The sequence below is a fragment of the Moschus berezovskii genome, chromosome 24 (assembly GCF_049115385.1).
Source record: "Moschus berezovskii isolate FMDL1 chromosome 24, NW_MosBer_1.0, whole genome shotgun sequence".
NCBI lineage: Eukaryota > Metazoa > Chordata > Mammalia > Artiodactyla > Moschidae > Moschus > Moschus berezovskii.
In genome coordinates this window covers 45,133,767-45,277,945 of record NC_142483.1, presented here as the reverse complement: position 1 = coordinate 45,277,945, position 144,179 = coordinate 45,133,767, and the positions used below count along the sequence as shown (strand labels likewise).

Sequence of the window (144,179 nt, the reverse complement as noted above, 5' to 3'; positions counted from 1 at the left end):
GGTAAAGCCGTACAATAGACTATTATTCAGCAATAAAAAGGAATAAGATACTAATGTACTATATGACAGGGATGAATCTTGAAGACATGCTAAAGGAAAGAAGCCAGACACAAAAGATCACATATTGTACAATTCCATTTTTATGAAATGTCCAAAATAGGCATATCCATAGAGACAGAAAGTAGATTGGTGGTTGCCAAGGGCTGTGGTGGTTGGAAGAAATGAGGAATAACTCCTAATGACATTGGGGCTTCTTTTGGGCATAAAGAAATGTTCTAAAACCAATTGTGATGATGGTGCATAAGTCTGAATATATTAAAAAACAACTCTTGTTTTTTAAGGAAGCTCCACACTGTTTTCCATAGTGGCTGTACTAGTTTGCATTCCCACCAACAGTGTAAGAGGGTTCCCTTCTCTCCACATCCTCGCCAGCATTTATTGCATGTGGACTTTTGGATAGCAACCATTCTGACTGGTGTGAAAATGATATCTCATTGTGGCCTTGATTTGCATTTCCCTGATTTTGAGGGATATTGAGCATTTTTTCATGTGTTTGTTAGCCATCTGTATGTCTTCTTTGGAGAAATGTCTGTTTAGTTCTTTGGCCCATTTTTTGATTCGGTCATTTATTTTTCTGGAATTGAGCTGCAGGAGCTGCTTGTATATTTTGGAGATTAATTCTTTGTCAGTTGTTTCATTTGCTATTATTTTCTCCCATTCTGAAGGCTGTCTTTTCACCTTGCTTATAGTTTCCATGATCCAGCAATCGCACTTCTGGGCATACACACTGAGGAAACCAGAATTGAAAGAGACACATGTACTCCAATGTTCATTGCAGCACTGTTTATAATAGCCAGGACATGGAAGCAACCTAGATGTCCATCTGCAGATGAATGGATAAGAAAGCTGTGGTACATATACACAATGGAGTATTACTCAGCCACTAAAAAGAATACATTTGAATCAGTTCTAATGAGGTGGATGAAACTGAAGCCTATTATACAGAGTGAAGTAAGCCAGAAAGAAAAGAATCAATACAGTATACTAATGCATATATATGGAATTTAGAAAGATGGTAACCTTAACCCTATATACAAGACAGCAAAAGAGACATAGGTGTATAGAACAGTCTTTGGGACTCTGTGGTGAGGGTGAGGGTGGGATGATTTGGGAGAATGGCATTGAAACATGTATATTATCATATGTGAAATGAATCACCAGTCCAGGTTCGATGCATGATACAGGATGCTCAGGGCTGGTGCACAGGGATGACCCAGAGGGAGGATATGGGAAGGAGGGAGGTGGGAGGGGGGTTCAAGAAGGGGAACATATGTACACCCAGGACGGATTCATGTCAGTGTATGGCAAAACCAACCAATATAATATTGTAAAGTAATTAGCCTCCAATCTAAAAAATAAATAATTAAAATAAATGTAAAAAATAAAAAACAACTCTGTGTTTTTAATGGGTTAATTGTGTGGTATGCAAATTAACATATTAACATTAAAATAAAGCTGTTATGTTTTAAACCCATTCAGTTCAATTCAGTTCAGTTGCTCAGTCGTGTCCGACTCTTTGCAACCCCATGAATCACAGCACACCAGGCCTCCCTGTCCATCACCAACTCCCGGAGTTCACTCAAACTCATGCCCCTCAAGTCGGTAATGCCATCCAGCCATCTCATTCTCTGTCGTCGCCATCTCCTTCTGCCCCCAATCCCTCCCAGCATCAGAGTCTTTTCCAGTGAGTCAACTCGTCGCATGAGGTGACCAAAGTGTTGGAGTTTCAGCTTTAGCATCAGTCCTTCCAATGAACACCCAGGATTGATCTCCTTTAGAATGGATGGGTTGGATCTCCTTGCAGTCCAAGGGACTCTCAAGAGTCTTCTCCAGCACCACAGTTCAAAAGCATCAATTCTTCGGTGATCAGCTTTCTTCACAGTCCAACTCTCACATCCATACATGACCACTGTAAAAACCATAGCCTTGACTAGACGGACCTTTGTTGGCATAGTAATGTCTCTGCTTTTTAATATGATATCTAGGTTGGTCATAACTTTCCTTCGAAGGAGTAAGCGTCTTTTAATTTCATGGCTGCAATCAGCATCTGCAGTGACTTTGGAGCCCAAAAAAATAAAGTCTGACACTGTTTCCACTGTTTCCCCATCTATTTCCCATGAAGTGATGGGACCAGATGCCATGATCTTAGTTTTCTGAATGTTGAGCTTCAAGCCAACCTTTTCACTCTCCTCTTTCACTTTCATCAAGAGGCTTTTGAGTTCCTCTTCACTTTCTGCCATAAGGGTGGTATCATCTGCATACCTGAGATTATTGATATTTCTCCCGGCAATCTTGATTCCAGCCTGTGCTTCTTCCAGCCCAGCATTTCTCATGATGTACTCTGCATATAAGTTAAATAAGCAGGGTGACAATATACAACCGTGACATACTCCTTTTCCTATTTGGAACCAGTCTGTTAAAATAAAACTAAAAAATCTAAGGGAACAAAGTTGTTCTATATTTCAAAAATCTTTTTGGGTGAATTTGTTGACAATTAGATCTACACAATAAGATATTCTTCCAAGTGCATTTCATACAAGCAGGGCCACTGGGAATGGTTGGGCAGGTTGTACACTTAATAAAGTATTAATATTAATACTTAGCAGTATGCAGCAATCATGCCCAAGGGGAACTCCACCTCAGACCATGTGCTTTCTAGCATGGGAGAGTACAGCTGACCTGTGCCTTTGACCCTTCTTTGTGTCAACAATCAAACAGTAATTATTCTTCATTTTCACTCATTATTCCTTATTTCACATGGCCCAACTCACCTAAACCCTCCAAACAATTCCCTTGAAATGCATGGCACACAAAAGAAGGCCAGAGCCAGGAACAGAATGGGTGTGAAACCTCAGCCTTCTGGCTGGTTGTATTTGAAACTTCTCTATCTACTTTCTGACTCTGTACTGACCATCTGAGGACTCCATCTGTCTCCTAGGCCCTGTAACCCCGGATTATGATTCTTGCTAACAATTGATTGCCGTGATTCCATTTCAACAATGATCTGGAGTTTTACTTGGAGTGTTTAAGAATCCTTCATTATCTCCTAATGGCATAAAAGAAAACACACTTTAACCACTAAAAAAAAGTGAACAGCTTGGTATTATTTTTAGAATAAAATGAGTTGACACATGTGAAAAAAAACTTGAAGGTTTATAGAGAACCAATGATTTGAAAGAAGTAATTAGGGAGTCTACAGTAAAACAGTTGAAGGTATGTGTTATCAGGTTAATTATTTTACTTCCCTGGGCCTCAGTTTATCCATTTGTAAAGTAGGCAAAATGGTAGTAACCTTCCCATAAAGTTGTTGTGAGCACCAAATGAATTAATACATATAAAGAACTTTGGAAAACTATGTAGTTCCTACTTTGCTCTTATTATAGTGTTTGCTGTTTCATTGTACATTCCCAATTTCCCTTTGAACAAATTTTGGTGGGATTTGCTCCAATGTATTGACCACCAATTTATGGGTTTCTTCTTATCCTGGCTCTAATTTTTCTCCATAAATAAATTAAGCAACATAATTCAGTGGTTAAGAAGCTGATTCTGGAGCTGATCATCTGCATTTTAAACCTGGTTCTGTCATTTCCCTATAATCTCTCTGAGCGTCAGTCTCACCATCTGCTAAAGGGAGATAACAGTAGCACCAACTCTATAGAGTTGTTGTGAAGATTAATGAACAGAGATTGGTAAATAGTAAGCACCGTGTAAATGTTTGCTATTATTATTAGGTTCAAAATATAAAAATATTACTGATGGTCTTATGATCAGTATTCCTCACTCCTCCAGGCTGCTGCTAAAATTTAAAGAAAAGAAAAAGATCTCCAATGATAATCAGGTACAAACTAGGTCCACCCTCTCAGGCCAAGGTAAGATAAACCTCACTACTGGAGAAGAATCCCAGGATATCCATCCTGAGTTTAAAGCCCAGAATTTACATCAGTTTAAACATTTAATCAAGTTAAACACAAAGAAAACAACTAGTAGGAACCATTCAAGGTGATTCAGTTCAGTTCAGTTCAGTTCAGTTGCTCAGTCGTATCCGACTCTTTGCGACCCCATGAATCACAGCAAGCCAGGCCTCCCTGTCCATCACTAACTCCCGGAGTTCACACAAACTCATTTCTGTAAGAATGCGCCGCGGCAAGACAGAAAGAGCGCCAGAAGGGTGATCAAGACGCTTTATTGGGCAATCGCTCTCGGGCAGAACTCCCAGGGGCGAGCAGGGAGGGGCGGGAGTCTGCAACTTGTGGGAAGGGAGGCGGCACTTTTATACCCTAGTGACTGAGGATGTGGCAGACCCTTTCCATATAGGGTAAGGATCGGACCCTGAGGTGTTGGTTGGTCTATATGGCCTAGTGTAGGTTTTTAATTGGCCGGCGTCTTGGCGCCTCTGTGTCCATCAGTCTGCCTGGCAACGGGCCGTTGATTGGTGGATGGCTGTCTCCGGGACCTTCCGACGAGGGGTTTTGCTGACGTTTTCCGTCCGGTACTCTCAGCCTGCGGTCGGCGTGACCTTTCAATTTCCATCCAGTCGGTGATGCCATCCAGCCATCTCATTCTCTGTCATCCCCGTCCCCTCCTGCCCCCAATCACTCCCAGCATCAGAGTCTTTTCCAGTGAGTCAACTCATCGCATGGGGTGGCCAAAGTATTTTTCATCCAAATTCAGATTTCAGAAACACACAAATGATGGATGCCTTCAAAGAAGAGCAAATACAATTTGTACCCGCCACAATAGGGCAATAAGTTTGTTAGCAATACACAGTTGTGACAAAACAATTCATCACACTTTAGAATTGATCAATGACTGTCATTTTTCCCATTTGTACTTTCCAAGGCCCCAATCTCACAGTGGTTAAGATGAACATCACCTTGATGCAAGGCCGTAAGGTCTAGAACTGTAAGAGCAACTACCGCTGGACTGGTTCTGACCTGGTGTACTACCAGGGAAAGAGCTGAAAGTATACACTTGAAAGCAATACTGTTTTTTTTTTAAATCTTCATGATATTATGCTGACTTTGTTTGCTCAGTCACTAAGTCATGTCCCACTCTGCAACCCCATGGACTGCAACATAACAGGCTTCCCTGTCCTTCTCTGTTTCCCAGACTTTGCTCAAATTCATGTCCTTTGAGTCGGTGATGCCATCCAACCATCTCATCCTCTGTCATCCCCTTCTCCTCCTGCCCTCAATCTTTCTCACCACCAGAGTCTTTCCCAATGAGTCCTGGGAATAATGACTTCTGACTGTTCCTTTTAAAAAAAAAAGAATAACAATTGTCCATACTAAAGCCCAAGTCAGTTTTAGACCCCAGTCCTACCAGAGTATGGTCATGAATCCTGGACTTTAGATCCTAAAAACAGGCAATATTCTCCTATAAATACTGATTAGCTTTGGTTAGATTAGAAGTCAAAGGATCAGAGGGAATTCAACACAATAGGTACCCTCAAGGGGTTACTTCTGAAGAATTTCTTACTGATTCACACAGAAATTATTTAACCATTTAAAACATTCAGTGAATCACAAAACCAAGTGATGAATACTAATGTCAGCTAATGATGAAGAAAATGAAGGAAATATAAAAAATATTAATCCTGACATACTATTATGTGTCTATAGCATGCATATGAGAATTTGGACCCCCAAAATTGAATATATAGGAAGAGTCATCACCATCCTACTTAAAAATCTCTTATTAGCCATAAAATAAATATCTCTCAGGAAGGAGGCCTCTTCCTCCATGTTTCTCTTCTCATAGAACAAGGGTTCTTATTAAAACCAATTGTGGAAAGGAAACATTGACAGATTGAAACATAAAAAATCTAAACACTTTGTTTAACAAAAGATATTGCAGACAGAATTAAAAGACAAGCTATCCATGTGAGAAAAATACTGGTAATATACATAACCAGGAAAGTAATCATATCTATAATTCAGAGACTCCACAAAACCATATAAAAAAAAAAATAACAAAACCCCCTAACTGGCAAAGGACAGGAACACAAATTCACAGGAGAAACAATAGTAATAAATACATGAAATACATTGAACCTCAATAATACTCAATGAAGTTTAAGTTAGAAATAGAATATGCCTTTTTTGCTAAAAAATATCAACAATAACACTACAAATAGAATTTCTACTGTAATTTCCATCTTCGTTAAAATAAAGAGACATTTAAAATCTCTTTACGACTAACTTCATTTATTCAACCAGTATTGACTGGATGCTTCTAAAGCCAATGACAGTGCTAGACGAAGCAGTAGGTACTAAAACAAATGAAAAGACACCTGCTGCTAAGTCACTTCAGTCGTGTCCGACTCTGTGTGACCCCATAGAGGGAAGCCCACCAGGCTCCCCCTTCCCTGGGATTCTCCAGGCAAGAACACTGGAATGGGTTGCCATTTCCTTCTCCAAAGTGTGAAAGTGAAAAGTGAAAGTAAAGTCGCTCAGTCATGTCCGACCCCTAGCGACCCCATGGACTGCAGCCTACCAGGCTCCTCCATCCATGGGATTTTCTAGGCAAGAGTACTGGAGTGGCTTGCCATTGCTTTCTCCGGAAAAGACACCTACAAGGAAACTATAGTCTAGGGAGAGACAGAGAGAGAGACCAACATCCAAGCAACCAACAAAATACAGGACAGAATGAAGGAGCTACCTACACGAGAGATTTGGAAGGTCAGAAAATTCCCAGTGGGAGATATCCTCAAGAAAGTTTAGCATTTGAGCAGAACCTATGACATTGAGCTGAAATAATATAGGCAGAAGAAGGAGGGAGAATATTCAGTCAGCATTTTTTAAAAAAGAAAGAGAAAAGTGAAATCACAGAAGGAAGGTCACATGGAAGTTTATGAACATTGAGACTGGTGTGAACACGGCAGCAAAGTGACTAGTGGTGAGACTGTCAGGTAGAAGACGGCCTATTCAGATAAAGTTGAAAAAGAGCCAAAATTTTACCAGCATCATTTAAGAACAGATGCTTAGGTAAACACATGCAATAGACTTGGGGTTGCCAAGGCGGCAGGGAGGGAAAGGGATAGATGGGAGTTTGAGGTTGGTAGATGCAAACTATCACATTTAGAATGGATAAACTAGGTCCTGCTTTTTAGCACAGGGAACTATACCCAGTATCCTGTGATAAACCATAGTAGAAAAAAATGTTTTTTAAAAAATAATGCATATATGTATATAACTGAGTCACTGTGCTGTGCAGCAGAGATTGGCACTACACTGTAAATCAACTAAACGTCAATAAAATAAATTTTTTTATAAAATAAATTTTTAAAAAACCATTTTTGAAAAAGACCATGTCTTAATCTCTGAAATCGTAAATCAACTATACTTTTTTTAAAAAAGAGCAGGTACGTAGGGATTAAAACTATAACAGAAACAAGAAATGGTTGCCACAAGAGACACAAAAGAATTGGAGTAGAGGTAGCTTCGCATAATTGGGAAATGTTCCCTTTGTTGGCCCCAAATGGTGGTCACACGGGTGTGCGCTTTACAGTTATGGGTTAAAATATTCATTGATGAATGCTATAGTTCACAATTAAAAGCATAATTTTAACACTTTTCTAAAATACAGATTTGAATCTCCTTTCTGTCCTTAACTATCTGGTAAGATTTGTATGGATGTGAGAGTTGGACTGTGAAGAAAGCTGATCGCCGAAGAATTGATGCTTTTGAATTGTGGTGCTGGAGAAGACTCTTGAGAGTCCCTTGGACTGCAAGGAGATCCAACCAATCCATTCTAGAGGAGATCAATCCTGGGTGTTCATTGGAGGGACTGATGCTAAAGTTGAAACTCCAGTACTTTGGCCACCTCATGCCACGCGTTGACTCACTGGAAAAGAGTCTGATGCTGGGCGGGATTGGGAGTAGGAGGAGACGGGGACGACAGAGAATGAGATGGCTGGATGGCATCACCGACTCGATGGACATGAGTTTGAGTGAACTCCGGGAGTTGGTGATGAACAGGGAGGCCTGGCGTGCTGTGGTTCATGGGGTCGCAAAGAGTCGGACACGACTGAGCGACTGAACTGAACTGAACTGAAGATTTGTTTTTAGGTATTTACACGGAATAGTTTGTAACAAGTGGAAATGAGTCCTTCTACCTTTATGAGAATTTCAGTATTAAACTAGTGAACACAATTCAATTTTATGGGTCTCAACACTAAAGGAAGGAGAAAGCGGAAGAAAGATGAGCTCAGAATTCACCCAGCACCAGATCATGAACAGGCTGCAAGCAGCCACACACTCAGAAGTGATACAGAATGAGTTCGGGAGGGAGTTATGGGAATTCTAGAGCCTCATCAAATTTTTGGAGGCAAGACTTGCCACATTTATAAGAAATCATAGCATCTGATACAGGAAACTATATTTCTTTCCAGAAAGTTGTCCTTCATAAATTCCTGCTCAAAAAGAATCAGAGGCCAGAGTTCTTTTTATCCCTCCTTTTTCTGAGAGAGAAAAGGAGATTCTTAAGAGATGTCTATCTTGGTTTGGGATTTCCACAAAGAAGGAAACAAAGGGCTGTCTGAAATATCCAAGTGTCTGAGCTATGCTGAATTGGAGGTTAACTTAAGAATCTAGCTGTTTGGGACATGGGGTGGCAAGGTGGAGTGGTAGGGAGGGGAGGAGTCAATCTGCCTGGTGGAGACAGTAAACTAAGACTCCTCCCTCGAGCCAGCTGTTCCCTGTGAACTCTAAGTCTGCTAGGCAGCAAAATCTGTCCAGAAAAGACACACCTCTCAGGCTTTCTAAGATGAAGGGGACCCGGGGCGAATTCATGTCAATGTATGGCAAAACCAACCAATATAATATTGTAAAATAATTTGCCTCCAATAAAAAATAAATTACCAAAAAAAAAAAAAAAGATGAAGGGGAGATACAAACAATTTAGCATCTCAAAGTTATTCCAGTTTGTACCCCAACTCCTCACTCCTTTGAAGGATCTAATAAAGAACTAGGTGATTAGGAGAAGGCAGAACTCCAAGCAAAGGACAAAGAGCAGGGATAGGCAGGAAGGTTGGGACATAGAATCTGATGTTGACTTATAGGAACACGTGCTTAAAGCCTGGTGTGTTCATGTCACTACTTCCCAACTGCCTCTGTCTCTGCCTCTCCCAAATTCCTACCATTCTCTTATTAGGAAGATCCACGGGACTATAAAAGTAACTTCAGGTGATAACCACATAGGAATTGCTAGAGACAGGAAGGATGCATTTTATTACATCCCTTTGGAGTTGCTTTTCCTGTTGGCTCTGCTTCCCACTTAGAGGGACTTAAAAGAAAAACTGGTCAGGAAGAAGGCACCCCTGGCTAGCTCATGGACAGTAATATCTAATGCAGCTCGCTGAATGAGGCTTGAAGAGCATTAAAGCCTCAGTTCAGTTCAGTCGCTCAGTCGTGTCCGACTCTCCGCGACCCCATGAATCACAGCACGCCAGGCCTCCCTGTCCATCACCAACTCCCGGAGTTCACTCAAACTCATGTCCACAGAGTCCGTGATGCCATCCAGCCATCTCATTCTCCGTCGTCCCCTTCTCCTCCCGCCCCCAACCTTTCCCAGCATCAGAGTCTTTTCCAGTGAGTCAACTCGTCGCATGAGGTGGCCAAAGTATTGCAGTTTCAGCTTTAGCATCAGTCCCTCCAATGAACATCCAGGATTGATCTCCTCCAGAATGGACTGGTTGGATCTCCTTGCAGTATAAGGGACTCTCAAGAGTCTTCTCCAACACCACAGTTCAAAAGCATAGATTCTTCGGCGGTCAGCCTTCTTCACAGTCCAACTCTCACATCCATACATGACCACGGGAAAAACCATTGCCTTGACTAGACGGACCTTGGTTGGCAAAGTAATGTCTCTGCTTTTTAATATACTATCAAGGTTGGTCATAACTTTCCTTCCAAGGAGCAAGCGTCTTTTAATTTCATGGCTGCAATCAGCATCTGTAGTGATTTTGGAGCCCAAAAAAATAAAGTCTGACACTGTTTCCACTGTTTTTCCATCTATTTCCCATGAAGTGATGGGACCAGATGCCATGATCTTTGTTTTCTGAATGTTGAGCTTCAAGCCAACCTTTTCACTCTCCTCTTTCACTTTCATCAAGAGGCTTTTGAGTTCCTCTTCACTTTCTGCCATAAGGGTGATGTCATCTGCATATCTGAGGTTATTGATATTTCTCCCGGCAATCTTGATTCCAGCTTGTGCTTCTTCCAGCCCAGCGTTCCTCATGATGTACTCTGCATATAAGTTAAATAAGCAAGGTGACAATATACAACCTTGACGTACACCTTTTCCTAATTGGAACCAGTCTGTTGTTCCATGTCCAGTTCTAACAGTTGCTTCCTGACCTGCATACAGGTTTCTCAAGAGGCAGGTCAGGTGGTCTGGGATTCCCATCTCTTTCAGAATGTTCCACAGTTTATTGTGATCCCTAGTGCCCCTTTTTTCCTGCTCCACTGGCCTCTCTGGCAAGAAGTGAGGGGTCCAAGATTCCCCCCAAATTGAATTCAAGGTAAATCAAAGGGCTAGTAGGCAGCAGTAACTGGGGGACCAAACCAAGCTCAGGGAAAAACCCATAAAATGTGAACGTGGCTTACCACAGTGACAGGCAGAATTTTTAAAGTCTGAATTCTACTCGGGGGAAAAACACTTCTGGAACATATTTAACCCAAGCATCCTATAGAATCTTACCTCATTTAGTCTCACAAGGCATGTAGGAAGTGACTTCTCACCCAAATCTTAGATGGCAGTTCTCATACATGAGTGTGCATGAGAATCCCCTGTAGGGTTTGTTAAAACACACATTGCAGGGTCCCAGGCTTGAGTTTCTGACTCAGGCAGTCCAGGGTAGGTCCCAGGAACCTGTATTTCTAGCAAGTCCCCAGGTGAGGCTGTTGGTTAAGGATATTTCTCACTGACAAAAATATTGTGCACAGGAATGGGCAGTAGTTTAAGTAGTGACTTAAGTAGAACTGCAAGCAAATAGTGTCTTCCTAAATTTTAGTATATACAAAGGTGGTTACATTGGCTGAAGCCGCTGATTTCGTGAAGAGCAAAGAATTTCAACAAAGACCTAGCTCTCTGAGATAAACTGTGTGTCCTGCATTGTGAATACACTAAATGAAAATTGGGGCTATACCTTCCTGAAGTCAGAAGTTTGCTATTAACTTCCAACTGGAAGTGCCAACCTTTTGGGTAAATGGTTTCTGAGAAAGTCACAGCAGATATCAAAGGCTCTGGAAAGTGTGTACAAATGAGAATCACTGAGCTGCTGTTTACTTTGTCTGATGGAATAATGATAGGAGTGAAGGGCACATGTCAGCACCACAGAGGCAAAAACAACTTAGATAAATAGGGGAGTTTTGCGTGATTAACTGATCTCATTTCCTGAAACGGATTGCCTGTTTTCCGGTCACTTACACCTGCATCACCAAATACATTGTTGCAGGTATTGAATTGCTGCTTTGCTTTTCTACAGGTAGAGCTTGCATTTGATGACCACACTGTCCAACTTACAATATACCAGTAATATCCTGACAGCTTCCACTTATGGAACTGTACTACTATCTTTATCAAGACATCTGAGTTGCATTTTCATGATTCCAAGTATAGCTTGTTTGTTTCTTCTCTTTATCTGAAGTGACTTTGAGAATGTTGGAAGTTCTGGTGGAAGTTATGAGAAAAAGTAACAGAATCCGAACTGAAGTTTTAATTGACAATATGGAATTCCAACTTTAGGAGTCCCTCTGGGTGATGTGAGTTTGAATAATTTTCTAAAAATATATTTCTATATTGTTGGAATGCTTAACAAAAGGCATGTGGGGTTTTTTTTCCCCCAAAGGAGACACAGATACAAACTTTGATAATAAAACTTTGAGTACTTCCAAGAATTGCCCTTCCTTTTGTAATCCTCCAAACTCTACAAGTTTTCTGTTATTTCTTTGCTTAAGAACCTGGAAGTAGCCATGACTGTGACGTTACTTTTACATCCTTTATCCTAACACACCATCTGGTGAGATTATTAGAATCATAAAACCCAAGATGTCAGGTGAAGGGAGGGAAGAGTGTACATGTTCATAAAGATGAAAATACCTCTGTAAACATATGACTTTGGTTGAGTACACCTCCTTTTTCTTTGAAATCTGCTCTTTTAAATACATAAAGTTCTTGTACATAGGAGATGCTGAAGTGTCAGTTTTAGCCTAAATATTCCTGGGTAAGCTCCTGCTTATGGGGAATTAGGGTTATAAGGGAGAGAATGTAAAATGTAATACCTATTTGCTCTGGGAGTATAGATGGAGCAAACCATTAAAAGTAGAGAGAATGGAGAAAGCACAAGGAAAATTTCGCCGTCTTCAGCATTCACTTTGGTGGTGGCAGCAGCATTGGTTTTGTAGCTCTGAGAGTTTAGCATGTGTGATGTAGGAGAGCAAATGTGTCCTTATGAAATATTTTAATCTATCATCTTCTGTACTCTTGAGAACCAGGATTCTCTATGTAGAAGAAAGGACATGGCAGAGGTAATATGAAGGAAGTTAAGAAAAAAAATCCCATAGTTACACATTTCTCCAAAGAAGACATACAGATGAAATAAGAGGCACATGAAAAGATGTTCAACATCGCTAATTATTCAGTTCAGTTCAGTCTCAGTCGTGTACAACTCTTTGCGACCCCATGAACCACAGCACGCCAGGCCTCCCTGTCCATCACCAACTCCCAGAGTTCACTCAAACTCGTGTCCATCAAGTCGGTGATGCCATCCAGCCATCTCATTCTCTGTTGTCCCCTTCTCCTCCTGCCCCCAATCCCTCCCAGCATCAGAGTCTTTTCCAGTGAGTCAACTCATCGCATGAGGTGGCCAAAGTATTGGAGCTTCAGCTTTAGCATCAGTCCTTCCAATGAACACCCAGGATCGACCTCCTTTAGAATGGACTGGTTGGATATCCTTGCAGTCCAAGGGACTCTCAAGAGTCTTCTCCAGCACCACAGTTCAAAAGCATCAATTCTTCGGAGATCAGCTTTCTTCACAGTCCAACTCTCACATCCATACGTGACCACTGGAAAAACCATAGCCTTGACTAGACGGACCTTGATGGGCAAAGTAATATCTCTGCTTTTTAATATGCTATTTAGGTTGGTCAAAACTTTCCTTCCAAGGAGTAAGCGTCTTTTAATTTCATGGCTGCAATCAACATCTGCAGTGATTTTGGAGCCCAAAAAAATAAAATCTGACACTGTTTCCACTGTTTCCCCATCTATTTCCCATGAAGTGATGGGACCAGGTGCCATGATCTTAGTTTTCTGAATGTTGAGTTTCAAACCAACTCTTTTACTCTTCTTTTTCACTTTCATTAAGAGGTTTTTTAGTTCCTCTTCACTTTCTGCCATAAGGGTGGTATCATCTGCATATCTGAGGTTATTGATATTTCTCCCAGCAATCTTGATTCCAGCTTGTGCTTCTTCCAGCCCAGCATTCCTCATGATGTACTCTGCATATAAGTTAAATAAGCAGGGTGACAATATACAACCTCGACGCTAATCATTAGACAAATGCAAATCAAAACTACAATGAGATATCACCTCTCACCAGTCAAAATGGCTATCATCAAAAATCCACAAACAATGAATGCTGGAAAGGGTATGAAGAGAAGGGAACCCTTTCTACACGTTGGTGGGAATGTAAATTGGTATAGCCACTCTAGAGAACAGCATGGAGATTCCTTTAAAAACTAAAAACAGGGCTATCACATGATCCTGAAATCCCACTACTGGGCATATATCTGGAGAAAAACATTGTCGGAAAGGATACACTGCAGCACTGCTTACAACAGACAAGACATGGAAGCAGCCTTTTAAACATCAACCAACAGAGGAATGGATGAAGAAGACATGGTACACAAATATAATGGAATATTACTCAACCATTAAAAAGAATAAAATAATGCCATTATAGCGACATGCATGGACCTAGAGACTGTAATAGTGAGTGAAGTCAGAGAAAGAGAAATATCATATGATATCACTTATATGCATAATCTAAAAAGAAATGATATTTATTTATAAAACAGAAACAGACTCACAGACTTTGAGAAGGAACTTACAGTTACCGGGGGTAAGGGTGGGAAGAAGGGATAGTTAGGGAGTTTGGGATCAACATGTATACAGTGATATATTTTAAATGGATAACTAAGAAGGACCTTCTGTGTGGCACAGGGAATGCTGCTCAATATTCTATAACAAAGTAAATGAGAAAAGAATTTGAAAAAGAATAGGTACATGTATATGTGTAATTGAATCACTTTGCTGTCCATCTGAAACTATCACAACATTGTTAATCAATAACAAATATAAAATAATATAAAATTAAAAGTTTTTTTTTAAATCCCACAGTCATGCATTTGAAATAAAAGTATTTAGCATGAACTCAGGGCATTTTCATTTAGCTTCTTAATTCTGCCAAGGAGATCTAGAAATCATGACCAACCTGATAGCAATTAACACCCCTAACACCTAGACTAAGGCCTTGAAACATGCCAGTTTCTGTTCAAAGAAACCAGGGCTTCTTAAAGAAATGGATGACTCCAGGGACAGTATAGAAAATGCACTAGACGAGCCTAGAACATCTTGCCATATCAGAATGTTAAGGAAGCTATCAAAGCTATCAAAGTTTAACAGAACTGTGTTTCTAAGGATGAGGCAAAAGCCAGACATGAGAGAATTTACATGGTAATAAAAATATTCAAATATGCAAGTCATCAGTAAATCCATTATGAAATTTTACTTAAAGGAAAAAATTCACCTCTGGAGCATGATATAGAACAAACTCTTTTTAAAAAGCAATCAATTGAACCAAATATCTGCCTGCTTTTTAGACAGAATCACTAGGTAACCAACAAATTGATGAGAAGAATTTTCTATGGAAGTAGCTACCCAGATAATACATGAAAGAATAATATATTTAGAATGTTACCATTTTACACTCTCCAGTAAATTAATGCAAGTAGCATTGAAGGCTAATAATACCATAGGAGAAATAATCAGACTTTATGTGCTTCCCAAGGCAAAAACACACACCTATGAAATTATCTTGGAAAAAAAGAAATCTGAATAGGATCAAGTCTCAAAATTAAGAGGACAGAAGAAAGTGACAAGTTACATTCAGTTCAGTTCAGTCACTCAGTCGTGTCCAACTCTTTGCGACCCCATGAATTACAGCATGCCAGGCCTCCCTGTCCATCACCAACTCCCAGAGTTCACTCAAACTCATGTCCATCGAGTCGGTGATGCCATCCAGCCATCTCATTCTCTGTCGTCCCCTTCTACTCCTGCCCCCCATCCCTCCCAGCATCAGAGTCTTTTCCAGTGAGTCAACTCGTTGCATGAGGTGGCCAAAGTATTGCAGTTTCAGCTTTAGCATCAGTCCTTCCAATGAACACCCAGGACTGATCTCCTTTAGAATGGACTGGCTGGATCTCCTTGCAGTCCAAGGGACTCTCAAGAGTCTTCTCCAACACCACAGTTCAAAAGCATCAATTCTTCGGCGCTCAGCTTTGTTTATAGTCCAACTCTCACATCCATACATGACCACTGGAAAAACCATAGCCTTGACTAGATGGATCTTTTTTGGCAAAGTAATGTCTCTGCTTTTTAATATGCTATCTAGGTTGGTCATAACTTTCCTTCCAAGGAGTAAGCGTCTTTTAATTTCATGGTTGCAGTCACCGTCTGCAGTGATTTTGGAGCCCAAAAATAAGTTACATTACAAGGATGCAATCACCAAAATCCTGTCTACGGGAAAGTTTAGAAGACAAATAATTCAATTTCTTCAAACTATTATACAAATGAAAAAAGGGAGGTGGGGGAACCCGTAGATTAAAAGATTTCAAAGACATTTATTTTCTTAGAAGCAAAGCTAAATTATTGCATAAAAGGATGCACATTTGGGGGTTAAAACTATAAAGAAGGGACTTCCTTGGGGGGATCCAATGTTTGGGACACTGTGCTCCCAAAGCAGGAGACACAGGTACAATCTCTGGTTGGGGAACTAAGATCCTGCATGCTGCTCTATGTGGCCAAATAAAACTTGAAAAAAAAAAACTGTAAAGAAAAGAAAGGAAGAACTGATTGCACAGGGCACAAAGATGCGACCAAAATAGATAGCAAAGGTCTATTTCTTGACCTGGCTAATGATTGCAAGGTTACTTGTTTTATAATTTATGAAGTTATCTTTTACGTGGGTTTTCTGCTCCTGTTTTACAAAAAAAAAAAAAGTAGTGGGAGAAAGAGATACATGTGACCAATGGGGTTCATATCATTTGTCAGAGAAAAAGTCTTCTAGTAAGAAGAAGACAGTCGATATAATAGAAAAATTAGTAGAAGACTTGAAGAAGCACTTCACAGAAAGAGAAAATCCGAATAGCCAATATGCAAAAGTGCTAAAGTGAAATACAAATTACAACAATTAGATACTGCTGCATGGCCACCAGAATATATTTTAAGTGCTGGCAGAGATGTACAGGGACTCTGAAATTGCTGATGGGCATGTAAATGGGTACAACTGCTTTGAAACAGTTTGGAATTATTTGATAAGTTTGAGGACACACATCCAGTGAGGGCTGCTAAATGTTTTAACAGTCAGCTCTTTGGAAGGAAAACCCTGATTTGTAGTGTCTTTTGATTTCTATGTGTGTAAAAACTAGTGATGAGTCTTTTTGAGAAATACAATTAATTGCAAGTTTATATAATTAAAATTTTCTTTAATTTTTGGCCATATCCCATGGCATGTAGGACCTTAGTTTCTCAACCAGGAATCAAATCTACGTCCCCTGCTTTGAAAGACAGAGTTTTAATCACTGGACCACCGAGACAGTTTCATATGTTGCATTTCTAAATATTATTCTTTATGTGTGCTGCATTTCCCAATTTTTTAAAAAGTTCAAGTGAATATAAAATTGTCCCGAAGCCTAACTTTGAAGGTACAGCAAAGTTAGTCTCTGCAAGGCATCCTTGAGAGATGCAGAAGGCCTAGCAGAGAGCAAGAATCCACAACCTGGCCACGGAGCAAGTCTGATTCTCTGCAAATTATTTCCCTATTGTGAAACTGGGCCTGTCACCACCTACTGACCTACTTCATGGCACGACCATAAAGATAAAATGTTGCTGTTGGTTTCAGCCCCAGGAAGCACTAGAGAAATACTTTCAAGGGAGGCTTTGTGGTTCAATGATAAATTTACTGGGCAATGCAAGCGAGAAGCTCTGCCCTGCTCCAACCCACTGAGAGGACACACCTCTGAGACTCACTGCCTGATCAAGGACCCTGCAGTGGCAACCAGCCCTTCCTTGAGGGCTGGTAGGGGGATCTTAAATGCCATTCCCTCGTAGTTCAGTTCAGTTCAGTCACTCAGTTGTGTCCGACTCTCTGTGACCCCAAGGACTGCAGCATGCCAGGCTTCCCTGTCCATCACCAGCTCCCAGAGTTTGCTCAAACTCATGTGTATCAGGTCAGTGATGCCATTCAACCATCTTATCCTCTGTCATCCCACTCTCCTCCTGCCTTCAATCTTTCCCAGCATCAGGGTCTTTTCCAATGAGCTGGCTCTTCGCATCAGGTGGCCAAAGTATTGGACTTTCAGTTTTAGCATCAGTCCTTCCAAAGAATATTTAGGACTAATTTCCTTTAGGATTGACTGGTTGGATCTCCTTGCAGTCCAAGGGACTCTCAAGAGTTCTTCTCCAATACCACAGTTCAAAAGCATCAATTCTTCGGTGTTCAGCTTTCTTTATAGTCCAACTCTCACATCCATACAAGACTACTGGAAAAACCATAGCTTTGATTAGACGGACATTTGATGGCAAAGTAATGTCTCTGCTTTTTAATATGCTGTCTAGATTAGTCATAGCTTTCCTTCCAAAGAGAAAGTGCTTTTAATTTCATGGCTGCAGTCACCATCTGCAGTGATTTTGGAGCCCAAGAAAATAGCCTTGTCACTGCTTCCATTGTTTCCCCATAGACCTGCCATAAAGTGATGGGACTGGATGCCATGATCTTCGTTTTTTGAACGCTGAGTTTTAAGCCAACTTTTCCACTCTCCTCTTTCACCATCATCAAGAAGCTCTTTAGTTCTTCACTTTCTGCCATAAGGGTGGTGTCATCTGCATAAATGAGGTTATTGATATTTCCCCCCAGCAATCTTGATTCCATCTTGTGCTTAATCCAGCCCAGCATTTTGCATGATGTACTCTGCATATAAGTTAAATAAGTAGAGTGGCAATATATAGCCTTGATGTACTCTCCTTTCGCAATTTGAAATCAGTCCATTGTTTCATGTCCAGTTCTAAATGTTACTTCTTGACCTACATACAGATTTCTCAGGAGACAGGTAAGGTGGTCTGGTAATTCCCATCTCTTGAAGAATTTTCCACAGTTTGTTGTGATCCACACAATCAAAGGCTTTGATGTAGTCAATAAAGCAGAAGTAGATGTTTTTCTGGAACTCTCTTGCACTGTTAGGAAATTCTCACACTGTTAAGAAAGCTCTAGGACCCACAACAGATTTCCCAACCTGGGGATCCGACAAAGGGACTTAGAACTCCCAGGGAATTTGACTTTGGTAGCCAGTGGGATTTTATTGCAGAACTTACACAGGACTGGGGAAACAGACTCTTGGAGGGCACAAAACCTTGTGCACACCAGGAGCCAAGAGAAAGGAGCAGTGTCCCCACAAGAGACTGAGCCAAGAGACTCCTGCAAATGTCCAGGAGTCTCCGGCAGAGGTGTGGGTCGAAGTGGCCTGCTGTGGGGTCAGGGACACTAAATATAACAGTGCAAGCATAAGTCCATTTGAAGGAGCTCACCATTACCAGCATTATCCCTACAATAAGTTTGGCCTCAGGGAATACAGCCCTGCCCATCAACAGAAAATTGGATTAAAGATTTACTGAGTATGCCCCGCCCATCAGGACAAGACCCAGATTCTGGCACAGTCAGTCTCTCCCATCAGGAAGCTTCCACAAGCCTCTTATCCTTCTCCATCAGAGGGCAAACAGAATGAAAACCACAGTCACAGAAAACTAACCAAATCGATCACATGGATCACATCCTTGTCTAACTCAATGAAACTAAGAGCCATGCCATGTAGGGCCATCCAAGATGGACGGATCATGGTGGAGATTTCTGACAAAACATGGTCCACTAGAGAAGGGAATGGCATACCACTTCAGTATTTTTGCCTTGAGAACCCCATGAACCTCAAATCATGATTCTTTATTCTCTTCAGTCTGTTCTGAGTTGCAGTACACAGTATCTAGTTTCCCACCTAGGGATCAAATCTCAGCCCCTGCATTGGGGGCAAGGTGTCTTAGCCACCGGATAACCAGGAAAGTCCCCAAATTATGCTTCCCTGGTGGCTCAGCTGGGAAAGAATCCACCTGCAATGTGGGAGACCTGGGTTCAATCCCTGGGTTGGGAAGATGCCCTGGAAAGGGAATGACTACCCACTCCAGTATTGTGGCCTGGAGAATTCCATGAACTGTATAGCTAGGAGAGATAAGAAAGCCTTCCTCAGTGGTCAATGCAAAGAAATAGAGGAAAATAACAGAATAGGAAAAACGAGAGATATTTTCAATAAAATTAGAGATATCAAGGGAACATTTCATGCAAAGATGGGCTCGATAAAGGACAGAAATGTTATGGATCTAACAGAAGCAGAAGATATTAAGAAGAGGTGGCAAGAATACACAGAAAAACTGTACAAAAAAGATCTTCACGACAAAGATAACCGTGATGGTGTGATTGCTGACCTAGAGCCAGACATCCTGGAATGTGAAGTCAAGTGGGCCTTAGAAGCATCACTACAAACAAAGCTAGTGGAGGTGATGGAATTCCAATTGAGCTATTTCAAATCCTGAAAGATGATGCTGTGAAAGTGCTGCACTCAATATGCCAGCAAATTTGGAACACGCAGCAGTGGCCACAGGACTGGAAAAGGTCAGTCTTCATTCCAATCCCAAAGAAAGGCAATGCCAAAGAATGCTCAAACTACCGCACAATTGCACTCATCTCACACGCTAGTAAAGTCATGCTCCAAATTCTCCAAGCCAGGCTTCAGCAATAAGTGAACCGTGAATTTCCAGATGTTCAAGCAGGTTTTAGAAAAGGCAGAGGCACCAGAGATCAAATTGCCAACATCCACTGGACCATGGAGAAAGCAAGAGAGTTCCAGAAAAACATCTATTTCTGCTTCATTGACTATGCCAAAGCCTTTGACTGTGTGGATCACAATAAACTGTGGAACATTCGGAAAGAGATGGGAATACCAGAACACCTCACCTGCCTCTTGAGAAACCTATATGCAGGTCAGGAAGCAACAGTTAGGACTGGACCTGGAACAAATAGGAAAAGGAGTACGTCAAGGGTGTATATTGTCACCCTGCTTATTTAACTTATATATAGTGTACATCATGAGGCATGCTGGGCTGGAAGAAGCACAAGCCGGAATCAAGATTGCTGGGAGAAATATCAATATGCAGATGACACCACCCTTATGGCAGAAAGTGAAGAGGAACTCAAAAGCCTCTTGATGAAAGTGAAAGAGGAGAGTGAAAAGGTTGGCTTGAAGCTCAACATTCAGAAAACTAAGATCATGGCATCTGGTCCCATCACTTCATGGGAAACAGATGGGGAAACAGTGTCAGACTTTATTTTTGGGGGCTCCAAAATCACTGCAGATGCTGATTGCAGCCAGGAAATTAAAAGACGCTTACTCCTTGGAAGGAAAGTTATGACCAACCTAGATAGCATATTAAAAAGCAGAGACGTTACTTTGCCAACCAAGGTCCATCTAGTCAAGGCTATGGTTTTTCCCGTGGTCATATATGGATGTGAGAGTTAGACTCTGAAGAAAGCTGATCACCGAAGAACTGATGCTTTTGAACTGTGGTGCTGGAGAAGATTCTTGAGCTTCCCTTGGACTGCAAGGAGATCCAACCAGTCCATTCTAAAGGAGATCAATCCTGGGTGTTCATTGGAAGGACTGATGCTAAAGCTGAAGCTCCAATACTTTGGCCACCTCATGCGACGAGTTGACTCACTGGAAAAGACTCTGATGCTGGGAGGGATGGGGGGCAGGAGTAGAAGGGGACGACAGAGAATGAGATGGCTGGATGGCATCACCGACTCGATGGACATGAGTTTGAGTGAACTCTGGGAGTTGGTGATGGACAGGGAGGCCTGGCGTGCTGTGATTCATGGGGTTGCAAAGAGTCGGACACGACTGAGTGACTGAACTGACTGAGCCCCATGCAGTGGTCTTGGTTGACAACTGTGATTGTTGGTTGGCTTGACAGTGTCTCCCCTCTCAACGGACTCTTGCTCCCACAGGGAAGTCCCCAGTGGGAATAGGGGTCTCTTTTCTTCTTGCCCCTCTTTTCAGGTTCACTGCTTTTCCTGTCCCTTACTTTGCTGTCCTCCCTTACTGGTTGTCTCGGAGAGAGGCAGTAGTCAAAGTTTTCTCTCATGGGCTTGCAGAGACTCCTCATCCGTTAACCTGAGCAGGTGCATCCATTCTCCAGGTGGTCCTTGAAACTCTCAGCCTCTGGGCACCCAGCCTCCTCCTCCTAATGACACCCCATCCCACGAGCTTACCCTCCTGGACATGATCAAGACTCCTTCATGTCAGCTCTCCCCTGTATGGTCTACCTTGGGTGCATGGTGGACGCTGTCCAATCTCCTTCCCAGATGAGTCCAGGAGTGCAGCCCCATCCTCAACTGGCCAGCCTGCTGGCTCCACTAACAAGGCAGAGTCAGCTCTTGCCCACTCTGCATTTTCTGGGGTAGCAGGGCATCAGGCTCCATTTGTAGTTCACTTTAGGTTTGTGAGGCTTGGGTCAGGTCCCAGTTCTGGGGTTCCCAACTGGATGGAGTCCAGATCAAACTGTCCAAGTGGTTTTCTGGAAGCCACCTTTGCTAGGCTTTTGCCAGAACACGTCTGCTTCTCACAAAGGGAAAGGGTTGAACAGAGTGGAAGCTCTCTCCCTCGAATACCATGTATGTTAACTGACTGATACTTCTAAGGATTGACCCATGACCAGGCATAATGCTTGGTGCCAGGAGAAGAGAGATGAATAAGATACTGTCTTGGATCTCAAAGGGGAATTGTTCTTCCTCAGGGTCTCTTAAACTTGTCAACTGCTTTTCTAGTGTTTCACTCTGACTATGGAGAGGGTCCTCTGGTTGGCTGCCTCCTTCCTTCATGCTCAGCCCTTTCCAATCAGCCTTCCTGAGCCTTGACTCTGACAGTCCCAAGATTCTACCAACTGCTCAAAAAGAAGATCTCAGGCTCCATGCATCCAACAAACGTGTACTCTGGGTCAGGCACTGTTCTCAGAAGGAGGGATACATCAAGGCATAGAGAAAGACTCTGCTCCAGTTGGGGGCTGGGGCAGACTCACAAGGAACAAGCACACCATATGGCACATGGCAGAAGCACCAGGAGGAAAATGAGACTGTTGCAGGAAGGGGGACCCCTTCCAGGGCCTGAAAGTGGGCTGTTGTTTAACACTGGGAAATGAATTGTCTGAGGAGATACATGTGCTGACAAAGCAAGAGATTTTTTTGGGAAAAGGTGCCCAGGTGGAGAGCAGTAGGATAAGGGAACCCAGGAGAACTGCTCTTCCATGTGGCTCCTAGTCTCGGGGTTTTATAGTGATGGGATTGGTTTCCAGATTGTCTTTAGCCAATCATTCTGACTCTGAGCCCTTCCTGGTGGTGCATGCCTTGTTCAGCCAAGATAAATGCCAGCGAGAAAGACTATGGGAAGTGGTTGGACATGTTGTGTCTCCTTTTGACCTTTCCCGAACTCTTCTGGTTGGTGGTGGCTTATTAGTTCCATGTTCCTTACCAGGACCTCCTGTCATAAAACAACTCATGCAAATGGTTACTATGGTGCCTGGCCAGGGTGGGTGGTTTGCTTCCCCTAACAAGACCAGGAAAGTGCAGTGGAGGGCTATCCCATCTTCCAGTGGTGTCCATGTTAAAGCTACCTGGACCCTTCAGTTCAGTTCAGTTCAGTCGCTCAGTCGTGTCCGACTCTTTGCGACCCCATGATTCACAGCACGCCAGGCCTCCCTGTCCATCACCAACTCCCGGAGTTCACTCAAACTCATGTCCATCAAGTCGGTGATGCCATCCAGCCATCTCATTCTCTGTCGTCCCTGTCTCCTCCTGCCCCCAATCCCTCCCAGCATCAGAATCTTTTCCAGTGAGTCAACTTGTCGCATGAGGTGGCCAAAGTATTGGAGCTTCAGCATCAGTCCTTCCAATGAACACCCAAGATTGACCTCCTTTAGAATGGACCAGTTGGATCTCCTTGCAGTCCAAGGGACTCTCAAGAGTCTTCTCCAACACCACAGTTCAAAAGCACTTCCTTCCAAGGAGTAAGCATCTTTTAATTTCATGGCTGCAATCAGCATCCACAGTGATTTTGGAGCCCGATCCTGCAAAACAGGAAAGGTTAAGGAACGCCCCCCACAACTACCCCCACTTCCCCCATCCCCCTGCTGTCCTTTGTGTTCTAGACAACTGCTACTGCAAAGAGCTACCTCTTCTCCCATAATTCAGATAAGACTCCCTGGTGCCTCTTATCTACCCTCAAAATTCCATTTCTTTGCCTTGTAAATGATTAGCTGAAGTTTGTCCCCACTGATGAACTGGAAAAAAATGCTTGTTTATCAGACTTTGGTTAAGCGTCTCTCCTCCCTCCAGGTTCCTGAACTTTGGCCTACCTTCAAATCACCCTGAGCCAGCATACCACACTCCAACCTCCAGAAAACAGGCGGGCTCAGGGTCATACATCCTTTGATCTACTATCTGAGCACAACACCCTGTCATTCCACTACTCAAAAACTAGTTCCTTCTAGCTTTATTTACTCTTCTCTATAAATAAACTCTCTGAATCAACCCATTGATACCAACTAGATCAGTGATGTGCTTATGTCTATAGGTGAAAAGATGTACTTTCCCAGTTTGTGAACTACACTCCTACTTTATTCTATACAAAGGTTAAAGTGAGATGGTGTCATACAAAGACAGTTTCCGGTATTAAAATTTAAACTTTATTAATGAAGATAATATGAAACTAAAAGTTCAAAACAGACCCATAGACATAGAAAACAAACTTATGGTTACCAAAGGGGAAAGAGAGGAGGAGTAAATTAGGAGTTTGGGATAAAATATACACACTAATATATATAAACTAGATAATCAGCAATGTCATAATACATAGCACAGGGAACTATACTCAATATTTTGTAATAATCTATAATGGAAAAGAACCTGAAAAAGAATATCAGTTCAGTTCAGTAGCTCAGTCGTGTCTGACTCTTTGCGACCCCATGAATTACAGCACGCCAGGCCTCCCTGTCCATCACCAACTCCCAGAGTTCACTCAAACTCATGTCCATAGAATCGGTGATGCCATCCAGCCATCTCATTCTCTGTCGTCCCCTTCTCCTCCCACCCCCAATCGTTCCCAGCATCAGACTCTTTTCCAGTGAGTCAACTCGTCGCATGAGGTGGCCAAAGTATTGGAGCTTCAGCTTCAGCATCAGTCCTTCCAATGAACACCCAGGATTGATCTTCTTTAGAATGGACTGGTTGGATCTCCTTGCAGTCCAAGGGACTCTCAAGAGTCTTCTCCAGCACTACAGTTCAAAAGCATCAATTCTTCGGCGATCAGCTTTCATTACAGTCCAACTCACACATCCATACATGACCACTGGAAAAACCATAGCCTTGACTAGATGGACCTTGGTTGGCAAAGTAATGTCTCTGCTTTTTAATATACTATCTAGGTTGGTCATAACTTTCCTTCCAAGGAGTAAGAGTCTTTTAATTTCATGGCTGCAATCAGCATCCACAGTGATTTTGGAGCCCCCAAAAATAAAGTCTGACACTGTTTTCACTGTTTCCCCATCTAGTTCCCATGAAGTGATGGGACCAGATGCCATGATCTTTGTTTTCTGAATGTTGAGCTTCAAGCCAACCTTTCCACTCTCCTCTTTCACTTTCATCAAGGGGCTTTTTAGTTCCTCTTCACTTTCTGCCATAAGGGTGGTATCATCTGCATATCTGAGGTTATTGATATTTCTCCTGGCAATCTTGATTCCAGCTTGTGTTTCTTCCAGCCCAGCATTTCTCATGATGTACTCTGCATATAAGTTAAATAAGCAGGGAGACAATATACACCCTTGACGTACTCCTTTTCCTATTTGGAACCAGTCTGTTGTTCCAGGTCCAGTTCTAACTGTTGCTTCCTAACCTGCATATAGGTTTCTCAAGAGGCAGGTCAGGTGGTCTGGGATTCCCATCTCTTTCAGAATTTTCCACAGTTGATTGTGATCCACACAGTCAAAGGCTTTGGCATAGTCAATGAAAAAGAATATAGATATAGATAAATACATAACTGGATCACTTTGCTGTTCACCTAAAACTGACAAAACATTGTAAAACAACTATACTTCAATAAAAAAATAGTAGACTATAATTAAATAAAATTAAAAGTTCATTTTCTCAGTTGTACACCTTACCTTTCAACTGTTCAAGAGTTATATGTGGCCAGAAGTACATTTTTGAGACAAGAGCATTTTTTTAGAAAAACTGAATTTTATTCCCTTAAACATTGAATGAGAGGTCATTTAGATTGAAATATTTAAATATACTGCATAGCATCTGACCATATTAAAAATTTTTGGTGATTCAGATAATTCATCTTTGAACTGTGTGCATAAATAATGGTACTGTGCATATACATTGTACATACTATGGTTTCCTCTCCCTTCGATGTTCACTGTGTTTTGGCATTCATCTGCTTTTAGTATTATTTTCTCATCTGTGAAAAGGAGATGTCAACTAAAAAAGATGCACAACCTGAGAGCTGCAAGTTAAGTTTTATTTGGGGCAAAATGAGGACTGCAGATTGGAAGGCAGCATCTCAGACAGCTCTAGGAGAGCTATATTCCAGATATTTAAATAAAATATATTTAAAATTTCAATATATAAGGTTTCGGTGAAGGGGGAGTTCAATACCATTGCTGCTGCTAAGTCACTTCAGTCGTGTCCGACTCTGTGTGACCCCACAGACGGAAGCCCACCAGGCTCCCCCGTCCCTGGGATTCTCCAGGCAAGAACACTGGAGTGGGTTGCCATTTCCTTCCCCAATGTGTGAAAGTGAAAAGTGAAAGTGAAGTCGCTCAGTCATGTCTGACTCGTAGCGACCCCATGGACTGCAGCCTACCAGGCTCCTCTGTCCATGGGATTTTCTAGGCAAGAATACTGGAGTGGCTTGCCATTGCCTTCTCTGAATACCATTAAGCAATCATTTTTCAAAAGGCTTTTGTTAGTCATGAGGATCTGAGGTCACCATGAAGGGATTTACTGCTTCTCTAGATATAAGAAGATATAAGAATTAAGATAATAAAATCTGTTCCTAAAAACATCCAACAACACCGAAATCAGATTGATTATATTCTTTGCAGTCAAAGATGGAGAAGCTCTATACAGTTAGCAAAAACAAGACCAGGAGCTGACTGTGGCTCAGATCATGAACTCCTTATTGCCAAATTCAGACTTAAATTGAAGAAAGTAGGGAAAACCACTAGACCATTCACGTATGACCTAAATCAAATCCCTTATGATTATACAGTGGAAGTGAGAAATTGATTTAAGGGACTAGATCTGATAGATAGAGTGCCTGATGAACTATGGACAGAGGTTCGAGACATTGTACAGGAGACAGGGATCAAGACCATCCCCATGGAAAAGAAATGCAAAAAAGCAAAATGGCTGTCTGGGGAGGCCTTATAAATTGCTGTGTAAAGAAGAGAAGCGAAAAGCAAAGGAGAAAAGGAAAGATATAAGCATCTGAATGCAGAGTTCCAAAGAATAGCCAGGAGAGATGATAAAACCTTCCTCAGCGATCAATGCAAAGAAATAGAGGAAAACAACGGAATAGAAAAGACAAGAGACCTCTTCAAGAAAATTAGAGATACCAAGGGAACATTTCATGCAAAGGTGGGCTCAATAAAGGACAGAAATGGTATGGACCTAACAGAAGCAGAAGATATTAAGAAGAGGTGGCAAGAATACACAGAAGAACTGTACAAAAAAGATCTTCACGACCAAGATAACCGTGATGGTGTGATTGCTGACCTAGAGCCAGACATCCTGGAATGTGAAGTCAAGTGGGCCTTAGAAGCATCACTACAAACAAAGCTAGTGGAGGTGATGGAATTCCAATTGAGCTATTTCAAATCCTAAAAGATGATGCTGTGAAAGTGCTGCACTCAATATGCCAGCAAATTTGGAAAACTCAGCGGTGGCCACAGGACTGGAAAAGGTCAGTCTTCATTCCAATCCCAAAGAAAGGCAATGCCAAAGAATGCTCAAACTACCGCACAATTGCACTCATCTCACACGTTAGCAAAATAATGCTCAAAATTCTCCAAACCAGGCTTCAGCAATACATGAACTGTGAATTTCCAGATGTTCAAGCTGGATTTAGAAAAGGCAGAGGAACCAAAGATCAAATTGCCAACATCCGCTGGATCATGGGAAAAGCAAGAGAGTTCCAGAAAAACATCTATTTCTGCTTTAAAAAGCCTCTTGATGAAAGTGAAGCAGGAGAGTGAAAAAGTTGGCTTGAAGCTCAACATTCAGAAAACTAAGATCATGGCATCTGGTCCCATCACTTCATGGGAACTAGATGGGGAAACAGTGGAAACAGTGTCAGACTTTATTTTTTTGGGCTCCAAAATCACTGCGGATGCTGACTACAGCTATGAAATTAAAAGACGCTTACTCCTTGGAAGGAAAGTTATAACCAACCTAGATAGCAATTAAAAAGCAGAGACATTACTTTGCCAACCAAGGTCCATCTAGTCAAGGCTATGGTTTTTCCCGTGGTCATGGATGGATGTGAGAGTTGGGCTGTGAAGAGCTGATAGCCGAAGAATTGATGCTTTTGAACTGTGGTGTTGGAGAAGACTCTTGAGAGTCCCTTGGACTGCAAGGAGATCCAACCAGTCCATTCTAAAGGAGATCAATCCTGGGTGTTCATTGGAAGGACTGATGCTGAAGCTGAAGCTCCAATACTTTGGCCACCTCATAGAAGGAGTTGACTCACTGGAAAAGACTCTGATGCTGGGAGGGATTGGGGGCGGGAGGAGAAGGGGACGACAGAGAATGAGATGGCTGGATGGCATCACCGACTCTATGGACATGAGTTTGAGTGAACTCTGGGAGTTGGTGATGGACAGGGAGGCCTGGCGTGCTGTGATTCATGGGGTCACAAATAGTTGGACATGACTGAGCGACTGAACTGAACTGAACTGATGTAAAGACCTGTCCCACCAAAATTCCCTGGAGCACAGAGTGCTCATTCCACCCTGAACTCCCTCAGGAGTTGTTGAAGGACAACAGTTATAGCAGCACAGGGTTCAGTCTCTGTAGAGGCAGATGGCAAATGCCTTTGTTGTTCAGTCATTGGCATTGCTCCTCATAAGTGCCAATTTGTAGTTGACAGAAATAACAATACTATTAACTATCTCATAGAGTTAAATGATATAGTGAATATAAACCACTTAGGACAGTACTTGACATAAAGAAAATACCCAGTAAATATTATGTATGTTCAAATTACGGTATATCAACTATTCGGTTCAGTTCAGTTCAGTCACTCAGTCCTGTCTGACCCTTTGTGACCCCATGAACCACAGCACAACAGGCCTCCCTGTCCATCACCAATTCTGGGTGTTTACCCAAACTCATGTTCATTGAGTCGGTGATGGCATCCAACCATCTCATCCTCTGTCATCCCCTTCTCCTGCCTTCAATATTTCCCAGCATCAGGGTCTTTTACAATGAGTCAGTTCTTCGCATCAGGTGGTCAAAGTATTGGAGCTTCAGCTTCAACATTAGTCCTTCTAATGAACACTCAGGACTGATCTCCTTTAGGATGGACTGGTTGGATCTCCTTGCAGTCCAAGGGACTCTCAAGAGTCTTCTCCAACACCACAGTTCAAAAACATCAATTCTTCAGTGCTCAGCTTTCTTTGCAGTCCAACTCTCATATCCATATATAACTACTGGATAAACCATAGCCTTGACTAGATGGACCTTTGTTGGCAAAGTAACGTCTCTGCTTTTTAATATGCTGTCTAGGTTGGTCAGGGAGAAGGCAATGGCAACCCATTCCAGTATTCTTGCTTGGAGAATCCCAGGGATGACGGAGCCTGGTAGGCTGCCATCTATGGGGTTGCACAGAGTCAGACACAACTGAAATGACTTAGCAGCAGCAGCAGCAGCAGGTTGGTCATAACTTTCCTTCCAAGGAACAAGTGTCTTTTAATTTCATAGCTGCAGTCACCATCCTCAGTGATTTTGGAATCCCAAAAAATAAAATCTGCCTCTGTTTCCACTGTTTCCCCATCTAGTTCCCATGAAGTGATGGGACCAGATGCCATGATCTTAGGTTTCTGAATGTTGAGCTTTAAGCCAACTTTTTCACTCTCCTGTTTCACTTTCATCAAGAGGCTCTTTAGTTCTTCACTTTCTGCCATAAGGGTGGTGTCATCTGCATATCTGAGGTTATTGATATTTCTCCCGGCAATCTTGATTCCAGCTTGTGCTTCATCCAGCCCAGTGTTTCTCATGATGTACTCTGCATAGAAGTTAAATAAGCAGGGTGACAATATACAGCCTTGACATTCTCCATTTCCTATTTGGAACCAGTTTGTTGTTCCACGTCCAGTTCTAACTCTTGCTTCCTGACCTGCAAACAGATTTCTCACGAGGCAGGTCAGGTGGTCTGGTATTCCCATCTCTTTCAGAATGTTCCACAGTTGATTGTGATCCACATAGTCAAAGGCTTTGGCATAGTCAGTAAAGCAGAAATAGATGTTTTTCTGGAACTCTCTTGTTTTTCCCATGATCCAGCGGATGTTGGCAATTTGATCTTTGGTTCCTCTGCCTTTTCTAAATCCAGCATGAACATCTGGAAGCCCATGGTTCACATACTCTTGAAGCCTGGTTTGGAGAATTTTGAGCATTACTTTGCTAGCATGTGAGATGAGTGCAATTGTGCGGTAGTTTGAGCATTCTTTGGCATTACCTTTCTTTGGGATTGGAATGAAGACTGACCTTTTCCAGTCCTGTGGCCACTGCTGAGTGTTCCAAATTTGCTGGCATATTGAGTGCAGCACTTTCACAGCATCATCTTTTAGGATTTGAAACAGCTCAACTGGAATTCCATTACCTCCACTAGCTTTGTTCATAATGATGCTTCTTAAAGCCCACTTGTCTTCACATTCCAAGATGTCTGGCTCTAGGTGAGTGATCACGACATCGTTATTATCTGGGTTGTAAAGATCTTTTTTGTACAGTTCTTCTGTGTATTCTTGCCACCTCCTCTTAATATCTTCTGCTTCTGTTAGGTCCATACTATTTCTGTCCTTTATTGAGCCCACCTTTGCATGAAATGTTCCCTTGGTATCTCTAATTTTCTTGAAGAGATTTCTAGTCTTTCCCATTCTGTTGTTTTTCTCTATTTCTTTGCCCTGATCACTGAGGAAGGTTTTATCATCTCTCCTGGCTATTCTTTGGAACTCTGCATTCAGATGAGTTTATCTTTCCTTTTCTCCTTTGCTTTTGGCTTCTCTTCTTTTCACAGCCATTTGTAAGGCCTCCCCAGACAGCCATTTTGCTTTTTTACATTTCTTTTTCTTGGGTCTCCTCTACAATGTCACAAACCTCCGCCCATAGTTCATCAGGTACTCTATCAGATCTAGTCCCTTAAAAATATTTCCCACTTCCACCGTATAATCATAAGGGATTTGATTTAGGTCATACGTGAATGGTCTATTGGTTTTCCCTACTTTCTTCAATTTAAGTCTGAATTTGGCAATAAGAAGTTCATGATCTGAGCCACAGTCTATTGCTTTTCCCTACTTTCTTCAAATTAAGTCTGAATTTGGCAATAAGGAGTTCATGATCTGAGCCACAGTCAGCTCCTGGTCTTGTTTTTGCTGACTGTATAGAGCTTCTCCATCTTTGGCTGCAAAGAATATAATCAAACTGGTGTTGACCATCTGGTGATACTCATGTGTAGTATTCTCTTGTGTTTTTGGAATACGGTGTGTGCTATAATCAGTGTGTTCTCTTGGCAAAACTATAAGCCTTTGCCCTGCTATACTTCAATCTTTAAAAATAAACTTAAAAAAAAAAAAAAAACCTTTTTGCCTAACTCTGGAGGCACTTGTAGATCTTATGGTCAAAGTGTTTTCTCCCCTGCAGTTGTCTTTTTCCCCCCATACAATAATCCTTTTGAACAGAAGTCTCCCCTTGCTCAGTCCAGATTTGTTTTTTCCTTGACTTGGTCAGGGAGACTCTCTTTCTACAGGAACATTTCAGCAAAGACCTGAAGGAAGTCAGGGCATGGAGCATATACTAATAGATTCTGAGGAGAAGAGACATTCTAGACAGGGGAGTAGCAAATGCAAAAGTCCCAAGAAGAGAACACACTTAGCATAGTCAAGTGATAATGAGAAGACTACTGGGTTAAAGCATCACAAGGAAGAAGGTGATCTAATTAGGGCAAAGGGATGCCAGAGACATCATTATGTAGAGCCTGTGAAACATCAGAAGGCCTTGGGATTTTATTTTAAATAGGGTGGGTACCCACTGGAGGGTTCAGAGACAGAGATAACTTGGATTTTACTGAATCAACTTGACTATCAGGTGAAGAATCAGTCAGTTCAGTTCAGTCGCTCAGTCATGTCTGACTCTTTTCGACCCCATGAATCACAGCATGCCAGGCTTCCCTGTCCATCACCAACTCCCGGAGTTCACTCAAACTCACCTCCATCAAGTTCGTGATGCCATCCAGCTATCTCATTCTCTGTCATCCCCTTCTCCTCCTGCCCCCAATCCCTCCCAGCATCAGAGTCATTTCCAGTGAGTCCTCTTCGCATGAGGTGGCCAAAGCATTGGAGTTTCAGCTTTAGCATCAGTCCTTCCAATGAACACCCAGGACTGATCTCCTTTAGAATGGACTGGTTGGATCTCCTTGCAGTCGGTGAAGAATAGTGGGACAAAATTAGAAATAGGGGAATGAGTAGTTTGATAAGAAAGAGAGTAGCCTGACTAGTGGACATAAGTGGTGGAGATGATAAGAAATGAGGAGATTTGAGATGTTTATAATGAAAGCAGGCCAAGTTCACTGATGATTGGATGGGGGCAGAGACGTGGGCTAGTGAAAGAGAGGATTCCAGAATGAATCTAAGTAACTAGAATTATAGAGTTATTCTTTACTGAGCTGAGCTGATGAAGCTATGGGAGAAATGGGGGAATCAACAGTCATATTTGGGGCATGGGAATTTAAAATGTCAAATAGATACTATCTCAGCTGGGACAGAGCCCAAGGCAAGCACCAATGTGTAAGTCACTTAGAGGCGCCAGTGGTAAGGATGGGGACAGTGAGACCAATAAAAAGGTATGCTCTCCACTACTATACATAAAATAGATAATGAATAAGAATCTACTGTAGAGCACAAGGAACACTACTCAATACTCTGTAATGACCTATATGGGAAAAGAACCTGAAACAGAGTGAATACATGTATATGTATAATTGATTCACTTTGCTATACATCAGACACTAACACAACGTTGTAAGTCAACTATACACCAACAAAAATTAATCTAAAAAAATGGCATGATATTAAGGTTGCTGCCATGAGCAATGAGGGCTCAAATCTTCAGAGACACCTAAGAAAATAGACCAAAGGGCGCCAGGATTGTCAGTCTGAAAGGCAGGAGGCAGGAGGATTTATCCACTAGCTCCCTACCTCTGCTGGTTGAGGGTTTCTCCAGGCATGCTAACAACACTACACTCTCTAGCTGTCCACTCCCTGGATGAAACCAGCTGTCTGCTTGGGGCACTGGAGGAAACCCTGAAGCAGGAAAAGAAAACTCTTGGTGACTGCTCTCTGCTAAATGAGTCAAAGTCTTCAAGGAACTGTTTATCCCAACCATTCGGATCAAAGGCGTGGACAAGGAACTACAAAGCAGGACACTGGGCTGAAGATACAAAGTCATCAGTGTATATTCAAACGTAACACGTTCTCTTGAGTGGGTAAAAAGACTAAATAGGAGGAAATTTTCCCTCTCACACTTCAAATCAAACCATTTAGACAACTACCCACTCTATCCATTGGTAAAGTTGATCTTGACACCATAGCACGGGCATAGCCCCCTCCTCTCTGAGGTTTTCCCACATTGGAAAGTGAAAAGGGAACTCCCTCCTCCACCAAGGATATACTAGACTACAGTGTTGGTGCTAATTCAACTGGAAAATTTGAGAGGCATAAATACAAGATCCTTTACAGAGATGCTCGAACATGGGTATATGCACCACAGACATTCTTAGACAGGTATGCAGCCACATGCATAAACAGGAGAACAAATTTGTGCTTGCTTCACTCTCTCTCTGACCAGAGGTGATTGTCTCCTGAAGAATGGCTACTTGGAAGTGTGGGTGACTCAGCAGCAAACAGAGGAAACACTTAAGAAATGACTGACTCACAGCACTTCTAAATTACTTAGCTTCTTGTACCTCACAGTAGTAAAATGAAGATGTTAGACTGAGCTCCTGTTCTGCTGACAAATTCCCATTGAGCTTCATTTTGAACTTATTACATTGAGTAATAGACTTCATCTGATTCAATGACACAATCAAAGACTCTTCAGTTAAAGAACAGAGAGTTCCTGAAGCCAGATAAAAGAATCGTGCCTCATCCTTGGCTGCTCTGGATCTGGGGCCCCCTAGTGGATAAAAAGTTAATCGAGTTTCTAATTGAAAGAGACACACGTACCCCGGTGTTCATCTCATCACTGTTTACAATAGCTAGGACATGGAAGGCAATGGCAAGCCACTCCGGTACTCTTGCCTAGAAAATCCCATGGATGGAGGAGCCTGGTAGGCTGCAGTCCATGGGGTCGCTAAGAGTCAGACATGACTGAGCAACTTCACTTTCACACATTGGAGAAGGAAATGGCAACCCACTCCGGTGTTCTTGCCTGGAGAATCCCAGGGATGGCGGAGCCTGGTCGGCTGCTGTCTATGGGGTCACACAGAGTCGGACACGACTGAAGCGACTTAGCAGCCAGCAGCAGGACATGGAAGCAACCTAGATGTCCATCAGCAGACGAATGGATAAGAAAGCTATGGTACATATACACAATGGAACACTACTCAGCTATTAAAAAGAATGCATTTGAATCAGTTCTAATGAGGTGGATGAAATTGGAGCCTATTATACAGAGTGAAGTAAGTCAGAAAGAAAAACACCAATAAGTACATTAATGCATATGTATGGAATTTAGAAAGATGGTAACAATGACCCTATATATGAGACAGCAAAAAAGACACATATGTAAAGAACAGACTTTTGGACTCTGTGGGAGAAGGTGAAGGTGGGATGACTTGAGAGAATAGCATTAAAACATGTATATTACCATACGTGAAATAGATTGTCAGTCCAGGTTCATTGCATGAGACAGGGTGCTCAGGGCCAGAGCACTGGGATGACCCTGAGCGATGGGATAGGGAGGGAGGTGGGAGGGGGGTTCAGGATGGGGGACACATGTACACCCATGGCTGATTCATGTCAATGTATGGCAAAAACCACTACAATATTGTAAAGTAATTAGCCTCCAATTAAAGTAATTATTTAATTTAAATTTTTTTTTAAGTTAATTGAGTTTCCAAGTCTGGACTTTAATATTGGAAGCAAAATATTTGGGACCACAGGCCAATTTTGAAATCTTTGATTTTTTTTTTCTCCCTAGGGGTATAATAGGTTCATTGACTTTTTTTTTTTTTTTTTAACATTTAAAGGGTTAGACCATGTTTCTATAGGGCCAGCTTCATGGGCACACAATCTGTGTGATTACACAGGGCCCCACACTTGGTTTAATGCTCTGCTGTGTCTCAAAATTCTTAATCTTCATCAGAAGGTCTCCAAAAAGTACATTTTCATTTTGTACTGAGCCCCATAAATTTTGTAGACCATCCTGTGCATAAGTTATCTACAACTTTAGTTGAAGAATACAGAGAATGTAACTTTGCTGTCATCTTTCCAGCATAAACCTAGGACTCAGTTCAGTTCAGTTCAGTTGCTCAGTCGTGTCCGACTCTTTGTGACCCCATGAATCACAGCACGCCAGGCCTCCCTGTCCATCACCAACTCCTGGAGTTCACTCAAAGTCATGTCCATAGAGTCGGTGATGCCATCCAGCCATCTCATTCTCTGTTGTCCCCTTCTCCTCCCGCCCACAATCCTTCCCAGCATCAGAGTCTTTTCCAGTGAGTCAACTCGTCGCATGAGGTGGCCAAAGTATTGGAATTTCAGCTTTAGCATCAGTCCTTCCAATGAACACCCAGGATTGATCTCCTTCAGAATGGACTGGTTGGATCTCCTTGCAGTCCATGGGACTCTCAAGAGTTTTCTCCAGCACCACAGTTCAAAAGCATCAATTCTTCAGCAATCAGATTTCTTCACAGTCCAACTCTCACATCCATACATGACCACTGGAAAAACCATAGCCTTGACTAGACGGACCTTGGTTGGCAAAGTAATGTCTCTGCTTTTTAACATACTATCTAGGTTGGTCATAACTTTCCTTCCAAGGAGCAAGTGTCTTTTAATTTCATGGCTGCAATCAGCATCCGCAGCGATTTTGGAGCCCCAAAAAATAAAGTCTGACACTGTTTCCACTGTTTCCCCATCTATTTCCCATGAAGTGATGTCATGCACAAAGGACATGGCTGAAGCGTGACCCCAAAGTTGACTTCAAGGGCTAAGCAGTAGTGTCCGTCAGGATTCAGAGACAAGGGGGAAAGTGCAGAAAATAAAAAGTGGGGAGGGGAACTGTTGGGGCCAGTGTGAGGAAAGCAGGAGAGACTCCATCTTGAAGCCTGTCATTCATCTTAAAGACAGGATGTGAACTGGGCCTGAACCCTGCCCAAGAGTGAGGAAACCGTTGCTAGTGAAAACCAGGTCTCCTGGAGACTTCCCTCCCTACAGATGACAAACAGACTGTAGTTGAGGCTGCCCCTGTTAGATTAACCATGGAGACATCCCCCCTTGATGTATAATCATTGTTCCCCACCTTTAAACTTGTCTATTCTCCTAGCACCTACTTGTTGTAAAACTCAATCATATACAACAAAGAGGTTGCTAACATGTAATCAATCACGTAGTGGGGGGTATAAAACTGGGCCTCTCAGAAACATCAGGGTTCTTGTTGGGAACTGATTCCCCTTGGACCCACTGGCATAATAAACTGTATGTACTCCACTGTCTTAAGAGTCCTCCGAGGTAGGTTTTGCGACTCCAGATTCCACAAAAGAACTAGAAGAGAAGAGCCTCCCAGGTACCCACAAAGGGCTGAGTCTGTGGACCGAGATGTCGCTCAATAGGTAAGGGTAAATATTGGGTAAACATTCTGCTCAATCTTCTGAACTACCAAGTATGTGAGATCGGCCACCAGGAAAATTGAGTTCTCTGGTAAACAACTGTGCCTGCCCTTTCCAGATACTGCAAAGCACAATAGTAGGATTATGATAATCATTTCACAGAAGAGAACAGAAGAAAACTTGTATAAACACACCTAATCTCCTCAAGTTTTCCATAAAAGCAGTTTGGTATGAGGAATTTAAAACCTGTAATAAAGATTATAATTTTTTTTATGCAGAACATTCAGTGAGCTTGATTTTGCAATCTCCTATGCTACTAAGCTCTTCCCATTTCTCTTTCATGTATTTCAACAGTTATGAGCATACATCTTTAAATTCCTGGGCCTATAGCCGAGTTTAAGACCATCTGTTTTTATTCAGACCAAGGAAGCTGGATTCTTGAATTTTTATCTTTATTTTACTAAGATCTTGGTAGCAATGTTTATTTTGAAGGTAGTAAATATTAGAATTATATAGGATTTATCTTTCAATACAGAGGTTTTTATTTAACAAATCTTGGTGTTTACAATCTGCTAGGCATTGTTCTAAGTGCTTTACAAATATTAGCAAATTTCATTCTCATGAGAACTCTTTAGAACTCACCTTCTCTAGCATCTTCAACAAGAAACAATAAACCCACAAAGAAATTACAGGACAAGGGAAAATATCTTTAGGTTTCTAAGAGTGGCAAACTGCATGAAGGTAAATATATGGGAAAACACTAATAGAGGAAATTTTATTTGCAGATTCCACTAGTACAATTTCTAGGCTGCAGAGAGTTGAGAGTCATCTCCAGTAAAGGAGAATTTATATCTTGCCTCCAGGCAGAAGTGGGGGAGGGTAGAGAGTTTTCCCTGCATTTCCTGCTGTTTAATTGCCTTCAGCTCAAAAAAATGTTTATGTCAAAGAGACATATTTTGGGATGACAGATTCTGGTTTCCTTCAGGATGTGCTCTTATTTCATTTCACAGATAAGGAAACTGGTGCACAAAGTGAACTTGGAATAAGCATGTAGCCTGAAATCCCTAAAATTACTTTTTCTAAATTCTGCTATTCTTCAACTGGTTTTCCTTTTACTGGGGATATTTCCAAGCAGGAAAAAAAACAAAATTTCTAGGTCCTTTACACCTCCTTTACCTAAGTTCTATTTTCTAGAAGCTCCTAAGGATATTTCACTCATCCAAACTGCCACAGTACTCTAACCAAATCTACTATTTTTTAATAGATCGTCATATACATTATGTTCAAAATCATCAATCACCTCTTTTAACATACAAAGATTAAACAAACAAACATGCAAAGATTAACGGAAGGTACTTGGAAAAGAATCTAAACAAGAGTGGATACATATCAATGTATAGCTGATTCACTTTGTTGAACAGCAGAAACACAACATTGGAAATCAACTACAACTGAGTGACTTCACTTTCACTTTTCACTTTCATGCACTGGAGAAGGAAATGCAACCCACTCCAGTGTTCTTGCCTGGAGAATCCCAGGGATGGGGGAGCCTGGTGGGCTGCCATCTACGTGGTCGCACAGAGTCGGACACGACTGAAGTGACTTAGCAACAGCAGCAGCAGCAGCATACTCCAATAAAAATTAATTTAAAAAAAAGAAAGTACCTGCCCTGAGGGGAACATACAGTAAGTACCCTATATATAAATGAGTTCCATTCTGAGAGCATATTCATAAGCCCAGTTTGTTTATAAGTCCAACAAAGTTAGCCTAGGTACCCAACTCACAGAATCAGCTACATAGTACTGTATGTAGCTGATTAGTACATAGCACTCTATAGGTTTATAACACTTTTCACACAAATAATACATAAAAAACAAACACAAAAAATAGTGCTGTAAAGTACACAAAAGCACAACCACCTGTAGAGGATGCACGCATGTGAACTAACTTACATAAATGGACAGGCAAACACATAGTCTTATCTTTGAAAGTTCACAACTTGAAGGTTTGTATGTAGGGGACTTACTGTACCAGTAAACAGTTGAAAATGATGTGTTGACAAGCAGGAACATCTTACTCCTCCAAGTATAAGGAGAAAGGTAGCTGGGAAGCATCCTTGAGGGGTGATCCTTAACTGAATCTTAAAGGGAAATTTGTATTTCATCAAGCAGACAAGCCAAAGAATTTCCAGGACCAGCACATATTGAACCAGTACAGGTACTGAACAACTCTTCTCAGGAATTAATGAAGCTGAGGTTCTTTGTGTTGCAGCACAGAAGGAATTCACTGAGGGACAAAGTGGTAAGTAAAAAGTGGGTTTATAAGTATAGGATGCTTGTGAAGGATATAAGAGGGCAGGCAAGATAGCTCTTCCCTGAGAACTAAAAGGGCTTCATTTGTTCAGTCAACGGAAAAGTGGGGAGGAGGAGAAGACCACCTTCCTCCTCATTTTTTGAGTATAGAGTAGGCTTACATCATTAGCTCCTCCTTCATGGAAGGTTATTGACCCTATATGATTAAACCAGGAATGTCATAGTACGATTCAAATCAGCAGAGAAGTGGTAACATACACTATGTTAAATCATCTCAGATTTCAGTTTGAAGGTCTTCTACTTTGGAATGTCATCTTTGCCCTATGTCCTGAACTTGGTGTGCAGAGGTCCTTGTCCTAAGGATCATTATCTTGCTGACCTCAGCCAGCATGAGGCATGCAGGTCTCATTTTTGCACTTAATGACCTGAAGCATATCTTGTGTTTTTATTGCATGGGTACATTGTTCAGTTCAGTTCAGTTCAGTCGCTCAGTCGTGTCCAACTCTTTGCAACCCCATGAATCACAGCACACCAAGCCTCCCTGTCCATCACCAACTCCCGGAGTTCACTCAAACTCATGTCCATCAAGTCGGTGATGCCATCCAGCCATCTCATTCTCTGTCGTCCCCTGTCTCCTCCCACCCCCAATCCCTCCCAGCATCAGACTCTTTTCCAGTGAGTCAACTCTTCGCATGAGGTGGCCAAAGTATTGGAGTTTCAGCCTTAGCATCAGTCCTTCCAATGAACACCCAGGATTGATCCCCTTTAGAATGGACTGGTTGGATCTCCTTGCAGTCCAAGGGACTCTCAAGAGTCTTCTCCAGCACCACAGTTCAAAAGCATCAATTCTTCGGCGATCAGCTTTCTTCACAGTCCAACTCTCTCATCCATACATGACCACGGGAAAAACCATAGCCTTGACTAGACGGACCTTTGTTGGCAAAGTAATGTCTCTGCTTTTTAATATGCTATCTAGGTTGGTCATAACTTTCCTTCTAAGGAGTAAGCGTCTTTTAATTTCCTGGCTGCAATCAGCATCTGCAGTGATTTTGGAGCCCCAAAAATGGCACATTGTTAAGCAGGCCTGTTTTGTTTCATGATGTTCTGATTCCTTTCTTGAGCAATCATTAATGTACCATGGTCTCCCAAAGTTAATTCTCTATACATAATCCCCTAGTGGGATTTCTAAAATTATCTGTGTAACTGCCCTACTCTATTTCTATCAGCAAGCTGGATCATATGGAATCTAGGGAACTTCAGCAGTAGCCCAACGTGAGGTAAATGCAGGCAAGGGTATGTATGGTGTTAACAAAGAGCCACCCTCCACCCCCACCCCCCCAAAAGATAAAATTCTTACCCAACTGAACTTGAGTCCTTTTGCCTGCAGCACAAGAAAGCCAATTTACTATCACCAGTTGTGAAGGAAGGCACAGTAATTATCTACAGGGCACCAAACAAGGAGTATTGTCAGTTCATGCTCAAAAGACCCAAACTCTCTGAGTCCTGCTCAGTTTCAAAATTATGACTGTCATATAGATATAAAAATGAACATGTTAAAGATTTTGTTTCTCATATCAGGCAGATTTTATAACCATCTGCTCAAAGGACAAGACCAAAGAATAGACACATTTATAGACCAGAAATATTGAAATAAATGGAGGCAAAACCATCTTTTTTCCCAGGGAGTACAAAAGTCGACTGAACTTCAGTAGGAGAGAATTTGCGTTTCCATAGACCATCATTTTGCACTGCTACCACTCATTTACAACTTACACAGTTGTAAAATAGCTCCCACAGAATTATAATCAGGTAATGCAGAAAGGTCGAGTTGACTCACTGGAAAAGACTCTGATGCTAGGAAAAGTTGGGGGCGGGAGGAGAAGGGGACGACAGAGAATGAGATGGCTGGATGGCATCACTGACTCTGTGGACATGAGTTTGACTGAACTCCTGGAGTTGGTGATGGACAGGGAGGCCTGGCGTGCTGTGATTCATGGGGTCGCGGAGAGTCGGACACGACTGAGCGACTGAACTGAACTGAACTGAACTCCTGTGCATAGATTTCCAATGAAGCACACCTTCTCCCCCACACTGGCAGTTACAGACAAAAATCAAATATTCAGGGGGCCATACCTGAAAGAGCAAATAACATATTTTCTGTTAATTTCAGTCTTTGAGCAAAGGAGATTCAAGAAAGGCCAAGGTGGGAAATGCCAAGATACACTTTCATTGGAAGGGCATGGCCTGGCGGCAGGTGGAAGCTGACTGAAAAAGCACAAGGATGGAAGCACGAGTAACATCCAGTAGGCTGATGCAGTAGGTCAGTCAGAGTCTGCAAGCTGGTGCCAAGGTGAGTGGCTGATAAACACAGTCGAATCCAGCAGAAGTCCTGAATGCGGATATGAGGGATCAAGTCGAAAGAAGGGTCTTTTTGACAGCTTCCAGGTTCCTTACACAGTCATCTGGGTTGACAGTGGCGCATCCACCAGTATCAAAGGAGCAATTCTGTGAGGAAAAATAAATTCAGTATTGCATAACCGGAGGCTGAGGTACCTACACAACGTCGGGAAGGCTGATGGAACGGGACCCCAAGAGGCCAGGGGTAGAGTTAGAAGTCACTCCGTCTTTCAAAACAACCAGGCATGAAAGACGGCAGGTGAGAGAGGGGCCCCGAAGGGTGCCAGGAGACTCCAGACTAGTGGAAGGTTCGACCCGAGAGATGTGGAAGCTTCACCGTCGCGCAGCGAACTCCAGAGGCGACAGCCACAGAGCCTCGCGGTCCTTCCGCCCGTTGAGCCTCGTAGCATTTGCCACGGCCAGGCCGCGCGGGCCCCACTTCCGCTTCCGGTCCCAGGGTCTTGACGGTGAGTGGCGTGGGGCGGGGCCTCGGGTACCTGGCGGAAGGAGCAGCCTTCCCTCGGCTGGTGGGCTCCGGCGAGCGGGTGCGACCTGCCTTGGCGGGGAGACTGGCAGTCCCAGGCGGATGCGGCGGCCTCCACCTTCAGGTCTCAAGAAGGTCCCAGGGCGTGAGGGCGACGCTCGAGGCCTGAGGAAGAGAAGCCAGCGGCCAGGGCCAGGCGAGACGGCAGACTGCGGCCCTGAGGCGGGGGCGCGCGAGGAGAGCAGGCAAGAGAGGAGGATGGTGGCTCGGGCCTCTGGGAGAGGAGAGGTGGAAAGTGACAAGTCAGGTGAGGCGTCCGGGACTGGGAAGGCCTTGGCGAGGCGGCGAGTGGAGGGGCTGGGGGCACATGGGGGCCTTTCAGACCCATCAGACAGGCCCAGTTTAGAAGCAGCGAAGGAGGCGGCGCTACCATTGCAAGCGGGAGGACGCCGTAAGACAGCACTTAGGGGTCACTCCCTTTCTAGCCTTTGCACCCATTCTCCTTCACTCTTCTTTTATCAGTAGCTTTTCACTTGAATCTGCATGGGCATTACTGATGCGCACAATTGACCAGAAAGGGGGAAAACACAGGAATTCACTTAAAAGATACTGGGATGAACCAGAGGGATGGGATGGGGAGGGAGGTGGGAGGGGAGTTCAAGATGGGGAACACATGTACACCGGGGCAGATTCATGTCAATGTATGGCAAAACCAATACAATAATGTAAAGTAATTAGCCTCTAATTAAAATAAATAAATTTTAAAAAAAGATATTTAGGGTGCCTTGGTCAAAAGTAAAGAATGGTAAAGAATGCTCCTGCAATACACAAGACCCCGGTTCCATTCCTGGGTGGGGAAGAGCTCCTGGAGAAGGGATAGGCTACCCACTCCAGTATTGTTGGGTTTCCCTAGTGGCTCAGACAGTAAAGAATCCGCCTGCAATACAGGAGACCTGGGTTTGATCCCTGGGTTGGGAGGATCCCTTGGAGAAGGGCATGGCAACCCACTCCAGTATTCTTGCCTGGAGAATCCCCATGGACAGAGGAACCTGGCCGGCTACAGTCGATAGGGTCACAAAGAAAAGAGTCGGATACAGCTGAGCAACTAAGCACAGCACAGCACTATAAAAGGGACTCCTACTAGTGAGCCACTTTGGCTAGTGCAGAGTGATGATGCTAGAGGTTATTCAGCTACCTTAGAATTTATACAGGTTTGTATGTAGTTCCTTAATAGAAATTAGGTCTTTGATTTTAAAACAAACCTGTGTTTTTCTACAGCTATTCAGGGAAATAAAAATGGATGACTTCACTTTTTTTTTTTTAATTTTAATTTGTATTGCTTTCCCCTGCTCAATATAAAATTTCTGGTATGTTTTGTTGTTTTGATCAGCCAAAGAAAAAAGAAAAGTTACTGAAGCTTCAAGTGATGATCCACAGCCAGGGATTGACCTGGTAAGAAAGGAATCATTAACCAGTTTGGAATCTTTCCCAACAGTGGAATGCAGTGAATTTCAAAGTATGGCTTTCTTGCAGTCTTTGGGTAAGGAAAGGTTGGTAGAAGGTATTAACAGAAGAATTCAAATTAAAGAATTTAAAAGCTTAGAAAGCCCAGCTCTCAAAATGACTGAAAATAAGTCTACACAAAATAGTAAGGTTGAATTCCAAGATGAACTGTACAAGAATACTCTGAAATATTCTTGTAACAGCTTGTCACCTGGAGTAGAAAATAATTCCATCTTAAAATTACATGATTACAGTTGTCTGTCCCATTCCAAGGATTGTAATGATGAAAATAACCTTGCATATAAACCTGATGGAGGATGTATGCATGTACCAGAAAATTCCTCAAAGTCAAAGAAAGAAAACCCTGGGAGTCTTATAGATAAGACTGATCCAAACAATATTCCTCAGCTTTTACAAACTGAAGAAAACTTAATGCGAGTAAGTCAGTTATTGCTTGAAGAAAATGATTCATACCTAAGTAAAAATAATGGCATGTTTTCCTGCCTTCAAAGTGAAAAAAATAAACGTTCAATAGAGGAGAGCAGTATTGGGAGAAAATCCAGAAAAAGGATGAAGGTGTCTGAAAAAGGAAATGGAATGGTTATTGAGATGAAGTTTTCTAATATGTGTAACAAATCTGAGCTGATGTTACAAGGAAACCAAACAGGTGCTGAAGGTAAAGAAACAGAGACTTTAGAATCTAAAAAAAGTTCTTTGAAAGTTTTGAGAAAAGTAAATAATAATACTCAGTCACTGATGGATCCTTTATTAAGTCTTCCAGAAACAGGGAAAAAAACAAGTCCTGAACATTATGTAAATGCTGTGTTTCAGAAAGCCCTTGAGCAACTTTCAAAAGAAGAAACAAAGAATGTTTCACAGCCTTTAGGATGTACCGACATGGATCCACCAGAAGGTTATTTTAAATCAATGAAAAACTCGTTAGTGAAGTCACTTAGTGATTGCTTTCCTATTGAAAAGAGGTCTTCTGGGGAAGGCTTGAAGAATGAAGCTGAAGAATCTAAATATAGCTGTCGCAGAACAATACCAATGACTGGCAAAAGAACTTGGCCTTGTTATTCATGTGCTAGAATATCTGCCCAGTGTTGGAAAAAAGCTTCCTTGCCACAAAGTTCTAGGCAAGATGATTTTCTTAAACATCAAACGAATCAAACTCACTTAACTGACTCCAAATTAATGCTACAAAGTTCTGTAACAGAAACAAACAGTGCATCTTCAAGTATAGTAAAATTGGATTCTAATTTAAATTGTTTACCTTCAGTGTCTACAGTGGAACCTACTTCAGTGTTTATAAAGGAACCTATAGTCAATGATGACGAAAAAATGAAGTCAGAGGAACTAAGCAGAAGTGCATCAGAGGTAGTTTCTAATACTACTGAAGATACTCCATTGACTAATGTGACTCACAGCTTAACAGGAAGTAAAAAAAAAGATAGAGGGAATGTAACAAAACTGAATTTGATGGTGGCTTCCCAGGATGGTCAGGAAGCAAGTAACTCTACAGGCAAAACTGTTCATCGAAAAGCATGCATTACTAAGCAAGCACTGGTTGTTCCAGACCTAGTTAAGATACTGAACACAGGACGGCTGACTAATTTTAAAATTCCTTTACTTAAGAACAAAACAGAAAAAAGAAAAGAAATTAATGTCAAATCATCAGAGAGAGAAATATATAGTCCTCTAGAACTTCTTGACAATTTATCTGGAGCAGAGGTAAGGCAAAGTAGGACTAAAGAAAATGCTGTCACAGTAACTTCAGGACCTCAATCTTTGAGTATACAACATAGTGTAATTCCAGTGCAAGCTAGTTCTGACTCATTCTGCAGTAAGAATTCCTGTATTATTGCTCCGAGCTTTTTAAAGCAAGGTAATAATAATAAACCATCTAACCACATCTCTGCATCAGGCCATATCATTTCTAATAAGGCAGCTGGTTCTCTCACAGTTAAAAATAACACATTTTCTTGTGATCCTCGATGTATAGAGAAAAATCCCACCTTCTATTCCAATGAACAAGAACCATTCAAAGCAGTTTCCTCTGAAGTTAGTGGTAGAAAAATGACTAAGAACTTTTCAGAAATTAAAGTGGGGTTTCCAGATATTCTGAAAGCATATGAAGATGATGTCCTCTTAATTGATGTAATTCAAGATGACCCAGACCTCTTTGGAGTCTCCAGTGAAGGGGAACTCTCATTTCCTTCAGAGGTTCCCATGATAAGCCAGGAGCCCAATGTTGCTGAAGAGCATCAATCGACAGACTCCAGGCATATGGAACTTCCAGAAAAAAAAGAACCAAGCGATGACTTGAGGTATGCATGTTCAAATATGCCTTTTGGTACAAATTATTGTTGCAGGTTTCAAAAGCACTTTCTGGTATTAGGTGTCACTAATTAATTCAGTGATCATATTGACGCTCCATTATATTTTCAACCCAGTTATTTATTAAATGTAATATAGTGTATTATTGCTGAGACCTGAAAGTGTCATTATCCTAAAACTTAGACTTGAAATAAAATGATTATTATATTTGAAATTATAATGGAGCAGATCAGCTGTTCGGAATTTTAAATGGTGGTTTATAAAGTGGCTTTTTAAATTACTGAGATTGCTTCTTTCAAAAGTCACTTAAATTGATCTCCATGTTTTTTATCATTGTAAATATACAGATATACTTTCATTTCAATCAAGTTACTTATTAAAAAAAATGATGTGTATATATTTTAACCCATTTTCTGTGGCTTCCTTGTTAGATAAAAAATTTATTTTTCAGTTGTCAGAGAAGCCTTGGAAAAGTTTATTTGAATTAAAATTTAAAAGTAAATCAGAAGTTAAACTAATTTTCAGAGGGAAAAGCTTAAAATTTTTTTTCATGGTTTTATTTTTAGGGAGATGGTTTTAAATGATAGCTTAGTCCCCAAAGAGGGTGAGTTTGCCTGAATCAACTTTAAACAGAGCCAAGTAATAACCTTCATGTTCAGGAACTTGATCTGATTTGCATGAATTTTATTTAATATTATGTTATATTTTACTAAGTTTCATAATTTTGAAGCTCTAATTTGTTTTTGTATGCTACAATACTTGAATATTGGAATGTTTTGTGAGCAGAGTCAAAATAAGAAAACACATTCCACTAAGATTCAATGGTACATGACTTAAATTTCTCTGGTATTTATAAATTTAGTGATACTACATTCTTCTTGATGTTCTCAGTGTTACAAGAACTTGTAACCTATCGCCCAATAGAGTACTTTCTATATCCCAAAGGAAGAACCAAGAACTCTATTAATCTATTCAGTTTAGTTCAGTTCAGTTCAGTCGCTCAGTCGTGTCCGACTCTTTGCGACCCCATGAATCACAGCACGCCAAGCCTCCCTGTCCATCACCAACTCCCGGCGTTCACTCAAACTCATGTCCATCAAGTCGGTGATGCCATCCAGCCATCTCATTCTCTGTCGTCCCCGTCTCCTCCCACCCCCAATCCCTCCCAGCATCAGACTCTTTTCCAGTGAGTCAACTCGTCGCATGAGGTGGCCAAAGTATTGGAGTTTCAGCCTTAGCATCAGTCCTTCCAATGAACACCCAGGATTGATCCCCTTTAGAATGGACTGGTTGGATCTCCTTGCAGTCCAAGGGACTCTCAAGAGTCTTCTCCAGCACCACAGTTCAAAAGCATCAACTCTTCGGCGATCAGCTTTCTTCACAGTCCAACTCTCTCATCCATACATGACCACTGAAAAACCATAGCCTTTACTAGACGGACCTTTGTTGGCAAAGTAATGCCTCTGCTTTTTAATATGCTATCTAGGTTGGTCATAACTTTCCTTCTAAGGAGTAAGCGTCTTTTAATTTCCTGGCTGCAATCAGCATCTGCAGTGATTTTGGAGCCCAAAAAAATAGTCTGACACTGTTTCCACTGTTTCCCCATCTTATTTCCCATGAAGTGATGGGACCAGATGCCATGATCTTTGTTTTCTGAATGTTGAGCTTCAAGCCAACCTTTTCACTCTCCTCTTTCACTTTCATCAAGAGGCCTTTGAGTTCCTCTTCACTTTTTGCCATAAGGGTGGTGTCATCTGCATATCTGAGGTTATTGATATTTCTCCCGGCAGTCTTGAGTCCAGCTTGTGCTTCTTCCAGCCCAGCGTTCCTCATGATGTACTCTGCATATAAATTAAATAAGCGGGGTGACAATATACAACCTTGACGTACTCCTTTTCCTATTTGGAACCAGTCTGTTGTTCCAGGTCCAGTTCTAACTGTTGCTTCCTGACCTGCATACAGGTTTCTCAAGAGGCAGGTCAGGTGGTCTGGTATTCCCATCTCTTTCAGAATGTTCCACAGTTTATTGTGATCCATACAGTCAAAGGCTTTGGCATAGTCAGTGAAGGAGAAATAGATAATAATAATTATCTATTATTTTTAAAACCATGTAATGAGGATGGTAATCTCTTCATTTTGAAGTGGAAAAAATGAGGGTGACAAGTTGTCACTTGTCCAGGTTGACATTAACCTTTATAGCCTGACCTAGGTTTCTGAGTCTTCTCCTTGCCCTAATAGCTCTTTGACCTTTTAGGCAAACTATTTTACCTTATCGGTTAGAAGGGGAGGTACTTGCCTCAGGGTTGTAAGAATTAAATCAGTGAATGGACGGGACAGGTATTAGTTTGACACTGGGTGAATAGTGAGAGCTCAATGAAAGGGTAGTTATTAAAGATGCTTTTAACTCTTCCTCTACCATGCTTCCTTTGAGGAATGCAAAGAGAAATCAGAGCAAATCCAGCATTCAAAAGCAAACATCTGTTAGTTAACAGGATGTTGACAATGAACTGCAATTGAAGGGAGAAAGAAGTGTTATGAAGTGGGCATAAAGTTTGTTTTTTATACTTTTTTTTCCTTTCTTAGAATAATGGCTGATTGCATTAAAATGACACATGTTCGTTACAGTAGAAGTGTAAAGGGAGGGAATCCCACCACCCAAAATAACAAATTAATTACTCAAAATTTGTGTGCCTCATTCCAGACTTCTGTCTAGGCATGTATGTGGATATAATTTCAGAAAAATTAGATCATACCCCTTTTTAGTAAAAATATTTAATTTTACTTACACATAACTTGGGGAAGGAGAGACTGAAGTGAAACTAAAGGAATTGCTGAATCAAAAACCTCTTTACCACAAGAAATTAGTTCCTAAAAGTCTGTCCCAAGCTAATAAGAAAGATTATTTTAAAGCTTGAGTTTTGTTATCATGACTTTTAAAAATTGTGTTCTAGCTTCAGACAGTAACATTTGCTTTCCTGATAAAAGATGAACATATCAATACATATTCACTTCTTCTCCCAATCTTGCCCCTAATACATATTCACTTCTTCTCCCAATCTTGCCCCTAATACATATTCACTTCTTCTCCCAATCTTGCCCCTTACATTTTCTTAAAATTTTTTTTTTCTTGTGAAGGCTTGTGCCATTTACATTCTCATCAATAATCTGAATTTCCAAAGACTCTTCATTCTGTATTTAAGTTGATTCAGTCTTTACCATCAGTTCTTTTTACTCTCCTTTAATCTTGACTATTTTGATTCATTTCTTAGTTGACTAGATTTCAGAGCAAATTTTTTTCAATAGTTCTTGATTGCTGTGTTTCCTAAGATCTTGGGCACATAAGAATGCCTATTGTCTGTGAACAAATTGGGTGTAAAAATTCTTAATTTGTATTTTTTCTTCTCACAACTATATAGTTATTCGTCCCAGCTTTTTCTGGCTTTGAGTGTTATAGTGGAAAAGTCTGAGGCCAAACTAATTTGCCATTGCCCGTCTCTAAACTGCCTTCTTTTTTTTTTCACTTCTTGCTTTCTGTTTTAGGATTATGTATTGTATCAAATTATGTATCAGATTTTCCTGCCAGGGCTGAACCATTTTGGTTTGCAGTATCAAATTTACTTCAGATAGTTATTCTATTATTTTAACTTCATTTTGCGTAATGGCAGAAACACCAATGATACTTGTATTAGCTCTTCTTTTTCTTTCATTTCTGCTTCTGAAGTTTGGATTTTTAAATAAACTTGAAAATTTCCTTACTAGTTATTTTAGTATTTTCCCTTTTCTACATTGGAAATACCAGTTTTACAGTTATCCACAGTGCTAGAATAAACTTTAACAGGAAAAAATGGAGGCCTGATCACCAGAGGGTCTGCTAATAGTTGTACAGAAAATTGTTAATGAATGGTTCTAGAACTAGATGAAGCTTAAAATATAATTCCTAATGTCAGCTCTCTCCCTTTTACCAACCAGGTGCTAACTAATACTTTCTTTTTTCCTCACTCTGTGACACTTAAGAGTTTGAAACCTGTTAGAATGAGTGTCTGTTTTCTTATTCAGTTTCCCAATCCTATCCGATTCTTTGTGACCCATGGGCTGGAGCCCGCCAGGCCTCTCTGTCCCTCACCATCTCCTGAAGTTTGTCCAAGTTCATGTCCATTGCATCAGTGATGCCATCCAGCCATCTTATCCTCTGTATCCGCCTTCTTCTCCTGCCTTCAGTCTTTCCCAGCATCAGGGTCTTTTCTAATGAGTCAGCTCTCAGGTGGCCAAAGTATTGGAGCTTCAGCTTCAGCATCAGTCATTCCAACGAGTATTCAGGGTTGATTTCCCTTAAGATTGACTGGTTGGATCTCATTGCTGTCCATAAGACTCAGGAGTCTTCTCCAGCACCATAGTTTGAAGGCATCAGTTCTTCCGCACTCTGTCTTTTTTACGGTCCAGATCTCACAACCATATATGACCGCCGGGAGGACCATAGCTTTGACTATACAGACCTTTGTCAGCAGAGTAATGTCTATGCTTTTCAGCACACTGTCTAGGTTTGTCATAGCTTTCCTGCCAAGAAGCAAGCGTCTTCTGATTTCATGGTTTTAGTCACCATCCGCAGTGATTTTAGAGCCCAAGAAGAGGAACTCTGTCACTGCTTCCACCTTTTCCCCCTCTATATGCCATGAAGTAATGGGGCACTGACTCAATGGATATGAGTTTGAGTAAACTCCAGGAGTTGGTGATGGACAGGGAGGCCTGGCATGCTGCTGTCCATAGGGTTGCAAAGAGTCGGACACGGCTGAGTGACTGAACTGAACTGAATGGGGCCAGATGCCATGATCTTAGTTTTTTTAATATTTTAGTTTTAAGCAGCTTTCTCACTCTCCTCCTTCACCCTCATCAAGAGGCTCTTTAATTCCTCTTCACTTTCTGCCATTAGAGTGGCAGGAGAAACATCAACAACTTCAAATATGTGGATGATACCACTCTAATGGCAGAAAGCAAAGAGTTCCTGTTTTACAGAAATAGAAATTGAAGATGGGTAAGCCCGGAAATTTTCAGAAGCTCTAGACTATCTCTTCTCAGTAAAATAGGTAGACAAACCGGAGTCAATTTAATGGTTGGGGGAAGTAGTCTCAGACCTTGTTAAGGAGAATTTGTAAGGTATTTCAGTTATGTTAGAATACGTATTCATTGTCGATCTCCACAGTGCTGGAAGTCCATATTAAATTTCACAGCATTAGCATGTTAGAACTAATTCCTGAAGACTTGAACTGATGAACTTAGAAATGGATAATGAGTAAAATTGGTAAAACTTTTGAGTTAGCCTGTGAGTATAGTTAGAGATCTGAAAATGTCTATAATAGTCAATGTTGTTAATCTGTACTAGGACACAGCATTATCTTCAGTCACAATTTAATCATATACTAAAATTTCAGTTGAGTGATATTATACAGTGGATCACTGAGATTTAAAAATCTGCCAAATATTCAAGGGAATTACTATTAATATATAGCTGGGGCTTCCCTGGTGGCTCAGTAGTGAAGAATCTGCCTGTCAATTCAGGAGACACAAGTTTGATCCATGGGTCAGGAAGATCCCCTGGAGAAGGAAACAGCAGGTCACTCCAGTATTTTTGCCAGGGCAATCCCATGAACAGAGGATCCTGGCGGGGTGCAGTCCATCAGATCACAAAGGGTCAGACGTGAATTAGTGAGTGCACAACAACTATATAAGTAGGGAATTGGAAACTAAAGTGTTTGAAATGAAAATATGTAAACTGAGGTACAAGAACGTACAGTTCAGTTCAGTTGCTCAGTCGTGTCCGACTCTTTGTGACCCCATGAGCTGCAGCATACCAGGCCTCCCTGTCCATCACCAACTCCCGGAGTTTACCCAAACTCATGTCCATTGAGTCGGTGATGCCATCCAACCATCTCATCCTCTGTCGTCCCCTTCTCCTCCCACCTTCAATCTTTCCCAACATCAGGGTCTTTTCAGAGGAGTCAGCTCTTCACATCAGGTGGCCAAAGTATTGGAGTTTCGGCTTCAACATCAGTCCTTCCAATGAATATTCAGGACTGATTTCCTTCAGAACTGACTGGTCGGGTCTCTTGCAGTCCAGGGGACTCTAAAGAGCCTTTTCCAAAACCACAGTTCAAAAGCATCAGTTCTTCTGTGCTCAGCTTTCTTTATAGTCCAACTCTCACATCCATACATGACTACTGGAAAAACCATAGCCTTGACTAGGTGGACCTTTGTCAGCAAAGTAGTGTCTCTGGTTTTTAATATGCTGTCTAGGTTGGTCATAACTTTCCTTCCAAGGAGTAAGCTGCTTTTAATTAGTTTAGAAAAGAGGGTTGTGTATGCTCTTGTATATTCAATGCTCAGTTGAACCCACATCTCTTACATCTCCTGCATTGGCAGGTGGATTCTTTACCACCTGGGAAGCCCAGATAAGAGGGTTGAGAAAAACCAAAATTTGTACTGCTCCTTAGCGATTGGATTGATTTAGATTAACAAAAGGAAAAAAGTTTGAGTCCCATTAGACCCATGCCTATCATGAATGTACCCTGGGTAAACTATATCATCTCAAGAAATCCACCCCGCTTACTTCCCCAGAATCTTAGAAAATTAGTTTTTTTCCCCCAAGAGATTGGCCTTCTGTCACCAGGTTTACCATGCCAGATTCCCGAAAAAACAAAACAAAAACCAGTTTCCAGCAAAAATAAAAGTCATTCTCTTCCTTATGTATTGTATAGACTCCTTGGCCTGTCTTTCAGGAAGTTCACCTTGGTCCATTCTCCCTTTTCACTGAGTGTCTGAGGCACTCTAATTCTAATACGCAATTTTACACTTAATTGTAAGAACTAACATTTTATGTCTGTCCTATGCTAGCTACATTTATTATTTCAGCAAGTGGAACCATTCAGAGATTGAAACTGGCCCTATCTTTAAAACTGAGTCAAAGTCACTAACTTTCCAAAGAACACTCAGCTCAGTCAGTATCAGAGCTGAGATCTGGACCCAGGCCCACCTGCTCCAAAATCTGTCTCCCCTCCCCAAAACAGCTTGCTGGAAGAGTGGCATTTTGGCTCTTTCTATGGCTTCAAATCCATTACTCTATAGACTGCCAGCAAACATTGTTTTCTTTTGGCTCCTTTCCTCTGTCATCTCATCTTCCTCTTTAAAGTATCAGGTATAAAGAAGCATAATTCTGATTTTTACTTTTTTGTCTTTTGGACCACATAAACCATTGTTTGTTTTTGCTAGAATAAATAATATTGTACTTGATGGAGTTATTATTTGCAATGTCAGGAAACCTAGCACTGCACATCATGGCATCAGGCTTGGGAACCTCTGGCCCAATGAATTGGATACTGTAATATTTCTCTGCTTTTGGCCACTACTATCTATGGAATAATTGCCCCAGTAAGTTTAGGGTAGTCTTTTTCACAATCAGTATGTGAATATATAAATAAGTGAACATCGACTGCATTCAGCTAGTTAGCATCTGAAAAGGAAGCAGTAACATTCTGAATTTTTCTTGGGCAATAGTTTTCAAGTTTTTTTGTTAATAATTATTCTAGAGCTGTCATCTTCAAACCTTTTTGTCAGTTACCCATACTAAAGATACATTTTACATTACAATCTGGTACATACTTATAAATATGTAAGACACTAGATTTATAAAAATAATATTTTCCTTACTACAAGTGGTGTAGTATCATATTTTTGTTTTATTCTCTTTTACTTAAAAATCCTGGTTGGAACCCATTAAATTTCATCACCCCCTTGAAAAATGCTGTTAGAGGATAGACTTCATGAAATCTGTGTTGTTCTTCAGAAGCTTCCCTAAGTCTCCTCTCCTTTTTACTCAGATCTTCTCTTTTGCTTTCCTGTATTCTGTAGCCTCAACCAAGTCTGCTTCTCTCCTTTCCTCCTCCTGCCTTTCATTTTTCTCCCTTTCTGCTCCATTGACACAAAGTTGTAATATATTTATGGGGGTTACAGTTTTATTTTTTCTACTCTAGGTAAATTTAAAAATTTTATGTCTCTTTGTGTCTCACAAGTTTGAAACAAAATTACTTCTAACAAGACTGGCATGTGCAATTTTACCTTCCTTGTAAGTAAGCATAGTGAAAAGTTTCTCACCCTTATGAACTATACCAGCAGTATTAAAAGTACTCTTGTAATACTTTGATATTAAAGCAGTACACTTGCTATACCTATTTACTTTTTTGGGTTTGGATTTATTTTTAAGGAGTAATCTCTTACGTGTCTGAATCTATACCTCTTTGTGAATATAACTTTCAGGATAATTTGAGCCATCCCTCAATTCTCTTCTTTATTGAGTCAGTTCATCTTTTTCATCCTATTACCTTAAATGTCTCTCATGGTTTTTTCCTCTCTCTCAATTCTCACTGCTATTATCTTATTCATATTTTTTCTATATTATTACAATTAGCTCCTAGTTAATCTTCCTGAGCTCTTTTAGTATATCCTCCTCTTCAGTAATTTTCAGAAATAGAAATTGATCTTCCAATGACTGCTGGCAATGCTCCAGTGGCTTTCAGCCACCTAAGGTCAGAGTCTAAATTGCTTGGCATGGCATTTTATGGATCTTTGGTGGATCTGCATCCATTCTCTCTTTGGCAGCTATGGGGCTGTTGAGGGGGAAAGTGCAAGGAGAGGCTAATAAAAGATGAGCAGAGCAGGCAGCTCACTGTTTCTACAATGTCAGATATTTGAATCCTTTTACATATGTTTCTTTATCTGCAAATTCCTTTCTTTTCATTCAGTTGTCCTTTAAATCACATCTGAGATGTTATTCTAGGAATTTGTTCCAATAGTTCTCTTGGCCCATATCTCAGGATATTGTGTATGTGTGCCTCCTCCTATATGGGAAGTTCCTAAACAGGAATATTCATTTGAGTCTCCCTCATGTCTGGCCAGGAAGATATTAGGGCCCGAGTGTACAGAGAGCAACTAGATGCCTATGGACCTTATTCTCACAGAACGTTTAGTCTATCAAGGGCTGCAAATGATTAAACAAATACAATAAAATATGACAGGAAAAATACAAGATGTTGAAGGCTTCCTGGTCCTCATGACATTTAAGGTGAACACTAAAGAATAAGTAGGAACTAGGCAATAGGCAACGGAGAAGGCAATGGCAAGCCACTCCAGTACTCTTGCCTAGAAAATCCCATGGATGGAGGAGCCTGGTAGGCTGCAGTCCATGGGGTCGCTAAGGGTCGGACACGACTGAGCAACTTCACTTTCACTTTCCACTTTCACACATTGGAGAAGGAAATGGCAACCCACTCCGGTGTTCTTGCCTGGAGAATCCCAGGGACGGGGGAGCCTGGTGGGCTTCCGTCTATGGGGTCACACAGAGTCGGACACGACTGAAGTGACTTAGCAGCAGCAGCAGGCAATAGGCAAAGAAAAGTGAGTAGGAAAGTGAGAGGGAAGGAAGAGTCTAGACAGGCCCACAGGGAAGAGCATGTTACAACTGAGAGAGAGAAATAACATGCCGTGGCGTAGTGTTCAAGGGTTAGGAAATGAAGCTACAGAATATGCAGAAAGCTCAGTTGTGTGGGGCTTTGTGAATAGGATGACAGTAGAATTGACCTTTTGAATTGCAAAAATTTTGAGAGGGACATGGGGAAGTATTAATAATTAATATACCAGGTTAAGAGGCATACACAAATCATCCTAGATAAACTAGAATCCATGGTAAGTTTGAACTTTATCCTGAGAACATATCAGGATTCACATATCAGGACTTTTTAAGTAGAAAATTTGATCAGATTTATAGTTTAAAAAAGATAATAACTTTGGTGTGGAGAATAAATTGGCAAGGAGCTGTTGTAATAACTAGATCAAAGCACATGGTGACTTCAGCCAGAAGTGAGAGTGGATTTAAGAGAGATTTTAGGAAGTGCAGATCTATTCATCAAATGGTGGCAAGGTCCGAGGTAGGAGTTAGGGATGATACCTGGTTTCTCTTGTTTCAAAGAAGGTCATTACAATTCCCTGATCAGAACAGTCAGGACTGAAGAACAGTGCTGATTATGAGCTCAAATTTAGACATGTTGAGTTGAAGAGACCTTTGAAATACTGAAATGGAGATATTCTAGTAGATAGACATGAGTCAAGATGGGGTGGAGGAGATTTGTGTATGTTTCTGCCTTGTTTGTAATTTTATTTTCCTTGCTTTAAACTGTATACTTATAATTTGCAGCCTTGTGAGTTTTCTAGGTGTAATCTGAAACTGTACTCACAACACATACACACACACACAAACAAGGCAGAGGAAAACCAGAGAAAGAGGCAAATCACTCCAGATTAGTAGGTAACAGGTTTAATAAGCAAAGGAACTTACTTTCAAGGCTTGTCTTGGGCAGCCACATGATGAGCAGATCTCCACTCCAGTCCACTAGAGTCTTTTTTTCTTTGGACTGTGCTGGGTCTTTGTTGCTTGTGCGGGCTTTTCTCTAGTTGCAATGAGCAGGGGCTACTCACTAGCTGTGATGTGTGGGCTTCTTGTAGCGGTGGCTTCTCTTGTTGTGGAGCACAGGCTCTAGAGCACACCAGCTTCAGCAGTTGTGGCTCGTGAGCTCATTAGTTGCAGTTCTCAAGCTCTAGAGCGCAGGTTAATTGTTGTGGCGCATGGGCTTAATTGCTCCATGACATGTGGGATCTTCCTGGATCAGGGGTCAAACCCCTGTCTCCTACATTGGCAGGAGATTCTTTACCACTGAGCCACCAGGGAGAACCCTCCAGAATATTTTAAGATTACAGAGAAACCTTAACTGAGTTCAGTCACATGTAGCATCCAGATGGTCTCAACAGCACCTACCATCCCAAGGCAGTGTCCTTGGGCACCTTCCAGTGTGGGGAAGGCAAGCAGAACACACATTCCAAGGACACATGAAGGAATGAGGAGTCCCAGATTGCCTGGGTCTAGCTCACAGGTCAGCCAGCAGTTACCTCCTCCAACACCTTTTGTTTCTAGTATTTATGTTTGGGGAAAATTACTTCATGTTTTCCAAAGCCTTCAAAGAATGGTGTGTATAAAATGTTGTGTTTTCTTCTTTCTTGGCTAGGAAGTATCCCTGAACCAGTGGGCAGTCAGAGAACTGTAGGATAAATTGAAAAAAACTCATTTATTAAAGGGATAAATAGTGAGGTCATGGGTGTTTATTATATTGTATTTGGTGTACTTTTATTTATTTTTTGTATTAAGTTTTTAAAAGTGGAATAATATTAAGCCATTTTTTGAGTGGCTCCTGTAGATGTAGTTTTCATTTGTTGAGCCTATGCTGTTGGCTTTAAGAACATTTTATCTCATTTAATCCTCACAGTAACCACATGGGTGGGTGGGTATTCTCATTTTACAGATGTGGTTAGACTCAAGTTTAATAATTTTACCACAATTGACATAGTAAGTGGCAGAGCAATATTCGAACCCAGGTTTGCTTAACTCTCATCTCCATAGCTGTTACTATTAGACCTTAGGTTGTCTTCAGAGACTACCAAAAAAAGAATCAAACTGCTCTCAAACTCATGATTTTACATTGACAGTAAGACACATATGTGCATGCTTGAGAGTTGGAGTTAGTCATTATCTTGCATTGGTATAATACTTAAAAAAATGTTTCAAATGTTTGATGTATGTTCTCAGTTCTCTCTGAGTAACAAAGTTTGAATGACAGCACTTCGTAACCATTGTGGCAAATGTGATTAAAGAATCATATTCAGAATTGACTTAGGTGTGTGTCCCCAGATAGTACTCTGACTTTAGAGGACTTGAGCCGATGTTAACCAGCTGCTAAAGCTAGTGTTATATAATGTTTAGAGAAGTGGATAGTTCTGCAAGAATATGTGATAATGTTTAAGCTCTGTTTGCTTTGTAATAGAGAACTGCCCATACTGGATCCTGGATCAATGAAGTCAGAGATCTTTGCTTCCTTGTCAGCAGGTAAAACTTGACATTTTCATAATGTATAACATTGAAGTGTTTTTATATCTCTGTTTAGGCACAGTCAGAATGAATTCATTTAAAAAGGAAGGTTTTCATTTCAGAGTCTGTCAACCCTGTTGTACACACTTTGTCAGTTTTTCTCAGTTTTAACTGCCTGGTTGGCAGATCAGATTTTGAGAAATTTTCCATTTGATTATTTAATAAATAACTTTGTTAGGCTTTATGTACAAAAGATAATTGACCTCAACAATTTTTGTAGTCTTATTTTAAAATGGAAATATGTATTTAAGCTTAACTATATTTTAAATGAGTCCTTTTTAATATTTTTTATAATTAACAGTTAATCGATTAAGTTTAAATAACCAAATCTTTGCAGGAAATAATTTAATTGGGAAGTTAATTTCAGAAACTTTCAAGTTTTAAAAATACATTGAAAATAACTGGACATTATCAAGAAGGATTCTTAAATTTATCTTTATGTCTTAATTTTGTGTTACTGCCATATCTTTTTATACCATGTAATGGAGTTATTTTGATAGAGAGGGAGGAATAAATGTATAATTTGCTGAAAATGCTACTTCATATTTGTCACATTGGACTTTAAAAGAGTCTCTGAATTCTAACTCACTTTTAGAACCATCTCTAAATGACTTGGTTATTTTGCCATTTAAACTTTCTACAGTTGAATATTTCTTTTCAGCAAGTGACATAAAACATGATTCCAAAGATGCAAACATTTCCTTCGGAGAAGTTACTCATGAAACTTCTTCCAATGAAAAACCGGGAGACCTAAGTGAACAGACAAAAAGTTCAGACTTGGACGAAAAGGTACTGGAGAATCTTTTGCATTTCCTTATTTCTTGGTCCAGATGGTGGTAAATATAGAAGTTCATCTTAGCTGTGCACTCACACAACAAGGATAATGCCGTTTTGTTGAATAAAAGTCACATCATTCTGGCCATGGAATATATAGTTTGGTACTTGGCATAAGCACGGTATTAACAGAGTCTCACTTGTCTGAGAAAATGGGGTGTACTGTTTAATTACATATTTAGCTTTTAAGGTTATTCTCAAACCTATATGAATCTTTCAAAACTGTTACGTATCTTCCTGCCTAATTAAACACAAAGTACTGAATATCATTTGATATTCTTCAAAATTTTAGAATATCACAGTGCCTGACTGCTATGAATGCAAGCATCAGTTATTCAACCACAGATGCAGAAGGCCTAGGAATTGAATATAAACCTAATTTGATGTTGAAACACACCACTGGTGCATGATATGGGGAAAACAGGGTATCAGTTATCTGCCAGATAAAGTGTATGATTGTCTTAACCTGTTGAATAATTTAATTGACACCTCAACTACTATTTCGTGGTTTCTTCTTTCTCCTTATTCCTCCTGATTGTCCTCACAGCTAGGGACTGTTTCCTGGTTCACCAACAAAATTGAAATAATTGGAAAGGAACTTAAGTTTCCACCAATACATTAGACCACCTACCTGCATCTGTTCCCAAAACTCCGGTTTTTCCTCTGTTACAGTGGATGAATAGGCTAAGGCTGTTCCTTCTACCTGTGTGCTGAAATCCACCTCTTCTTTCTCTTAAAATACGACTGCAGCAGTTCTCCTTTCATTACTGGATCATTCTGTTTGACATCAGCATTCTTTTCTCCCATCTTCAAACAAAACCACAAAAAAAGCACTTTCAGTGTTCCATTTTCCTTTTCAGCAGTCATCCTGTTTCTCCAAAAGCTTGTCTAGACCCACCATCTCCAGTCTTTTGCCTCCAGTTCCAAAGATACTCTCCTTCACCTCCACTAAAACTACCCTTCTTATAGTCCCCAGCCACCTCCTTGTTGCTGAATCTAATGGACATAGTTCAGTCTTAATCTTACTGAAACTGTCGCTAGTATTTAGCAGTTAGTTACACTTTTGTTGAAACATTTTTTTCACATGACTTTCAGGATAAATATAACCTGCCTGGTATCATTTCTGTCTGCAACTTGCCAGTTGGATTTGCTGGTCTCTCCTGATCTCCCTGACCTCTATGTGTTGGAACAACCCAGCAACTAGACCAGGAATCTGGTTTTTTTTTCTGTCTAGATTTGCTCCTTAGATGATCTCATGCACGCTCATTGCACTGAATGCCACCTTTGTGCTAAGACTCTCAAATTCACATCTCCAGCTTGAACTTCTTCTCTGAGCTGCAGAGCTTTGTATCTAGTTGCCTGCTTGACTTTTCCACTGGAATGTCCAACTGGGCTTCTCAAACTTAACATGTTCCAAACTGAACTCCTGTTACATGTCCCCTCCCCTGCCACACACTAACCTTTCCTGTCATTTTTCCCCTTATCTATTAATGGCAACCCCGTCCTTGATAAATCACTTAGGCTCGAAACCTTGGATTTCCTTCCTTTCTTTTTCTCTCACTCCATATGCAGACTGTAAGGAAATCCTGCTGGCCTCAGCTTCAGATGACATCTGGAAATTGTCCTCTTTTCTTCACTCCCACCCACACCACATCACACCCGGGCCCAGCCTTGTATCGCCTCCTGCCTGAATTACTGCAGGGGCCTCCTGACATTTCTCCAGCTTCGAATATTGATATCTTATAGTTTATTGTCAACACAGCATAAGTTAGATCATATTATTCTTCCACTTCAAATTCTCCCGTGGCTTTTAATATTCAGACTCGAAGCCACAGTCCTTACTATGACCTACTTGACCATGTATCTGTCCCCCCTCCTCCTCCCCAGCCTTGGGACCTCTCTGATCTGACTACTCTCCTTAGCCCTTGCACTCTGACCACCTTAGCCTCCTGCTGTTCTTGGAACAAACCAGCCTTTCTCCCACTTTAGGGCCTTTGAGTTTGGCATTTTATCTCCTAAAAAAAACAACTGTATAGCTGACTTTCTTATTTCCTTCACATCTTTACTCAGATTTCATGTTCTCAGAGAGACCTCCCCTGGCCATCCAATCTAAAATTCCAGTATTCTCCTTGCTGTCAACATTTAATGTCCCCCTTTCTTGTACTTACATAATATAACATCCTTTACATTTACTTATTTATGTTTATCTCTGTCTCCTCCTGCTCGAATGAAATTCCATGAAGGCAAAGATTTGTGTCCATTTTGCTCACAAATGAATCTTTCACACCTAGAGCAGTGGTGATAGAGAATAATAATACAAATGATTGTAGGTGTTTGTTTCTTGTATGTGTTTTTGTTTGTTTTGGCCACCTTGCATGGCAGGTCATGGGCTAGCCTTTAACAGATACCATATGGGCAACCCAGATTTACTGAATTACTACCTTCAGTTCAGTTCAGTTCAGTCGCTCAGTCGTGTCCGACTCTCCGCGACCCCATGAATCACAGCACGCCAGGCCTCCCTGTTCATCACCAACTCCCGGAGTACACTCAAACTCATGTCCACAGAGTCGGTGATGCCATCCAGCCATCTCATTCTCCGTCGTCCCCTTCTCCTCCCGCCCCCAACCTTTCCCAGCATCAGAGTCTTTTCCAGTGAGTCAACTCGTCACATGAAGTGGCCAAAGTATTGCAGTTTCAGCTTTAGCATCAGTCCCTCCAATGAACATCCAGGATTGATCTCCCTTAGAATGGACTGGTTGGATCTCCTTGCAGTATAAGGGACTCTCAAGAGTCTTCTCCAACACCACAGTTCAAAAGCATCGATTCTTCGGCGGTCAGCCTTCTTCACAGTCCAACTCTCACATCCATACATGACCACGGGAAAAACCATTGCCTTGACTAGACGGACCTTGGTTGGCAAAGTAATGTCTCTGCTTTTTAATATACTATCAAGGTTGGTCATAACCTTACTGTACATGAAATATGTGCTGTTATTTCCCTTCACAGATGAAAACACTGAGATTTAGTATCTTATCCAGGGTCACACAGTAGAGTCCCTTGACTCTATAGCAGGGATCAGCAAACCTTTACTTTAAAAGACTAGATAGTAACACTTCTCTGGCTTTGTGCTCCCTATGGTTGCTCTCACAGCTAACTTAACTCTGTCGCTAAAATGAGAAAGAAGCCATAGACAGTATGAAAACAAATGTCGATTGCTGCGTTCAAATAAATCTTTATTTACAAAAACAGGCAGCCTGCAGGCTATTGCTTGCCAACCTTTGCTCTAAAACATTAAAAAATAAACAGTTTGTATCCTGTTCTACTTAAAGCAGAGAGAAGACTTAATGCATTCTCTTCTGCAAGGATAGATTTTAAGAGATGTTTGCCAGAATTCACTGAGTTCTTAACGCTAAATATTTTAAAGATGTAGACTATTTTCAATATTAGCTCTTTTAAAAATAATCCACAGACTCATTTAGCTGCTTCCTAGAGTGATACTATTTTTTGGATTTAAGAGAAGAGAAATGATGCTTTTATCCTTCTAATACCATGGTAAGCTTCAAAGTATCAACTCTTTAGAAAATACATGACCCTGTCAGTAATATTTGTCATTCAGATATCTGGCCCCCAGATTTGGGAATTAACAAACTTTAACTATCTATCACCTTACATTTTAGGAATTTTAGAGGGTAAATAAGTTGATTTTTAGGGCATAGATCTAGACTGCCATTTTTTCTGCTTTTATGTATGGCTTTCTGTGAATTTTTAGAAATGCTTCCTTATTGAGCTTATATATCTGTATATATTTCTGTCTTTTCCACCCATAGTCCTTGTTTTTTCTTACTCTTATGTATCAGTTATACTCAGAATCCATATACAACAATTTTTAGGTTTACCATAGTGGTAATTGCTTAGTGATTTCTAGTTTTGAGCCCCAGATAGTCAAAATGCTAGTGTACTTAATTTTTATTTGGAAACAATTGTAAATTCACAAGAAGTTGCAAAAGTAGTTTCCCCCATGATTTCATCTTAATGCCCAGTATCAGAAGCAGAAATTTGATATTAGTATAATGAGGGTGTGCAGTTCTGTGTATTTTATCAAGTGTGCAGATTTTTGTAGCCTCTACTGTAATCAAGATGATAATTACATCATTACAAAGACCCTCCTTATACTACCTCTTTGTCACACCTCTCTCTCTACCCCTAACATCTGTAACCTTAGCAACCATTGATATGTTTTCCATCTCTGTAATTTGGTATTTTGAAAGAAGAGCCCAGGTTTGCAAATGCTGGGCTCTCTGGTAATGGCATGCTTAGGTTTCATCAATAACGTGGGTGGACTCATCCTCCAAGTTATTCTCCCGTGGTAGTGGGCAGTTGAAATGTTTGTTCAGTTCTTTTAGTGTCACCTGGGTTGTTTGGGGACTTCCCTGGTGGCTCAGAGGTTAAAGTGTCTGCCTGCAATGCAGGAGACCTGGGTTAGATCCCTGGGTTGGGAAGATCTGCTGGAGAAGGAAATGGCAACCCACTCCAGTGTTCTTGCCTGGAGAATCCCATGGATGGAGGAGCCTGGTGGGCTACAGTCCACGGGGTCGGACAAAGTCGGACACGACTGAGCGAAAGGTATAGCTCAAGGGTCAGCTAGAGGTTTGGACCAAATTTAAAGCACATTTAGGGACTTCCTCTCTTAGTCTCTCTCCTTTCCAGCGTCCTCAACCTCACATCCCAGTTTCTGACTTTGCCTCAACTCTGTCTTATGGTTCTTTGTTTCATTCAGGAGGGCAAATTTTTAGCCTTCCAAGTGGTTACAACCAAGTTCTCCCTTTAAGAATAAATTCATAAAAACCCAGTGTCATAAAAACAGGACTGTTACCCAGCGTCATTCCCTCTTTCCCTCCAGACTGTTCCTGCTTTTCCTATCTCTCTGGTGTCTTCAGGCAGTTTGTTTGTTTGTTTTTGTATTTTGTCTAGGGTTTATAGTTGTTACTTAAAGAAGGATTAGCCCAATTACTTGCCATTTCTTACACTGGACCTATTGTGTATTCTTTTTATTTTTTGTTTCAAAGGTTAAACTTGTTATTTTATTTTGGGGTATAACCCATTAACAATGTTGTGGTAGTTTCAGGTGAACAGCTAAGGGACTCAGCCATAGGTACACATGTATTCATTCTCCCCCAGTCCCATCCAGGCTACATCCAGTTTTTTTTAATATCTTGTCTAGGGTTATAGTTGTTACCTGAAGAAGGATTAGCTCAGTAAGAGATACTTGCCGTTTCTCTAACTGGACCTATTGTGTATTCTTTTGAATTTTATACAAATGATAGCATACCATTCTTTATCTTTTTTAAACTTACTATATTATATAATAGGGAGTGTTTCCTTTCCATATATGTAAGGATGCTTTCTTTTTACAATTATATAATTATCCGCTATATAGATATACTCTGTTCAACAAGTTCCACTATTGATGGGCACTTGGTTTGTTCCCATTTTTTTGCTATTTTAACATTGTTGCATTATGCATCCTTGAGCATAAGGCATTTTGCATATGTGCAAGCATTTTTGGATTGATTCTTAGAAGTAGAATTTTCAGATTGCCCTACATAAAGATTGCTTTGATTTATGCTTCCATCAACATTGTATGGGAATGACAGTTTTCTCCCCCATACACTCACCAACTCAGTATTAAAATTTTTTTTATTTTTGTCCATCTGTGTATTTTTACAAATGACTTTTCATTTGCTTTCCTCTTATGAGTCTAGTTAAGCATCTTTTAGTATGTGTAAAAGCCATTTACATTTTCTTCTGTGAACTTCTTTTTTATGTCCTTTGCCCATTTTTCTTTTCGGATTTTGATCTTTTTTTATTTGTAAGAACTTTTCATATATTAAACATATTGGTTCTCTGTCATATGTTGCCCTAGTTTTTCCTATTTTTCATTTGTATTCAACTCTAGTGTAGGAACTTTTTACCTTGAAGGAGCTTTTTCTTTTTATTTAGTCCAGTGTATCAGTTTTATTTTATGATATTTGAGTTGTGAGTTGTATTTAGAGAAAGACTTCCCTGTTTTGTTGTTAAAATTTTTCACCTGTATCTTTTTCTAGTATTTTTTGGTTTTATTTATTATATTTAAATTTATCAATATAAATCTAAATTTTATCTTGGAAGAAAGAATGTAGAAACAATGTAACCTTTCTATTCTTATTTTGACAGTTGATTTTGTCATCGTAGCATATGAAAATACTTTAAATGTTTGTATTCAGACCTATTGATCCATAATTCATGGTTTCTGCCTTCGGTGTTATCTCAGGCTTTCTCTACCCTCCAAATTACATAACTACTCATCTTTTATTTTCGAATCTTTCAGTATTTTTTATATTTAAATATTTATTGAATGTATTTTGAAATATGGTGAATTGGTGCCAAGCTTATTTTCCATCCAACTAACTACCCGTTAGTTGTTCTGTTACTATTTATTGAATCATTTCCTCACAAATTTCAAGTGCCATCTTTAATATTTTCAGTTTTTATGTGTAGAATGACTCCTCTTTTATTTCATTAATTGCTCAGGTCCTGTACCAACTCCATACTGTCAATTACTTGAAAAATAAAAACAGTAAGGAAGGCTTGCTTTAAAAGATACCAAAATGTTTTATATATCTAAAATATTTTTGGCTGTTATTATATTCTTTTTTTCTAAGAAAGAAATATATATTCTTTTCTTTTAAACTCATGTTGTAATTTTTTAAATGTATAAATTAATTTAGAGGAAATTAGCATTTTTACGTTTAACATTCTCATCCAGGAACATGTTATATCCTAATATTTCATATTTCTCAGTTGATTTTTATAGTGTTCTTCCTAGAGGTTATAATAGCATATATAATGTGTACTGTTATTATAAAATATTCTTGTAAGATATAAAGTAAGATATTAAGTGATTAACTCTGGCTTCCCAAATGATGTGTGATTCAGGGGGTTTATTTTGGTGCCTGTTTTTCAAAAGCCTAGTATTTGAGCATGTATAACTTTCTCATAATTAGAGAATCACAATTCCCAAAATAGTAATTGTAGAGAGCTTTAAGTATACCAACATTTTAAATAGATATAAATATTCCTAATGAAAACTACATTTATGTTCATAAATACCACCTATAAATTAAAATCACTCAAAGCTGTTCTTTCTAAATAAAAGGAAATATGGCTATAATTGTTAAAAATAATTTGAAATGGTAGTTTGCATAATTAAAGGTAATATCAAAAACTAGGGAAAATGTGTTGATTTATATCTTTCTGAACACTGGAAATTCTGAAGTCAGTGTTCAGTGTTTTAAATAATGTAGAGTAGAATTTCTTCCTGGCTTGGCCATAAGCTAGTTGTTTAATTAATATCTAATACATTCTGATCTGGTAAGCCTCGTAGCCTCATATGGAATGTAGAGTTACTCACTTACATTTTTTAACCATAATCTCTCCACAGTGTAGATTTTCAGACAAAGTAGCTATTCAAGAAGAAAAAGAAACTATTTCTGAAGTTTGCAGAAGGTTTGTAACATAATTTTTAATTACATAATGTTAAAATAGTCATCCATGTAATTTGTGTCTTGAGCATGTTTTCATTCTCTCTTGTATGTAGTTGGGCTACTATGTCATAAACAGTATGCAGGTATTGTTTAATGTGTCAGGTATATACAGAGTCAAGGATATTATAAGTTACTTTAAAAAGCTGTCAGTAACAGTTTTCAGCCATAAATTATTTTTTGAGAAAGGAATGAGGAATGGTGATACAATAAAAGAAAAAAAGATGTGGATGTGATTGTTATGAAGGTAGGAATAGCTGAAATCAGATGAGCATTGCAGCTTGCGGGTGTCTTCCACGTCTGCAGTGATCAGGGACATGTTACAGACAGCAGATTTAGGCTTGGAGGGCACCTGGGAGGTCATTTGATTCACCTCCCACACCCATTTTGCTGTGAGGCAAGGCACAGTCAGGTCAGGTGACAAATCTGTTCAAGTTCATTTACGTTAAGACAGTGTTTTTCCAAGTGTGAGCCTTAGAGTAGCAGCATTGTGGGGGAATTTGCCAGAAATGTAAATTACTTGTTCCCATCCCTGACCAACTGAATCAGAAACTCCAGAAATAGAACCCATCAATCTGTGTTTCAATAAGATCACGAGCTAACCCTGATACATGCTCAAGTCTGAGAACCTTTATGTTAAAGAAAAGCCTAGGTAAGAATTAAATTGGCACAGTATGATTCATTACCGCTTGAAGATCTTAAAAAGAAAATGTAACAAGATTAACTTTTTTTCCTATTAAAAACATTATGTTTACAAGCTAAATAGTTGCAACCTGCAGAGTTTGTCCTCACCTTGGCTCTGCCATAATGACCAGGAATGTGATATTGGGCAAGTCACCAGCTTACCCTGGATTTCATCATCTAATCAAAATAAAAGAAGTTTACGAGAAAATCTATAAAATTCCATAATTCATATTTCTTTGTTTTATGTTACCTGGTTTACTTTTTTTTTTTTGGAGGAGAGTTATGATGATGGCACATATCAGGGATATCCCTAGTTGGGGAGAGAAGCAGAAATTTTTATTTTGTGTGAAATGATTAAACTCCATCAATGCTACTAGGTTTCAACTGTTATAAGCATTGTCCCCTCTTCTTACTATTTTTACTCGCCTCTGGCTTATTAGAATTGTATTTAAGGTAAAATGTTTTAGTGTCTGAATAAGGACAAGAATCTTTCTCTGAGAAAGTAAATTCATTTGTATTTGTTAGGTCTGAGGTACTTCCCACCCTTCCGCCTGCTTAAGTTACTTATTTTTCTAGGTACGTGACCTCAAGATTAAAGTGGTTTTTTTAATTGGTTATGTAGGATCTCACAATTAGAATATAATCAAAGCTGTTTAAATCAGAAGCCTCAGACTATACATTTCTTATACCTTCTTCTCAAAGGAAGATCTCAAGTACATGTATGAATTTATTATATATACTTGTCCTGAAGAATAACTTTTAATTCATTTGTTTCATTGCACTATCACTAGAATCATTGAGTGGTCTTTTCTGGATCTGGACATTGATCTAGTTCCTCCTCTAACCTTTTGGCTGGAGTAATCAAAAATATTTTGCTCTAGTTTCAACCCCACCACCCCACTTCTCCCCATACCCTAGCCATTTAATAATTATTGGTTTTCTAGTTAAGGCAGGAATAACCTATTGAAAACACTGAAGAGTCATAGTATATAATAGTAGTATATAGCATATGTAGAACGTATATATCATTAGGATGTGTTTCTACTTATTCGATTCTCATTACTTTAATGTTTTTAGAATAAATTTAAATTCTGATTTTGGTTTTTCTCCTCACACAACAGCGATTCTAAAAATACAGAGATAATGGTTGGTGAATGTCACTTAGCAACACTGGTCTCCAAACCTCTGTGCGTACCAGTGCCATTGCCACCTTTGAATCTAAGTGTTCATCAGGAAGACACATTACTGAATCCCTGGATGAATGGTACAATTTTCTTAATAAAGTTCTATTGACTTTTGACAATATAGAAATGATACAGGAGATTTTTCCACCCAAAACAAAAAAGTTAAGGAAAATAATTGAGGGAACTCCGTAATGGTCCAGTGGTTAGGACTCTGTCCTTCCACTGCAGGGGGCAGAGGTTTGATCCCTGATCAGGGAAGTAAGATCCTGTAAGCCGATGGGTAGGGCCAAAAAAGAAAAAAAAAACAAAATGGAAACAGTCATAGGATGTGTTAAGATTAGAAGGTTTGTGTACCTTTAGTTAGTATTTTTGATTAAACAATTTCTGGGCTGTCTGTATTTACACAATAGTGGCAGTACAGATAGATTACAGTTTATACCTAAAATATTCATAATTTAGTTGAGTGTTTTAGAAATTTAGAATGTACTTTATACTTTGTCATTTTTAATAATTCAGTGATGTGTGTGAACAGAATAAGCTAGATTGAAGAATTAATTTAGAAACAATAAAATCCTCTTGTGTATGTAGCTCACACCTAACTCTTCCCTACCTGCCATCTCTGCCCTCATGCTGCCTGCTTTTGTGTCCTATAGCAGCAAGCCCATGATTATCACATGTTTTTAAAAGCTTTACAGGTATCACCATGAAAAGTACTGCAAAGCTGTGCAGCAAAAACTTCAACTTGTCCCAAATTATATCTGGATGCAGCCAAAGTAAAAACTGAAATGACTTAAGATAAAAAAAAAAATTTCTATGTTATCTTTAGAAAAAATAATTTCTAAATGTCATAATTCTCATTTTAAGAGACTAACATTAAGGAATAATGATGCCTGGTATAGTAGTCAGCCTGGGCTGCCATAACAAAATTCCACAGACTGGGTGGCTTAAGCAACAGATACTAACTTCACACAGTTCTGGAGGCTAGAAGTCCAAGATCAAGTTTCTGGTAGGGCTCAGTTTCTGGCTCTCTTCCTGGCTTACAGACGGCAGCCTTTTCACTAAGTCCTCGCTTGGCCTTTCCTTGGTGCATGTGCTTGGAAAGAGAGAGGGAAAGCTCACTCTTGATGTCTCTGTAAGGACACTGATTTCTGTCAGTTCACAGCCTCATTTTTATAACCCCATTTAATTTTAATTACTTCCACAAAGGCACATTGGGGGTTAAGGCTTCAACGTGTGAATTGGAAGAGACACAATTTAGTCCACAACACCTAGGTTTGTCAGTAGTTTTCATCCCTACGAAAAGTTTATTGTGTGTAATATTTGTTTAACTTAACGATCATTTGAATGTAGTACTCAATGCTGCTATGTGAGGCTTTTAAGAAAGTATCTTTAGCTTATAATGATTTTAAAATGTTAAATTCAGATCTGGACATCCTTGAGGAACACCTAAGGTGTAAATTATTGTGTATTTCACAGAACTATACCACTGGCAACAGCCTGTGAATTGAACACAAGAAGTCCAAAGTGAAATGTTAAAACAGATAGTAGTAGTCTATTCCACTATTAGGAAAGGCATAAGTTATAACATATTGGAATGTAATGTCATTCTTAATCATTTCTAGATTTCAGATTTCCAGGGAAACATTCTCTCCTAAAGCTGCAGAATCCTGAAATTTGTGAAATATTTAAGAGGGAAAAAAATGTAGGGGTAAGTGTGTTATTTAAAAAATAATGATGATCTTATAAGCATATACTTTGGGGCTTTCTGGTTTTATTTCCTTATTTAAGCAGTTCTGGACATTTTATTGATTTTAAATGGGGTTGGTGAGAAGGGACAGAAAATGAGTAGCAATTTAGAGGATATTCACAAACAATATAACATGTTTAAGGGTGGAGGAGCAGGGGAGGGATGAGATATCCAAAACAGAAAATGATAGGATGAATAGTTTTCTGTGGTGGAGGAGCAGTTGATAGGAAAAGCTTGTTGTAAATAACTTTCACTCATTACCTTTTTTCTGTTAATTAGAAAAGCGAAGGAAATTTTCAGTTCTAACAAATGCATCTGAAATAAGCATATATAAAAGTAGAAGTAACTTTTTATAAAACTAAAAAGGGCAGGCACATGACAAGGAATGAAAGTATAAACATTTAAAGCCGTGTGCAGTAAAACAGTAGTAACTGGTGGACTATAAGTTTTACACTAAATGAAATTGCAGAAATTCAGACAAATAACTTTAAATTGATTGTATCATAACTTTTTAAAATATAAGTTGTTTGGAGTTGTTTTTTAATCAAGTTAGCAAACAATTTATCTTGATACTTTTTTTGGACATATATTATTTCTGATTGTTTCAAATGCTTTCTAACTTGATTGCAGTTAAGTGTTTTACAATTAACACAGAAAGGGAATTTGCCTAATTTTCTAGGTGTTCCAGAAGCCACTAGGGTTGATGATACCCCACAGATACTGCAAATTTCATTTTAATACGTTACGTGGCTGTGAGCGATCACAATGCAAGTTTGCTCACGTTCCTGAGCAAAGGGATGAAAAGGTAAAATATGTTAAGTCTTTGAAGTAGAGATTGTTTCAGTAACCATTTCAGTCATATGGTTTTAGTTCAGATTTGCATCAAATCCTGATATAAGAGCTTTGCCTGATTTTGAGCTTTATATAAATGGAATCATACACTCTGTATGCTTTTGTTTCTACCTTCTTTTGCTCAACATGTTTGAGATTCATCTGTATTTTTTAACTTAATTGTAGATGTTTCTTTCTCATTGCTATATAATGTTGACTATTCCATTGTAGAGTATAGAAAATTTTATTTTGTTGATAAATACGACTTTTGATGGATGGCTTTTAAATTTGATAAATACAGTAGTAATGCCATCAGTGTTGTGCGTGTCTTTTGGTAAACATATATAGCCATTCTTATGGGTTATACTTGAGACTGGAATTATTGTGTCAAAAGGTTTGCATATGTTCAATTTTAGTTAGATACTGCCAGATAAATTTCCAAAGTGGTTTACCAAATTACATTTTTAATTTGGTCTGAGAGTTCTGGGTGCTTTACATTTTCACCAGCTCTTGATGTTATCAGCCATTTTAAGCCATTCTAGTGGGTGGGCAGTGATGCTTTCCCTCATTATTGATGAAGTTGAGCATTTTTCAGAATGTTTGTTGGGTATTTGAATATCCCTTTCCTGTAAATATCTAAATATTTCATCTGTATTCTAGAGGATGTCTTTTTCTTATCCATCTCAAGAATTCTTTACATAGTCCAGATACAAACTCTTTGTTGAATATGTGTATTGCAGATAATTTTTTCTACTTTGCAAGTTGCCTTTTCACACTTTTACTTTTTAGTTTTTAAATTTTTATTGGAATATAGTTGATATGCAATGTTGTGTTAGTTTCAGGTATACAGTAAAGTAAATCAGTAATATATATTTATAACCAATTTTTTTAGATTCTGTTCACATATAGGTCATTACAGAGTGCTGAGTAGAGTTCCCTGTGCTATACAGGAGGTCCTTGTTAGTGAATATATGTCAATCCCAATCTCCTCCCCTTCCTGTTTTGTAAATAAATTCACTTGTAACATTTTTTCAGATTCCACATACAAGTGATATAATATTTGTAGTTCTGTGTCTGAATTACTTCACTTAGTATGATCACTATCTCTAGTGCATCCCTCCTGCTACAGATGACATTATTTCATTGTTTTTATGGATGCGTATTATTCCATCGTATATATGCACCACATCTTTATCCAGTACTCTGTCACTGGACATTTAGGTTGTATCCATGTCTTAGCTATTGTAAATAAAGCTGCAGTGAATGCTGGGATTCATGTATCTTTCGGAGTGATGGTTTCTCTAGGTATATGCCCAGGAATGGGTTGCTGGAGCATCTGGTAGTTCTGGGTTTAGTTTTTTAAGGAACCTCCATATTTTTCTCCATAATGATTGTACCAATTTACATTTCCACCAACAAGCCTTTTTACACTTTTAGAAGTGTCTTTTGGTAAATAAAATTATTAATCTTTATATACTCTAATCTTATCCATTTTTTTTCCTTTTATGGTGTTGACTTTTTTTTTTTTTTTGGTGTTGACTTTTTACATCAGTTCAATTCAGTCACTCAGTCATGTCTGACTCTTTGTGACCTCATGGACCGCAGCACACCAGACTTCCCTGTCCATCACCAACTCCCGGAGCTTGCTCAAACTCAAGACTTTTACACACTATTGAAAAAAATTTTTCTAAGATCATGAAGGGGCTTCCCTGGTGGCTCAGTAGTGAAGAATCTGTCTGCAATGCAAGAGACACAGTTTCTGTCCCTGGGTTGGGAAGATCCCCTGGAAAAGGAAATGGTAACCCACTCCAGTATTCTTGCTTGGGAAATCCAGCGGACACAAGCCTGGCAGGCTGTAGTCCATGGGGTCTCAAAATTGAGTCAGACACAACTTAAAAATAAACAACAACATGATCATTAAGATGGTCTTCTATGTTTTTCCTTTAAAAATTTTGTTGTCTTATCTTTCACATTTAGAAATTTAAGCTATCTAGAGTTAAGTTTTGTTTAGGATGTGAGAAGAAGGTCTAGATACATATTTTTTCCCATGTGGATCTCCAGCTGACCCAACACCATCCTTTCCCCCATTGTGTTACGGTATCACTGTCATAAATCTGCTAATTGTGTATGAGTGAGTCTCTTTATAGGATCTATTTGCTAATCATTGGTCAACATGTTTTTCCTTGTACCAGTAAAAGAATCCCTCCCTTCTCCAGCTGATTGACTTTGTTTCCTTGACTCTGACAGCTTCTCTGAATAAGGGTTTTGTAATAAATTCAGTATGCATTTCCAATCTTAGTTAACCTAACATCAGCTTCTTTATTCCATTGCCTTAAATTGACTTAAAAAAATAGAATAAGCAAAAAGATAGGACTGAAATTTGTATAGTTTTTATGAAATATGAAAAGGTAATTTTACATTTTTCATGACTTTTACAGGTTTGTATGGATGTGTTTAAGAAATATATAAGCATCAACGAGCTGTGTTTGCTACAACGTGCAGGTATCAGATTGTAGAATGATTACCATAAAATCATTAATGCAGGTGTTTCAAACAATATGCTTTTGTCCTCATGGTTTAAAAGTAAATTCAATACTTTTGAGTATGAAAACTGAGTGTCTTAGAGTAGTTCTGTTGGTCTTAGAAAGGATTAATAATAAGTGTGGCATTTTGGTTAATAAATTTTAATCCATGTAACATTGTAATTCCCTTACATACTAATATTTTCATGATGTAGAAATTTTATTTACAGGTGTAAGATAGGAAAAAGGATGTCGTTAATTAGCTTAAAATCTTTCTGAAGGGATCTGTCAGAAACTGAATCTTCCCTACAGCTTCATCCTTTTACACATGTCCCTTGTAGCTGATGCATATCAATCATTCTGTGAAGTTCCCTAAGCAAACCAAAGTGAAAGTTGCTCAGTCGTGTCTGACTCTGTGACCCCATGGACTGTACAGTCTTTGGAATTTCTCCAGGCCAGAATACTGGAGTAGGTAGCCTTTCCCTTCTCCAGAGGATCTTCCCGACCCAGGAATTGAACCAGGGTCTCCTGCATTGCAGGCAGATTCTTTACCAACTGAGCTATCAGGGAAGCTTCCCTGGTGGCTCAGATGGTAAACAGGTGAAGCTCTGCTGTAATAGAGAAGGCACTGCTCTTCTACCCAGGATCCCTTTCTTTTATCCCACTTCCCTATAACAAAGACCTATTCATCTTTCAAAGCCTAGTCATAGAAAATAGGATTATCTCCTCCATTACACCCTTATCTGACTCTACAGCTTCATCCCATTCTCTGTTCACATCTCCCCCTACTGCATTGTGAGTCCCAAAAGGAAGGGACCAAGCTTTAATATCTGTCAAGTTGACAAGTTCACAAGGGGGAAATACTGAGAAGGTGGGACTCCCCATTACCATATTTAACCATAGTTTCATTTTTATCTGTTTGATATTTGAATTTCCACATAAAATATCTTTTCCAGAAGTTGTCTGATTAAAACCATTGTGTGAAACTACTACTGCTTGGCATATACCAGAAGGAACTCTTCACTGTTGAGTTCTACCAAACATTTAAAGAACTAATATCAATTCTCAGACTTTTCCCAGAAATTGAAGAAGAGGGAACACATTGATACAAAATTCCTCAACAAAAACTAGCAAACTGAATTGGAAGGATCATAGACCATGACCAAGTGGAATTTGTTCTTTGAATACAGTGTGGTTCAACATACAAAAATTAATCCAACTAACCACGTTAACAGAATGAATGGAAAAAAACACATGATCATCTCAGTTGATGCAGAAAAAGCATTTGACAAAATTCAATACCCTTTCATTGATTAAAAAAAGAAACATTCAAAAGACTAGAAATAAAAGGAAACTACCTCAACATTTAAAAAACCACATCTGAAAACCTCACAGTAAACACCGTACTCGGTGGCAAAAAACTGAAAGCTTTACCCCTAAGATTAGGAACAAGGCAAGGATGCCTGCTTTCACCACTTCAGTTCAACACAGAGATGGAAGTTCTCGCCAGAGCAATTAGTCAAGGCATCCATTTCAGAAAGGAAGAAGTCAGTGGCCTGTGCGCAGATGATATGACCTTATATGTAGAAAATACTTAAGATTCTGAGGGGAAAAAAGCTGTTAGGATTAATAAGTGACCAAGTCAACATGCAAAAATCATTTGCATTTCTATACACTGAAATTGAGCACTCTGAAAAGGGAATTACAAAAGCAATTCCATTTACAATAGCTTGAAAGAGAATAAAATACTTAAAAACTAATTTAACCAAGAAAGTGAAAGACTTGTACAATGAAATCTACACAACATTGCTGAAAGAGAAATTAAAGACACATCCCATGTTCACAGATTGGAAGACTGTATAATGTTAAAATATCGTTACTAAGATCATGGTATCCAGTCCCATCACTTTATGGCATATAGATGGGGAAACTGTGGAAACAATGACAGGCTGTATTTTCTTGGGTTCCAAAATCACTGCAGATGGTGACTGCACCCATGAAATTAAAAGACACTTGCTCCTTGGAAGAAAAACTATGACAAAACCTAGACGGCGTATTGAAAAGCAGAAACATTACTTTGCCAACAAAGGTCTGTATAGTCAAAGCAATGGTTTTTCCACTAGTCATGTATGGATGTGAGAGTTGGACCGTAAAGAAGGCTGAATGTCAAAGAACTGATGCTTTTGAACTGTGGTGTTGGAGAAGACTCTTGAGAATCCCTTGAACTGCAAAGAGATCAAACCAGTCAATCCCAAAGGAAATCAACCCGGAATATTCATTGGAAGGACTGATGCTGAAGCTGAAAGTCCAGTACTTTGGCCACCTGATGCGAAGAGCCAGCTTATTGGAAAAGACTCTGATGCTGGGAAAACTAAGAGGCAGGAGGAGAAGGGGATGACACAGGATGAGATTGTTGGATGGCATCACCAATTCAGTAGACATGAGTTTGAGCAAACTCCAGGAAGAATTGAAGGACAGGGAAGCCTGGCATGCTGCATCTATGGGTTCACAAAGAGTCAGACATGACTGAGCAACTGAACAAAAACAACAACCCATGTTCATAGATTGGGAGACTCAATATTATTAGAATGTCATTACTTCCCAAGAGATCTGCAGATTCAATGCAATCTCTATCAAAATGCCAATAACTCAGTAGAAATAGAAAAACCCATCCTAAAACTCATATGGTATCTCAAGAAGTCCTGAAATAATCTTGAAAAAGAAAAACAGGAGGACTCATACTTCCTAACTTGAAAACTTACTCCACAGCTGTAGTAATCAAAAGTGTGGTGCTAGCATAAAGGCAGACATATAAATCAGTGGAATAGAATAGAGAGCCTAGACATAAACCCTCACACATATGATCAAATGGTTTTTGAAAAGGATGCTAGACAGTTCACCAGCAATAGTTAGATAGCTCTTTTCAGCAAATAAAGATGGGAAAACTAAGTATCCATGTTCAAAACAGTAAAATTGAACCCTTATCTAACACTGTATACAAAAGTTAGTTCAAAATGAAGACTGTAATCTAAGAGCTACAACAATAAAACTCTGAGAAGAAAACATGAGGACAAAAACATCACAACATTGGATTTGGCAATGATTTTTTTAATATGACACCAAAGACAGAGGCAACAAAGAAAAATAGATAAATTGAACTTCATGAAAATTGGAAAGTTTTGCGCGTTAAGAGACAGTATCAGTAAGATGAAACAGCAGCCCACAGAATGGGAGAGAATATTTGTAAATCTAATATCTGATAAGGGATTAGTATCCAGAGTATATAGAGAACCCTTAAAAGTCAACAACAACAAAACCTGATTCAAAAATAGGCAAAGTGTTTGAAGAGACATTTCTCCAAAAAGAGACACAAATGGCCAATAAGCATGTAAAATGATGGTCAACATCATCAGACCTAAGGGAAATGCATATCAAAACTACCTGGAGATACCACCTCACACCCATTAGAATGACTGCTCTCAAAAAAAGAAAAAAGTGTTAGGATGTGGAGAAATTAAAACCTTCATGCACTATGGGAAGGAATGTAAAATTATACAGTACTGTGGAAAAACAGTATGACAGTTGCCCAAAAAATTAAAAATAGAATTACCATATGATCCAGCAATTCTTCTCCTGATATATACATGAAAGAATTGACAGCAGGGTCTTGAAAGATACTTGCACACCCATATTTATAGCAGCATTATTCACAGTAGCTAAAATGTGAGGTAACTCAAGAGTCCATTAAGAAACGGCTTTTCAGAGCTTCCCTGGTGGCCCAGTGGTAAAGAATCCACTTGCCAATGCAGGAGATACAGGTTGGATCCGTGGTCTGGGAAGATCCCACACACCGCAGAGTAGCTAAGCACATGAGCTGAACTACTGAGTCTGTGCTCTGGAGACCTGGAACTGCAACTTCTGAGCCCACGTGCCACAACTACTGAAGCCTCCGTACCTAGAGCCTGTGCTCCACAATAAGAGAAGCCACCACAGTGAGAAGCCCATGCACCACAACTAGACAGTAACCTCCACTTGCCATAACTAAAGAAAAGCCCATGCAGCAACAAAGATCCAGCACAGCCAAAATAAATAATTTCTTAAAAATAAATTTTAAAGAAACAGTTTTTCAGTAGAAACTAATTAGTGTTATAATTTTTAGGAGAATGTTGATATCATAAACTAGAATAAAAATATCCCCAGGGTCAACATGTTGATTGGGTTAAAACAGAAAGAAGGGGTATGTGTCAAAGTAGTCTGCTTCCACTCTTAAACAGGCCACTGCCTGAAGTCCCCCTGAGAGTGTGGCTCCCTCAGACTTCATATTGAAACCATGATGTATGAGGCAATTTGGTCCTATTTTTTGTGGCTAGCACATGAGTTAGATCCCAATCTAGTACCTAACATCCTGGTTGACATGTTGTTGCCATTTAACTTTTGCTTTAATATATTCTCATCAAATATTTCTGATACTGGAAGTGTATCTTTTAAGAAATTGAGTTAATGCTACTTGATCTTTAAATATAGAAAAATTGTCTAATTTAGGAAAGATGAATATCTTAAAAGCAGCAAATGACTTTACTATGTATTTCATCATTTTCAGCAAACATGTTTATGGAGTATTACAGAAAGTTTCTTCCAGGTATACACTTTGATTTACAAGTATTAAATGACCTTCTAAATTCTTTACTCAAACACTGTTTATTGAAAGAAGTATTTCAGGTCATGAACCTCTGCATAATGATTAAGATGCTGGTAAGTAACCTGAAAATACATTTTTCTAATATTTTAAGTTAATTTCTCTGATACATTTCTTATATGTATATTTAGCAGTTAAATTTCTGTTTGTTAAATACTTCCTAGCGAACACTTGTGTTTTTCAGCATAAACAAATTTGAGAAACTTAAAGTATACTGAAATAAGACATGAAAATGAGTGTAATTTTTTTGTTTTATCCAGCCTGCTCTGAAAATATTACTAAAAATATTTGAATGTGTGGCAACTATGAAATTAAGGAATGCTGTACCTGCTTTAATTGATATCTTTTGCAAGGTATGATTTTTTGTTTCATCCATATTATTCTCTAATAGTGAATAACCAAGAAAATAGTGATTTCTGCTTACTCTTAAATTGCCTTTTACTCACATTTTTTATACCAAAGAATTATATTTTCAGAAATGCTCTTTTTCTCCTGAAGTAGGGTTTATAAACAGACTCCAGCGACTAACAGGCCTTGCCCTTAATTGAATAGTTCTAAGCATGCCAGGTGACTTCTTACAAATTCACGAACCATCCTTATCTCTACTGCTTAAGAATGATTGAGGAAAATTTTCTTTTTCAAAAAGATTTGAGGTCATATATAACAAAAATAAATACACAAATCATTGTATAAATAGGATACTGTTACCAAACAAGGTAGATGGATAAGAATATGTTGGTGGTTGTTGTTTAGTCACTAAGTCATGTCCAACTCTTTGTGACCCCATGGACTGTAGCCCACCAGGCTCCTCTTTTGGAATTCTCCAGGCAAGAATACTGGAGACGGTGGCCATTTCCTACTTCATGGGATATTCCAACCCAGGAATCGAACCCACATCTCCTGTGTTGCGGGAGGATTTTTTACCACTGAGCCACCAGGGAGGCCAAAGAATATGGTGGCAAGGAGTTAACTTTGTATTTGGCATATAGCAGAAAGAAAAAGATTTTTACGTTTTTTAAAGTATATTAAAATTTTTACTGTTGTTGAATATTTCTTAGTATTTGGTACTACTCAGCGTTTCATTTCAGAGTAGGCCTATAACAGGAAAAAGACCCACTTTCCGCCCATTCTCTTTAGGAAGCAGCATTGGAACCATTTTAGCAGATGAATAAATATTTCAGTGAATACCTCTAGTTTCACATTACAAAACTTGGCAAAATTACTTGCCTGGAAATTTTTTGAATCAGGAATTACTCAGACTTCCAGTTACATAAGAATTGAGTAACAGGGATGAAGTGTATGGCATGGTATAGTTAGTAATAATGTAATATCTTTGTATGGTGACAGATGGTAACTAAACTTATCATGGTTATTGTTTTGTAATGTATAGAAATGTCAAATCACCATGTTGTACACCAGTAACTAACATGGTGTTATAGGTTAATTATACTTCAAAAAGCAAACTTGCAAAAAAGGAAATAAGATTTCTGGTTACCAGAAGCAGAGGGTAAGGAAATTGGAAATTGGATGAAGGTGGTAAAAGGTACAAACTTCCAGCTATAAGAGAAGTAAGAACTGTGTGTGTGTCACTCAGTCGTGTCTGACCCTTTGTGACCCCATGGACTTTAGCCCCCTTGGTCCTTCTGTCCATGGAATTCTCAAGGCACAAATTTTGGAGAGGGACAAATTTCCTTCTCCAGGGAATCTTCCCAACCCAGGGATCAAACCGGGGTCTCCTGCATGGCAAGCAGATTCTTTACTGACTGAGCCACTGGGGAATCCCTATGTATTATACAACATGATGAATATAATTAACACTGCTGTATATTGTATATGAAAGTTGGTAAGAGTAAATCCTAAGAGTTTTTAACACAAGGAAAATTTTTTTCCTTTTTCTTTTATTTTGTATGTATATGAGGTGATAGATGTTCACTAAAATTATTGTAATCTTTTCATGATATATGTAAGTCAAATCATTATGCTGTATATATTAAACTTACACAGTTGCTGTATGTCAGTTATTGATATAGCTCAGTAAAATTGAAGATAGATAAATTTAAATTTTTTTAAAAAAGAAGAAATTACTGATCACCTAGAGTCATTGTAGAAAACCTCAACTTGATATATCTCAGGGATTTTGTCATCAGGCATACAGTATAACCACGGTGCTGTACTTACTAAAAGACAGAATTAGTACCAAGCAAGAGGTTCAGTTGATAAAGGAGTTGACATAACTTGAAGAAAAGGGCTAATGTTCAAGTTTAAATTCAGAAGTATTATTTTCATTTTTGCTTTAAATTCTTGATGTAAGGTGTCTTATGGTGGTTCTCAAATATTTGAAGAAAAATATGCTTCAGATTTTTTAATTAATTTTAATTCTGTCTCCATGTTTCACTTCTTCCATCAGTCTCTCAGTTTTTCCCACACACATTGGTTTCACATTTTTAAAAGAATGACTACTCTTTACGCTCTTCCACAGCTCATTGAAGCTGGGATGGTACTTGACCCAGAACACTTTAACTATATTGTTAAGCTTTTATACCAAGTACAGGCTTCCAAGCGAGAAATAACTGCAGTTCTGGAAATGAAATCCAGGTAAGAAAATCATTATAATTAGGACTAAAATATATGCATTTTGGTGGGGACTTAAAAAGGATGAAGACAAAGCACTTATCATTCTTCATATGCCCACCATAAGCCCTTATCCCCCTCTTGACTATGGCCTGGTCACATTGTCATCAGCTGCCTCTAGCTAACCCTCCTGGCCAGCCTCACCAAATCGTTTTCATCACCTGATTTCATCTCGCTACCTAGCAGATCAAATGGAAAGACTCTCTTGCTCTGTTTCACAGCTTACTTAATTCTACTTAATGCACTCTTTTACGTGTATTCAAATTACTTTAATCCTTCTTTTTCTTTCACTCACTTCTTGTCATGTTAACTAGATAAAATATTTTAAGTTTTCTCCTTCATTCTTTCTCTGACTTGTTTGCTTTCTCTGTTTAGCTTATGAGCCTCAAAAGGCCTTAAAAAAAAAAAAACCTATAATAATTACAAGAGTAGTACCATAACATACCTGTGTTGAGAAAAAGGAAAGCCATGACTTTGATAAAAATTTTATTAAACTGTCACATACATAGAGAAAAGTATACAAATTTTAGGTGTTTAAATGAACCATAACTTTTTAACAAATTCAGATTTGATAAAGTACAAATGATACCAACCAGAAAAGTCCTTGAGAAAGCCCAGAAAGCTCCTTCAGAGGCATTTCCACCTTTACTTCATTTCTCATGATCCTCTAATACAGAAGTTTCGACACTAGTATTCAGAGGCCAAAAGAAATTGACGGTAGCATTTATTAAGAGGTTAGATCCAAACAAATCAATAGTACTTTGACAGTGTCTGACAGATGTCGTGAAAATATTAAAATAACCTGAGGAGCCCCTGTGAATTTGCTCTAATGCCGTTTTATTAGTTCCCTTTTTTTTCCCATACCCATTCAGTGTGATTATTCATTTATAGAGCATTTAGATTTATTTGTTACTGTTTGTATTATATTTTCAGTATCCCACATCGTAGTCTGTTTGATTTGGGAAAGTATGTGAAATACTACTGTTAATTACAACTATCAGTATAAACAGATGCAATGAGAAATGTTGTTCCCCCTTATCCTACTCTACCATTTCTGTTTCCTCCTCCTTTTCACCCCTTTTCTACCTACGTACTAGAGATAACCAATTTTTCTGGGGTTATCCTCTTATAATGAGCAGATATTTATATATTTTCTTATACCAACTTCTTTGTTACACACAGTGTAGCATATAATGAATTTCAGATTTGCTTTTTTCACTCAAACAGTATATCCTGGAGGTTAGTCTAAATCAGTTTAGAGAGAAATTTGTCATTTTTTAATAAAGGCAAAGTACTCCATTGTTTGAATGTACTTCAGGTTATTCATTCAATGTGTGGGTATTTAAGTTGTCCCCAATATTTTGCGATTTAAAACAATGCTACTAATCTTGGATTGGAAAAAATTAATATTGTTAAAATAGCCATACTATCTAAAGCAATCTAGATTTAATGCGTTCCCAATCAAATTAACCATGACACTTTTCACAGAACTAGAACAAATAATCCTAAAATTTATATAGAATCACAAAAGAATCTTCAGTGAAGGAGTCAAGAATATTCAATGGAAAAAAGACAGTCTCTTCAGCAAGTGGTGTTGGACAGCTTCATGTAAATCAGTGAAGTTAGAACATTACCTCACAAAATGTACAAAAATTAACTCAAAATGATTCAAAGACCTAAATATAAGACATGACACTGTAAAAATCCTTGAAGAGAACATAAGCAAAACATTTTCTGATGTAAAATGTAGCAATATTTTCTTAGACCAGTCTCCCAATGCAAAAGAGATAAAAGCAAAAATAAAAATAAACGGGACCTAATCAAACTTAAAAACTTTTATACAACAAAGGAAACCGTGAACAAAATGAAAGACAGCTTACAGACTGGGGGAAAATATTTGTAGAATGAGGCATCCAACAAGGGCTTAATTTCCAAAATACATAAACAGGTCATACAACTCAATATCAAAAAAAACACCAAAAAAAAACACCCCACCCAGTCAATAAATGACAGAAGACCTAATTAGCCTTTCCTCCAAAGAAGACATATAGATGGCCCATGTGAAAAGATGTCCAGCATTGCTGATTATTAGAGAAATGCAAATCTACAGTGAGGTGCCACCTCACACCAGTCACAATGGCCATCATCAGAAAGTCTACAAACAGTAAATGCTGGAGAGGGCATGAAGAACAGGGTGCCCTCCTACGCTGTTGGAGAGAATGGAAATTGTTGCAGCCACTGTGGAGTACAGTACAGAGATTCCTTAAAAAGCCAAAAATAGAGTTGCCATATGATCCAGCAGTCCCATCCCTGGGCATTAATCCAGAAAAGATGAAACCTCTAATTTGAAAAAATATGTGCACCACAGTGTTCAGAGCAACACTGTTTATAATAGCCGAGACATCGGAAACAACCTAAGTGACCATCAACAGATGAATGGATAAAAATTAGGAATTTGTCCTTCCTTTTTAATGCTCTGGAATAATTTATAAAACATTGGGACCAATTACCAAAATTGACCCCATCGTTGGCTCTTCTACAGTATTCTTAATTTATTGGCACCCTCCTCTTTGCACCCTTTCTTCTCTTCCTAGTTGCCAAAGCATACTTCTCCTTTTATTTTTGTTTTTTTCCCTGTCCCTGAAGCTATCCATGCATTTCACATTTGCTGTGTTCAAATCATACAAACTTCTGAATTCCTTCTGTGTGGTTTGTGTTTTCATCTACCCGCTTTTTTTACTTAGCATTTTCAAACTCTGTGTGGACTTTGTAATGGTGATTTTAGTCACTGTTAGGTCCTTCTGCTAGTTTCCATCTGAGGTTCTCCCCTTACAGATACTTTTTGTTTGCTTGCTCTGGTTTGTTGTGGTTGTGTTTGCTTGCCTCATGTCCTTCTGGAGCAGAGGGTGGAGTGAGAGCAGTAGAGAGCGAGTGCTAGGATTTCTTTGGTGTCTTTTTTTTTCCTCTTTGTATTCACAATTATTTTGAAGCTTTGACATTCTCTGTCTTCAAGCTGGGCTGAAAATATGGTTTCATATGGAATTGTTTTTCCTCCTCATTGCCTGTGGTTCAGGAGGAAATAGTTTAAGGTAACTGTGCAATTACCATTTTATTCAGCGCTAAAGAATTTTTATAGCATATTACTGTCTTTCTCCAGTCTTTTAGGTATAAGTTAACAAATGAATTAGGAGCAATATTGACTTTGGGGGAGTGAACATTATTAACCCTTTTCTGTTGTTAAAGGTTACGCATGAGGCAATTGAAAAAGAACTGGAAATGTGACTTAGAGGCAGCCTTGAATGAAGTAGAGGTATGATGCTCATCTTTTAAATACATAGCTGGGAACTCTGAAAACCAGTAACAACAAAAAAACTTTGAATAGTAACCCAATCTTAGAAAAAGGTTTACAGATGCAGCTGTTTCACAAAGAAGAGAAGGAAAAGAAGTTTAATTTTTTACAAGTTAATGCTTTCAACTGCAAACATAATTTCTAGAGTTTGAACTATTCTAAAAATCATTCTAGACATAGTTGTTCAGTTTAAAATTAACATATGTTAAGCTATAGTAATCAATAACTTGGCTTTTAATTCTTATAACTAGGTGGACTCTTTCAGTGCATGAGTGAGTTGGCTTTCTTGTCATGATCCATGGGTGATCATATTAAATAGACAGTATGTGACCTGACAGGGTAAAGCCATGGTCACTGTGTACTCTCCAAGCATTTAAAGTCTGAATAAGAAATAGAGGACTTTCAGGATGACTTGACTTTTTAATTTAAGATCATTTTTATACTCTTTCTAATAATTGTTGATCTAGTATACATTAATATTTATGTCCTTGAAACAGTATATTTTGTTGGTATAGAAAACTTTTACTTTAGAATAGAAAATAACAGTAAGATAGTAAGTTTACTGAAATTTACTTTGTAGGTCCTTTTGTAGAAGATATGTAATGCCCAAAATTGTATGTGGGCCCCAAATCACAAATGGCCAAATAATAGTAAAATGTAGTCTCTAACAGTAATAAAATAATGTATTAGTGGAGGCAGCTCAAATCGTGCTGCTGGTCATCTTTTCTCCGAAAACCGATCTCCACCATGTATTCCAGGTTTGGGGATGATGTCATTAAGTACATTAGGAACTAAATAATTAAAACAAGTGTACGTTGACATCTGGAACTTACACAGGCTTTGCCATGGTCAGAAAAGCAAATTGTACAGTAACATGTTACTGCTGTTACAACATTTGCCAGGAAGCTTATATAAGATTTGCAGACATCACGTATTATTAATTTATGTAATGCCTACATGTGCCTTCCCCATAATATGTTTGCATAAATGACAGCTTATATTTTTTGTTTTGTTTTTAATAATTCTCATAGCATTGTAAAGAAAAAGGTGACTGGACCAAATTGGGAAATGTATACATTAACATAAAAATGAGCTGTGAAAAATTTGCAGATTTCCAGAGGTTTTGTGCTTGTATTGCTGAAACACTAACAAAAGACTATAAAGAAGAGCGACCAGGTGTTCCATTTTGTGAATTTGCTGAAGCAGGTAAATGCTGCTGTTTTGGTCAGAGTACTGCTTGTTAGGGTGATACCGTGTTCTTTCTTATTGATTGATAGATTGACTGGCACAGTGTTCAAAACATATAAAGCTCCTAATAGTCTCCATGTTGAAGATAAATTAATATTGCAGGTTTTAGATACTATTTCTTCTCTTTATAAATTTTTCCATCTATTTATTATTAATTTAAATTATAATGATAAAAAAGTGATAAAAGATCAGTATATCAGATGTTTCATGTTCTTATTTTTCTTTTCATTCAGATTGGTAAAACTGTTGATACCAAATTATAGGAGAGAATCTGAATTTGGGGATCATTGTTACCATCTTCACTATTGCAATTCTGTGTGTGTGTGTGTGTGTCTGTGTGAGCCCTTCACTACTATATTCTCTGTCAGGGATGGCAAACTGTAAAGGAGCAGATAGTAAATATTTCAGGTGTTTCATACACAGCATATGATCTGTGTTACATAGTTTTCTTTTCAAACAACCCTTTAAAAGTAAAAACCGTTCGTAGAATCTCATGGCTATACAGAAACAGGCCACGGGCCAGATTCAGCCCATGGGCTGTAGTTTGCCAACACTTGGTCTTTGTGGTAGTATCACTAATTCCATATTAAATTTGCCTTTTCCATCATTCAAAGTGACTATTTCATTTTCTTCCGTGTATCTACTTTGTGTTCCAGTTAGCAAAGATCCGCAGAATAGTGAAGTAGATAAAACTTTGCTGGGAAGAATCGGAATCAGTGCTATGTACTTCTATCACAAGCTGTTGCAGTGGGCCAAGGTACTTCACTAAATTTTTGTTTTGGCTTGGTCTGTAGAGTGTTCGTTTTACATTTTTGTATAGAATATAAGTTAACCCTGAAAGTTAAAATTTTGCTGATTATCACTGTAGGGGGAAAATTGAGCCTCAGACAGTAAGTGAATTATTAGGTGATATATTTGGGTGGTATATTATTGGTGGTATATTTCCTGATAGTTCAGTTGGTAAAGAGTCCACCTGCAATACAGGAGATCCCAGTTTGACTCCTAGTTCGGGAAGATCCCCTGGAGAAGGGAAAGGCTACCCACTCCAATATTCTGGCCTGGAGAAGTCCATGGACTTCTTCGCAAGGATTCAGACATGACTGAGCAACTTTCACTTCACTTCACTTAGGTGGTGTATTAGGAACATGTGGAAAGGAGGTGGCATGAGACTGACTACTAAGAAGAATCTCAGTATAGGGAATACTTTGGAAGCTGTGCTAAATAACATTTTTACTTGAAGCACCTGTCAATTCAGTATATTTTGACAACTCCTGAGTATTGGTAGTATTACAGTTTTGGAAGGCCTCTTAAGATGAGCCCAAGATACAATTAATAGAACTCCTTTAAAATTACTTCTTAGGATTCCCTGGAACACTGTTGGTATCTTCATGTCTACCTTTGAGATTAGCTCATCATAGAAGCAGTATAGCAACTCTAGACCATATTGTACTCCCTGAGGTATACTTCCCTAAGGTGCAGGTAGAGTGATGGAGTCAATAAAGTAAAGGACAGGAAAATCCAGAGTAGGGAGAGAAGTGCTGAGATATGGAGAGTAGGATAGTGCAGAGTGAGGTTGCTGTTGAGTCAACTATTAAAACATACTTTTATCTCTTCCTTCTTTTTTTAATTCTTATACTGGTCTATTTCTATGCAGTCAAATGCAGGTGGTTTCCTCCCTCTCGATTCTCTTGTTTTTACATTTCTTTTTTTCTTAATTTGTTTTTTTTTTTGAAGGATAATTGCTTTACAGAATTTTGTTGTTTTCTGTCAAACCTCAACATGAATCAGCCATAGGTATACATATATCCCCTCCCTTTTGAAACCCCCTCCTATCTCCCTCCCCACTTCCTTCTTTTTTATAAAGAGGTTGTTTCACAATTGAAATAATATTTAAGGACATTAAATGTGTACATGGTCACACATGTACAAAATTCAAAAATTTTTTAAAGACAAACATTTTAAAATAATCATTGTACAGAAGATCTCCAGTTTCCAAGCTCTTCAAGAGCGCTTATTATCTGACAGACCTGGACTGGATAAAATGTACTTTGTCCCCATTCTCACAATCTAGCTTGAGGTCTATCGTAGCATTAATTTCTTGGGTATTTAGTGCTTGAGAATTTGAGGACTGCCTAGTAGGAAAGTTCTTTTTAAAACTCAGACTGATTTTGCTTTAATTTCAGAGTATATTTTAATTATATTTGGTTGGTTTTTTTTTTAAGATATAAGCGGTTGGTGAATTTGTGCCTATATTTTAATTTTAAATGTTCACTATCTTATTCAGAATGAGTATTTTATTTATTATCTTACTTAGCTGAATTTTTAATGAAATGTAAATGAAAATTTTTAATAAAACTTCCTTTCTGAACATAAAAGTAAAACTGTTGGAATTAAACTTAAGGTATCCCTTGAAAAATGCACTCATTTAATGCAGTCAGATTGAAAGTACTTTGACATCATAATATGCATCTGACTCAAAATAGCATGTAATATAATATGAAGCAAGAGTCTGTCAACTAAAAGCCAGATCTGGCCCACAGCCTATTTTTATATTACTCATGAGCTAAGAATGTTTCTTACATTTTTAAAGACATAGAAATTTAAAAACAACCAAAAAGAATATGCAGCTGACCAAATGTGACTTGCAAAGCCCAAAGCATTTACTATCTTACTTTTTATAGAAAACTTTTGCTGACCCTAATGGAAATAATAACACATGTCCATAATAACACATGTCCAATTTCTAATGTCTACCCTAGAGACAGTCTTTATGTAGACTATGTGAAACTATTAGCCTATTGACTCAGAAAAACAATTTTCAGCCAACAGTTTTATCCCCTTTTTTCCCCACTGTCATTCTTTATCTCAATTTTTTATTAAATTATCTTCTTTTCATTGACTCTCCCTCCTGGGTCTCAGGATGATCAACATAAGAAGAGCAGGAACATATAATGGGTAGTTTTCCACTTTAAGGCATGAAATCTTTTTGCCAAATGGAGTCTTAAAAAGGAAGCTCACTGACTAAAACAGATGAAGGGAGATCCACTGAAAGGAGGCCCAGTGGTTAATGAGGCAAAGTCCTGCTTGCTCGCCTTCCCTTTCTGTTTTCAGGGCTGAGCTGGAAAGGGCTTAAGGAGAGTGTCTTGAAGCAGTTTGATAGCCATCAGTCTCGAATGATGGTTCAAATTGCATAATTACCTTCTATATAATCTTCAGTGACTTTGTATCTCTTTAATATTCTAAATGATTGACAAACAGTGTTCTTTTTTTTTTCTCTAGGGAAGGAAAGTCTTAGATAAACTATATGAATTAAAAATACATTTTACAAGTTTAAAAGGACTTATAGGGCCTGAGAAGTTAGCACCGAGATGTCAAATTGTGAATATTGCAGCAGAAATTTTTCTAAAAAGTGGAAGCCTAGATGGTGCCATTTGGGTATTAAGGGGTAAGTTCTGATACATACCAGCATGAAATATTTTGTAAGCTTATTATAAATTCTTAGATTTGTAATTACCTCAAGTTGATATTAAATGGTGGGTGATAATTTGGCCTAAGCCTCTAGTGTTCATGTGGGTAGGAAAGATTGTTGTGTAAAATGAAAGGAGAATGTTAACCTAGCTTTAAAGAGAAACTGTATGAACCTTTGTTGAAAAGTTAGTTGTTACTTTGGCCTCAGCACCATAGAAATGCTTTACCTGATTATCTCAGTTAATCTTCATGGAAACCCTGTGAGTTTCAAATTATTACAATCCCCATGTTACTGATAAGAAAATCTTATTGGAGACAATAAGCAGCTTGCCCAGAATGACATAACAAGTAAGATGTGGAGGCCAGATTTAATCCCAGACAGCCCAGCTTCAGAGCCCAAGCTTCAGCTGCTGAGGCAGGGAAATACTAATTGCAATCTATATAAACCCTATCTTTGCATGTGCCGACAAGCTGACTCCAAACCAAGACAATAAATCTTGTTTTCCCTAGTAAGTCAATTCATCTAACAGAAATTACAATGCAGTTAAGCCAGCAGAAGCAACTAGGGTCAGTTGGGCATGAGGTAAATATAATTTAGAGAGCAAAGTAGTAGCACAGCATCTAATGTAGCTTTGGCTACTTAGATCATCAAGCAGATTTTATTTGATAAAATGGGATAAATAAGAATGAAGATGGAGAAGGAAATGACAACCCACTCCAGTATTCTTGCCTGGAAAATTCCATGGACAGAGGAGCCTGGTGGGCTACACAGTTCATGGGATCACAAAGAGTCAGACACAGCTGAGCGAGCGACCACCTGAAGGAAAGCGAGAGCAGCTGTTGTGTGATTCAGTGGCAACATCGGACCAGTGAGTGATGACGTCCAGCCTGATGATGACAAAGACCTGTGACTGCCACACATGACTACTCTTGGCCCAGGAATGTGGAAGCCGCCATTCACAAGTCTATAACAAGATGACTGACAACTGGAGGTAATTTCCAATTTATCGCAGCCCACTGGGTCCCAGAGTGATATCCTTGGCTCTTGTTCACAGGACTTTCCACGTATTATGGATATTAACCCTGTATCTGTGATGTATTTTCCCAGTGTTCAGAGTTGCTATATATGTAAATGAAGCTGATAAGGGTCTGGATCATTAAGAAAAGGTATGGTACGAGGGGAGAGAAGCCCGTTCGGTGACCAGGAACAGCAACATAGAATGGAAACAGTTACTACAAAGAAGCTGGTGCTTTGGAAGGAAGAGCACCTGGGATGAGTGTCACAAGCAAGCGTTTTTACAAGGATCTAATGAGATGAAGCAGATGAAGTCCTTGGTGAACCACTCAGTGCTGTGAACACCAGAGGTGGTGCCAGCTTTTGGACTTCTTATACATGAGAGAGAAATAAACCCTCTTGTTTAAAAAAAAAAAAATGAAGAAACCTCAAGAATCTCAGAGTTTAGGTAGAAGACAGAATAAACCCATAAGTAAATAAACTTGAAAGCTTTTGCACTAACACACAAAACCACCATATGTACATATTTATCTATATATAAAACACCTGCATTTATCGAATGCTGATATTTTATGGAATATAGAGGTTGTGATGTGACTTTGTGATCAAAAGCTTGTTGGAAAAGGTTTTCTTCAACTTAACAAATATAGCCAGTGAAGTTTCCTGGGAGAAAGATTAACCAAAATAGAAAGGTACAACACAAAATACAAAGATACAAATACAAAATAGAATGTTTGTAAAAAGAGGAAGTAGCAAAATGCAAGCAAGAGCTCACAAGCTCCATGAGAAAGAAAAAATGTGGTAAGAAATGGAAAGGGTAAAATAGTTGGTAAAAATGGGTATAGGTGAACATTTGCCTAACCAGTCTTTCTCTCACTGGAGATTCTGGGAGAGTCTATGGGAGGGGTATGGAGTGGGCTATGGAGATTTAGAATTTTTACAATTTTGATGTTTCAATTTTTAGGTTATCTTTTTAAATTCTGTCAATGATCAACACACGGTTTTCTTTTGCAGTGACCTTTTCATTTGAAAGTCATTTTTCATGAGTAAAATTTTATTTCTTCTAAAAAATGATCCACAGAAGTATGTTAAGTTGCTGCCAGAACTTTTTTCTTCTTCAAAGGGTTCTGCAGTTAACAGGCCATTGTCAAGAAAGGAAATACAAGTGGCTTGATCTCACTTGTAATAACTGAGAAATAAATATTAAAATCCTAAGCACCTGTCAGACCAACAAAGATTAAAGTTTAGTGATAAGCTTTTTTTGAGGGTATAGAGGAATGAACCTTCACATGGATTGTATTTAGGAGCTTTTTGACAAAATATCTGTCAAAATTTAGTAATGCATATTTCCTTTATTAGCTCCATTTCTAGGAATTTGTCCTACAAACACATTTATTTCTATATTTGAAGGTATGCAGCGTAAGTTATGTGAAATCTCTTTTTTTTACCGTCAACAATGATAACAAAGAATTCCAGATAACTGAAGTGTCCGTTAAGGATATAACAGTTAGTGAAGCTGTGTAACAGCCAGATGATGGAGTAGAATGAGTTAGAGGCACAAATACTCATTGGAATGATCTCCAGGATTTATTACCAAATAAAAAAAGGAATGTTCTGAATGGTGTACACAGTATGCTACCATTTGTGTTAAAAAAAAATTTTTTTTAATAGATACATACATATTTGCTTTATACCCTTAAAATAGTTGCAGAAGGATGCATAAGAAATTGTTGATAGTGGTTGCTTTTGGGAAGAAGAATTGAGTGTTTGGAGGACAGGGATGAGAGGCAGATTAGCTTACATATTTTTCCTATATTTTTTTCCTTTTAAAAACATGTGCAATTATTACCTACTAAACTTTTTAAAGAAGGGGTTTACATACACTTCATTTGAGAACTAGAATATTTTACATGTTTTTATTTATTGCGCAGCAGGCTTTTTGGTGAGAAGTGCTCCATTGTTTTGACTTTTCATGTGTTCACTCTCACATTTTAAACTCTTGTTCAGCACCTTGTTTCCTGGCAAATGAGCGACAAATTCCTACCTTGCCTTATACCCTTACCAGCATTTAAAAAAAGGAAAAAAAACCTTGAAACCACAATTTTATAATCAAGATTGGGAGGCTGAAAAATAAGTATCTTAACATTCTAGAATACAAATTTTTGTTTTAAAAAAAGTTACGCTATTTGTTGAGAAACTGCTCTTAAATTTTAAAGTAACTTTTATTGCCTTTATGTAAGTAATATTTAGTCATCATAGAGAAATAATAAGAGATGGATAAGCAAAACTGATGATAAAAAACTTCTTATTTAGCCACCCATCCGATGTTAAAAATAACACCGTAGTTTTGCTATACAGACTCTTTTTATACCTTGCATTTTGTTTAGGCATCAGTCTTTCCTTGAACATTTTTCTGTAAAAGGAAATGTTCCTCTCCAGCATCACTTAATGGGCTGCGTAGTTTTCCATCTTATGAACAAATATAGATAAACACAGATACATAGATATGTCCATGCATCCACTTTTCTTGAACTAGCTGGTTTTTAAATTGCTATGATAAACAATAATCCCTTCTAAACATCCCTGCTAAATCTTTATTATGCCCTTAGGATAAATTCTGGTGGAATTGCTGGGCAAAGGTAAGGGCAGTTTAAAGCTTTTTGGTAAATGTTGGCATATTTGCCCTTGGTACCACTCAGATTTGCAGCAAATTATTTTGAGTTTATTAGAAAGCTTCCCTTTGTGAGAAAAATCCTTGAGGAACTATTGCATAGGTACCATCTATACAGCCTGTCCTGTTAGGGCCATGGGTGTACATTGACAATACAGATGTTACTGCCCAATTTCATGGTTTTTAGTTATCTGACAAACTGGTGCACTTTAGGTAAACCCTAATCTGGCTATTCTGAATATTCCATTCTAGGTTTTAAATATGTGAGTAGAATTCAGAAGCACTCTACACCTTTAGAAATGTGCTAATTATAGTCATCTCACCAGCGTTTGAAGTTATTATGAAACAACCTTTGAATATTAATTATTATTTTTCCTATCTCTTTGCTAGTTTGATAGGATAAAAGTGATATTCACTGGTTGTTTTGCATTTAATTGCTTGTTAAAGAATTTAACTATTTTTGTTTCCATTTGTACTTACTCTTTTGTGAGTTACTAGTTCATATTCTTAGTCTCTCCAGTATTTCTCTTCATTATTGATTTAATCACTTTATGAGCAGGTTAATGAAGGTGTCTGTATAAATGAGTTAGTAATTGTGGAGCACTAATATTTGTAAAATGTTGCCTCGTAGGTAGTATAAATCAAGTCTGCCAGTCAAATGGGCTCTAGTAATTTTAAAACAAGCTCCTGTTTTATTAAAGTTTTCTTTTCCATACCTAAGGCTTTATTTTGGCATTGTATACTTGAATTACCAAATCTTTCTGTAATACTTTCTTTATTTACCGTGCTGGAAAGGCCACAAAAGCATAACTCCTGCTCTTAGCCCAGTTGAAAAAGAATGCAGAAAAGTGATTTGAATGTTATATAACAGCATTTCATTATGTGTCCCAACCTGTGTATAATGATTGAGGGAAATAGGTAAATAGTAAAATACTGACATTTCTACCATGTTAGCACCTTGGTGTTTTGTACTACGGTCTGCCATTGTTTTTCTCAGTGTGAAAATTGGCAGAAATTAAGGAACTTCAATATAGGTAATAACTCTCTTTTTTTTTTTAAGCTATGTGTTGGGTACCTAAGTGTTCATTTTATTATTATGCTTTTATTATTTATATATGTTAGATGTTAACTTGTACATAGCAAATATTTAAATATTTAAAAAATTTTAAATAGGCAGATATTGTGGGGAAAAGCTGTTCCCCAAGAATACCAAAACTAAATTATGTATTCTTTACTGTAAAATTGTTCAATTTGTCCACACAAATAATATATTACAGTATAACATATACACATTATAATCTTAAACATCATATAAAAGTAATCATTAACTTCAGAATCAATAACTGATTAGTACATTTAGAAAAATGAAGAATTAGTAAAAAGATTAAAATAACAATGGTCATTAGTTTGCATCTTCTTAGGATGCTAATCATCACTATATGCATTGTTTCTAATAAATCTGAGCTGTGGTTATCTTTCTGAGTATGCATATTTAAGTTTTGCCACTTTCTCTGAAAGATATTTAAAAACATTAGTTGTGATTATACTGTTAAGTAATTTTCATGGTGTAAAGTACTTGTACTTTTCCTTCTTGTAAGAGTCCGAGTGGATCATTAATACACCAGTATGGCCTTGTGATAGACTGGATGTGCTCAATCGGCATAATCTGCTCTGTACAATCGCACATGAAATCTTAGCAAAGAGTCTTTACAGACAGACATTTGAAGTTTTGCAAAATCTACCAGGTTTTCAAAATTCTCAAGGTATGTTTTTTCAAAGTCTAGCTTAATTATCTCTGGCCCATCTGGTATTTAATAAGAAACAGTTCTCCACCTGCCTTGGTTGAATTTTATATTCCAGCATGTATTTTTAATGATGTTTGTTTTTGTAAAGTGTGTTCTCTGCAAATTGAATATGCTTTCCTGATGGTTTAAAAAAAAAAAACAGAAATGCTTATCTTTGGGTTGTCTGTCAGCAGTTCCTGAAAGCAGCATTTCATCATTCCCCTTTTCCTTCCTCTGTCAAGTCATTAGCAAACAAGTAAATTAATCACATAACAAATATGGAACTTAGTCTCCATTGGAACATAGAAAAACATGGAATAAATGGAGGAAATACAGCAGATGACAAGTTCAAAGAAAGAGATGCCCATGTGGGCAGTGGCAGGTAGTGCTGAATGCTTGCAGGTCATAGGTCAGTAGCAGGAGAGAGTACATGTCAAGGGAAACAGCAGAAGCTTTGTTTGGGTGAGGAATGAGCTGAGCAGTGGGTTCAGGGCATGGGTTCATGTTTAATGAAAACGCTGACTTGAAGGCCTCCCCTCAGTGCTTTGTCAGTCTCCATTTTCCCGTGTATTCCACTGAGATTCTCTATTGTCATTAACATTCTTATCCTTTTCTCCCTCTGGATATAAGCTTCTTAAAGTCAATGAGGTTTTCTTTATTTTAGTATCTCTGGTACAATGGTTTCTGTAGAACTAGTTTTTGATATACAGTTATCTTAATAATGAAACAAAGTAATAATAGTGAGATTGATCAGATAGTTGTGCCAGATTTTGGAAGCCCCTGAATGGCAGACTAAAAGATTTACTTTTCTATGTGTAGTTGGGGATCCCCTGAGTTTTGGGGTCAGGGAGTGATATAATAAAGTTGATATTTTAGGAAAGTTTCTCTGGTGTAAGGTAAGAAGATAAATTTCCTGATAAGGCCTGGACCACTGAAAAATCCAAAAGTGATAAAGACCTAGAAAGTGAAAGTCACTCAGTCATGCCCAACTCCTTGTGACCCCATGCACTATACAGTCCATGGAATTTTCTAGGCCAGAATACTGGAGTGGGTAGCCTTACCCTTCTCCAGGGGATCTTCCAACCCAGGGATTGAACCCAGGTCTCCTGCATTGCAGGTGGATTCTTTACCAGCTTGAGCCCCAAGGGAAGCCCATTAAAGACCTAGAGTCTAGGTCATAGACCCACCTAATTGAATATAGCAAATAAAGAGTTGGAAGTCTCCAAGGTGACTTCACTTTCTTCTGAATGAAAGGCAGAAAGGAGTAGAGATACCCAAGAAAGGAGGGTTTTGTTTTTTTTTTAATCTGAGAGTGAATATTTGTGAGTGTTTGTTTTATTTTTAGTAACAGGAGATATAAGTCTGAGGTCCATGCTATAGACAGAATGCAGACAGAACCGTACAGATGCAGTCACATGGGAAACCATGGACAGGGGTGTTAATGCAGCCTCTACAGTCACATTCGTTTCACATTCTCCATTACAAAGTAGACACACCGTTTTGCTTTTGTTGAATGCTTTTTTTTTGTTAACTTAGTGTATAAGATGATTGCATTTTGGTGACTGTGTCTCCTACAGTGGGTAGGAATGGGCCAAGGAGAGTAGAGGGGAAACGAAAGGAGTAAAAGAAAAGTTTGAGAGATGAACGTAGATCAGTTTCATTTTATCAATTATTTTTTCTTTTCAGAAACTGTGGAGGTCTCACAGTATAGCCTACTTTTTAATAAACTTCTAGATGCCTGTATAGAAAGCAACAGCCTTGGTATGTCATCCTCTGTAGCAGAATTCATGATTTCAAAGAGCATCCCTGTTGATTTTTCCTTTCTTAGAAGATTAATTACTTCTTTAGGAAGGAGTTGTTTATGGCTCAAAGCCAGAGCCCACTACAAAAGTAAGTTATATTTTAAACTTTAATTTTGATATATTGGTTTTGAATTTGATTTTCTAACCAGACATCTATGTATAATATTCACAATGCGACATTAAATATATAAAACGATCAGTTTATATATGTTTAAAAACAGTGGTCTACACAGATTTATGCTCTTTTGAAACCTGTTTTGTCTCTTATTTCTAATTACTATATTTTTATTTCTTTGCATATTGGCATGTCCACTGGAGGATATGAAAGGGAAATAAATGGCAGAATTTGAACCAGTTTGGCATATTTTATAAATATATAGGAGTAAAACACTTGGTAAAATGAAGTTTCAGGAATGTGTACTTATCCCTGACCTTTTTGGTTAGAATATTTTACAGCAGGCACACAGGAAGTACAGAGGCTGACATTACCGTGCAACGTGATATGTAATGGGTTCTCACATGGCTCTCAGTAACAGAACTTTGTTCATCTGTTAACAGTTGTTCTTTTCTAACAAGTATGCCTAGAAAAGGAATACTTCCTCTAGTCCCAAGCTCCTCGCAGGTATTTTAATTAGAAAACAATTCTGTGATCTACAAAGGAATTCTTTTCTGCCTTCATGCAGTGATTTGTCATAAATTTCCAATTCTACCACTACCATCTGTATAACAAACATTTGAGTACCTACTCTGTCACCATTGTGCTATATGTGTCAAACATCCCAGCCACCCCATCCGTGCCAACAGAAACCTCTCGGAACTGGAAGTGTTTCTCATGTTGCCAGCTGGGATCAGTTTAGCAAGTGGTAACTTTCATTTCCCCAGTGAGATGTGAAAGAAAATATTAGCATTAGCATTGCAGATAGTAAGATTAATATTATTTGATATTCTTATATGTGTGCTAGGTCATTATGTAAAATGTATTTCTTACTGCCAGTTACAATAAAAAGTTTTGAAAACTGAATTTTTTTAAAAGGATGATCAGAAATCTAGAGGCAAGGTGGAACTGTTTGTTCATAACACCTCATTTCAATTTTGTGGTTATGTTTCAACTCCTCATACTCTCTGCAGACTGCTAGAAATCTCACCACAAAGTATATAAGTAACTATTTGCTATAACTTCTTGATTTTAGTTTTTAGAATTGATGTTAATGAGATTATTTTTTTCCAAATAACTTCAATTTGGAGAAAATGCCATCAGAAGGCATTTATATATGCCACAGAAGCAAATTATTAACTTGGAAACATTTAACTGAGATTTCTATGATCTTTACGTTTTTTAGCTGAAGATGAAATTTTGTATTAAAACAACTAAACTTAACCATTTAAAAGTTTTAATTAATAGCTTTTTTAAGATAAAATTCAAATACATAGTTCACCCATTTAAACATGTACAATTCAGTGATTTTAGTGTATTTACAGAATTGTGCAACCATCACCACAATCAATTTTAGAACATTTTTATCAAGCCAAAAAGAAACTCCGTATGCATTGATTCACCCCCCCATACCCCCAGATTCTTTCAACCCTGGTAATTATTTTTAAAGCAATGTGTTAAAAGCAATTAATGCCTGAGTACAATTCAGTACCTTTCTTTTTAGTACTTTTCCTCTTATGTAAACACACCTATGCCTGATTTTCATATGCAGTGAAGCTTTAGGGACTTACACAAGTGAGGTTATAAAGAGTATTTTTGCTCTTTTTTTCTAATGTACCTGAGTTATAAAATGAAGTGAGTAATTTATAGTCACTGGTCGGTCTTCAGAGCATCACATTTCCCAACACTGTTGACATTTAAAATATCGACGGAACTCCCTTTGGATTTATCTTCACCCACAGGTTAACAAACACTTGAAAAGACTTTCAGTGCCTTATAATCACATCTAGTGGAAATATTTCATTATGTTGTGTTGACTATGGCTTAAAGTAAGTGGGCAGTTTTGAAAATTTCTCACTTCGTACTTAATGTTTCAAAAACATTTTACAAAGAATGATCTCAAATGTACTAGGATAAGCTCACTACCATATAATTTAATGCAATAAATCTGCCTCTAATGTGAAGAATTATTCTGAAACAAAAATAATTATCACCTGTAGATATTTTGGAAGCCTATATTTTCACCTGTTGGAGTTTTAGTAAAGTTTGATCTATTACTTGATTTTCAGGTGCTCTTTCACTGGGTTGCTACCCACCATTGGAAGGAAATTTGTACCGAAAACTTCTACTGATTCCATCCTATTTGTCTGAAATTGAAATGCTTTTAGCTATTGAAATCTTCCTGGTATCTAATGCTAGTAGTATTCAGAGTCCTGGAACTTCTCCACAGATGTTGCAGATAGTTTTAAAAAGGTTGGTTGAAATATTTCTAACTGCATCCTGACAGTAGGTCATGACTCCCTACACCTGCACTAGGATGTAAATGTTTTATCTATTTGTGTATATATATAAAGCATTTGCATATATATATGTTTATATACTTGTGCATGTGTGTGTTGGCAATCTTTGGTAACACGATGAGAAAGAATTTGACCTATTTGAGATTTTAAACTAAGTTAATACCTTTCAATAAACACTTTAACAGTTTCAAAGATCTTGTTAGATATCCAAAGAGATGGGTCTTCTTTAGATATGGACCTTTCTCATTTACTGGTGGTTTTTAGATAGGTACCTGAAAGTCCAACACAAAAGATGTAAGAACCAGGTCTAAAAGGGAAATACATGATCATTTATTAGATTCGGTCAAGAATCCTGTTGAAAATAAAGCCATCAGCCTAGTTTCAATATTTTAAAATATTGTAAGAAGTGCATGAATATTACTGTGTGGCTGTTGGACCAGAGTGACATCCTTTCCGATCCTTTTGTTCAAAGTCCCAGGATGTAGTTGTGTGCACCATTCCAATTTCTTGTCAGCTTTATCCAGGAAACTTGTAAGATAAGGGTCTCACAGGGCTCCTGTTTGAGAATATCTTAACAAGAATTTTACTTCAGTTTACTGGTGTTAGAAACCGTATCTTCAGACTGAATATTCTGTTAGTTATATCTCTTAACAGTGCATGTTACCCAAAACTTGGTGGCTTAAAACGGCAGAAATTATCTTAGTTCCCGTGGGTCAGGAATGTTGGGGGACCTTAGCCAGATGGTTCTGGCTCAGAGTCTCTCACATCCTGGAGTCAGGATGGGGTCAGGACCTGCAGTCTCCCACCTGATGACGTCACTGAGGCGGGAGGATCCATCTCCCAGCTGGCTCACTCATGCCTGTCAGCAGGAAGCCTCAGCTCCTTACCACACAGGCCCCTCCATAAGTTCCTTAAGTGTCTTCATGGCACGACAGCTAACTTCTTTCAGAGTGAGTGATCCAGGAGAAAACAAGGAGGAAGCTACAGTGCCCTTTTTGACCTTTGTGACCAGATCTGTGAAGGCTCTGACATTTCACCTATTTGCAGGCTATCAGTGAGCCTGCCGCAGTTTCACAGGTCCTGGCATAAGACACAAGACTTGTGGGTTGGAGACAGGAGTTGATCACTCGTGGCACAGCAAGCAGCAGGATTATCTGCATATTTGCATCTCTTCCTCTTGCTCCCAAGTCCCACACTCGAACCCTGATGGATACCTGTACAAGAAGTGAGTTCCATTACAGGAGAGGAATTCTGAACTTAGGAGCCCAGATCTTTTATAATGGATTATTAGCATGCCTGCCCCTTTGCTCTTCAGGTAGAAAGGCTATCTCCACCTTGTAAGGCTGTAAGCAAACCTGTCTTTGGCTCCCAAAGGAGAAGCTGTCTTTGTCTTTCAAAGTTTTTCACTGTAGTAAACATCCTTAAAATCTGGAACAAGGGAATAATCAGTCTCTGCTGTCAAAATTTCCAGAAATGCAAGAGACTTGAAACATTTTAAACTCACTAAAGTTAGTTTTTTTGCTAGAGCTCTTTTCTGAGGGCCTTGTATTTATGACTGTGCACTACAGCAGCATGAGTTATTTGCATTCCCTATTATCCTAATGCGGTTTGGTTTTCTCATAACTTTCCATTCCCCACACATATGCAGTCTCTATTCATTATTGAATGTGGTGGGGTGGGTATTTGTGACACCAGTCCATAACTAGTGACATGCCTAGAGCCTCTATTTTGTCCAAACCAATATTATTTTCTCTATTATCATACTGAGCCCTGCTTTGTTACATTAACTTCTGAGAGAGAATTTAATTCATCTTCAGACTGTCAAAAACTGCACATAGTTGGCATATGCCCAGATTTCAGACACTAATCCTAAGCTAGAATGTACTCGAAGTGGCCTGACCCATCTTTGCTCCCTGTGATCACTGATTCCTGTTCAAGTGGAAGTCCTCACTCCCCCCACTCTGTGGATCATACTTGGTGCTAATGCAGGTACACTCACACTTGGGCTTTGCTGCTGGACCCTCTGTGTGCCCAGGGCAGGATGCTGTGAACACAGAGGAAACAGTGATGCCTAATAACAGCTACATCTCTATTTTATATACTTCTTACTCCCTATCCCACAGGAGAAATAGCTATAATGTATGAGTTTTTTGAAATTTGGAGACTGGTAGAAAAGTTAGTTTAAAAGTAAATTTTAAAAAAAAAAAAGTAAATTATAGCACTTTAGCGAAATACCTTAAATTAGGACTGAAGAAAATAACTGGAAATTGAGTAAAGGCATACAGCATCTGTTTCTGTTACCAGATGTGAGCTTCATATTAAGTATATACTTAAAATTAAAAATAGTTGTATCAAGGTAAAACATGGAATGTTAGTATCTCCAAACGATTAAAACGATTAAATTTAATATTATGCATTATAATAATTAATTATACAGTTATTAATGACAGAGAGGTAGTAAGTTGTGTTCTAGATCATTGTTTCCAGACTACGGGTTGTAGCATATTGGGGTAGTGAAATCAATTTAGGGGGTTGCAACCATTTTATTTAAAAAAAAAAACAGAATTATTTAAGTTTCTATGTAGCAGGTGTATACTGGGTCACAATATAAAGTGTCTTTATTACTGTGCATCTTAGTCAAACAAGTATGAAAGCCACTGATAGAATATAGTAAAAGACTGTCATAACTTAGAACTAATACATATAAATTACTATCTTTTAAAGAAACTATATAGCTTCCTTTTAGAGTTTCTGACTTTGTGAGGTGTTCACTTTGTAGATGTGAAGAAAACAAATCTCGGAGCAAGGATGATTATCAAGCTGCAGTGGAAAGACTAATTATGGCTGCTCGTATATCAGATCCAAAGCTTTTCATTAAGCACATGACCGTCAATATTAATAAGGAACAGGTTTATAGTTTGGAACATTGTTCTGCCCTGAAATGGTTGAAAGAGAATATGAAGTGGGCCGGAAAGGTTTGGCTTTTCAATAAACATTAGTTAAAAGGCTTTTTTTTTTTAAGTTCAAGTAATCATTGTTGAAAATAAAAAGCAATAAAAATAGTTTTCACTATATTCAGCTTTTGCTCTTTATTGATGTATGTCAGTAGTTTTCAGACATTAACATTTTTGATTGATGTATGCAATTTAGAAGTTTTCCCATACTGCAAATGATGTTTGAGATTACTTCTTGACTTCTCTTTAGGTAAACTTGAGAATGGTGCACCGTTTAATATGAGGGAGACGTAAAGGAGAAAGTATGCAAGCAGGTATCCGGAGCTTTCAGACAACCATTAGGGGTCTGAAGTAAATTTGGTGAACACTCAGTCCAGTGTCTAAAGCCTGTTCTACATTTGTACTCTAGAGTAGTAAAAATAATACTGGAAAATGACTCAAACACTCAAATTCCAGAATACCTTCTGAGTTATACCAAAAATTTTATTCTCTTAAATGTTCCTTCAGTGTATCTTAAAACACTTTCTTGGAGATTTGTAATTTATGTACATTAGGTATGACTAAAGACAACAGTATTTTAAACAAATATGCCGGAACTTAAATATCCAAACAAGAATTGTACCTTTCAAACTACCTTAGGAAGTTTAAACTCCTTTTCTGAAGCCATCTGCAGAATCTGCAGCAGTCATTCTCCAAAGTAGTCATCCTCAATCGCTGATTTGATACTTCAAACCATAATTTAAATCATTTAGAGAAATGTCTGAGTAAGGGGACTGATTTAAAAAGAGTAAGTGGTGACTAGGGGAGCGGAAAGTATTTCTTAAAGGAGTTCCCAGAATATGTAATGGCAGCATTACTGGAATAAGTCTATAACCTCACAAGAATAAAAAAGCTAAAACCTAGCACTGAGTAAAATGCCTTACTATGATAAAATGTAGAATGAATACCCTCGTGAATGGTATATGGGAAATGAGGCAGAAGATGTCCAGAAAGAGGCCCAATTTTCCAGTATGAACAAACTGGGTGACTAATTGCCATCACTGAAATTCAACACCTAGGAAATAAATTGGGTTTGGAGATTACTACCATGAGTTTGAGGTGCTTTTGAGGACAAGTGAAGAACAGTAAGTGGACAATTAGAAACTTGGTGTTTCTATAGCTGGTAATTAAAACCCAAAGAAAAGAAATATGAAGCCATTTCGATGCTGGTGGCAAGGTTGGATTTGAAAGGATGAAGATGCAGAAGATGGTAAATTAAGCTTTTAGGGAAAATGGGATTGGATGGAACGGACCACACAAATTGACCAGATTGTTTCTAACAATGAGTAGTCAAGAACCCTTAGGGCTGAAACAAAGGGAGGTCTTGGGTTTTTTTACCCCCTACATCGGTCAACAGTACCAAAAGCTAGGAGAAAGAAGAGAACGGTTATAATATTTGCTTTATTTCATCTGTGGCAGTTTATGGGAATAACCAAAGCCATAGAAGCGAAATACAGCTAACAGTAAAAACCCATAGAAGCGAAATACAGCTAACAGTAAAAACCCCAAACTGTTGGTGGAGAATGCTCAAGGTTGCAAAACGTCTAGATACCGAAGGGGCCAAAGTCAAAACTACAAATCGGAGACAATAAATTGTTTTCATTGGTATTTGTGTAAAGGAAGTCAAAGGACAATCAGTAAGACCTTTAAATCTGGAGCTGTCAAGTGAGAGTCGTCCTAAGGCGACAGACCCGCGCACTCTGCGGACTGATCTGCCAAGCCAGCCTCCTCCCCTCCCAGGTTGAGGGGACCCGGGCCGGGGCGGAGAGCAGAGCCAGCGCATGCGCGCGCTCGGTCGCCCTTCCCTCCTTGCCCTCTCTGGCGACCCTCGGGCCAAGCCTGGCTACCTGCGGCCCAGTCACCTTCCGACTCCCTACCACCTAGTCCTTCATATCCGTTAGCGCTCATTCGCGCCTCCTAAAGCTTTCCGGCGAGTGCGCATAGCCCCCTCCAGGCCAGGAGGTAAGAAAACGGAGGGACGGGGGGCTTCTACGCTGCGGGAAGGCAAGCGATCACCGGGTCGCCGACGTCACCGCGGGGCTGAGAACCGCTAGGGTTTTAACCCGCGTCCCGGGCTTCGCGCAGGCGCCCCAGAGAGGAAGGCCTGGCGCGCTTCAGCCAATGAGAGCGCGACCTGCGGCCTGACCCCGAGCCCGGGCTCCTCTCGAGCGAGCCTCGGCGCCGGGTGCTGACGGGCTGGCAGAGCAGTACGCGCCCAGACGAGATTTCAGGGGAGGGGGCTCCCAGAGCCCCGGGGGTAGGAGCCCGTCAGAGCCAGTCGTCAGGTGCGGCGAGAGCAGGCGGGAGCGGAGCGAGCTCGTTGGCCGGACTGGCGCCCCGGTGCGCATGCGCCCCCGCGTGGCCCGGGGCGTCCCGCACGGTCCTGCGAGGGGCGACCGTCCTTCCACCTGGTGCCTAGTGGGAAGTAGAGCAGGTCAGAGCGAGCCCTCGCGGAGGAGACTTACTAGAGCTGTAAGCTGCAGGGCCGAAGGGACTCCGTTTGTCCCTTCAGGCTGCTCGGGGCAGAAGCGGGTGCGGGGGGCCGGGGGTGCGGCGGAGGCGGAGTGCGGGCCGAGCAGCAGTCAGAGTCACCTTAGCTCAACGTGCTAACTTTTGTACTCAGGCAATGCCAGCGGACAGCGTACTCGCGTCGCATCTGTTTTAACTTGTTTGAAATGAGAAACTTGAGACGATTTAGATTTTGTTTCCCCTATCGTATTTCCCCGAAGTCTTTGACTTATCATAGAAAAATGTTATGATTCAAATCTCAGAGCGTAAGATAAAAGGAAAGGAAAGCTTTAAAAACCTAGATATTTTGCTACAATTTATTAATTTATCTAAAAGGCTTCCTGCTTTTGCTTTTTCTTTGCGTTTTCCCTTCCCTAAGTAGTATTAAACTGACGAGCAATGAAAAATTGCCTGCTTTTATCTCTCCTTTATGTAACATACTACTTTTAAAACCGTAGAAGATAGTTACTAAGGAAAGCTACAGTTTAAATTAGAGTAAACCTAAGGATATTAACCCTGTTAAAGTAAATGACTTTCAAAAAAAAATTATGCCACCTGACTAAAGATCAGTACTAAGACCTCTATGTGGCAAACATGGTTTGTCAAATGTAATTTAAACCAAAATTTTAAACTACCCATAATTTGACTTTTCCACCTATTTAGATACCCATTTCTACCCAATTTGATTTGAAACTGCCCAGATTTAATGCCTCACTTTAAAGAGCACAGAATTTGGGTTAAAGTCAGAAATTTTCGTTTTATGAAATAGAAGCTAGTGTTGTCACTATGAAGTGTATTACAGCAACCATTTACTATGGTACTATGGTTTGTAATTGAATTGCATCTTTCCTGGTCTTCCTCCCACCATGCAGAGGATACAGGCTCAGTGGAAAAGCCTTCCAGAGCCCCGCCATTCTAAGTGTAGCCCCTGGGAGTTGCCCGTGGTACTTTGTGCATTGCTATGTCGTTTCATTTACTGCAGTGTTTTATAATCATCTGCTTCAGTCTGTTTTTCCAATTCTTCCCTCTGTCCTAGACTGTAAATTTTTGGAGTGGTGGAGTTATCTTGGTATTTTTCTGTTCCCAGTGTTTAGATAGAGCCTGGTACATGATAAGTGTTTGGGTAAATACCTGTTGATGAGTTAGGTAATTAAGTTTCTCCCAAGTTTGAGTTTCTCCCAAGTGTGGTAAGACAGAGGGATGTTTTAGTCATTTTGTAGCATGCCTGAGGCCTTTTCAAATGGAGGACTAGTGGGCCAGGTGAAATGCAGACAAGATCGGCCCAGGTATGAATTTGAAGACCAGAATCCTGCCGCTGACCTGGGTGCCTCCGCCTTTTGGACTTATTTCTCACTTGCAAACGGGAGCACCCAGCTCTGCCCTTCAGTCAGCTGATAGTGTTTTGACTTTCTTTGTAGCTGGTCCTGTAGATCTGAATCTTCTAGTCTTCTTAGCAATTATATTTCTCATAGTAAATTTAAAAGTTGATCATGGGAGTTGTCAGCCTCGTATGTTTCATTTTCGCAGGGCCTGTTTATTTCTGACTGAAGTGATAAAATTGGGTGCTTGGTCTTGAAAAGATGAGAACTGACCCAAGATCTATGCCACGCGAAAAGGCAAGCAGCCCTGTGTACCAGCCTGCTGGCCTATAACCTTATTTCCACTTAGTTGTTTGTTTTTTTTATCTCAAGAAGTAGGTTAACCATACAGGAAACAAAGAACAAGGTCAAGCAAAACTTAGGATCTTCATTTGATTTTTAGCATACAATTGACCATATAAAAATCTTTCCCTCAAATTGTACTAAACAGGTATATTTAAAGAATTAAAGCTTAAAAGTTTCCTAACAGACCCCTCAATCCTGTAAATGATAGAATGCCTTAAGGCAGTGATTCTCACCTGAATTTGGAGAGCCACTGCCCTAAAGGATATTCCCTGTTTTCTTTTTCTTCTCTTTCTTCCCTTGTATGTGTCAGCCACTCAGTCGTGTCCGATTCTTTGAGACCCCATGAACTCCTCTGTCCGTGGGATTTTCCAAGCAAGAATACTGGAGTGGGTTGCCGTTCTTTCTCCAGGGAATCTTCCTGACCCAGGGGTAGAACCAGGTCTCCTGCATGGCGGGCAGATGCTTTACCATCTGAGCCACCAGGAAAGCCTCTTCTTCCCTTCTTATCTCTCCTGTTTTTTCAAAAAATGGGTCCTGATCTGATCACGCCTTCCCTATCACTTAGTTGTCAGAGCCTGCTCTTAAAGGAGGGCTAATAGGAAATAATTTTTTCCAGTGATTTAAATAGGAAATGAACATCTTAGAATTGTAATTTGGTTGAGTGTCTATCAGAATTATTAAGTAAAAATCTTTCTTATGTACATGGGCATTTTCCTGTAGAAATATGAATGGCCACCTTTGGGGAAGGGAAGGATTGTTGGCAAAAGGAAAAGAAGTCACGTTCCCTCTCATAATGCCTCTCCACCTCCGAGTTGTGAAACACTGTCTTTAAAAAGCCATGTTCATTCATTGAAAAGGCAATTGCCACAGCACAATACACTTGATTTTACCCGTATCGGTTCCTTTGCGTTTTGAAGAGAGAAATGCTGCTAACATGAAAACTTATATTTTTATACTAAGCAAGTGCTTTCCAGCATTTTTAATGTGTCTTTCAACATTTTTTCTTAAATACACAGCACAGATAACTTCAGCCCAGTGAGCATCAGATAAAGCTCAACAATGCTACATATATTTGTCGTTGTTTCATTTGTATTAAACTTGTTATTATTGGTAGTATTAGAATTGTATTTCATTACAATTATTTTTTATTTATTAGTATTAGAATTGTAACTTTTCCTTTTTATAAAAGGGAGACAAATTTCAGTAAAATATTTGACTAGACTTTTTAAAATTGAACTATAGTTGATTTACAGTGTTGTGTTTCAGATGTACAGAAAAGTGATTCTTTTTCAGATTTCTTTTCGTTTATAAATTGTTAAAAAATACAAAGTATGGTTCCCTGTGCCATACAGTAGGTCCTGTTGGTAATGTTTTATATATGATAGTGTGTATATGTTAATTCCAAACTCCTAATTTATCTCTACCCCCCATTCTCCCTTGTTAACTGTAAGTTTGTTTTCTGTGTCTGTGGGTCTGTTTCTGTTTTGTAAATAAGTTCATTTGTCTTTTTTTTAGATTCTACATATAAGTGATATTATATGGTATTTGTCTCTCTCTGTGACTTGACATTTTCTACAATGAAGATAAAGTTTCTGACTTGACTACTCCTGTCTAGCAGGCTATAGTATTGTGTTAGCTCACAGTATTCTCTCAGTTAGTAAAAAATTTTTCTCTTTCAGTTTGACATGACAGTACATGTTATGCAGGTGTTTCTGCTATGACATACACGCATTCCTGTAAACCTAGACATTCTTTAAGATAACATACTAATCAAGGTTCATCGAACACATATACACCTCTCAAAACAAGACTTGTGGGAGTCTCTAGCTGTTTCATTTGTGCTATTGCAGCTCCCCAGGTTGCTTGATGAAGTGGAAAATGCAAAGGTACTTGAAGCGACTAACCATCTGCTTCTTAAACCAAAGGAAGGAACTACTGGAGGATTTTCAGGGTTTTGTTTATAGCTAAAAGTTTCTTTGTAATAGTAGAAAGCCCACCACTGATGATCTCAAATCATTAACATGGTAGGAAAAATGCATGTGATATAACATCTCTCCCTTGCTGACCAGATGCACATAAGCCATGTTAATTCACAGTAAAGAAACTTTTTTTTTGGTAAGAGAACAGACTGCTCTTGGGTCATCTGTCTCATTTATTAGATGAGGAACAGACTCAGAGAGGTGAAACAACTTGTCCGTTCTCACACAGCTTCAGTCATGAAGTCAGTCAGGATTTGAATATGGATTTCAGAGACTCCAGGCTTCCCAGGTGGCGCTAGTGGTTAAGAATCCACCTGCCAATGCAGGAAATGCAAGAGACACAGGTTTGATCCCTAGGTCAGCACCCCACTCCAGTATTCTTGCCCAGAAAATTCCATGGACGGAACCTGACAGGCTGCAGTCCATGGGACTGCAAAGAGAGGGACACGACTGAGTATGCGTGCTCGGAGACTCCAGCCTCCCTAACCATCATGCAGACTGCCTTCCCCAAAAGCATCATGTTCACTTAAATTTTTCTTGAGTTGGCCTAAATCAGCACCGTCCAATAAAAATACAGTATGAGCCCCAGATGTAATTTAAATTTTTCTAGTGGTAAATCACAAAACACAGTTAAAACCAGATTGTGTTTTGCTTTTAAAATAGAAACAAGTGAAATCAATAAATTATCGTTTCAACAGCTCATCAGAATCTAAAATTCTTAATGTGATACTTGGCATTTTCTCTCTGTGCCCCCTGCCTTCCCCCAGAAGTCATATTCATAACCACTGGACCCCAGGGAAGTCCCTGTTTTGTTTATTTTGATATTTTGCTTTGGAAAGTGGGCTGCGGAGCATAACTTGGATCACCTATGTTGCACATCAGATGGAGGCATTGTGATTTCTTGAACTTCTAAGATACTGCTGCTGCAGACTGTTAAAACAGGCACGTTGTTGTTGCAATGGGAGGCCTGTGTGCTTTCCATTGTTCAGAACTTAGGACTTTTCAAGGCTTCTTTTAGAAGCCTGAGAGAAAAAGCATAGTGGTTAGAGTGTGGCTGCTTATTATTTTCATCAGTTTCCCATTCGTGTTCTTGGGTGACCATATGCCTCTTGAGTATTATTCCTCATTTCTTATCCACAGTTTTAGCTCATTTTATCATCTTTGCAGTTAAGTGCATGCTGCTGCTGCTGCTAAGTCACTTCAGTCGTGTCCAACTCTGTGTGACCCCATAGACGGCAGCTCACCAGGCTCCCCCGTCCCTGGGATTCTCTAGGCAAGAACACTGGAGTGGGTTGCCATTTCCTTCTCCAGTTAAGTGGCATAAATGTTCTTAATGTGAAAAATGAAATATCATCATGTGTGAATGTGAAGGACTCTTTTTTTCTTGAACTCCACTGGGACCCCAGTCCAGGGCTATCACTGGACGGGTTTCCCAGGGTCGGGGGCCTGTCTTAAATACTCAGTGAACAACACGCGTGTCATTTTCGTTGTTTAATTTTGTATGCCAGCAGCATTGGGTTTTTTTGTTGTTGTTTTTAATTTTAAGAACATACTTTGCATGTTCATGGTAAATAACCTAGGAAATATAAAAAGTAAAGGGCTTCCTAGCCTACACCTAGAGAGAGCCAGTTTTGGGTTGGATATGTATATTCTTCTGGTCTCTTCTTTGCCAACTTTAAGCCTTGTACCTGTTCTCTCTTAACTAAGTCGTGATTGTTCAGTTACTTTGATTTATTTATATTTGGTTGTACTGGGTCATCATTGCTGCGCACGGGCTCTTTCTAGTTGTGGTGACTGGGGGCTCCTCTTCTTTGCTGTGCACAGACTTCTCATTGCAGTGGCTTCTCTTGTGGAATATGAGCTCTAGCTGCACAGACTTCAGTAGTTGCAGCATAGGCTCAGTAGTTGTGGCACATGGGCTTAGTTGCTCCAAGGCTTGTGCCATCTTCCCAGACCAGGGATTGAACCTATGTCCCCTGCATTGGCAGGCAGATTCTTATCTACTGTACCACCAGGAAAGTCCTGTTCAGTTAATTTTGTGATGACGTTTGGTAAGAATTCAGTCTATCATGGACGCACTGAAACTTGAATAAAAATGATTCTTTGTCCCTCATCATGTCTCCATTTAATCTCAGAAATCTTTCAAATGGTAGGAATATTTCTAATATCTGAATTTATTACAAACCAAATAACAAGGTGAATGGTTAAGTAAAACCTTTTTAAACATTTAAATGAATGCCTATAAACACATTCTGTATCCAGGAGGGTCTTGCCACACCAGTCAACCAGAAATATAGATGGAAATGTTGTTTGCAAATGCACTTTTTAAGTAGGTAATTCTTGACTTTTCTTTAAAATACGTCTTCTGTTAATGGCATCTTCTGTTATGCTTCATTACATTGCCTTGGTTCAGATATATATTAACTGCATTATGAAAACATTTTTTATTTTTAATTAATTTATTATTTTTAATTGAAGGATAATTGCTTTACAGAATTGTGTTCAGTTCAGTTCAGTCGCTCAGTCGTGTCCGACTCTTTGCGACCCCATGAATCACAGCACGCCAGGCCTCCCTGTCCATCACCAACTCCCGGAGTTCACTCAAACTCATGTCCATCTAGTCGGTGATGCCATCCAGCCATCTCATTCTCTGTCGTCCCCGTCTCCTCCCACCCCCAATCCCTCCCAGCATCAGACTCTTTTCCAGTGAGTCAACTCATCGCATGAGGTGGCCAAAGTATTGGAGTTTCAGCTTTAGCATCAGTCCTTCCAATGAACACCCAGGATTGATCTCCTCTAGAATGGACTGGTTGGATCTCCTTGCAGTCCAAGGGACTCTCAAGAGTCTTCTCCAACACCACAGTTCAAAAACATGAATTCTTCAGAGATCAGCTTTCTTCACAGTCCAACTCTCACATCCATACATGACCACGGGAAGAACCATAGCCTTGACTAGACGGACCTTGGTTGGCAAAGTAATGTCTCTGCTTTTTAATATGCTATCTAGGTTGGTCAGAACTTTCCTTCCAAGGAGTAAGCGTCTTTTAATTTCCTGGCTACAGTCAGCATCTGCAGTGATTTTGGAGTCCAAAAAAATAAAGTCTGACACTGTTTCCACTGTTTCCACATCTATTTCCCATGAAGTGATGGGACCAGATGCCATGATCTTCGTTGGTTTCTACCAAACATCAAATGAAAATTTTTAAACCATTTTTAGTGCTTAAGATTTTGACAGAATAGGACTTGAGCCCTGTGGTGGTTTGTTTTGAGGGAATATGCTGCTCCACGTGGCTATTAAGAATGGAATAATATAGAAAGCTCCAAGCTTTATAAGCCAGGGGAAGAAAGGAGAAAGGATTTTTTTTTACCTGATAATTATCATGTGAATAATAAGTCATTTCAAGACTTTAATAAGAGATTGCTCAGAGTTTTTAAAGTCACTCGATCAGTTGACATGGGAACTATAGTATAGCTGAAATTTTTGCTGAAGCTCTGAATTAACGGAAAAGTTCATATGATTAAAATCATGTTTCCCCTTTATTGCTTAAACTTTAAAAAAAAATAGGCTTTGTTTTTTAGAACAATATTAGGTTCACAACAAAAGTGAGCAAAGTACAGATTCCCACTTCCTCCCTACACACACATAGCCTCCCACACCTGAGTTGTACATTTATTACAACCGAAGAACCTATATTGACACATGATTATCACCCAAAGTCCATAGTTTACATTAGGGTTCACTCTTAGTGTTGTACATTTCATAGGTTTGGGAAAATGTGTAATGATATGTATCTACCATTGTAGTAGTAGTATGCAGAGTACTTCCACTGCCCAAAAAATGCTGTGTGCTTCACCTGTTCATCCCTCCCTCCCTGCCAACCACTGATCTTTTTACTATCACCATAGTTGTGCCTTTTCCAAAAATGGCATATAGTTGGAATCATACAGTATATAATCTTCCCTGGTTGCTTCTTTCACTTAGTTATATGCATTTAAATTTCTTCCATGTCTTCTCATAGCTTGAGAGCTCACTTGTCTTAGTACTGAGTAAATATTCAATTATCTGGATGTACTACAGTTGATCCGCTCACCTACTGAAGGATATCTTGGTTGCTTCCAGGATCTGGCAATTACGAATAAAACCGCAATAAACATCCGTGTGCAGGTTTGTGTGTAGACATGTTTTCAGTTCATTTGAATAAATACTAAGGAGTGTGGTTACTGGATCATATGGTAAGAGCCTGTTTAGTTTTGCAAGAAGTTTCCAAACTGCCTTCCAAAGTGGCTGTATCGTTTTGCATTCCCGCCAGCAGTGAATGAGAGTTTCTGTTGCTCCACATCCTCACCAGCATTTGTTGTCAGTGTTTTGAATTTGGCCATTCTAATAGGTGTGTTGTAGTATATCGTTGTTTTAATTTGCATTTCCCTGAAGACCTATGATGTTAAACGTATTTTTATGTGCTTATTTGCCATCTGTGTATCTTCTTCCATGAGGTTTCTGTTCAGATCTTTGGCCCATGTTTTAATCAGGTTGTCCATTTTCCTGTTGTTGAGTTTTAAAGATATTTTTGGTGTATATTGGATAGCAATCCTTTGTCAGATATGTAAGTCCTTTGCAAGTATTTTCTCCCAGTCTGTGGTTTGTTCTTTCTTTCCCTCTACTTTGTCTTTCACACAGCAAACTTTTTAATTTTAATGAAATTCAGCGTATCAGTTCTTTCCTTCACAGACTGGTATTGTATCTGAAAAGTCACTGACATACCTAAGGTCATCTAGGTTTTCTCCTAGGTACTTGTCTGTGAATTTTGTAGTTTTGTGTTTTATATTTAGGTCTTTGATCCAGTTTGAGTTAATTTTTGTGAAGTGTGTAACTTGTATGACTGGATTAAGATTTTTGCATATAGATGTCCAGTTGTTCCAGTACTATTTGTTGAAAAGAGTATCATTGCTCCATAGCAGTGCCTTTGTCAAAGACGAGTTGGCTGTATTTTTGGGAATCTGTTCCAGGGCTCTCTTACTGTCCCACTGATCTATTTGTGTATTCTTTCACCAGTTACTTACTGTAACTTTACAGTAAGTCTTGAAGTCCACTAATGTCAGTCTTCCAACTTTATTCTTCTTCAGGGTTGAGTTGGCTATTCTATTTATTCTACATATAAACTATTATAATAATAGTTATTATTTCCAAATAATAATTTGCTGAGATTTTGATTGGGATTGCATTGAATCTGTAAATCAAGTTGGAAAGAACTGACATCTTGGCAAAATTGAGTGTTTCTGTCCATGAACTTGGAATATCTCTCCATTTCATTCTTCTTTGATTTTTTTTTATCCAAGTTTTACAGTTTTCCTCATTGATCTTCTACATATTTTGTTAGATTTATAATTTAAGTATTTCATTTTGGGGGTTGCTAATGTAAATGGTAATGTGCTTTTAATTTCAAATTCCATTTGTTCATTACTGGTATCTGCTTAACTTTTTAAGTGATTAATGGATGCCTGGAACTTGACCTACATATATATTCAGAAATGTTTTGCCACCTGAGACCTGTGAGGAGGTAAGCTTTGTGGTTCAATCTGTTATTAGTATTTGGGAGGTGGAGGGAGTATGTGGAAGCTGTTAGGTGTTTAATTTCAATTTATTATAATTTATCAAATTCTAAATATTTTGTCTGTATTATGGTGGAGGGCAGGAGTAAGAAAAATAAAATTCATGTAAACATCCATGTCTTTCTCCCAAGTATCTATTCAGAGTAAAAGGTGAAAAGAATAGATAACATCTTTCAAAATAGTTCAGTATGAAAAGTTTAAGAGGAAATGAAGATAGTTTGTCCTTAGCACAGGTCTTGCCATGGTGCCCTCAAGTCTGTTGCTGTTATATAGAAAACCACTTTATATTGAAATTGTATAATAAGCTCATTTGATCGTTATATTTGCTATTTATATAGTCTAAATGCTACCTGTTTCAGGAAAGGATTTAAGGAGCTCAGTAAAATTTGATTGGCATAGTAATAGGCACATATACAGTTAATCATAATGAAAACCAGATGTCCTCTAGAGAAAAAAGATCATTTGTTTAAAAAGTAGAACTGATTAGACAATTATTCAAATATCAGATTTCTGGCTTCTTGGTAGCCAAGTCAAAAAAGGTAAATTTATTTGGCTCAAAGTATATAACCAAAATAAAATTTTATCTGTTCCATAGAAATAATGTCAGGGACTTCTCTGGTGGTCCAGTGGTTAAGACTCCACACTTCGAATGCAGGAGACAGAGGTTCAATCCCTGGTCAGGGAACTAAGATCCCACATGCCTCAGGGCACAATCTCCCCCCAAAAAATGACATGTCAAGTTTTAGATTACTAAAACACGTTTGGCACTAATTAGTACTTTTAAATAATTAGGCGTTGATATGTGACTATCTCAGTAAATAGTCACTGTTAAAAGGAGTGTCTTTAGGGGGAACAGACTGTTTCCACCAATTCAGTTTATGATGAGGATTATCCAATAAAGGGAGACTTTGTCTCACTGAATTTATGACATAAATTGTTTAAAAGAAGAAGAAAAGAGAAACAAAAGAAGCTGTGAGATACTGGACAGCATCCCAAAAAGTTGTTGGGCAGATGTTGAGACATTCTGTATGTTGTGGTATCTGATGATATGATGGCAGTGAGTACTAGTTGTTGTGGATAGAGACACAGTTTTCTAGCTTTTTTGATCTCAGTCTTTAGAAAACGATATTTTAACTCTAATCCATAAAAATAAAAGTTTCATAACAGTAGTTAACCTTGCCACACATAATATCCCAGAATATTTTCTGTTCTGAGATATATTTTCTGGGTTGTTTTTGTGTGTGTGTTTTTCATGTTGGTCATGGATTACTAAATTGATTTCACAACTAAGTTGACTGTACAGTCTGTGTGTGTGTAAATGAAGCTTCATTCGCCCCCAGCCACCTCCTTCCTTTATTTCTTGCCTGTGGCTCCTTTCCCACTACAGCAGTGGAGTTGCACAGTTGCATCACAAACCAGATGGCCCTGAAAGCCTAAAATATTTCCTTTCTGGCCCTTTACAAAAGAAGTTTCATGTGCCAGTTTTGCTCAATCTAAAGCAACACACACACACTCAGTAAAGCAACACAATATTGCTTTCAGTTCAGATCAGTCGCTCAGTCCCACTCTTTGCGACCCCATGGACCACTGCACACCAGGCCTCCCTGTCCAACACCAACTCCCGGAGTTTATTCAAACCCATGTCCATTGAGTAGGTGATGCCATCCAACCATCTCATCCTCTGTCTCCCCCTTCTCCTCTTACCCGCAGTCTTTCCCAGCATCAGGGTCTTTTCAAATGAGTCAGCTCTTCACATCAGGTGGCCAAAGCATTGGAGTTTCAGCTTCAACATCAGTCCTTCCAATGAACACCCAGGACTGATCTCCTTTAGGATAGACTGGTTGGATCTCCTTGCAGTCCAAGGGACTCTCAAGAGTCTTTTCCAACACCATAGTTCAAAAGCATCAATTCTTCGGCACTCAGCTTTCTTTATAGTCCAATTCTGACATACATACATGACTATTGGAAAAACCATATCCTTGACTAAACGGACCATTGTTGGTAAAGTAATGTCTCTGGTTTTTAAAATGCTGTCTAGGTTGGTCATAACTTTCCTTCCAAGGAGCAAGCGTCTTTTAATTTCATGGCTGCAATCACCATCTGCAGTGATTTTGGAGCCCAGAAAAATAAAGTCAGCCACTGTTTCCACTGTTTCCTCATCTATTTGCCATGAAGTGATGGGACCAGATGCCATGATCTTAGTTTTCTGACTGTTGAGCTTTAAGCCAACTTTTTCACTCTCTTTCACTTTCATCAAGAGGCTCTTTAGTTCTTCTTCACTTTCTGCCATAAGAGTGGTGTCATCTGCATATCTGAGGTTATTGATATTTCTCCTGGCAGTCTTGATTCCAGCTTGTGCTTCATTCAGCCCAGCATTTCTCTAGTTTTTTTGCTCTTATTGCCTTGCATTAAATAGCTGCTGCACAGTCATTTACTATACATTAGCCAGACCCTGTGGTGGGAGCCTCTGAGCTCTCCCGCCCATCTTGGTCTACCTCAGGGTTTGCCCTGAGGCCATCAGTGGCTGAGGGGAAGAGGAATACCGAGTCAGGCTCACTCCAGCAGGACACAGGATGCCCCCAGTGTGTGACTGGCTGGAAGACTTCCCATTGGCAGGACCGAACCCTTCTCAGGACCGGACAGCAGCCCCAGACATCCTCCCCAAGGCTCCTCCCTTCCCTTTCTCCTTCTGTAGGTGTCTGGCCTGAACCATGGTCTGAAAAGTCTCCCTGCTTCCTTTCTTTCCCAGTCATTCTCATGCACATCTCCTTCTGTCTTGACTTCTGCTTTTCAGCAGACCCAAACTAGCATAACGAACAACAGTAAATACCTGTGAAATGTTTTTCCTGTCCTCAAGGATGCCATGGTAATTGAGGAGGATGAAAACATATCATTTCTACTTTATGGTATTCTGTTCCACGTATGTGGGGCACACAGTTTGTTTTATTAAAGCTTAGAAGAGGGAAAGACTTTATAATGAGGATACAAGAGGGAAGGTTCTGGGGGACTGGGCGCATTGCCTCCTGGCACATCGCTAGGACTGCAGTAATTGGTGAATGAGTAAGTACAATTTGGACAGACGGAAGTGGGGAACAGAGAGGATGTCTGAGAGCTTAGAAATCATGAGAAGAAAGGGAAGGACAAGGCAGATCGCCAGTGGGGCTGAAAATGAGGGTTTCTGTCAGGAGTGCTTGGAGATCAAGTTGGAAAGATAGATTGGAAGTTATAAATACCAGACTGAGTGGATTTTACTCTGCAGGAGTTGAAACACCATCAAAGGTGTTTCAGTAAGGAATCCAAGGATAATGGGATTTTAGGAAGATTAACCTGTATACAGCATGGTTAGGGAAAAGAAACAGAAGAATACTGATTAGGAGGCAGTGCAGTCCAGTTTTGTGGTGATCATTGGTGGGAAGAAGGAATGATGTCAAAGGACGCTGTAAAGTAAGAAGAAGTAAGACTTCAGGACTGAAAATGAGGTGGGGCTGGTGCTCTAATTCAGGCAACAGTAGATCTGAGGGGTTCTGCACTGGCAACAGGAAGAAAAGAGGACCTCAGTAACAGAAATAAAGAATGTAACCCTGGATGGCACTGTCCAGCTGCTTCCTTGCCTTTTGTATCCAAGCTGAGTTTAGAAGAAAAGTAATGACCTCAGCTCCTTTTTTTAAGACATAATTTGAGAGGCTGACAGGATAGCCAAAGTGTCCATCACACATTTGGAATGGGGACTTAAACTCAGATAGAGAGGAAATGGAGCTGTCACTAACATTTACTTCTCCTGCCTCCTATTGAGGACTTTCGGCATTTCCTTTACGGTCCAAACTCCTGTTTTATAATCCTTAATACACAGCCTGTATGTTGATTTTATAGAAGGTTAAGTACAGGTTGAAAAAAAAAGAAAGGTAATCTGAAAATATGATAGTGGTGCTCAGATTGTTTTTTTTTTTTAATCTCCAGAAATGATTCTATAATATCGTTTTATTTTTTGAAAATATATATTTATTTGGCTATGCCAGGTCTTCCTTGCTGCACACGAATCTTTTAGTTGTGCATTTGGGATCTACTTCCCTGGTCAGGAAACAAACCCGGACCCCTTGCATTGAGGTCTGCACTCAGTCCTAGCCACTGGACCACCAGGGAAGTCCCTCAGTTATTGTAAAAGTAGAAAACTTCCCCAAAGATTCAGTGCACCTAATGTAGGAGACCAAAATGGGCACAGTATTTAGAGACTTCTTCACAGCCCATTGGGACTTTCCTAGTGACTCAGATGGTAAAGAATCCGTCTGCAATGCGGGAAACCTGAGTTCAATCCCTGGGTTGGGAAGATCCCCTGGAGAAGAGAATGGCAACCCGCTCCAGTATTCTTGCCTGGAAAATCCCATGGACAGAGGAGCCTGGCAGGCTACAGTCCCTGGGGTCACAAAGAATTGGACACGACTGAGCGACTTTCACTTCACAGCCCATCATAGAGTGAAAAAGGTAAATTATTACATTCCAAAATAGAAGTCATGAAAGTGCTTCCCAGAAATTGCAAATAATTTCATTTGGATTTAAAACTACTTTTAAAAAAAAACACTCCAAGGTGAGTTATGCCAAAATTTGAGAATGAGATGTCAAGGTATCTAACTGGAAAATTTTACCGGTGAGCATGAGTGAACTCCAGGAGTTGGTGATGGACAGGGAGGCCTGGCGTGCTGTGATTCATGGGGTCGCAAAGAGTCGGACACGACTGAGCGACTGAACTGACTGAATGATGAAATGAACTAAAAGACATTTTATATCTCTTGTGAAGCATTACAATTCTCAAACTATTTTTCACTTTAAAATAAAGATTATTCTTTTGGATATCGGGGTTTTTTTTAATCCAGAAAAGAAAGTGATATACAAAATTGTCATCATTTGCAGTGAAGCCAGTTTACATTTCAAAGTAGGCTTTTGAGAGGAAGTTTTATTATTATTATTAAATATTATCTTATGATGTTACATCAGAGGAATTTATAACCACTGTTTATAGAAATCATGTAGCACTCACTGAAATCTACTCTTTTGTAGATTTCAGAAAATCACGAAGTTTTACACTCTGATTTCTAAATTGTTTCTATGATGTTTTCCATACATAGTAATCTTAATGTTACTTTATTCATGGGGGATTTGTATCTGTGTCAGTGATCCAGTGAGTAATAAATCCATGTCTTTTAAAAAGGTTATGTCCAGGAAAGATACTTCCATACTGCTTTCTGTTATCAAGAGCTTTATCAGGAGCTGAAGCAGTCAATGCTTTGAGGCCATTTTATTTTGCTGTACATCCAGATTTCTTTGGACAACACCCCAGGGAAAGGGTAAATAATTATTTTTCTTTATGTTTAACATTCAGTCTATGTTTATTTACCTTTGCTACAGTGTAATACAGAGAGTTCTATAAATTGGGTTTGTTCTGTCATAGTGGTATAATCAATGCTTTGAACTGTAGGCACTGGAAACTGAAACTAACGCTATTGTTTATTTTTTACGAAAGCTGTCATATTTCTGGCAGTGAAGATGTCGTTTAGGAACTTCCCTGGTGGTCCAGTGGTTAAGACTTCACCTTCTAATGCAGAGGGTGTGGATTTGGTCCCTGGTGGGGGATCTTAGATCCCACATGCTTCACACCCAAGAGACCAAAACATAAAGTAGAAACAATATTGTAAAGGACAGAATAAAGACTTTAAAAATGGTCCTCATTAAAATAAAAAAAAAGATATTATGTAAACTCTGTATGTGAGAAATCATGTTTTCTGTACCAGTTTTGAAAGTAAAATTGAGGATCAGAAAGACCACTTCTGGCCTCTGTTACTGTAATCAGTCCCTTTTTTAAGGTTGATATAAGGAAGGTTTTTCAGTGGCTGAATAGTTGCCTGCTGTTGGTCCACTTCCCTGTACCATCAGTTCATGTGTGCTCAAGAAATACAAACTGATGTGAAAAATAACTCATGATAAACTTAATTAGGAACACCAGTATTTTTTAACATTAGATAATATATTACAGAAACAAATGCTTTGACATTATCTCATTGGTTCCTTTTATCTTCCTCACACTGAAAACTGGTTTAACCTGAACAGGAATTTAAAACTCTTGAAAATTAGAACATTACTATATTGCCTTTTTCTACTTACCATGGAAAATAAATCAGTTTTACTTCTTTGCTTTAGGAAAATACTCTGCTTATGATGGCTGTTATATTGGTTGTTAGAAATTAGATCCTTTTTAACTAATTAGTAAATTGAATCAACAGCAAAATATCCACTACCTTGGAGATGTAATCAATTAATACAAATTATTGGGAATATCATACATGAATACAATTTAATGTTTCACAATTTACAGTTTTTAAATCCAACGTGTGTGGAAAAATTAAGCTTAGTACTAGGTGATGTTTTCCGTCCTCTCCCAGTATACCTTTTTTTTTTTTTTTCTTTTTTTTATGTGCTGTAAAATGTGAACGGCAGGCTTACGTTGCTCTGTTACAAAGAAATGCCTGACTTCAGTCCTGGCTCTTCACTGTCTCCTGGGAGATGAGCTCTGAGCCCCGGGATATCCTTGCCTGATAAAAATATTTCTGTGTGCCCAAAGCCTTGGGCCACACCAGACAGTTTATCCTAACAATGTGAGTTATGGTAAAATGCCTAATTTCTCATGTCTGAGACCCTCTGGGGAGGCTGGAGACAAATAACTAAGGTCGGTCACATGGGCACATAGTGCCCCAGTAAAAGCCCTGGCCCCCAAGGCTTGAATGAGCTTTTGTGGTTGGCAGCACTCCTGATGTTGTCACCTGTCCTTGCTGGGAGCTTAAGCACTGTCTGTACAACGTCCCTGGGAGAGAACAACTGGAACCTTGCACTTGGTCCCTCCTGGACTCCACCCTACACACATTTTCCCTTTGCTAATTCTAATCTGTATCCTTTTGCTGTAATAAAGTGTAACCATGAGTATAATAGCTTTTCTGAGTTCTATAAATCCTTCTAGTTAGTAAATCATCACACCCCCAACACAATATAGCTGAGAGTTGGTTTTTGTCTATAGAATTGTTTGTGTGTGTGTGTGGTTATGTGTTTTTTTAAGCTTGTTTTAAAATTGAAATATAGTTGATTTACAGTGTGTTGATTTCTGCTAAGTAGCACAATGATTCGGTTATACATATATATGTATTTTATATTCTTTCTCATTATGGTTTATCACAAGATATTTAATATAGTTCCTTGTACTATATGTTTTATTATGTAATTGGATTTATCAGTCATTTATTACTTGAGATATTTAGTCATAGTTAGGCTTTTTCTACATCTCATTTATAAAGGAACTCAGCCATGTTTTCTTCTAATACTTTTGTAGCTGCTTTTTTTTTTTAAACATCTCTTCTCTGTGGAGTTACATGTTGTGAGGTATGGATTCAATTTTATCCTGTACCGAGGAGCTATGAAATCCCAACAGTTTTTAATAGTAAATTCTTTAATATACTCAATGGTGTGTTTAAAAGGTTGGGATATAATTTCTGCTGTTTCCTTGTCTATTTTGTATATCAATGTCTCAATTTTTTTTTTCCAGGAAGTCAATGAAAATTCCCTTAAGAGATTAAGTGCCTACTTAGAAAACCTTCAGAAACCAGGCTTCAAGTCTTTGAAACCAACCCAGCTTGTGTTTTATGTAAGAGAAACAGATCAGAATCCCTCTGATGGCCAGGAACACTTCAGCACTTCTGGTACATTTCTTATTTCTCATATGTCCCTTGCACCCTTTCGGGCTTCATTTGGTATGAGTTCAATCTGTCTAAAAGTTGCTAGAAGACCTTTGGAGTGAAGCCTTGTCGTCGAAAGTAATATCATTTAATCAAGTGTTTTCCTGGACTTAGATTTTATTCCTGGCTGCTTTTTTTTTTCCCTTAAGGATAGTTGCTTTACAATGTTGTGTTAGTTTCTGCTGTACAACAAAGTGAATAAGTTACATGTACACATACAACCCCTTCCCCTTGAACTCCCCCAACCCCATCCCCATCCCCATCCCACCCCTCTGGGTCATCACTGAGCACAGAGCTGAGCTCCCTGTGCTGTGCGCAGCTTCCCACTAGCTGTTTTATATACGGCAGTGTATATATGGATGAGCCACTTTTTTGACTAGAAAACTAAAATATTTCTTTTTGTCCCCTTCCTATTTCAGTGCTGTTTTTAAGTATTAAATGTGTATATGACAATTTATATCTTTTAAAAAGTATAGCTTACCTTTTCTTATCTAGTCCTCAAAGTACCCTGTAAGGTACCTAGTATTTGCCCAATTGTAACTTAGTAATGTCCCAGGACCATGGAGACAGAAGAAGGGTCTTTGAACTCTCTAACCGCAGCCTCGTACTATTTCTACAATCTGATCAGTCTTAATATACAGCCTTCTGTTTGGTCCTTTGTCACTGCTTTGCATGTCCAACTCTTTTCGACCCCATGGACTGTAGCCCACCAGGCTCCTCTGTCCATGGAATTCTCTAGGAAGGAATACTGGAGTGGTTTGCCATTTCCTGCTCCAGGTATTGAACCGGGTCTCCTGCACTGCAGGCAGAATCTTTACCTTCTGAACCACCAGGGGAGTCCCAGTAATATATGGGTCCATTATTCTCTAAACATCCATCCTTTTTGTCATTCTTGAGGAAATAACTTTTTTAGAATGAACTTTAAAACAATTTAAAGATTTACTGAGAGTTTTCTGTGAATTAATGCTAAAACAAATAACTGTAGTCAGCTTTGGCTGAGTAAAGAGAAAAATCCTCTACTTTCAGTTAATGGTTAACTTTGAACCATTTACTAAATAAAAATAGATTGTGAAAAATAATTAAGAGATGAGAGAAAACATAGCATAAGTGAGAAAAAGATAATGTTAGTATATATGGAGTTTTTAGGTGTCAGAAAGAAAAGAGTAGCTCAGTTACAAAGATTGGCAAACAGTGTCTAGGCACTTCAAGAAATAATACCCATAAAGAGCCAATAGGTCTTCCCAGGTGGCTCAGTGGCAAAGAATCCACCTGCCAAGCAGGAGATGAGGTTTCCATCCCTGGGTCGGGAAGATCCCCTGGAGAAGGAAATGGCAACCCACTCCAGTATTCTTGCCTGGGAAATCCCATGGACAGAGGAGCCTTATGGGCTACAGTAGTCCATGGGGTTGCAAAGAGTCGGACGCAACTAAATGATTGAACAACAAGTAGCCAATAACCTTGTAAAAATGTTTAGCCTTAGTAATCAATGCAAACTGAGTTAATTAGATAATATTCCCAATAAAGGATGTATGAAGTCTGGCACAGGCATTCCAAACTATGTAGCAGCTCTTACATTGAATTAAGTGATTAATGGAGCTGATAAATTGCGAGAGAAATTGAGATTTATTCCTTGACTCATCTCTTCTGAGGATAAACTATTTCTTCCGAACCTCAACTGCAGGAATTTGGATTTTCATTTCCTCTCTCACTGCCTAAAATAATTCTACCAGTATTTCTCTCACATTATCATCAATGATTCAACTAAAAACTCTTTCTTAGTTTGCATGTTCTAGACTCTGTAAATCTGTGTGGCAGGCAGAATAGGTATCTCTGAGAACAATCTAGATTGTGATGACTGTCATCAGTGGTGAAGAAACGAAAAACATATTTCAGCCTTGAATGGAATGGTGAATAATTAAGAACAATTTTTATGCCCATCAGTTTCAGAAGTGTAAAATAAATTATGCTACATTCATTATGTGGATTAGCATAGTACTACTAAAACGAAAGAGGTTGACATATACATACAGATATGGAGGAGTCCCCCAGGTTAAATAACAAAAGCAAGGTCAAAGTAATACATGCAGAATGGTGTAGTTTATATGGGGCTTCCCTGGTAGATTAGACAGTAAAGAATCTGCCTGCAGTTCAGGAGATCTGGGTTCGATTCCTGGCTCAGGAAGATATCCTGGAGAAGGGAATGGCAACCCACTGCAGTATTCTTGCCTGGAGAATTCCATGGACAGAGGAACCTCCAGGCTACTATCTATGGGGTCACAAAGAGTCGGACACAGCTGAGTTTATATGTTTAAATGGAGCAATTCACACCATAGGGATGTGTGTGTGCAAAGACATAAGTGTGTATGTCATATGTAACATAGCCACTCCAGTACTATTGCCTAGAAAATCCCATGGATGGAGGAGCCTGGTAGGCTGCAGTCCGTGGGGTCGCTAAGGGTCGGACACGACTGAGCGACTTCACTTTCACTTTTCACTTTCCACTTTCACACATTGGAGAAGGAAATGGCAACCCACTCCAGTGTTCTTGCCTGGAGAATCCCAGGGACAGGGGAGCCTGGTGGGCTTCCGTCTATGGGGTCACACAGAGTCGGACACGACTGAAGTGACTTAGCAGCAGTAGCAGCATGTGTAACATGCATACAAAGCACATAGGAAAGGTCTAGAGCAGTGCTGTTGCAGAGAACTTTCTTCAGTGATGTCACTCGTGTGTGTGTGTGCATGTCTGGTACAGCCGGCTCTGGCCCTGTATGGCTCCTGAGCACTTGAAGTGGAGCTAGTGTGACCAGGAACCGAATTTTAAATTTAACTTAATTTTAATCAATTTAATTTTAAATAGCCACATATGCCGAGTAGCCACCATATAAGGCAGTGTGTCCTTGACTGCTAATAGGATTGTATCTGGTGAAATTGTGTGCCTGTCAACAGACTTTTACTTTATATGTATCACTTTACAATAAGGATGTACTTATATAATACTTATATAATTTTTAAATCCAATTTTTAAAAAATTTTAAAGAAAAAGGGGTCAGCATGTTATTTATAGTGAGAAAAATGCTTGGCATGGTGTCGGCTCAGATGTAAACCCTCACTCACTATTCTTAACCCCTTGAGCCTTTGCTTCTTCACATTTCAAAGGAGAGAATAATGGCACCCGATGCGAATGTTGATTGAAAAGTGATATACATTCAACTACTGCCAAGTTTAATAAACAATAAGTAGCAAGGGAACCCAGTGGATTTCCTATTGTTGACTTAACAAGTTAGATTAGTAGTCTGAGCACAGTGACTGCCTGTATTAAAATCAGATTGTGAAGTGCTGACTTTTAAAAAATTAGGGAATTTTGAGTCACTTCTGAAAATACTCAGTCACAAGATGGGGATAGGGGAGTATAAGCACAGTCACTATTAATCATAGAGAAAATTTGAGATGAGTTTCTGTGACCACTGAGACTGGATTGGCCTCCTGCACGAACCACTGTCCCCGGGCAGCCTCCCCTGCCGCTACCCTATCCCTGGGCCTTAGCCCTGGAGACTCTCTTTGGTGGACACTTGCTTAATAGAAGTTTCCCATTCTTTAGACTGTAGAGATACAATTTATGAATAGCACTGAAAAATATTCTTAATCCTCTTCTTGAGCCGGGGTCACTGGTGCCAAACTAGAAGAGGGAACTGACAGAGAACTTCATAAAGATCAAGATAGTATGGTACAGTTCCGGAGAAGGGACATCATTTTGCATTTACAGATGATTTTTCAATAGGGTGAATTTTAATTGGTAATGGAGAGTTTTAAAAGATTTTGATTCTATAAATGTTGTATGAAAAAAATGTTTTTGAAGTAAAGCAAATAATCATCTGTATTAACTGTTTGGGGGAATTATATTCTCTAGGATTTCGAGCAGTCAAATTTACTTTGCACACCAGAGATCTGCTAAGCACAGTGTTATATATTCTCAACTCCTGCAGTTTATCTATTGAACATGTCCAAAGCTTGAATACTAATGTGCATTCCCAGCCTCTCAAAGAGGCCAAAAGGACATCTGACAGGCCCATCAAATGGGACAAGTCTTACTACTCCTTTACTGGATTCAAGGACCCTGATGAAGACCTCGAGCAAGTCTGGAGAATGGAAACAACCCTAACGTATGTAAGAGTTTTTACTTACCTGTTGTTTATGTTTAAAATTATAGTCTAAGATCCTGGTGATCCAGTGGTTAAGGCTCTGAGCTTTCACTGCAGGGGGCACAGATTCAATCCCTGGTTGGGGAAGTAAGATCCTGCATGCTATGTGGTGCGTCCAAAAGAAAAAAGTTTTAATTGAAAAAATTTTTTTAATTTTCCAGGAAAAGTAATGCAATCAATATAGTTAACCCAGTAACCATTACAAAAGAGATCTCATACTTCCTACTCAAAGTGGCCAGAATACTTCTAATGGTATTTGATTTTTTTTTTTCTTTTTGCCTTTGATGCCAAACACAGAATTGTTTTGTTTTGAGGATGAGCTAGAAGAGAGTTTCCCAGCCTTACATGCACTGGATTCCAGCCCAGGAGGCTTCTGCTTACACCCTTAAGAGGGTATTGCTCTGCTTACACCCTTAAGAGGGTGTTGCTCTGCTTACACCCTTAAGAGGGTGTTGCTCTGCTTACACCCTTAAGGGGGTGTTGCTCTGCTTACACCCTTAAGGGGGTGTTGCTCTGCTTACACCCTTAAGAGGGTATTGCTCTGCTTACACCCTTAAGAGGTGTTCCTCACAGTGTGTCCAGATGAACCAAAGTTTGAGAATGTGTTACCTATACCTTTCAGTATAGAAAAAAGTGGGATTGGATAAGTCAGGGCAAAAGAGCAAGAATAAGATTTGTTGCACCGTTAAGTCAAGAGGCTTAAGAATAACCTATTAAATTCAGAGAAGCAATTAGCCTGTGGTTCAGTTGAGTGTTTCATGGGGTGCAGTTTTGGTCTGGTGCCAAATGTGTAACCATTGTGAAAAGACTGTTCCAGGGACCCTGAACTCAGAATTAGTCAGCTGGCAAACTAATGAATAAAGATTGGAACTGGGAAAAGCCAGTTCCCCAAGATAACTGCTATTTCACTGGTTCCTTGTCCAAGCCAAGTATAATTTCCTTACTTGTATGTAGTTCATCCAGTGAAATTCTTGAGTCTTTAATAAAAGACTCTCTTACATTATATTATATTATACTATTAATAGATAATGAGTCTTTAAGAGTAGGGACTATGTTTTAATCATCTCTCTCTCTAATACTAATCTGCTTCACAGATTCATAAAACCTATCCATCATTTTTATTAACACTGAATTAAAGAACCGTTAAATAAGTGTGACTGTGAAGTGCTGTAGGCGCAGTGTGGAGAACTCAGTGTTTAATATGGAAATGTAAAGTAGCTTAATACAGATGATAGCAGTGGAAGTGACTCAGCAATGAATGTAAAGGGCCTGTTTTTTTTGGAGGGGGCGGGTTTTTGGAACAGTGCCTCTGTTAATTTCACTAGTGTTGACTGAATAAAAGTGTCTGCTGTTTTGGTAGGAGATACATTGTCTTAAGGAAAATTCCTGAGTGTAGATGAGCTGTGTTACTATGAATTTTTGATTTTCTCCATAGGTATACTTTTTTTTTTTAATTGATGCTACTATGGATTCTTTACCGTCTGCGCCACCAGGAAAGCCCAATAATTACCAGCACTAGCTCAGATCATGTCATTTTGACTTGTCTCCTCTCCAAGAAGATAACATAAATTGAGTCAACCATTGTTTTAGAAATTGAAGTCGGTGGAAATTTAACATTCTAATTTATTGACAAAATGCAGTGTCCACTGCTATGTATCTTGTCAGACAATGAAGTAAACCCCATTATTAGCAATATAGCTTTTCTTAGTTTTGGCAAATGAAATTAATGATCCAGCGTTACATGTTTTAGCCTTGTTTATAACAGATCTTGCAGTCCCCTTAAACTGATTTAATAGAGAATGACGACTCCATGTATGTGTGTGGCTGAGTCCCTTCATGGTTCACCTGAAACTATCACATAGACAGATCTAATATCTACACAGACAGATAAATGCCAACGTAGAACCTTCGTTTTTGTCTCAGGGTTTAGAAGCAAAACAGAAAAATTGTTAAACTAGGCCACTTAAATTTTATACATTAAATGTAAGAATTCAAAAAATCAGGTTATGAATATATAATAATCATAAGATTCTATTTCAGTCCACATTTTAAGACATTTGGTCCCGAAAGGAAACATGGTATTTGCTTGATAATTCATTTGTCTACAAATGATCCTTTTTCTTACCTAATTTAAAGTAAATTAATACGTATTACTTAATAAATGAGGAAAAATGGGAAAATTGTAATAATAATCATGACATAAAGTAGGATATTTTTACTTTTCTTATTTCTCACACACCATGCAGAAATGACAAAGCCTTTACCGATATTCTTAAAAGGGGAGTAGGAAGAATTATTAACAACTGCGCACAATTAGTGAATCAAAAAAATGTGGAATGTAGGGACTCCCCTGGCGGTCCAGTGATGAGGACTGTGCACTTCCATTGCAGAGGGCCCGAGTTCACCTCTCTCCAGAAACTAAGATCCCTACAGCAGCCAAAAAAACCATAGGATACCTTTACTTAAGAGTGCAAGGTCCCGGTTTCTTATCCCAACGTGCGAGACATTTGATGATCTCCCTATCTCTGTCACACACACGCGCACACACACACATCCCTCTCCAGTCTCATCTCATGCCCCACCCCACCCCAGGGCATTGTGTGATCTGGTTCATCTCATAGTTCCCTGTGTACTAGCCTGGTGGGCATGCCCTTCCCTCTCACTAACCTGCCTGGGAAAACCTGATCCATCTCTCAGGTTCCAGGTCACTTACACGTGCTCCGTAGAACCTTCCAGGCAGAAGTAATTCATTCTTGCTTTGTTCTCATAGAAGCTCATATGTTCTATTCCAGTTGCTTATCTCTCTCCTCCTTGCTAGATGTGTCTTCCTTATACTGTTAGGCCTTCAGGATACATATTTGACTGGTTCTGAGAGTTTCACCTTGACTTTCTTTTTTTGGCCACACCACATGTCTTTCAGGATCTTAGTTCCCCGACTAGGGATCGAACCCGTGCCCTGTGTGGAGTCCTAACCACTGGACCACCAGGGAATTCCCTCAACTTGATTAGTTTTTAAATATTGTAGATCACAACATCTAAAACCTTTCAAGTGACTTTTAAAAGGAACCCTAAGAAGGTTTGGAGAAGGCAGTGGCACCCCACTCCAGTACTCTTGCCTGGAAAATCCCATGGATGGAGGAGCCTGGTGGGCTGCAGTCCATGGGGTCGCTAGGAGTCGGACACGACTGAGTGACTTCACTTTCACTTTTCCCTTTCATGCATTGGAGAAGGAAATGGCAACCCACTCCAGTGTTCTTGCCTGGATGGTGGGCTGCTGTCTATTGGGTCGCACAGAGTCGGACACAACTGAAGTGACTTAGCAGCAGCAGCAAGAAGGTTTACTTGACAGGCATTTTTGAGATGAACAAATGAGCCTTTCTGCACCATTATCATAATAACTGACTGTCACTGACAGGTGTCCAATGGGGTGTCAGATGTCCTGAGGGGGGCACTTTAGACCATCTTCACCCAGCCTCCCTGGAGCGTTCTCTTTCTCAGCTGTACCCAGGGCCCACTCCACCTCCACCCAAAATGTTCCTCTGGTCCTGGAGTCTGCTTGCTATTCTACCACGGCCACTCCTGCATGCCCAGGCACGACCCAAGCCTTGTTTGTGCAGACTTCCCTCGGGAAAGAGAGACCCTGCGCCAGAGCCAGCATGCCTGTGCCATGACCATTATAACACTGAGGGAGAGACAGCCTCAGAGCAGGGAGTGGGTGGAGCGTGCTGTTCTGTACAAGGCCACCTCAGCTGCCTTCAGCTCTGTTCTGAAAGCTGTCCCCTTCTAATCCCAAGGCAGACTTTGATGTTCATTTTAAGACTTCACTGAGGTAAATGTTCTCAGAAATGCAGATTTAAGGGAACATCTTTCTGCTGAGCCCATGATGTAGTTATAGGAGAAAGATAAAAGTGGGGAGAGGTGAGACTAGAGCGGGCCACTTAGTTGGGTGGAAAGAAACTAAGGGGCAAACAGACCCACTTGGGAGGAGGGGGTGGGCACTGACTGGTAAGGTCTGAGCAGGGGGAGTCTTTGGACAGAGAGGTGTGGGTGTGGGCAGGGTTTGCAGTGAGCACAGAGAACTCAGGGTGCTAATAGACAAGATGAAGACCAAGGAAGAAACTGGATCTACCCAGTTAGAATCCATAGAGTTACCTTCGCAAGTTCTTCACCAGGAAACAGTGCCTTTTAAATGACACCAGTACCATTTGATACATCTTCTGAGTTGACTTTTTCACCGTCTGGCTGCATGACCACATCACTTGCTCTAGTCGGAGAAGGGGTAGCCCTGCCCTTGTGTGGAGATTACTGATGTAAGTGAAGGCCTAGGAGAGCCTTCTGAAAAGTGCAATAAACATAATGGAGGTTTAATTTTTTTAAACTTATTTATTTTTTAATGCTTTTTAAAAAATTATTATTCTTTATTTTTTGGCTATACTGCAGGTCATGCAGTGTCTTAATCCCCAAACCCAGGATCAAACCCATGCCCCCTGCAACAGAGTCCTAACCACTGGATCACCAGGGAATTCCTAAATATTCAGCCTTTTAGGGGAAAGGGGGCTGGGACATGCAGGATCTTGGTTCCCCAGCAGGGGATCAAACCTGCACCCCCTGCTTTGGAAGCGTGGAATCTTAACCCCTGGACCACCAGAGAAGTCCTTGAAGCATCTTTGATTTTTTAAAAATCATCCCATGTCTGGAAATCTAGTAACAAGCTTGGTGTAATAAAAGTTTAATTTTTTTGATAGGCTAAGGAAGTTGTCATAACTAAAATATGATTAACAGGTGCTGGCGGTTCTCCAAGAAGCCTGTTTTAGAAGTAGGAGTTTACTCTAAAAGTAGACTTGGCAGGAGTACTTGTAACTTGGTAAAGGTTTGATGGGAAACTCGCTGTAACCTTGGGACTGCTTTAAGGTAAAGAACATGTCTTTCAATAGTAGAAATGTTTGCATTATAGTTAGTATTGCAAAGTGTACATCTCTGTTTTTTTTTCTTTCTAGATCCTGGTTAGATAACAATGGGAAAAGTGCTGTTAAAAAGCTGAAGAATAGTTTACCACTTAGAAAAGAACTAGATCGTTTAAAAGATGAACTGTCTCATCAATTGCAGCTGTCAGATATCAGGTAATGAAGAGAAAACCTGATTTAAAGATTAAACTGAACATGTGTTAACTATTGGTAAAGGTTTCTAACAGTTAAATATTTGCATCTTTAATTATTCTGTTCACTAAATATTCAGTTATCTTTTTATGAAACTAATCAACTGTTTATCCAAGAAAGCCATTATGAATTTCTTATTTAAAAAGGTGAAGTAAGGCTTAGATACTGACATTTTTAGCATAATAATTTTTTTAGCATAACAACATAATGGGATTATAAGAAAAATATACTTTTCCATATGCATATAATGTATAGATAATCAGTATTTCTCCATCATATACGTTTGGTATTTGAGTTTAAAAAGAGAAAAGGAGGACTTCCTTGATGGCTCAGCAGGTAAGGAATCCACCTGCAAGGCAGGAGACACAGGAAATGCAGGTTTGATCCCTGGGGAGGGGAGATTCCCTGGAGAAGGAAATGGCAACCCACTTCAGTACTTTTGCCTGGAGAATTCCATGGACAGAGGGGCCTGGCGGGCTGCAGTCTATAGGGTCGCAAAGAGTTGGACACATCTGACTGAACAACTGAAAAAAAAAGAGAAAGGGAAAGAAAAAAAAGTTGTATTCTTTGGTTCTATGTTATGTAGCATGACTTTTTAAAAAATTTTTAATTGAGATATAGTTGATATATAGCGTTATGTTAGTTCCAAGTGTTTTACATAATAATTCATTAGTTGTATTCATTATAAAATGATCACCACAATAAGTCTAGTTGACATCTGTCATCATACATAGCTAGGAAAATTTTTTTCTTGTGATGAGAACTTTTAAGATCTACTCTTTAAGCAATTTTCAAAATGCATTACAGTATTTTTATTAACTATAATCACCCTATGACTTTTTAAAAAGTTTTCATAAACTTAGAAATCATTTGCTGAAGTTTATTATAAAATAGATTTAACAGCTACAGCCCTAAGGAGTGGGTGGTGTGATTTATTCATGGGACTCCCTGAGTTATTGTCATCTGGCCTGGTGCTTAAACTTCTATGACCGTTTTGCTGCAGAGGACTGTTTTCTTATATTGAACCAAATGATTATTTGGATACGGTAACATCACCTTGATCCTATGCTTGCAGAATCACATTGTACTTATATGTTCTTCTATATTTAAATTATAATTGTTGAGGATAATTCACATTTATAAGGAAAGTGTTTACACTTGGAGCTTTCACAGGAGTCAGGCAGGTGGGGATGACTGTGCGCCTCCCTCTGGGGGGACATGGGTGATAACAGGCCTGTGTGCTCTGTTGGACCAGGTGGCAGAGGAGCTGGGGCATCGCCCACCGCTGCAGCCAGCTACACAGTTTAGGCCGCTTAGCCCAGCAGAACTTGGAAACCCTTAAAAATGCAAAAGGTAAACAATTTCCATTCACTTCTGAAATCCATATCCCTTAACAGCTATACAAATCTGTAAATTCTAGAGGAAAACTGTTGAAAGTCTTTGTAGATGTGACTTGATCTCAGCTGAATTGTTAAGTCTGTTCCTTTGAATGAAACAGTAACTTCTACCAAGTTTACTCCTGAATTGATACATGAAATGTAAGTAATTATTTGCACAGTGCTAAAAAAATGAAGCCTCTCTGGACAGTGACCAAAGGGTTTGTGTTTTATCATCAGGATGTACAATAATATTTACAGACCGGTCCGGGATGAGTGCAGTGGGCCATGTGATGCTAGGAACAATGGATGTCCATCACCACTGGACAAAAGTAAGAAAAAGCTTAAAAGCAAAACAAACAACAAAAAAAAGTGTTGTCTTCAACATACTTTTGTTTCAGAAAACTGCTAATATGTCAACAAACTAAAAAAACTTTGAATCATAGTTTCAGCTGTTTGCAGAGCAGATGCTTTATATTTAGTAGTTTAAATTCTTAAGATGACTGATTTTTAAGTCCATTTTTATTTGGAAAATTTTACAGTCTTTTCTAAAGCACAGCCTAAAGGCCTGCATTCTATTGGGTTTTTTGGTTTTCTTTTTAATAGATTTACTGTGTATAATTGACACAATAGACTGTGCATATTTGGTGGGTATAATTTGATGATGTGACATATGTAAATACCTGTGAAACCATTACCATAATCAAGAGAGTGAACACATCCATTACCCATAAAATTATGTGCATGTTCCTGTGTAAACCCTCTCCTCCATCCCACCACCCCCTCTCAAAGCAGCCACTGGTTTGCTTTCTGTCACTATAAATGAATTTATAGTTCTAGACTTGTATCTGAGTAGAATCACAGAGTATGTTGGGGAGGATCTGATTTCTTTCAGTCGGCATAATTATTTTGAGATTCATTCATGCTATTGCATGTATCAAGAATTAATTTTTTTATTTCCCCAAAGTATTCTGTCCTGTGGATATATACCAGTTTGTTTTTCCATTCACTTATTGATGGATATTGAGTTATGTCAGCTTTTGGCCACTTAAAAATAAAGCTCCTATAAACATTTATCTACAAAGTTTAAATGAACATATATTTCCTTTTCTATTGGATAAATACCTAAAAGTGGAATGGCCAGATGTGTTAGGGTATTTTAACTTTTCAGGAAGCTGCCAATACTTCCTCTGGTGATCTTTTTATTTATTTATTTTAATCTCAGTGCGTGGCACGTAGGATCTTACTTCTCTGACCAGGGATCAAAAGGAGTCCCAGTCCCTGGACCACCAGGGAAGTCCCTACTATGGTCATCTTTTTATTTTTAGCCATTCTAAGAGGTGTGTGGTCTTATTTCATTGTGGGTTTTTACATTTCTCTCATGATGAATGGCAGTGAGCATCTTCTCATGTACATATTTGCCATCCATATGTCTTGTGTGAAATATAGGTTCATATCAAATATCTGACAGAAGATATTTGCAAACCACCTATCTGACAAAGTCTAATCCTAACCCTTTGTATCTAAATATATAAAGAACTCTCAAAACTCAATAGATAAAAAAATAATAATAATTCAGTTAGAAATGGGCCAAAGACATGAATACACATGTCACAGAAGAGGACGTACAGGTGAAAAATAAGCTTATAAAAAACCATAGAGAAATGCAAATTAAAACTACAGTGAGATACCACTGCACACCTGTCAGAATGGCTAAAATGAAAAATAATGACCACCACGTGCTGGCAAGGATGCAGAGAAACTGGATCCCTCACCCATTCCTGTTGAGAATGTGAAATGGCACGGGCACTCTGGAAACGAGTCTGGCAGTTTCTTACAATACTAATAAAAACATGCTTACCATGTGGTTTGGCAGCTGCCCTCTTCATCATAGGCATTTATACCAGAGAAATGAAAAAGTGTGCTCACACAGAAACTGTACATAAATGTTTGTGATAGCAAACACAAACTGCAGCACATCCATGCAACAGAACGTCATTCAGCAATAAGGAATGAACTGCTGATACAGTCAAGATCCTGGGTGGATCTCAGGGGCATTGTGCGATATGAAAAAAGCCAGTCTCACAAGATTACCTGCTGTATGATGCCACTTATATTACATTCTTCAAACAATAAAATTAAAGAACAGATCAGTGGTTGCCAGGACTCAGGAGTGGGGGGAGCAAAGGTGTTGGTGGCTATGGAAGTCCGGATCCTCGTGATGCTTCCAAGTTTGCACATGCTTTTTTCTTCTCCTGAAACTTTCCCACATGCAACTGACCTTCTCTGCTCTTTTTTTTTTTTAGTTGAAATACAGTTGATTTACAACACTGTGTTCATTTCTGACATACAGGAAAGTGATTCAGTTATATATACATATATGTATTCTTTTTCATATTCTTTCTCACTATGGTTTATTACAGGATACTGAATATAGTTCCCTGTGCTAAACAATAGGTCCTTGTTGGTATTTTATATAACAGTTTATCGTACTAACGCCAAACTGCTAATTATCCTCCCCCACCTCCTTTTCCTTAAGCAAACGCTTAAGTTTGTCTTCTGTATCTGAGAGTCTGTTTCTGCTGCCTAAATAAGTTTATTTCCATCATATTATTGACCCCGTATATAAGGGACACCATATGGTATTTGTGGTATTTATCTTTGTCTTCCTTCACTTAGTGTAATCATCTCGAGCTCCATCCTTGTTGCTGCAAACGGCATCATCTCATTCTTTACTGCGGCCAAGTAATACCCCAGTGTGTCTATATATATACCACATCTTCTTTATCCATTCATCTGTCAGTAGACATTTAGGTTGTTTCTGTATCTTGGCTGTCGTAAATAGTGCTGCTATGAACACTGGGGTACATGTATCTTTTTTATAGTTTTTGAAGGAATTTCCATGATGTTTTCCATAGTGGCTGCACCAAGTTACATTCCCACCAGCAGTGTAGGAGGGTTCCCTTTTCTGCACACCCTCTCCAGCACTTGTTGTTTGTAGACTTTCTGATGGTGGCCATTCTGACCGGTGTAAGGTGATACCTCATTGTAATAGTTAAGATTTATTTTCATTTCTCCAATAATTAGCAATGCATCTGACCTTCTCTGAATCCTCTTTATCTTTTATTGGTCACATCAGACGTCCTTAGGAACCTTTGCTTGACTTTCCAGTCCCTTCACCCTGATGTGGCATTTGTTACGCTGAATTCTGATTCCTGTTTTGTTTCCCTGCACCCTGACCATGAGCCACTGACAAACAGGGGCACCAACTCTTAATCTCTACACTCCAAGGGCCCATTTTAGTGCTTTAATTCACTTACAGATGCTTCATAAGTGAATTTAGTTGAACTAAAGTAAATTCTGAAGAAATAGACTTGGAGTTGAAATACGTCGACTTTATTTCTTTATACCTTCATTATACCATTTTATTTGTGTAAACTAAGATTTCTACCTGAATATTTACATATTAGTACTTAGGACTTATTTTTATGTGAAACATACTTCTTTTCTTTTGCAATCCCTTCAGTTCCTATCTAAAAGCCCCTAAGATTTACAGTGGTTTGTTTTGAATATTAATATTTCCAGCATTCCATAGTCTTTTTCTTATCACTTACTTGAACTTTCCCTATAGGAAAAAAATTTTCTTGTTAGAATTTTTCATACCATTGATTGGAGCCCTAAATTTGGACTCTTAAAGTAACAAAACTAAATATTCCTTCCTTTTCCTTTTTTAAATACTGTAGCTTTTTGAAAGATTACCGAGTTATTTTGACCTGCAGAGGAGGCTGACACATTTGGAGGACCAAATAAGCTATCTTCTCGGTGGCATCCAGGTTGTTTATATTGAAGAGTTACAGCCAGTGTTGACACTTGAAGAATATTACTCTCTTCTTGATGTGTTCTATAATAGACTCTTGAAAAGTCGAATACCTTTTCACCCTCGAAGTCTGCGTGGTTTACAAATGATCCTTAACAGGTTAGTATCTAAAACAATTACTTCCATTCATTTACTCACACCAGTTGTATATGTATTGCATGAAATTGTTTTGTATTTCCGTGTATGATTCTTAGGAGTTAAAGGAATGTTACTACCTCCATTGGCAACACTTTTTACACATGAGAAAAGTCAACATGAGAGGATTAGAAAGATTGAGTTTCTTGAACACTCTGTACATTGCCACTTACAGGGCAGATCAGTCCTTTGGAAAACTCTATAGGATTAAACTAATGTGAAATCAACAGTGTGCATTTCAGGCACTGTGTTTGGAACTTAAATGCATTATCTCTCTTTAGCTCTCTGAACCTCACCATGGAGTGGGTTTCTGCCCCCATCTTACAGATGAGGAAGATCACAGGAAGGATAAGGTCATCCTGATAAAATGTGTCTCTCTGGGGACAGCAAAACTTCAAGTCAGTTTTGCTCTACCTTTAAGGTGGATTTTCTTAATGAATTCCTTTCCCATTAATCAAACTAATAAAACCATTCCTTCAGGAATGGAACAGTGGTTGGAGAGATGGCTGATTTTTCCTTTTATGTATACTTTATTACAGTGACAGATATGCCCCAAGCTTGCATGAACTCGGGCATTTTAACATCCCAGTCCTTTGTGATCCAGCAAACCTCCAGTGGTTTATTCTCACCAAAGCCCAACAGGCCAGAGAGAACATGAAGAGAAAAGAAGAGTGAGTACTCTTAGCCCTCTTCTGGGCTTCCTATTCTAATCTAGTCTAATATTTAAAATATTCAGGTATTCAGGAAGGTGGGGTGGAGGGATCAGTTAGGAGGCTGGAGCTAACATAGCCATTCATATACATATAAAAGAGATCATTAACACACACCTACCGCACAGCACTGGGAACTCTACTCAACACGCAGTAATAACGTGTATGGGAAAAGAACCAAAAAAGAATAAGATGTATGTGTATGTAAAACTGAATCAACTTGTGTGCCATAAAAGAAACACATTGTAAATAAACTATACTCCAGTAGAAAATATGAACTCCATGATAAGAAAAAATACAAATGCCTATCCTCGACCCCTCTATCCTGATGGGCTCTGCTGGTGTCACATCTGAGGGGCCTGAGCAGGCGTAGGGCCCAAGGGTGGGCTGTCTCCTGGCTGAGGGAGGTGGGAGGATGGGTATGCAAATAGCCCTTCCCTGGATCTGGAGGGCCTCGTCCTCTGTTCATGGGACCTCAGTCTTCAGATCCAGGCTGGCCCTCCTCCACCCACACTAAGCCTACTGTTGCCCACAAATGCTGGACGACTCTGTGCTAGAAGAGCCTTGCAAAGTCACCCTGTCTCCATGTTGCCTGGTGGTGGGATTTCCACTTCCAAGCTCCTTTCTTAGAGTCGCTCCACCTACACATGACAGCAGCCTCAGCATCAGCGATTTACTGGGGTTAAGATTTGTTCGGAGAGTGATAGGTAAGGGAAAAAAAGTAATGGGACACAAGCCCTTCCATGTTGGTTCAGGCACTTTCCACTCCAATTTAGAACCTAGAAACACAACTTCTAGGGCTCTGGTTGCCCAAGAAAGCAGAATTTGGCATGAAAAAATGCTGCTGCCTTGTGTGGCCACTTTTCATAACAACAGCTTCCAACCAGTGCTGATGGACACTTAATATTCACAAGGCCTGCAGGACTGTAAATGACACCTGCCTTCAAGAAATGTCCTGCAGTAGGTAGTTGAAAGAGATGTCAAAACAGGTCAGACTTTCAGGAAGCCAGTCTCAAACTGTTTAAGAAAAAAGTACATGAAAAGATGCTGAACATCGCGAAATACTAGAGAAAAGCAAATCAAAACTACAAGGTATCTCCTTGCACCTGTCAGAATGGCCATCATCAAAAAAATCTACAAACCATAAATGCTGGAGAGAATGTGGAGTAAAAGGAAACCTCCTCTACCATTGGTGGGAATGGAAATTGGTAACAGCCACTGTGGAGAACAGTATGGCGGTGGTTTTTTAAAACGTAAAACTAGAGCTAGCATATGATGCAGCAATGCCACTCCTGGAATCACCCAGAAGAAACCTATGTATCCAGAGAAAACCATCCTTTGAAAAGGAATGAATGCACCCCAGTGTTCATTGCAGCACTGTTTACAATAGCCAAAACATGGAAGCCACCAAAATGTCCCATCGAAAGAGAAATGGATAAAGAAGATGCAGTACATGTAGCAATGGAATATTACTCAGGCATAAAAGACAGTGAAGTAATGCCACCTGCAGCAACATGGATGACCTGGAGATGATCAGAGAAAGTGAAGGAAGTCAGAGAGACCAAGACAAGTATCATAGGCTGTCATAGGTAGAATCTAAAAATTGACACAAATAAACTAATTTACAAAACAGACTCATAGACCTAGAATATGCAGTTATGGTAAAAGGGGAAAGGTAAGGGAGAGGATAAATTAGGTGGTTAGGGTTAAGATATACACACTAATTTATATAATCAACAAGGACCTAATGTAGAGCAGAATACTCAACACTCTTTGTCATAAGCTATATGGGGAAATAATCCAAAAAAGAGTAGATACAAGTGTATGTACAACTCAGTTTAGTTGCCCTGTAGCTACTGCAAACACAGCGTTGTAAATCAAGTATACTCCAAAGGTATTTTTTTAAGAAATGGGAATTCCGTGGTGGTCCACTGGCTGAGAACTGTGTGTCCTTAATGCAGGGGGCCTAGGATCAATCCCTGGTTGGGGAACAAGATCCCACATGCCGCAGCTGAGACCCAGTGCAGTCAAATAAGTAAATACTAAAAAAAAAACAAAAATGGGAGGACCATTTTCAGCGTTGAGGGTAGAAACTAACAGCCCAATATACAAAAAATGGGTTTTCCATTTTACGTTTTATTTGGTTATAGCTTGTAGCAATCGTGTGTTTTGTTTTTGACGTAACAGGTTGAAGGTCATTGAAAATGAATTGATGCAGGCTTCCACAAAGAAATTCTCTCTGGAAAAGTTTTACAAGGAGCCCAGTGTTTCTAGTATACAAATGGTGGATTGCTGTAAGAGACTTCTAGAACAATCGCTGCCTTACCTACAAGGGATGCACCTCTGCGTTTCACATTTCTACTCTGTCATGCAGGATGGAGACCTTTGTATTCCTTGGAATTGGAAGAATGGAGAAGCCATTAAATAACACAGAAATCTGTATTATTTTTTAAAGAGATAAGAAACTGTTATTTAAAATCCACAACTTGATGTAACAGTATTATTTACATGTTACAGGAACAGAGTTTCTAATTGCTGCTTTGGAAATAGACTTTTTAAATTAATTTCTATTAGGAAACTTGTTTTTAAAAGGTTTTACCTGCTAGTAGTTTCTTATCGCCCCCCAGCAGATGGTGTTAATCTGATTGGCAGGACTGGCAGAAAAGATGTGAGAAAGCACGTATTTGTAGTGGTATGAAAATGGAGGCTTCTACCGGGTGAAAGATATATATATTCTTTTTTTTTTTTTTTTAATGAGTGAACACTGGTAAGTATAAACAGGTTTCATTCAGTATAGCTCTGAAGTCTTGGAACACATTTCCACACGCGGCAATTCAACATGCAACTTGATGGTTGTATCACATGGCATCAGTACGCATACCTGTACTTTGCAGCCAATTATGCACCATCTGTCCAAAACAGGTGACATGGGGAGCACAAATTCATGAACCAAATTTTGCCTGAAGACGGAGTGGATGGGGAGAAGTCACTGAATGAATATATGATATTGACGTTGTCATAAGCCATCTGCAGCAGTTTGTTAAAGCGCATCCAGTGATAGAGGATTTAAAGTTTTCAGTAGGTATATGTATATGTTTGACTGAGTCCCTTCACTGTTCACCTGAAACTATCACAGCATTGTTTGTTAATCGGCTATACCCCAATACAAAATAAAAAGTTTGTTAAAAATAAAGTTTTCCTACCCATTAAGATACTCTGTCGGTAGCCTGTAACCAAGAGACAGTGAATTTTTTTTTTGAATGATTGAATGAGGTGACTTGTTTTCATGGACAGACACTACCCAGAAAAATCCGTGTTTCTCAAAGTTCCACCAAGCAGAGTCCAGTTTAAAATGATTCAAACCACCCAGGATCTGTCACCCCTCTCAACCCTGGTCTTGCAGTGATTGGAGCACTGAGTCACCTCCTGTCCACAGTTGTGTGGACTTCGTTGAACCCATAACCCAGCCCCAAGCTCTGTAGACACAGGGCTCCTCTGCAGATATTTCCGTTAGGAGAATATTTTTTTTTTTTACCAGATCCCAAACCTTTTCAGCTTATTTCTCAAAAGGACAAGGTGAATCCAGGTCTGTAACACCATTTTTGAGGCTCTTACTGCTGAAGAAATAAAGGAAATTTTCCATAGAGTATTAGAAAGGCAAAGAGATGTTAAAATCAATTCTAGAAGCATGTTTTAAATTTGTCTAAAATTGATTTGAGCAGTTAAAGTACAAATGTGTGTTTGAATCAGTATTGATTTGTATTTAGTATAGTTTGTGCATACCACCCCTTTTAACCTGTGCCTAACAACTGTACTTATTTTTTTTCCTAATGTAAAAATGTTGCTGCCTATGAAAGTTTTCCAGAACCAAATAATGGGAGTAAAACATTCTTCAGAGGTTACACAAGAAGATTTACTGGAGGGACTTCAGTGGTGGTACAGTGATTAGGACTCAGTGCTTTCACCACTGAGGGCACAGGTTCAATTCCTGGTTGGTGAGCTAAGATCTAGCAAACTTCATGGCAAAAAAAAAAAAAAATTGGAAAAATAAGTTTGGATTATGCCATTTCTAAGATGAAGGAGTACAGAATCCTCAGTAATATGTTTTGAATTGCACTTTGTCTCAGAACTGTTACATAATAAATAATACGTTAACCAGATCATCGCTTTCTCATTATTCATTAATGGTTTACAACTATTTCAACATAAAGGAATTTACAAAAAAAATCATTGCCTGTTTATGCCTGTTAAACTTCCTCTCCCAATCTAACGAAAAAGTTCTGGAAAATTCTCTCCCACCACTGAAAGCTAGGACAGGATCAGACCCCTCTAACCTTGAATACTCAGCTCTCCATAGGGACCTGAGCTTGTCCAGGGGTGCACCCTCTGCCCAGGGTGTCCTGTCAGGGAAGTGTTCATCCAGAGGCATGACTGTCCACAGGAAAGGTCTCCTGAGGCCCTGCTTCTTCCTTTCTCTCTCCTCTAATCCTCCTCCTTCAGGCAGCCTCCCTGAGTCATGAGAGGGCTGTGGGCCTTGAGGCGTGGACAGTTGGTCAAAAGGAACCATGGCTGCCTCAGGAGCCAACTCACCTTTGGAAACTGCTAACCCATGGCCTCAGTCTCCCTATCTGTGAAAGGAGGCCCAGGGCATGTTCTTGGAGCTCCTCCTCACCCTGAGTGAGTCTGACCCTGGAAAAGAGCCCTCCCTTGGATGGTCCTTGGCCACTAGCCCAGGTGTCTCTTGCTCCTTAGTAGCTGGAAGAGGAGGAGGAAGTGGAACTGCCAGTGGCCAGACAGAACAGACCTGAGTTGACACCAGGGGACCCTCTTTGCCCCCCCTACATCCCAGCTACTGCAACCTGGTTCTACTGGTCACTCCCATCCCTTCCCTGTTACAGAGCACTTTAGGGACTTTTTTCTCTAAGCTGACATGTTTCATATGGGGAAACTATAGGGTGAAGACTTGGCACCAGGCCCTTCTGTCTGCAGCAGGCAGGAGAGGTGGGATTAGAAGCCAGGCCCAAGGGCTGTGAGGCATCCACGCAGGTGGGAGCACCTCCAGCTCTGGGAGCGTCCACCCCCAGGTCAGCACCAGGCATTGGCGGTACCCCCAAGTCCCTGTGAGCATGGACAGCCTTGGGGTCAGTCGTGTCAGTCCTGGCCACAATGGTGCACACAGGTCAGGGGGGGTCAGGGCTGATTTTACCCGGCCCTGGGCAACCATTGTGAGAACCAGGAGAGGTGGTGCCCCTCTGCTTCTCCTGAGTGACCTGGCAGTGGCCTTGGCCTTGCCCCTCAGTCCAGACTGCTCAGGCAGCCCCCGCTGTCCCTGCTCTAGCTGGGCTAGGGTGTGCACTGGGCCCCAACCAGTGGCTACAAGTGTCATTCTGGAAGCAACATCTTTATACCTCTGCCCCAGAGTCCACCACAGCAGCTCATGCCAGGGAAACTGGCTCAGCACAGGGCGTGGCCACGTGGGAGGGAGCCATTGGATTTCATCCTCAGAGTCTTCGGGAGGAGGTCAGTTTTTCTTTCTGTCACTACCTCAGGCACTGGCCTAGACCAGGTGTCAGCAGGCACAAGGCAGGGTTTCCGGGTGAGCAGGACAAACAGCAGGAAGGCGTCAGAAGGTGTGACAGAGAGGCAGGATACCATCCATGTAGACAGCGACCCTGGGAACTCACATCTGCACCTCAAAGAGCAAGTAGGATGAACGAAGGGGGAAGAAAGGACAGGACTTGCACCCCTAGGAGAAAGCTGTGGATGAGCAAAGGTTCCCTCACTCTGGGAAGCCCCTTCACTGGCAGGGAGATCAGCTGGGACGGCAAAGGAGTTTCAGAGGCTTGGAGGAGAGAGCGGGCAGGAGAGAGACCGATCAGCAGGCGGTCCTGGCCGCCTCGCTGCACTCCCCAACCCAAGTCACACATCTGCTGGTGCACACGGGGCTGAGATGCAGAAATTCAGGCTTCAGCAGACTGACCGGGGGAGAGGGCTGGGGTGTGCTGCCTGCTGACACTAGAGTGTGGTCTGGGCCACAGTTCGGGGTGCACAGGACAGAGCCGGAGGCCGCCATAGAAGCCTCACTGGGCGCGTCCCCACCATGTTAGCCTCAAGCTCCACGCGTTCAGTGGACACAGCTCTGCGGCCAGCGGCTCTGGGAGCACCCGAGCCGGCAGGCTGCCCACACGTGGAGGCGGGGCTGAAATCTGAGCCGGTTCCCAGGGGCTGTTTGTCTTTGTAAGCACAGTGGCCCTGGGACCTCTGAGTGCATTCCTGGTGCTCCCCTGCCGGGGCGGGTCCCACACTAGCAGCAGCGCGCTTTGCGGGGCGCACACCCAGAGGCGAGCAGGATCTGGGCTGATTCCATAGCTTCCACGGCAGGTCCAGGTATCTGACTCCAGCAGGTCCGCTGCCAGGCTTGAGCACATCCACACCCACAGCTTTGCAAGCACAGTGCCTGAGAAACACCTGGGCCGACTGTCAGCGCACCCATGAGTGAGAAGGGGGAGTCCCATGAATGAGGCAGGGCTGAGGCCAGTGCCAACATCAGTGTGCTTTGTGAGCGCGCACAACAGATGATGGGCGACACTGTGGAGACACTTCCCGGTGGACACATCCTGCAGAGGAACGTTCAGCAGCTCCTCTCTGGGCCGGCTCAGACGGTTAAAGAGTCTGCCTGCAGTGTGGGAGACCAGGGTTCAATCCCTGAGTCAGGTAGATCGATCCTTGGAGAAGGGAATGGCAACCCACTCCAATATTCTTGCCTCGGAAATTCCATGGACAGAGGAGCCTGGTGGGCTAAGTCCAGGGGGTCGCAAAGAGTCCGACGTGACTGAGGGACTGACTCACTCACTCACTCCCAGCAGGAGCATTCCAGCCCCACCTCCCTCACACCACAGCTTAGAATCAGACCTGGAGGCTTCTGTCCTAACAAATAGGACAGTAACAAACAGGGCCGTGACAACCACAGAGCAAAAAGGAGGCCCCACTCCACATCCAGGGCAGGCTCTGGTCATTGTACCACCAACCACCACACCTCCTATCCGGGGGATAATGGCTAGCACACATTGAGGAAAGATGCGACAGGCAGACATATTAAAAACAGCGCTCACACCAAAAATATTAGACTCACGCAGGCTATGTGGGGACGGACCCACATAAAAACATCCCTTCAAGACCAGAGTAGACAACTGTTACTCCTAAATTCACAGAGATGAGAAGTAAGGAAAAGGAAGAAACTAAGAACTAAACTGATTAAAGAACAAGAGAATTTCCCTGAAAGACCAAATACGAAAGAGACCTCTCCGATCTCAAGAGACCCTGAGATCAAAAAGGAGGTCATAGACGTCATAAAAATCCTGAAGGAATTAAGAAAAGCCATCTGTAGAAATGCATATCACTGTAACAAGGAAACAGAAACTAGAAGCCCCTGCCTTCACAGCTGTGTGATCGTCACTCCATTCTGACTTGAGAACCACCCACAGATCTTTTTTTTTTTTTTGGTCATGTTGCTGAATCTTAGTTCCCCCGACCGGGGATCGAACCTGTACCCCATCCTGTGGCAGTGTGGAGTCCTAACCACTGGACCGCCAGTGAACTGCTCCACCCACAGATCTCTATTTTTCCTTCCCCCATTTCCTGTCCCCTAACGTACGTGTGCAGAGAAGGCAATGGCAAGCCACTCCAGTACTCTTGCCTAGAAAATCCCATGAATGGAGGAGCCTGGTAGGCTGCAGTCTGTGGGGTCGCTGAGGGTCGGACACGACTGAGCGATTTCACTTTCACTTTCCCAAGTTGGAGAAGGAAATGGCAACCCACTCCAGTGTTCTTGCCTGGAGAATCCCAGGGACAGGGGAGCCTGGTGGGCTTCCGTCTATGGGGTCACACAGAGTCGGACACGACTGAAGTGACTTAGCAGCAGCAGCAGCAACATACGTGTGTGCGCGCACACACACACACTAGCCTATAGTGCAGACCTTGGGTGAAGTATGTGGTCTTGTTAACTGCAGGGCCCTTGCTTGAAGAGGTGTGGGGATAAGGTACACTCAC

The 144,179-nt window shown here is 39.6% G+C and overlaps 2 protein-coding genes across 8 annotated transcripts; both read left to right on the top strand.

Annotated features, from left to right (window-relative positions):
• Positions 1-41,894: 41,894 nt before the first annotated feature.
• Positions 41,895-101,150, top strand: TOPAZ1 (testis and ovary specific TOPAZ 1). Of its 2 annotated transcripts, none has more exons than XM_088831991.1 (20): positions 41,895-42,099; positions 43,183-45,622; positions 57,548-57,609; positions 58,313-58,440; positions 65,966-66,030; positions 67,871-68,013; positions 69,556-69,641; positions 70,360-70,485; positions 72,950-73,013; positions 77,634-77,785; positions 77,990-78,082; positions 80,209-80,324; positions 83,604-83,670; positions 84,741-84,915; positions 85,614-85,714; positions 88,237-88,402; positions 93,710-93,874; positions 95,582-95,785; positions 97,921-98,104; positions 100,931-101,150. In XM_088831991.1, exons 1-20 carry the CDS (start codon positions 41,895-41,897, stop codon positions 101,148-101,150), a joined length of 4,962 nt encoding a protein of 1,653 aa, XP_088688117.1. The 2 variants fall into 2 exon arrangements, with proteins under 2 accessions (XP_088688117.1, XP_088688116.1); XM_088831990.1 differs by having other exon boundaries at positions 41,895-42,243.
• Positions 101,151-102,964: 1,814 nt separating this feature from the next.
• TCAIM (T cell activation inhibitor, mitochondrial) lies at positions 102,965-140,410 on the top strand. 6 transcript variants are annotated; one of them, XM_055414492.2, is made up of 11 exons: positions 102,965-103,106; positions 112,781-112,853; positions 118,109-118,244; positions 120,488-120,641; positions 124,585-124,837; positions 129,874-129,996; positions 131,288-131,385; positions 131,649-131,740; positions 135,152-135,384; positions 135,960-136,091; positions 138,318-140,410. In XM_055414492.2, the coding sequence occupies exons 2-11, from the start codon at positions 112,825-112,827 to the stop codon at positions 138,556-138,558; spliced, it is 1,491 nt and encodes a 496-aa protein (XP_055270467.1). In that variant the 5' UTR covers positions 102,965-103,106; positions 112,781-112,824; the 3' UTR covers positions 138,559-140,410. The 6 variants fall into 6 exon arrangements, with proteins under 6 accessions (XP_055270467.1, XP_055270465.2, XP_055270469.1 ...); XM_055414490.2 differs by lacking the exon at positions 102,965-103,106 and adding an exon at positions 103,274-103,578 and having other exon boundaries at positions 138,318-140,409; XM_055414494.2 differs by lacking the exon at positions 102,965-103,106 and adding an exon at positions 103,278-103,429.
• The last annotated feature ends 3,769 nt before the right edge of the window (positions 140,411-144,179 follow it).

Bases quoted from the DNA above. Each gene is read 5' to 3' on its own strand.
- TOPAZ1 (XM_088831990.1), top strand. From the start codon at position 41,895: ATGCGGCGGCCTCCACCTTCAGGTCTCAAGAAGGTCCCAGGGCGTGAG. The intron at 42,244-43,182 runs GTAAGACAGCAC...TGTTTTGATCAG, and splicing joins ATTGCAAGCGGGAGGACGCC to CCAAAGAAAAAAGAAAAGTT. The intron at 69,642-70,359 runs GTAAGTGTGTTA...CTAATTTTCTAG, and splicing joins AGAGGGAAAAAAATGTAGGG to GTGTTCCAGAAGCCACTAGG.
- TCAIM (XM_055414490.2), top strand. From the start codon at position 103,491: ATGCGCCCCCGCGTGGCCCGGGGCGTCCCGCACGGTCCTGCGAGGGGC. The intron at 131,386-131,648 runs GTAAACAATTTC...TTTTATCATCAG, and splicing joins AACCCTTAAAAATGCAAAAG to GATGTACAATAATATTTACA. The intron at 131,741-135,151 runs GTAAGAAAAAGC...TAAATACTGTAG, and splicing joins TCCATCACCACTGGACAAAA to CTTTTTGAAAGATTACCGAG.